This window comes from Aplidium turbinatum, chromosome 7 (assembly GCF_918807975.1).
Source record: "Aplidium turbinatum chromosome 7, kaAplTurb1.1, whole genome shotgun sequence".
NCBI classification, from domain to species: domain Eukaryota; kingdom Metazoa; phylum Chordata; class Ascidiacea; order Aplousobranchia; family Polyclinidae; genus Aplidium; species Aplidium turbinatum.
The window spans coordinates 20,741,651-20,872,379 of record NC_137478.1 but is presented as its reverse complement, the minus strand read 5'-3'; the positions used below and the strand labels follow the sequence as shown (position 1 = coordinate 20,872,379).

The following is a 130,729-nucleotide window of genomic DNA, read 5'->3' as shown; positions in this document are numbered from 1 at the left end:
TTGAAAAAGAGTTTAAATTTTTTATTTTTGAAAGAAATAGCTCATTCATAATGGCTTAAACAGAAGGCTCTATTACATAACACTGCAGTAATGACATAAAACCCAATATGACATAACATTTAAAATGATTCCATAGATTATTGTAAGAATCCAAAATTTTGACAGGTGGTCTTAAACTTTTGAGCGCGACTGTAAATATGGACTTCAAAATGCATAAACTTCTTTGTTTAAACAAAATATTACACTTTCATCCTCATCTGTATTATATATATATAGCCTACCTATTTCTTCTGCTTTGTGTTGCTTTTACCAAACAAAGTTTTTTTTTTTTACCCCGTGCATGGTTTTTATTGCTTCAAACACTGGAATAAAAAACAACACAAAATATTCGACAAAAATAAAAAGAATAAACATAATGCTACAATTTTTTGGATACATCAATAGAGTATCAATGTTGATCAATAGAGGGTAAAATTGGACTTTTTGGCCCATTTTTCAGCGAGATAATCAAAATTTTATCAATTTTGCATTTTTTGCCCCATTTGACTATAGTTGGGATTGTTGCTTGCTATGTTAATAAATTTAGCAAGTTTTATCCATAATACAGTGGGTTGTAGTCATTTATGTAGCATACACACACAGTAAAGCTGAAAATCCCACTGCGATTTATACATTCACTTACTTAATAATCCTAAAATTCTCTGGTATGGAGGTGGACTTGATATGCGGGGTTACAGTACAGTAAAACACCTTTAAAACATTTTTAAGCAGCAATTGTACTCATTTTTTTATTGATGTTCATTGGCAATAGTAATATAACGCTGATCACTGATCAGTCATAAAACTTCTACCCTCACCCACTTCACCCCTTGAGCTTTGACTATCGAAACTGAAAACTGTTGGCGTAATTTGTTGTCTGTCTAGTCCACAAATGCATATATCACAATATTATCACATGCCTATTGTAATTCTGCTGTGAAATGTGCACAAAATTACAGTTTTGAGTTGTTTGCGTGATTACTTGCATGATTCACGTTTTCTCAACTGCATTCTTATTTTTGTATCCAGTTAATTATCTGGTAGGATCGCATATTTACATGCACATGCATTGTTATACTTTATAGTTTTGCATCCAATTTGTCACTGTAGATAAGAAAATATGCTTCAGCTTGCGCCATCAACTGTATTCATTACTAGCATTGTTTTGTATTGGCTTTACTACCGGATTCATTATGGAAAAGTGAGTGGTTGCATCTTTTGTTATATTTGCATATTATGTATCTTGTATGTTGTTAACATGTATTTATGGTAAAGTGTGAGTGAGTGGCTCACTTGACCGACTCAACGCTAGTTTGTTTCGCAACGTTAGGGCAAAATAATAACGAAATGAGGGAGTGTGAAACTATTCAATCATAGGCTGCCCAAGTGTCCAACAGGCTTTTCTTATCTTGATATATATAATACAAAGTAGGGAATTGTTTTTGTGGTCTATTATTATTACATTGATCATGCAACTTCCTTATATATACTGTAAGTGTTCATTTAAAAAATGATGTTATTGATATTTTTACGTTTTTTTAGAAACCAGAACTTTACCGAAAGCATGGAAGCAAATGGAGCAAATTTTTAGACAGAAATGTCGCAACACTGAAGTCTGTATATTGGTCGTTTTACTTTGTTCCGGGAGGAAAATTGCAAACCATTGTTGCGGCAATATTGCCAACCAAAAATAAAGTTTCTTTTGAAAAGTACGGTAAACTACTATTTTTAATCTACTCTCCATAAAGTACAGCTTAACAAATTATTATCTGAAAAAGTCATATATGAGAGATTAGTGGTGATGATATGAGTGGCTTTTTAGCAAGTTGTTTTTTAACCACTGTAGTTTTCAGTTTTAACAGAGTGGCTTTTTAACAGATAATCTACAATTTTCAATAACTTCCACGTTTTCAATATCGACTGGAACTCTACAGTCGTTTTCAATAGGCTATGCCTTTCGTTATCTTGCAATATTCTTCTATCACAAACTGAGACTTCTCATTGCATTCAAGCCCATTTTGTTCAGCCATGCTCTGTAAATTTTCAATCATTTCAGTTTTGGCAATATTTGTCATTTTGACTGCTTGTTATTGTTTTTTATTTGATTTTTATCAGTTTTCCCTGATGAGCCCCCAGAATGTTATAATTCCTTGTATATACTTGTTACACATAAAGAAATCAAATTCTTGAACATCAAACGTCTTCGTCGATTTCAAAATAAATATACACTCTACTTGTACTACTTGGCTTGCCAGTGCAGCTACAGTTGCAGCTACACTTACAGTTGGCAATAGCTTCCACTTTTACAATCTATTCAATATCGGCTGAAACTCTACTATCGTTTTCATTATGCTTTTCATTACAACTTTTAATCCTCATAATACACAACTCTAATAATAAAAATACTCCAAATCATAGCTATTATGACAGGTTTGCTTGGACGAGAAGCTTCCAGACTCCAGAAACTAGGGCAACATTACATCACAAGAATTCATTCTTCTCGTCAACAAGAAATGTAGCCTGTTGTGGGCATACGCGCCGAGATCCGGAGGGCGGCACCCCCCGTAAATTTATTGTTGAGGGGCAACAAAAATGGCTATTACAAGTAGTGTTTCAAAGATAAAATACTTCGCGAAAGAGATTTAGATCATTTAAACGGACTTAAAGAATGCCGAAAGCAAAAAACAGCCTACGTTGCTCTTGCCCGCAAAACAGCAGCTGATCGCATGGCTTTCTCTGGAACGCGAATTACTACTGAGATGCGCACGGCACACACCCTCACAGCCACACACTGCTTAGTGCTTATGTTCCCATGCGTGAGGAGCAACTTTAAAGTCAAAACGCGTGGTAGCGAAAAAGCGAATGCGAGGTTAAATGTTTATTCTCATTTCATGAGTTATCCAAACGTCCGTTAGATTTTTTCTGACTTCAAACATGAATTCGATTTTAGCAAACTTTATCGAGTTGAAACTACGACACAACGAACAATTACCTGAAAACAGCTTAGAAAAAAATGAATTTTTCAAAACTGTCATCCGTGTTTTGCTTCAATAGGCACTGCATTGATGCTTATTGAAATCAAAACACTGTATTGATGACGAGGTTAATAAAACTGACAGCGGGTTTTCACTCTGCTTGAGATCATGATTTTTGCGCCTTATCTCGATAACTTCACTGTATTGATAGTTGGTATTCACTCGCACGAAAAGAAAATGAATCGGGTTGTTTTCCAACTGTTCCAATTATGAGCTAACAATATCAAAGTTTTTGCGACTAGGCGTACTGCATGTGTAAAACTAATCGTTTCAAGCAGCGGTTGTAATAAATTCAGTTTGCGACCTAGGTGTCCATATAAACAAGACACTAGACACTGACAGTAAGCTTAATCAAAGACTATTTTAATTGAGTAAAATAGCGTTATGGTTATGACATGATCACCTTACTCACCCCCCAAGGTTTTTTGAAAAGTTGGCGCCTGTGGTTGTGGGTTTACATATTGATTGTTGCAATTTTTGCAACGTTTTTGCTGTAAAAGGCATGTTAGTAGTCGTGTCTTCTATCACACAGAATTCAGTTTGTTGAACAAAGATAGTCATTTATGCAGTTGGGTAATGGGAAAGCAAAGGAGTAAGTTTATGTCCACTTTCGAACACTGAATTGAGTGTTTGCCTAAACACAACAATGTGTTCCCAGTGAGAGGAAGTGATACCTATTCTGGAGTCAACCAAAGTTTCTTGCCACCTGACAACACAAACACGTTTAACAAAAGTGTTATATAACTTACACAGCCTATTGCAATAGATCTAGATGAGCTTTAATTCTTTCAGGGAAACAATTGACACTCCAGACGGTGGCCAGTTTACTTTGGCTTGGTCAAATGCTCGTGGCATTAAAGAAGCTAACAGGCCGATTGTTTTCATTTATCCTGGCCTAGTGTCCACATCAGACTCGAGATATGTCATCACTCTTACCAACGCTGCTGTGGAAAAAGGCTTTGCTGCTGTCGTGTTGGTTAATCGTGGTTTGGAGTCCCCTTGTTTGGTGAGATATTTTTATAATTTGTTTAGTGTTCACTGTTCATTGAATTGAAGAATGTATCTTGCAAGTTGAAATTGAGTAATTAGCATAAATTAGAAACCAAGGGTCTGAGCTACTGTAAACATAGATTAAAATTGCAGTCAACTTGTGGTTCTTCTTGTCCACACACTAAGCACATTAATCAGAAACTTGTTAATTTCGATTTTCATCTTTATTACTCTGTCTGTTTTACTGGTAAATGTAAAACTCATTTTATTTCCGGATTAGCACAATTCCTACTTCGTTTCGTCGGTTCTCAATTCCCATGCAATAGAACGTATAGCCGTTTCCCAATTCTTTTGCTTTCTGCCCTTACCACTTCGTTTCATGCAAGCACACGCACAGCACATCAATCTTTCGTCGTTCCATCATATCTAGGACTTCTCTACCTTTACTGGTCTTAAATACGTATTCCTCTTCCTTTTTCTCTCTGGGTTAGCTTTTTCTTTAGCCTTATCCACCTTTGATAATGTAGCCGTTGCTCTCTTCTCACAGCTGCACGGCGATGTTGCTGCGCATAGTTTTTGGGGTATGCCCTTGCTATATCCGTGAATTATTTAATCTTCATTTGGCATAGGTTTTTACGGCCTAGTGCCCTTCCTGCCGCCAACTCTTTCCATTTACCCGGGCTTGGGACCGGAAACCAGCTGGTCGGTGAAGGTCCACATCCTAATTATTCAATAATATCATATATATAGGCCTACTTATTCAATAATTTTCTGGACATATGTGGATTACTCATTGTAACCTTTCTTCTACATCCGCTCATCTTCTTGCTTTGATTTGAATTGTAGACGGGGAAGGCTTTCTGTGCAACCCACACTGCCGACATAGAACAAGCGCTACCCATCATCACAAGTCGTTACCCCCGCTCGCCCATAGTAGCGATGGGAATTTCTCTTGGAGGGTAAGAAACAAGAATAAAAAATTTGATTGCCTTGCAACAACAAAGCATGGTATTAGCTTGTTAACAGCAATATCCGGTCATGTACTTACGCAATGCATGTGAAATGTGAATACTTGCTTTTATCAAGTTATAGATACAAATACTGGTCTGAATTACTTTTAAAATTTTAGCTCAGTGAAACGTTTTATTTTTCGTTTTGTTGAAGCAATTATATGGATATCGCAGAAACTACAATGATATTTCCCGATAAATTCCTTGTTGCATGCTCACGTGTTTGATGTTGTTACACCAATGTACTTTGTTTTGCTTTTGTACGGCTGCACCTGAGACTATGTGCCTATTATACACTCAGCTGGGATAGATTGAACAGAATGTATAAAGTCACTCCTTATTACTAGTAAAGTGCTACTTGTGAGTTGCTACAGTTAAAACAAGCTGTAGAGTCGGAAGGACTTGGCGTTGTCGTTGTTCATTAAAAAAGAACTTTGAATTACGATCTTTTCTCATCTGACTCCATACTTGTGATAAAAACCGTACAGCGCTTGCACAACAACGAAAAATGAAGTTCTGTTTTCAGATTAGTCTTGACTCGCTACTTAGCTCATTCGGGAGCGAACAGCAAACTCAAAGCCGCCTTTGTCTATTCTTGCCCCTTCAATCCCGTTCTTGGTTCCCAGAGTATTGAAAAATGGGATAACTGGTTACTTTATAACCGAGTGTTAACTGGAGATTTAAAGAAAGTATATATGAGGTAACAAATATCATAGTTTACACACGGTGTATTTAATCCCTGATATGCTTCCAGCCATCAAATCAGTCATTTGATGAACATCATAGCATGGATTAACAAATCTGTATTTCCTGTCACAATACTGCATGCCAAGTGGATAATAATAAATGATTGAAAAAAGATATATAAAGATATGAGTAATATATGTACTTTTAGGCTTTCAAAATTGATAACGATAACTCAGTCATTGTTTGCGTTATTTCAAAGCATTTATTGAGTTCCATTAAGGATAGGGGATCTCCTGACTACGAAGCAGCAGGCCAGCGATTCTCCATCAAGTATCAGTTCAGTATTTTTTATTAAAAACGCATGGAGAATCAGCACAGCCCTATTTATGGCATATGCATTTCGCTCTACTGCTGTAGACTGTAGAGCACCATTAGATTCTATTTGAATAAGGCACTAATGATGCTCTACAGTAGTAGAGCGAAATGTAGCCTATATGCCTTAAATAGGGCTCTGCTGATTCTACATGCATTTTTAATAAAACGTACGTTATTTCAAAGTCTACAAATGTTGAATAAATGCAAATGACTGATTTGCACGCTGGTAATACATCATGTCATGGATTAACAAAGGCATATTTTCGGTCAAAATATCGCATAATAAACGATTGCACAAAAGATGCAAGCATTCTTAGGCTTCAAACATTCATGAAGATAGCTCATATGTTCGTTTCATCTGGCAGATCGCGGAGCAGTTTTTCTCATATCGTCGACCATGATCACATGATGAACGCGAAGAGCATACGGGAGGTGGATGAACGCTTCACTGCCAAGTACTTGTTTATGAAATTTTGATAGCCCAACCAGCAAAAGTTTATATTTTTACATCGCCTGAAGAGTCCTGGTGAAATTTCGACCTTTCTCTTCAAAGCATTTGTTGATTGATTGCTTTGATGCACCAATGCTGTCAGATTTTGCTTTAGAATTGATTATGCACATCAAAACATGTTGTTTCATCAATGTACAAATGTGCATCGTTGCAATTCATTCCACTGGTCATTAGTGATGGAACGACCCCCGGCTTTGGTTCCAACACCGGCCATTTTGTTTCAACTTTTTTCAACTCAAAATTGCCGTCCCATCTCAAGATGAAGAACAGCTTTGCACTTCTGTCCTGAAATCGTGTTTGTCGAAAGATGCAGATTCATCTCTGATGGCCACTATATTGAGGAAGCGGGATGCTACACCGAAGTGTCAAATAGACTTATCAGACGAAAACACTCAAGAAATAATAAATGATACCCATATGGAATAAAAGTCTACAGGGAAGCCTTGAAGATCAGGGTCTCGGCCCTTGAAGTTGTAAAGACTCCAATTTTTGCGTATTTTGAAAACCACTTATCGTAGAGGGATAAAATGGATGTTAAAATTTGCAGAAGAGAGGATTTTCTATGACCGCTTATGATTGTTGAAAAGTGTGGATCAGAAAGTTATTTAAAAAAAAAGTTTTTGATTCGTCGTCGTCTGAGCTTCAGGGGCCGAGGGTCTATCCTTTTACCACCCCAGATTCACGATGTTCCCGGACTACACTGGAAGGCTGCTAGAGAGCAGCCAGTCTTTAGTTTCATCATCCATGACGCGCAGACCTTCCACTCCGTTAGGTGGCTTGAAGATGGTACAGTCATTGATGATGTGGTCTGCGGTCTGTTCCTCGGCACCACATTCACACTTCACAGGAGGAGGAAGAAGCCATTCCCCATTGGTGCATGGTTGAGCGGAAAAGCCCGACGCCCGTACGGAGACGGTTGAGGCGCACCCATACCTGTCTCTGTAGTGTCAGGCCGATGGGGCATGTGTCGGGGATGAATGAATGAATGAATGGAGTCTGGTGGTGCTTGACCTCCATTCAGAGTTCCATTTATGGTCCGCCCAAGTAGCCGCAGAGATGTCTTGTTCATCAGCTTCGTTGATCAGAAGCCGAGCGGCTGGCACGAATGGGTGTCTTGATTTCAGTCGACGGGGGTGCCCGTTTGGGAAGGCAGAGATCTTGTGGTGGAGAAGATGGTTAGGCTCCAGTGCCCGTCGACCGAGGGACAGAGTGGCTTCTTCGCGACGAAGCTCAGCAGGTTGGATGCCAGCGATAATGGGGAGATTGTCCAATGGTGTGGGACGCAGGCATCCGGTCACTGTGCGCAGGGCGCTGTTTGAGTTTTTGATTAATTTGCAGTTATGATTTCAAACCAATCCTGAGCCTGAGGGTGCGAGTTCACTGTGGTAATAGCGGCTTTGCACTAGGTTTCGGAACAGAGTTCCTAGTAATGTTGTATGACGAATGGTGTTTGGAGTCAGTTATAATATTTAATCAGAATATTTAGCCGTACAACGTGTTGTACCGTAAAATTGCAACATTGAGCAATAAAGGGTCGATTGAGAGTTTGCTTTTTTATTTATTTTTTTACAAATATTCATTCTTCTCCCCCAATGTCGTGTACTTTCCAAAAATTTTTGTTGCATATATTCAACGTGGGGCGCTACCGGGAGCGTAAGCTTAAAAACGAGATGAAGGAAGTCAGTCATAAAAACCGATACTAGATCGGATGGAAAGAAAGCATTACCAAAATCTTTCCAAAGGTTTACTCCTGAATGGATCCTTTCAAAGCACCCCAAGCATTGCCATGAGGCACCTTTTAGAGCGCTTGGTGAGAGTGGTATACAACGCTCCGTTGGAACATGGATTATATGAAGTAGGTATTACCAAAGGCATGGAACCTCCCGCTCAAATGTTGCCTCCACTATTGGTCACATATATCTTGTGTTTATCTTCAGAACTTTTGGATACGAATCGGTTGATCACTACTACGAAGATAGCATCATTACCAAGAAGATGTTCGATTCCATTAGGACACCAACACTGTGTCTGTGCGCCAATGATGACGCTTTTGTGCCGGAGAAAGGTAATTTTCTTTCCTAGGTCTACATGTTCTCGACCTTCACTTAGCATATTGTCTATTGTAAATTTAGTGAAGTGTAAAAATTTCAATTGTTTCCATGTGCAGTGATCGCCCGATTTTCTCACGTAGTCGCTCTTCAACGCCACCAAACGTATAATGCTGTACCTTAAAGGCAATGCTCTTTGTCTTTTGTCAACCAATGGCGCCGCCTTGGCACTGTATGTCGGTGGGTTAGATAGGGAAATAGAACTATTGACATTCGATGATGTGATGTTGTGCGATACGGTGGCGCTGAAGAACAACCACGCGAGGAAACAGGTTTGAGTTATTTGAAATGCAAGTCTGGACACTTCTGGAAGCTCGTCGTCGTCGTGTGAGCGCCTGGGGCCGAGGGTCTATCCTTTTACCACCCCAGATTCACGATGTTTCCGGACTACACTGGAAGGCTACTAGAGAGCAGCCAGTCTTTGGTTTCATCATCCATGACACGCAGACCATTCTGGAAGCTTAGAACTTCTGGATGCTTAGAACTATATTCTAGCTTTGTCTGGCCAGAAAATTAGTCTTTTTACGTTGATTGAACGTTTGTAAAAGAAGTGAGTATCTTGCTTTTAAAAGCGACGTTTTACTTCGTTGTTGAATAAAGCACTGAACTTCCTTTAGTATTTCACATGATAAATCTGTTTTGATTTCCAGCTATGCCTCGTGACGAGATCTCACAAACCGATTTTGTGGCATTGGCGGTCACTTGCGGGGGAGGCCATGTTGGACATTTGCGTGGTCTGAACCCCTTTTCTACTCCTTACTATACCGACATGTTTGTTGATTTCGCATCTGCAGTCTTCAACAACTTGGAAGAATTACCTTCGCCGTGATTTGAAGTTTCCTTGCAAAAACGCAGTTTGAAGTCAATAACTTATAGGCTTAATTGAAAAAAGTATTGAAGTTCATGTAATGTAGTAACCTAATATATTTTTATACGGCAGTTTGCAATGTTATGCGATGATCACAGTGTTGTAGGCTACTAATTTATATACCGTAGAACTTACTCGCGAATTGAAGACATTTTACCAGAGCTTTGTCTGTCGATAAACGTTGTTTTTTTTATTGTATTTTTTTCTTGTTTTTTTTTTTGCTCCTGAGATTTTACATCGCGGACACGCAGCATTTTCACGAAAACTCTAAGGAAATAATCCCAAGCTAGTTGCCCGGCAAAACCATTTCTACCGAAATGGCGTTCAGCATTAACCATAGAATGTTTTCTGGAGGCTTTTACAGCGAGGTTGTCTTAGACAAGTAATCAGAATTTTCGACGCAAGCCTATGTATCACGTAGCCTAGTTTACAATCGACAATTCATGATCCGACCCTTAAGCGCTCTTATGAAACTCGACAGTCCAAAAATTTGTGGTTTAACTAAATCACTATCAGTCGTAGGCGGTTGTAGGGGAATTGTTCGTAAACAGTTGTTCGTAAAACAATTGTTTGTAAACAGTTGTTCGTAAAATTAATTCTTCGTAAAACAATTCTTTGTAAATCATTTCTTCGTATACATCAATTGTTCGTAGACAAGTGATAGGTCAATTGTTGTGAACAATTTTCCAGTTGTTACTCAGGGGCGCCGGAAGCAGGGGGCAGGGGGAGAATCATGGAGAGATACTGTAGAGGAGCAATGGTGCCTTTTAAAGTCATGTGAGCTACTGCACATTTTACAATATAACAATTTCTGTTATTCGCTTTTAGCCTAATTATAACACAGGCCAACAAAAAAAATTTGGCACAAATAAAGGTGAGAGTCATTTAAAAGTATTTCAAGGCCCCTGATTCCGAAAATGCACTTAGTTTTTTCGAATTGGCTCTAGTTTTCGAGAAATTCGACAATGTAAATATTTTAGAAATCGTTAATCAAAATCTCAAAATAGTATTTACAGCACTAATTTTGCAACACAGTAGGTTACATCATTATAACATAGCATAATGTCCTTCTTTGTATACCGGACACTTGTATCATTACTCGATAGTGAGCTGATAGATGAGCATTATCGCTATATCTTATCTTAAAAGTTTTAAAAACATTTGCCTTTCAGCAACAAAAGTGCCCTTTTTCATAATCCTGCCCCCCCCCCTCAGTCAAAAATTGTTTCGGCCCCCCCCTGTTGTTACTCGTGCAGGACATTTCCTTTGAAAATGCTCAAATTTCCAATAAGTAGTTTCTTGTGCCTTAAGTGCACTATAATTTTTGTAATAAAGCTGGCCACCATACAAAAGTTTTGGCTTTCCTTTTTCGCTGCCATTCTGAATCAGGAACTCTACACTCTGTCTGCTCGTCTACCGCACGTCACATCCAGCACATCTCTAGCATATACGCTACCCTAATTAATTGTTCGTAAAGAATTGTAACTGTTTTACGAACAATTAGTATTACGGTAATTGCATGCACGAAGAAATGCTTTACGAAAAATTGTGTTACGAAGAATTAATTTTACGAACAATTGTTTACGAAAAAACGTCGAACACCGTCGTAGGCAAGTTGGTCGGTTTTGAATCTTTATCCTCGGACTGACAAAGCGTTGATAAGTTATTCCTGGTTGTTTCGCATGGTAGAGGCTTTTGACGCAAGGCCGGTAACCGAGATTAACGGAGTGAAATTGCCGATTGTTGAAGTATTGTTAGGGAACGTTCAAATATTACGTAACGCTTTTTTTCCGAATTTTTGACCCCCCCCCTCCCCCATGTAACGCCAACGTAACGCTTTTTTCAATCCCCCCCTCCCCCATGTAACGCTTTTTCACTACGAATTCAGCACAAAAAAACTACCATTCCGTACTCGAAAGCGTTACGTAACGTTTTGCTTGAACCCCCTCCCCCCCGATGTGACGCTAACGTAACGCTTTGCATAAACCCCCCCTCCCCCTCGAAGGCGTTACGTAATATTTGATCGTTCCCTTACCGGAGAATTATTCTATCTAATGGGTGCCGCTGAATGGAGAGCAGTCCTTAAGAGTGCATTGCTCAAGCGCACATAACGGAGAGTCGAACTAGCGCCGCTTGATCTTGAAGCTTCTTTATTCACGAAGCCACGCGCTAACCAATTGAGCTATCGGGGCGGACATGCAGTCGTTCAATCAATGTAAAAACCATTGACTTACTGCCTGTGTTATTTAATGGCAAAGTTATTCCATTTTATAACATGGGAGTTGCGACGACATTGTTGTCCCGACTTTTTGCACACAAGAAAACAACCGACAGCATTTTAAAGTTTTTGATACATACCGACCTGGAATCAAACTCAGGTCTGAAGAGCGGAGGTGGAAGCACTGAGATGAACAAAATTTATCTGGTCACATATTTGCACGTCAATTCTACGTCACTATCATCAGGAACAAGGGCGGAAATTTTCCACTAAATTTAAGAGCATTATTTGTCAGCTTGGCTACAATTAGATTGTCCTTTGTTAATTCTAGCGTAACCAATTACGTTTATAAAAGTTTAAACCAATACAAAAGTGACGTTGTCCTGGTGATTGTAGTGAGCTGCTTGACAACAGCCTAACATGTAGGCTATGGGAGATCAGAGAAAACAATATACTGTAATTTACTGAGCAACTAAAAGGAAATACACTATAGCAGTGACGGCTCGTGGCTATTTTTAATAGACAGGTTGCAAAATCTTTTATTGAAACAGCTCAAAAACTTTCTACCAAAAATTAGCATCATTGTTAACTGGATTGCGCACTCATGTTATGGTGGTATACATACAGGTGTAGGCCTACACAGTGTCTCTTTCACCTGAGTTGTGTGAATTTTCTAGTCGTTACCCTACACACAGGGTTGGAAGTCGTTAGTCAAAAAGCAATGACTATTTCACTATTCGATAGTGCCCAAAAAAGCAATGACTTTCCGCTATCGATACTTAAATAAAAGCAATGAATAGCAATTACTAAAAATTGACTGGCCAAAAAAAGCCCAAAAACAAGCAACCCGCAAACTCAAAAAAAGGTACCAAAACTCGAAAAAAAAACAACCCAAACTTGCGGGAAAACCGCAAGATTTGCAACACTGTTAACGGCTCTCACTGGCATGGTTTTTCTGAACTGTGTTGCCACAAACTTTTCCTTAATCCTTTAAAGTTCGAAAACCGGAAGGGGCTAGGTCGGATAGTAGCCTAATCCGAGAACCAAATCCCGTAAATTCGTTTTGACAACAAAGTAAGTGAACAACCAAAAATGATTCAACAGTTCTCCTAAATATCGATTAGTGAAAAACGAATAATGATTTCGTTGCTTGCATAAAAAAGCAGTGAATAACGCGCATTCGATATTTACTTTTAAAAGGAATGGGTATAAGCATGCGATATTCAGAAAGCAACGAATAACGCTATCGAATAGTGACAACTAGTCGTTACTTCCAACCCTGCCTACACAGTGGCGTAGCTGGGGAATGTGCCGCCCGGGGCGGATTCAGATTTTGCCGCCCCTTCAAGAAAAAGCATGTGAAAACGAAATGCGTTTTTTTATCAGATTATAATCAAAAATCGTAATCTGAAAGTGCCGCCCCCCCTAGCTACGCCACTGGGCCTACACCAGGACAAAATATATGAATTTTAAAACCGAAATCCTAGCCTCACCCAAATTGAGTCAAGTAGGCTAATTTTACTCTACCGCATTTTAAAAGCAATTGTAATTAAATTCGCGTGCTTCAAGTTGCAGAACCAATATTGATGTTGCGCATTCGCAGGCTACTTCATAAGAAAAGGAAAAAAAGAACACGCAACAAAATCAAACAAAAAGTTATTCAATATTAAATAGTCATTCGAACTTAAATAAACAGAAAATAAAAATTTCTCATTTAAAGTGACATTTATTATGAAATCCATCTTCGATTCTTGGACGAACTAAAGTGTTCTATTAGGCTACTTTTTGGTTAAAATCATTCATGTCAGTTATCATATTTGTTTCAATAGGTAGCATCATAGCAAAGCCCATGCTGACAACCTATCATTGCTAACGGTTCTTCAAACGATTTAAGGGCCGGAAAAACATCTTTCAGCTCCTGATGTTCTCATTGGAGTCACAATCAAATTTCATTTATTTGCCGGTCTCTCCTCATTACGAAGATATACTGGCAGCCTGCTGTTTAATTAAATTTTTTCTCTTTTTTCCAACAACGCGCTGTGGCAATAGGCTACCATCTGGGCTGTAGGGTAGGCGCCAGCGATCTAAGTAATAAACATATTCGTCTGTTGCGATAGCACGGTACAACAATTATACACAATAGGCTACGATAGCCTACAATACAAAAAGTTTAAGATCTTGATATGTTTTTCCTATCCCTAAATACGAAAATACAACAACATTCACCAATTTCGCAAGGGTAGAAGCATTTTTTGATTAATTTAACTCCTTGCGTTTGATTAATTTTACTTCTTAGCCTACTAGGCCTACCTTGTGCTCGTGACTTGCTGCACAAATGCACAGGAAAATATTTTTTGTCCATCTAGTTGCGGCTTGATTGTTAGACAAGCGTTCAACCCTTTGACTTCCTCTTTTTTACAGTTAGAAACACAGAACGGTATAAAAAATAAAAAATGTAGGCTGACTAGCCGTAGGCTATGTGCATGGTAGAAAGAAAGGCTATGGAGGGAGCTATATTTAGATTTTGGATGATCTTGCTGCATCCTTAGGCTTTAGTAGGCTACTACAGTTAGGCACTACGCAGGCACTCTTATTTTTATTTTGAATAACCTGAGTTAGCTTACCAAAAGCAGTTCGTAGAAAAATCCCTTAAAAAATAAGTTCCTGCCGTTTTCAAAAGAAATACAATGTAGAATAGGTGTACGTAACTGCCGTATCCAGAAGAATGTAATGTAAAACAATTGTATGTAACAGAGAGAACACTTTTGCAAAAACCTTTTTAACAACTGGTCATTTCAACTTTGCACAATGGAGAAGCCTCAAGAAGAAAAAAGCTTGTTTTTCCATACGTATTTTTTGGGTGATGAGTTAGGAAGAGGTGCGTTCAGTATTGTGAAAAAATGTCACCACAAAGAAACAAAAAAAGAATATGCTGCTAAAATTATCAACACAAAAAAACTTCGAAAAAAAGAAAGGGAAGATTTGCAAGGTGAAATTGAGATAAGTCGAAAATTGAATCATCCAAATATTGTTCGCATGCATGATAACTTGCCTGGAGATGGGCGCATGTATCTGATATTTGAACTGGTCACAGGAGGAGAACTATTCGACAGCATTGTGGAAAAAGATTGCTACAGCGAAGTAGATGCCAGTGCGTGCATGCAGCAAATCTTCAACGCTTTGTCCTACTGCCATTCAATTGGCATTATTCACCGCGATTTAAAACCGGAAAATTTTATACTTTCTAGCGGCGACGACGAAGCCGTAGTTAAGCTTACTGATTTTGGTTTGGCGGTTGAAGAAGTCGAAGAAACTCACTGGTACGGATTAGCAGGTACACCAAGCTATTTGTCTCCTGAAGTCTTGAGCAGATCTCCTTACGGCAAACCAGTCGATTTGTGGGCTTGTGGAAGCATTTTGTACATTCTCCTGGCAGGTTATCCGCCATTTTGGAACAGCGACCAAGCGGAATTATACCAAAGCATCAAAGACGGGGAGTATGATTTTGATGCCAGCCAATGGGAGAATTCCTCTCACTCCGCTAAAAAGTTGATCAGACAACTGTTGACCATTAACATGAAAAAGAGAATCACTGCCAACGATGCTTTAAAGCATCCTTGGATTAGCCAGAGATCGAGAACAGCATCAGTCATCCACAGGCAAAATGCACTAAATAGTCTTAAAGCGTTCAATGCAAGAAGAAAATTCAAAACAGCTGTACGTACAACTTTAGTTGCAACTGCAAGTCTAAAGTTGAAGAAGAACAGTACGGTACTGAATGTTGATGACACCACTGACTGATGCACAAGCTGTAGCCTGCTGGAGGCTATGATTTAGCCCAAACCTACTTAGCCTATTCTATTTCTTATTCTACTATAAAAGGCCTATTTCAATGTTTGCTTTATTATTCTAGGCCTATTGTGTTTAAATCTGAGTAAAACAACATTTTTGCAGTGATTTTGTGAAGCATTTTGATTGTTGTTGGTCACGGCACCACTTTGCATTCAGGAATGCAAACAAATCCGGCTTTTTTATTTTGTGTGTGTGTTTCCCTCTTTGGTGATCGGCTGCATAGCCGAGTGGTAAGAGCTCTGGTTTGACGCTTGATAAGACACTGCTCAAAAGCATGTGTAGCTAGCTGTGTTTTTGGCAAGACACTTTGTTCTATATGTAGCCGACCCCTGCAATACTGCTTTATTATTTTATTACGGTTGAATGCCTTCCACGTGTATTCATTGAACTTGAGGTCACCTGACCAGCAGTTTGTCTCGTGTAAGTGAATGACTGTGCGAACGGCTTCGTGCTAATAAAAGTTATATATGCACAGCAGTGCCGGTCTTAGGGTATTTCGGGCCCTGTGCGGAATATGATTTGCGGGCCCCAATGACAATGATCCAACTCAGTAGCGTAGCTGGGGAGGCCTATTTTGAAAGGAGAGGGGGTGGTTTGACGGTCGGCGGCGAAGCCTGACGGCGTGATCGCCGAAGGCGACACCCAGCGGCGGGGGGTCTGGGGGGGCTCCCCCAGAAAATTTTGAAATATTACTTTGAATTTTGGGCATTCTGAGAGCATGTTCGAAATTTGGGTATGAATATTATCCTACTGTAAAATGGTGCTGTCCGGTGGCATAGCAAAAGAATAAGATCATGCATTCTTGGGCGTTTTTTTGGAAATAAAGCTATGTTGAGTCTAGAATAGATGCAACCTATTTCGTCCCCTGAAAAATTCGTACCCCGATTTCGTACCCTGAAATCGGTGTTAACAAAATCAAATTTCGTCCCCTGAAAAGATCGAGAGAAATTTGAAATGTTTGCGGCAACTCCGATCAGCAACTTTGGCCATGTTGTTTTTTTTTTCTCGATCTTTTCAGGGGACGAAATAGGTTGCACCCATTGAGTCTTTCTTGTTGCTAATTCCTTTGTTGAATTCACTTGTTGAATTTTTTCATTGGAAATGACAAAATTACTGCATTTTCTGAGTAAATTGCGGGCCCCCTAATTTGCGGGCCCTGTGCGATCGCACGGTTTGCACACCCCAAAGACCGGCACTGTGCACAGATATTAGCCTACATGGTGTCAGAAGTGAATTAAAGTACTGTATATAGCCTACGTAGCTTACAGCATGGATCGAACGGTGCCAGTTCCTGCTCACATGCAGTGGTCTGATAATATCAGCAAGAATTGGGATAGGTTCATTCAAAGATTTCGCCTTTACGTAACCGCCATTAATTACGATTCAAAGCCTGACAAGGTAAAGACTTCGCTGTTGTTGTATGCGCTGGGCGAAGATGCCACAGAAATTTATAACTCGTTTCGCTTTGATGACGGTGAGGAACAAAAATATGAAATTGTTGTCGCTGCATTTTAAAAGTATTGCTGTCCAAGAAAAAATATTACCATCGAACGCTACAAGTTTCATTCGTATGAACAACAGCAAGGGCAAACAATAGACCAGTTTGTCACAGAACTCAAGCTGCGTGCAAAGAGTTGTGATTTCGGAAAAATCACTGATTCTTTAATGTGTGATAGACTGGTCTGCGGCTGTTCAAATCAGCAACTGAGGGAGCAACTACTGCAAGTAGAAAACCTCAGTCTGGAAAAAGCTCTCGAAGTTGCCAGGGCAAGAGAAGCTGCTAAACGTTACGGGCAAGTTATTGCCAACAAAGCGGAATGCAGTAATGCTGTAGCTGAAGTGAAGACAACCAACCAAAGATATGTTCTTAACAAAGAAAAATTCGTAATAAACTGTAGATATTGCGCGCGGCAACATGAACGTCGAAACTGCCCGGCATATGAAAAGTTGTGTTACAACTGCAACTAAAAAAATCATTTTTCGAAGTTTTGCTCCTACCGCCGAAGAGAACAACGCAAACAAGTGAACGAAGTGTCAAACGAAACTATCAACAATACGCAGCTTCATTTTAAAGTTGATACTGGTGCTCAAGTGAATCTAATTACCTTAGAGGATTTCAATAAAATTAAGCACCCTCCTCCAATTACCAAGACTGACATAATGCTATCTAGCTATGGACAACATAAGATTCCAGTGTTGGGAAAGTTAACCTATCAATTGCTTATAATAAGCTTGCTTTGAAAATAGAATTTGTAATTGTGACAGTTTCCAACTCCTCTTCTCTGATTGGATTGAAGTGCTGTGAGGATTTAAAGCTTATTCGTAAAGTTGCTTCGGTAAACTCCTGCGACTATACTCAGTTGATAGCGGAGTATGATGACGTTTTTCATGGTTTGGGTTGCGTTGCAGGTTTACATTCCATAAAAATCGACTCGACAGTCCCTCCAGTTGTCCATGCAAGCAGAAAGGTACCGTTTGCCGTAAGAGATAAACTCAAAGCAGAATTGGATCGTCTTGAAGAACTCAACGTTGTTGAAAAAGTTAATGAACCGTCCGATTGGGTAAATTCTTTGGTGATTGTAAGTAAAAAGAATGGCAGCCTTCGTCTTTGTCTTGACCCTCGAGATTTAAATAAAGCGGTTATGCGAGAACATTATAATCTTTCCACTAGAGATGAGCTGCTTTCAGGCCCGCAACCAGCAAATATTTTCGGGGGGGGCATTTAATTTTTATCAAAGAACAAACATTAAAATGATGCATTGTGACATTTTTATGTTAATGTCCACGCCCATTGATAAGGGAAAAGAGTGTGTGACACCAGTGGCATAGCCAGAAAAAAAATTTTGGGGCGGCCAAATATTTGATGAATTGAAGAGAACAACAAAGTGTTTGATTTAAAACATTGCCACCTGATGTGCAGTGACGTATCCTGGTGGGGCAAGGGAAGCAATAAAGCTGGTGAGGGGTTAGAGCGTGCCGAAGGCATGCGTATTCTATGGGGGTCCGGGGGCATGCTCCCCCGGAAAAATTTTGCAAAATTACACTCAAATAATGGATTATAGCGCTTTCTGGAAACACTTTCAGGGTAATATTTGTATCAAATTTATTAGCACATAAACAGCTATTAATTTATTAAAGGTAGCTGTTAAACACGAACGGGCAAAAACTGCGGCTAAAATTAGAGAACACAAAAAACTCAGCTACACAAAAACCCAACAGAGTACGGTAGCCTAAGCGATTCTGAAATTGCTTCAACAGATTAGTTAAAAGAAGCGTAAATCGCGTAAATTTTGCGCGATTTACGATTTACAAAATTTATTAGTGTCTTTCTGTGTGCCTAAAACAAGTCCTGGGGGGTGTTAATAGCCAGATGTCTTGAAAAACGATATAAATTTCTACAAATTATATTATATATTTCAACAAAGGGTTCAACTTCGGAACTCAAACTTTGAAAATTTGGGGGGGGCATGGCCCCTTTCGCCCCCCCTGGCTACGCCTATGTGTGACACTACCATATTACGGTTCAATGGTCATAACTTATGTCAATCACGTTTTTGTTTAGTAGGCTACAGCATTAAAGCAAACTAGCCTTTGTAACCTTTTCTCATTTAGCTATGACTACCCGAGGAAGAAAATTACGATAATAGGCTACAGTAATGTGTTCAGTCGGTTGCAAATAAAATACAACATCTGTAGGCTACGAACTGCATTGGCACGACTGGAGTCATAAATTAATCAATAACATATATTTACATCAACATAAACAAACAGATACCGTACATATGAATAAACTCAACACGGTAATTACAAATTACAATCCTGAAACATTTTGTTGGCTCAACAAGCTTTTATGTTTGTAGGCCCAAAGAAGTTGACTTTGCAAATGCAAAATGACATTTTAATTTAGAGCATAATGTCTAACTTTCTACTTGATTTGGCAATTTTGTTTAACACCAATTCCGCGCCTGGAATTTGAGTAACAGATAATGAGGATGCCAGCCTATAGTTTATCGAACAAAATCGTTAGCATGGCTTCCAACCAGCGTAGCCTACTTTCGGTTTCGATAGTATGGCTTTACGTGTACGACGTACTATTCATAGTAGCCTACATTTCATACTGCATAGAACGCTTAAAATTTTTTCAAAAAATTTCGGGGGGGGCAAATGCCCCCAATGCCCCCCCCTGGTTGCGGGCCTGGCTGCTTTCACAGCTTTGCAACGCAAAATATTTTTCAAAACTCGATGCCCTCTCTGGTTTTTGGCAGATCATGTTGGACGATGCTAATGCTAAACTATGCACATTCAACACTCCGTTTGGCAGATACAAGTTTCTTCATCTCCCTTTTGGTATCTCATCGGCACCAGAAGTATTTCATAAAGTAGTGTACTTGCTGTATGAACATATCAGTGGAGTAGAAACGTTTATGGATGATATAATTGTTTGGGGATCTACAAAACAAGAGCATGATGTTCGGCTGAGACAAGTAATGCAAGTTACACGCGAGGCTAACTTGAAACTCAACAAAGAAAAGTGTGTGTTTGGAGTGACAGAGATTACGTTCATGGGAGATTTGCTCTGCAAGGAAGGACTAAAGACAGATCCTGAAAAGGTTAAAGCTATCAAAGAAATAGTGAAGCCAACCAATAAGAAAGAAGTACAACTATTTTTAGGTATGATAAATTTCTTGGGAAGATTTATTCCGTCATTGTCAGAGAAATCAGCTTAGCTGAGAAGTCTCACCCATGTTAAAAGTGAGTGGAGCTAGACGTCTCAACATGACGAAGAGTGGGCCGATCTGAAACGATTGGTATGTTGTGATGGTGTTTTAAAGTTTTTTAATCCCTTATTACCAATAAAAGTTTCAGCTGATGCATCCAAAGAAGGTCTAGGGGCTTGTCTCCTACAAAAACACAACGAAGAATGGCACCCGGTAGCATATGCGGCTCGAGTTATGCAGCCCGCAGAAACAAGATATGCTCAAATCGAAAAGGAGCTTTTGGCAACATCTTAGGCTACGCTTGTGAACATTTTCACCAGTACATATATGGACAAAAAATTCTTGTAGAGGCAGATCATAAGCCTTTAATTTCTCTGTTTGCTAAACCGTTAATCAACTGCCCTTTACGTGTACAAAGATTGATGATCAAGCTGCAGATGTACGACATAGACATATCGCATACACCAGGAAAGCACAAGTACGTAGCAAACACCCTGTCGCGCAGTGTGTACATTTCAGAGCCATCGTTATCCATCATGGAGGTGCAGGAGCATGTTGAAATGACTATTGCCAACTTACTGGTAACAGAACGCTTCCTTGTTCAGCTTAGTGACGAAACACTCAAAGATAAACACCTCTCTATTGTGATGAACTATGTGCTCAACGGATGGCCTGCATCCAAACCGCTGTGCGACGATGAGGCCAAAGTGTTTTGGAACTGTAGAAATGAACTAAGCGTCCATAAAAACGTTTTACTAAAGGGGACAAAACTTGTTATACCTAAAAGCTTGCAAAAAGCAATGTTAAAAAAATTCACGAAGGCCATTTAGGACAAGAAAAGTGTAAATGTCGAGCACGTGAAGTGATGTTTTGGCCTGGAATTACTCGCGACATTGAAAATGTTGTATCAAGTTGTTCAACGTGTGCGTTATATAATCCTAAACATCAACGCGAACCTTTGCAATCTCATGAATCTTCAAAACTGCCGTTTGAAAAGGTGGGCATTGACTTGTGTAGTATTCATGGCAACAATTATCTTGTGCTGTGTGACTACTATTCGGGACATCCCAAAGTGTGCAAGTTAGAAAATACTTCATCGCAATGTGTGATTTCTCATTTAAAAGAAATAATTTCTCGCCATGGTGTTCCTACATGTGTTTTTTCCGACAATGGCCCACAATTTTCCAGTTATCTCTTTCAAGCGTTTGCTCAGACGTGGAATTTTCATCACGAAACCTCTAGCCCGTATTACGCCAGATCGAACGGCTTAGCCGAGCGAACAGTTCAAACTGTTAAAAGTTGATTGAAAAAGTGTCTGTTGTCTGGTCAAGATGTAATGTTAACACTGCTCATCTATCCATCTACGCCATTAAAATGTGGCTCATCTCCTTCGCAGTTGCTTATGGCTCGGCGCTTGCGTAGTAACTTGCCCATGTGGGCCATGTCTGATGCATTGCTTCAATTTAGTGTTGTAAATCGTCCTTTTGCATTGGAAAAGCAGAAGCAAAAATTGCATTATGATCAACACACAAAGTCTCTACCCAATCTACAAAAAGATGATCGAGTTCGAGTATTCGATTTTAACGATCGTACCTGGTCTCAAAAAAGGTGTTGTTTTAAAAATGGTTGCCCCAAGATCCTATGAAGTTAAATTGAACAACGACGTAATTTGCAGGAGAAATCGTTGTCATATCCGAAGACTACAATTATGATGATGATTTACCCAATGTGTTACCTTTATCGCCGCCTTTTATTTCGTCTGATCAACCCAGTAACGTGGTTTTACCTCTACGTTCAAATCGAAGTGTAAAAGCTCCGAACAGATTAATTGAAACAACGTAAACTTGGGTGAAGCCCAAAGTTTATTAATACTTGCTCAACTGCAGGGCAAGATAGTAGTGGAGCCAACAATCCAGTAGGCTACATTTCTAATGAGTTATATTTTTTTCTCTTTGTATTGTACATTATCTTTTCTTTACAATTACTATTATTTGCTTTATTTTTTTGTTGGGGAAGATGTTCTATATGTAGCCGACCCCTGCAATACTGCTTTATTATTTTATTACGTTTGAATGCCTTCCACGTGTATTCATTGAACTTGAGGTCACCTGACCAGCAGTTTGTCTCATGTAAGTGAATGACTGTGCGAACGGCTTCGTGCTAATAGAAGTTATATATGCACAGATATTGCACACTTAATAAGGCATTGTGGAGAGGCGCTTCTTTGAATATAGCCTAACCCTTGATTAAATTATTGACTAAGTTATAGCAACTTGTAGCCTTGCTAATAGTTGCTCAACGGTTTGGACAACCATTAAAACTTGTAGCTATTTTGTCTGCACTTTTTTCATTGACAAAGTGCCTTTCCTAAACATAGCTATGCACTTGGTTGGTAAACAATTTGCTTGTAGCTAGCCAGCTAAAACAGATTTAAATCGCAGCACTTTCGGTAAAAAATGGGAAGTAGACTACTAGGTTACCGTACCGTTTTCTATGGCCAGGAGTGCTGCATGTAAGCTTGATCTAAGTTATAGGCCTATTTGCTTTATTTTTACATTTTTTAAAGCAAAGTTGAAGACTGCCCTATAGTTTGCAAATTAATATTTCAAAATTTCTGCACCTACGTTTTTATGCTTTAGGTTAGTAGACTATTGTTGAGTCACTGTGTTATTTTTTATCGTTGTTATCCAGACTTAGGCCTTCGCCTAATGGTTGAAAATTAAGTTCAATGAGATGAAGGCGAAACCCTTGTGCCTATTTAGTTAGATTTATGGTTGTCTCACCAAGACGTTGTTTTTCTGCGGAACATCATGGTCGCTAAATATTTTACTTAGCTTTATTGTGTAGGCTACGCTCGTAAAGTTCGAGAAATGTAGTTCTGCTACAATATGTTTTTCTGCTTTTTATTGATGTCTCTAATCAGAAAAAAGGGAAGTTTCCCAGATCATAATTATAGCCTACTATTTTATGCTAAGTCAGGGCCTCTGAGAAAGATGAAGTGTAATTTAGAATCATTACGAAAATGTTCTCCTTCAAAAACTTAGTCTAAGGTGCTTGTACCCTCAGCAAGAGTAGTCGGATGCAGCAGCGTATCATCGCATGAGCATTTCTCAATAACGAGGCATTCATTTCCAAAGCTTTAGAAGTGCAAAATTAGGCAACACATGAAAGCCTAACCATTATCGGCGTCTGAATTGATGTCTGCTCCGAAAGCTCAATGATCAAACTCTCGACTTAATGAACTAAGACACGGCAACCCTGGGAAACTAGCTTTGTTTGATGAGTCAGGCGCTAAATCACTCAGTGGTTAAGCAAAGTTCAGTTCAGTTTATTTTTTTGTTTTGTTGGCGAAAAAGAAAGACACAAAAAGCAAAAACACAATAAACACAAATAATTCGCACAACAAGGATGACAGCGAAAGACCAAAAGGTCACCAAAGTCAGCTGCCACCCAAACATTTAAACAAAAGACCTAAAATTAAGAACATTAACAAATATACAGTAGAACTCGGTCAATCCGGATTCGGTTAATCCGGATAAAACTGGAAGTACAAATGATTAAAAATTGATAGAACCGTCATCGGTTAATCCGGATCTTCGCCTAAACCGGATGGATTCGCCGGTCAAATCGAATCCGGATCAACCGAGTTCCACTGTATATTATATAGCACAATACCAGCACTTTACATAATAGGCTACATTAACAATGGAATAACACAGGGCAACATAAAAAAAACTGTGTAGCGAAATAAGCGGATGATACGTTTCAGGAGTGATCATTGTACAAATTCTTTAATAAACATTTATATTTACATAATAATTGCTGCGCGGAAACAATCGGCCACCCCCACTAGTGGGGAACAAACCGACGATGGATTATGATGATTTAAATTTAAAAACATTATAAGATTTTTCTTTTATTTCTTTTGGTACTTGATTCCATAGTTTCACTCCATTAAAACATAGCATCTTCTTACCAGAGTTTGACGTTGTAGAAGGCAAATATAAATCATTCTTTTGGTTCTGACGGGTTTTATGATGGTGAATTTCGTTTACAAAAATAAAGCAGCCAGCAAAGGCCCGGGGCAGCATTTTGTGCACATATTTGTACATAAATTTTGCAGTCTCTAATTTAATAATATCGTCAATTCTGAGCACATTAAATTGGTGATAAAGAACAGTTGTATTTGTTGACCTCGGCAAAAATAAGCAGGATCGAATGAACTTGTTTTGTAACACTTGTAGTGGAGCAAGCAATGTAGAGTTTGCTCTTCCCCAATTTATAATCGAGTATTGGATTGAAACAAAGCATAATATAAGGTTTGCAATATTGTTAAGGGGGCAATGTATCTCAGCTTAAATGCTATGCCGCAGACCTTTGCAAGCTGCTTTCTAAGATTAATAATATGACTATCCTATGTCAATCGCTCATCCAGTTACACCTAGATAGTTTATAGGCTACATTTCTTCCTTTCGATGGATCGGCCACTGATGGACAGACTAAAATTTTCTGCTGCACTTTTTTTGTTGCAGAGGATCATATAAGTAGTTTTACTATAATTTAATGAAAGTTTATTGGATTTCATCCACACATCAATTTTTCCTATCTCTCTATTGACATTATTTTGGAGAGATGACAGGCATTTATCTGACATAACTTATGGAAGTTTGAATCATCAGAAGAATGGCCTTTGAATCTTTATCCTCGGACTAAAAATGACTTTAGTAGATTATTCCTGGTAATTTCGTATACTTGTAGAAGTTCTTGACGAAAGGCTAGTTACCGAGATCGACAGAGCGAAGTTTTCCGTTTGTTGTTGAAGTGTTGTCACCGGGAAATTATTCCATCCACTAGGTGCCGCTAAATGGAGAGCAGTCATAACATGCGTTGCTCAAGCGCACACCCGGAGAACCGAACCAGCGCCGCGTAATCTTGAGTCGGGTGCTTAACCACTGAGCAAAGTATTCGTAGCCAAATTCACAAATTAAAAAAAAACAGCTTTCGTTGATAAAAATGGCTTCCTTTGATAAGCTAAGTGAGGTTCAAAGATGCAGGAGGAAAGGCTGAGCGGTTTTCTTTTCTGAAGTCAATGGAATGGAAGATATGTTTATTGACTCATTGTGCAAGTCCATAAGGTGACTATGAAATGTGATAGAATTAAGTCAGATGCAAGATTTGCTTTATTAGCAGCAGGGTATGGTTTTATAGATCACAACCATTTACAACGATATAAAGCGAATACATGAACATTTAGCACAGAGTATGCAATGTAAAGCAAGGATGATAAAATACTCCATACAGTAAAAATGCGGCTATGCAACATATGGGAAAGAATAGAGTTAAAAACGCTAATATTGATTTGTTCAGCTACTAAGAATGATACAGGAAATTATTCTTTGAAGGACGACGGCAAGTGAAAAGATTTCTCCAATGCAAAAGTCGCTTAGTTGAAACTCATTAAGCACAGTGGCCAAATGGAGACACAAGCTTTGCAAACATCCACATTACCTGGTGAATAGCAAATTCCAGTCGGATTGTGGTGAGTTGGTATAAAATAAATCGCTGCCCGGAACGGACGTCTTGTCGTCAGTTCCATGGTTGGAAGTTTTTTCAACTCATTTTCAAGCGCAACGAGATTCAAACCATCGCTTTGTATCTCAATCGCAACACCACGCATCTGGCAACATGCACAAGCGATGAAACAAGTGAGCATCAAGCTCAGCACATCCGATCTAGGACAGCAGGAAAATCGCTGAGTGACGACTAAGTCGTCCTCAGCTGAGAACATCGGGTCGAAGGTATAAATGCGTGACGTGTTTTGGTAAAATCCTGATATCAAGTCAACTTCATTGTGCAACGAATTAGCCATTTGTCAACAAACTTAAATCGATCTAAACATTTCGGAGCGTGTTATCATGTGGAAAATACTTTGTAATTAAATCTCAACTTTAATTTCACGGAGCTATACAAGTAAAAGATTTAAACAAAAATCATGAATAAAAATCCAAAACATGCGGCAATACGGTACCACATTCAATACAAGAAAAACTGCAAGTATCCAATGGCTGCATTAAAATTGAAAACACTGATTTATTTCCCATTACGAAAACTTACAAGCTGAAAAAAGGTACATCGTATCTAACTTACTATTTATCGTCATGTGTGCATGGCATTGTGATGATGAATGAACCAGAAGATCATAAAAGCCAAAGCAATTGTACTTTGCTTATTCCATTTTATTTTTTTCTCTTGTAGCAGGCGCAGGCATGTGAGAACTCTGTGGGAGACCTAGTCACTGCACACACCGTTTTAAAATAAACGTCAAACCAGATTTTAATTACAAGTCGAAACAAGCTCTGCCTTATTTCAAATTGCAATGTGTTTTGACCACAAAAGTTACGCAGAAGAGATCAAGAGAATCACTGGCGTTTCCAGCAAGTTACAAGCTGCCATTAGAGGCTGATGTGTTAGAAGAGGCTCAGACTTGATGCAAACGTTTCAAAAATTTACATATCTTGTTCCATCGTTGTGTTCATTTAGCGTTTTTTTAGGTAGGCCTACGGATTGCAGATTTACCTGGTTATAATACAATACCGAGAATATCAGATATGTTGGATTCACTGAAAATATTTTTGATCGTTCTTGAAGTAATGTTTCATCTGCACTTCCAGCCCGCTCGAAACACCACTCGTAATGAATATGCTCTCCCTGTTACGTAAAGAAACGATAATGCGAATAGTTGTGAAAACAACACGATAACGTGAAACGGAGCAGAATGGGACTTTATTGTAAAGTTTAATATTTCGAAGTTGTCCGTCCCGTTAGCTCAATGGTTAAGCGCCGAGTCAAGATCACGAGGCGCTGGTTGGGCTCCCGGGGTGTGCGTTTGAGCTAAGCATTTTAGGACTGCTCTCCATTTAGCGGTATCTAGTGGATAAATAATACCCCGGTAACAACACTTTAACAACTGTCGAAAAGTTTACTCCGACAACCTCGGTAACCGCGCCGCGTCAAAAGCCTCTACAAGTATGTGAAACTACCAGGAATACCCTATCAAAGGCTTTGTCAATCCGAGGATAAATATTCCAAACCGAAAAGGGGGGGCCTGGGGGCCTCTTCAAGAAAATTTTGAAAAACTATTTTAACATTGCGCATTCTGAGAATATTTTCAGCCTAAATCTATAGCAAAACTTTGTCAAACGATGCTGTAACTGAAGGTAAAATGTTTATTCAAAATATTTCGGAGGGGGAATTGCCTCCCACCGGGCAACGCCCCTGGCAATAAGTTCTTTAATCTCGAAAGCGGTTGTTGAATTCGCTGGCAAGGAAATGAATAAATGCTCGACTGTATCAGTCAATACTATGCTCTCTAGGGCCTCTAGGCAATCGCTGTCAATTCTTGCTACACTCGACCGCCGAAAAACAATAGTTGATTTTTTAATTATGACACAACAATGATTCTAACTTTTCTCGTGGGGCTTTTGTGTGAGAAAACACTGTCCTAATTATTTTTCTTAAAAAAGCAAATTAAATTTGTATGATTTCTGTGATGGAAGGGCCAAAAACAACACACTGTGCAACAATAAGCAGAGCCATACAAAAAAGCATCGCGGGATGGTTTTGGCCCGCAGGCCGAACTTTGAACACCCCTGGCCTATTGGGTAATATTGTACCATTGATAATACTCAAAATCACTCTGTGTACAGAAATTTGCGGTTTGCAAATGAAATCTGTTGACTTTGAACCCTGTTACGTGTGAAATAATGAAAGAATCAACTAGCTTGGACTTTAGCCTAAACATCGATACCTGTAAACACGAAGAAATTCACCAAAGATTATTATTATTAAGATAGTCACTTCTGTCATTCTATGTTATTAAACGCATGAACAAAACCGCTTCAAAAGTAATTGGGTTCCGCTTGATTGGGTCAACTTCGCTTAATCGCATAATGCTTTGAACAGTTTCTTCGTATGGTAAAAGCAGTCACCCGTAACGGAATACAGCATGCGAAGCTGAGAAGTGCCAGTGGGCATTCACAACAAGGCGAAGTAGAAAAAGGCATTTCCAAAAAGAGAATCTCAAACGCAGGTTGACACTTGACGATTTGATTATTTGACATCAGGTGATCTGGATCAGATGTTTTGTTTGACTGTGGCAATCCGCAAAGCTGTTTCAGTAATCTTTACCTGATGCAAAAAATGTCTACGGCAAGTAAACGATCAAAGCGAAATGATTTACCTCTATTGGAGAAAATCCTTGTTATTGAAGAAGTTGAAAAGAAGAAATCTCAGTCAGTCATTGCCAAAAAGTTTAAAATATCTCAAGCGCAAGTATCACGCGTTTATAAAAACAGAGAAAAGCTATTATCTGCATACCGAAACAATACAAACCCAGCTCGAAGAAGGGCAAGGCAAAGCTCTCATGCAGATGTAGGCAATGCACTATTACGTTGGTATAAGCAAAGTAAAAATGAAGGACTTCAAATGTCTGGGCCTACACTTCGTAAAAAGGCAGCAGATTTAGGAAAATTGATGGGTGTTGACTTTGTACCCACTCCTGCCTGGATACAGCGCTGGAGAGAGCGAGAGGGGGTTGTTCTTCAGCGGCAAGATAACAAAATGCGAGACCAAAGGTTAAATGAAGCGCACGACCCTGAAGCTGTCGAACACTGGATTACGTGTGTGCGAACATGCATACTAGAGCGATATGCAGCATCTGACATATACAACTGCTGTGAAACAGGCCTATACTTCCGCGCTCTACCAAAAGAAAAAAAATGTTATGGGAAGAAAAATTCCATAAATGAGGAAACTTTTGAACATTTGACAATCTTGTTGATGGTAAATATGGATGGTTCAGACAAACAAAAGCTGTTGGTGGTGGGAAAAAATGCAACAGCACAATGCTTGAAGGAAGTGCAAACTTTACCACTGACTTACAGATCAAACAACAAAGCTTGGATAACTTCAAGGCTTTTCCAACATTGGCTTAAAACTTTTGATGAACATTTGCAAAAACAAGATAGAAAAGTGTGTTTGTTGCTGGAAGATCGTTCTGCTCACAAAATTGAAGAAAATTATTTGAAATGCATTGAACTTGTTTATTTTCCTACAGGCATTGAATCTTTTCAACCCCTTCATAAGGGGGTTATTGCAAATTTTAAACATCATTACAGAAGTCGATTACTGCAAAAAATACAGATTGAAGTTGATTTAGATAAAACATCCAAGCCAACAGAAGTGGCTCAATCTATGCCTTTGCTAAGTATAATGAACTTGTTGAGTGCTTCCTGGAATGATGTCTCCGTGGATTTGATTCAATATTGCTTTTTTCGTGGTCTAACTCCAACTAATTCAGATGAACCCTTTCTTGGATTTTCAGCTGATGAGATTCCTTCCACATTTACCGAAAAAAAATATTTAGAATACTTATGTATAGATGATGAACTTGAAGTCACTGGTCTTCAAACCGATGCTGAACTGTGTGAGGAAGTCTTGCAAATTAAAAAAAATCAAGCCAGCTCATCACATGAAGTTGATATACTTCCACCTGACAATCAAGAAGTCCTACAAGCACTTAATACAATCCGTCAAAGATTGTGTAGTCAAGAAATGGACATGAGTCATTTTTTTGATGTAGAAAAACAACTACTGGCCAAAATGTCCAAGGACATTCAGAGAAAATCAAATAAAAAGGTATTTTTGAAAGAAAAAAATTAATTACCTTGGTGTTATTATGTCAAAGGTTAAACTTGGCTTAGTTGTCTCACCAAAAACACTTTTGAAGTTATGTAATTCCAAATGCAGTACGGTAAGCTACCGTACCTTTTCAGAATAATACAAACTGTCCTAAAAATTGTTTTTGGTTTAGAAAATGTTATTATTTCTTGAGCATCCTCTTCACTTTTAAAAGAAGCAAGATTAGGCAACGATCATTGATCAGCCTTTGCAAAAATTATGTGAAACTGCTGTATGTGAAAATGGTCACTTTTTAATGTTTTTTATCGAGCAGGCAGTTTCAGAAATGTTTATAAGGAAGAGGAATCTAACAAGGCCAAACTTTCTGAAATACACTAAAACAAAAATGCATTTTGTCAAAAAATTGAATCAAGCAAGATTTTTTGAAGATAACTGCTCAGTGCTCGTAACTGGGATAAGCAATTAAGCATCTATGTATATTTTGCATTGTTTTTATTGAATTTATGCAGAATGCCATTTTGATTACCACCCTTATTTGTTTGATATATTATTATTGGTTTAAAGTACCGGAGGATTTTATTGACTGAACAATACATTGGTGACTACTTTATTTGTAATATTTCTGCACATTTGTTACTTTCAGTGGGATTAAAATCTGTTGTGCAGTTTCTTTAATTGTGCCATGTAATAAACATATCACACCAAGCAGTTGCTTCACTTTGATTACCTTCACTAGCAACTGTAGTGTATTAAAGGTTAGCATGTATACAATTCGATGGCAAAAAAATTTTTGGCCCTGTGAGTCTAAAAATATGAAAAGAAATGCTTTTTGTATGTATGAACCTTTTTCCTGACATGCCCCCCTTTGATCACATGAAGGCTTTGTGCACTTACAGACACTTGTCTTTGTTTTGATCACACCCTCTGTCTCCTCCTGACTTCATTTTGACTTTGAACGTTGCAGACAACTATGCGAATTAAAAAGAGAAACATTTACTTTTTGGTAGAATTATACAATTAAATGAATGAAGTATGCAAACCAGAAGCGAATCCTGATACTATTATTCGACTTATTCTTTTAAGCGCGATACGCTTAACCAATGGCTTCACTTAACATTAGATAGGATTTGGTTTAGGATTTCAGATTTGATCTAAATAAACGATTGATACGTTTAAGTGCTTAACCGATTTTGTCTTAACAGCATAACACTTAAACAGAACAACTATGCTACAGAAGCACATATCAGGGCATGTAGCTCAACTAGCTCATGGCGACCAACATACACTGCTCATGCCAATATGAAAGCTTCAAATTTACTGGCAGCCTATCTGAATACTGAAAATTTTGGGTATTTATCAGGACAATAATCGTTTCTAGCACTAGTTGGAGGCAGGAGGCCTATCTGCTGGGTCTGCTACTATTCGGTGATTCCGATTCGGTGAGTTCCTAACCTCTAACCCCTAATCCTTAACCCCTAACCCTGAAACGGCAATGATAATTAGGCTACGGTACCCGATAATTTAAAAAACCCCCGATAAGGGGTCGGACTCACCGAATCGGACTCACCGAAACAAGCCATTCCGCTATCTGCTATGCTTGATAGAAGTCAGAAATCAGAATCGCTATCGTTAGTTGATAGTTTGGGTAGTATAATACTTATGGGCTATTGTTGCTATACAAATAATGGACCAGATTTTGGTACTGCATTGGAAATCCGACGAGCATCTGGTAACAAAGGATTTGTCATTTTTTGAAGTTAAAACTAGGTATTTTGCAGTGATTTGAGATTCAGTGATCACAGTTTGGCAATTTAGATTCTCAAAACTATCATTTCAATAGGATATAAAGTATAGTATGGTTAGGGTTGGAAGTAACAACTAGTTGTCACTATTTGATAGCGTTATTCGTTGCTGTCTGAATATCGAATGCTTATACCCATTTCTTTTAAAAATAAATATTGAATGCGCGTTATTCACGGCTTTTTTATGCAAGCAACGAAATCATTATTCATTTTTCACTAATCGATATTTAGGAGAACTGCTGAATCATTTTTTGTTGTTCCTTACTTTGTCGTCAAAACGAATTTACGAGATTTGGTTTTCGGATTACTATCCGTATCCGACCTAGTTCCCTTCCGGTTTTCGAACTTTAAAGGATTAAGGAAAATTTTTTGGCAACACAGTTCAGAAAAACCATGCCAGTGAGAGCCGTTAACAGTGTTGCAAACCTTGCGGTTTTCCCGCAAGTTTGGGATTGTTTTTTTTTTCGAGTTTTGGTACCTTTTTTTGAGTTTGCGGGTTGCTTGTTTTTGGGCTTTTTTTGGCCAGTCAATGTCTAGTAATTGCTATTCATTGCTTTTATTTAAGTATCGATAGCAGAAAGTCATTGCTTTTTGGGCACTATCGAATAGTGAAATAGTCATTGCTTTTTGACTAACGACTTCCAACCCTAAGTATGGTACATGTAGTGTAGAGTTCAAAATTCCACCGACCTCTAGTCATTATTATGCTTTTGCCTGTTGGCAAGCCTGTGTGTATCGTCACTCCACATGATTTTATGTAGAGTACGGACTATGACAAAGACCAGTCAAAGCCAAAAGCCAGTGGACTCCCAGATGCCAATGCCAATTTAAACTTTAAAAGCACAAAAACTCACACAATCTTAAATGAACAGCATCAGACAGGGAAGGGTCAAGCAGTTAGTGGGTGCACTGGAGTAAAATACCCGTTACATAGTTTGGAACAGCTAAGCACCCCTTCTCCTACATTAGGCACTGCTGTCACATTGCTATCTTTACATCTACCATACTTCAATACTTCTGAATGTGCTTGGGCACAGCACAAATCGCTTTGTACTGTTTTAGGATGATCTGTATGGCTTGGGCTTTTTGCATCAGTACTAATGGCAGTAAATTATTTTTCATAAGCAGAATTACAGCAATTGTGATTTTATAAATTCGATTAGACAGTGTCAACTAGAAATTATTGTTTTGTTTCTGTTATCAAACGAAACTTATCGCTTAACCATCAACGGGCAAACATTGAAGTACCATTGGCTACTTAACAAAAAATCTTGTGCCTCCTTCGATAGTCACAGTGGACCCTGAGGGGTTAACAGCACTAAAAGTTTTCAACAATTTTCTGTTCAAAGTGCAAAAACTTATCAACACTCTTTCATGTATCCGTGGAGATGTCGTTATTACTTATATAATAATATGCAAATTCTATTGTACACAATTACACTTAGTTTGAATGCTCAATATTCTTTTAAACAAGTTTCGTATTTTGAGAAGTAGCTGACAATAAATTTTCAATTCAATCTACATTTTCACGATAAGTGAGACAAAATTCATTCTACTCTGAACAACACAAACCTCAAGTCATAGTGGTACAATTAGATTTTTCATGTTTTTTTTTTGGCAAAAGCAAACAAAAAATAGGATTTCCCAAGGACAATTTTTTTCTATTATCATTACACAACACAGTGTAATTGGAAGTGGTACCAACATACCTTCTTCTTGCTTATGAGAATAACATACCTGCAAATAATCGGCTACAGATTTCAGACTTCTTGGATTTGGTGCACCAACGTGCAAGCTGAAATGTCCTGGGTTTAACAAACCCATATCCTCAAAATGATCGCATGGGTAAGACATGTTACGCTATTGTTATTTTTGAAGATATATCTAAACAAAAGTCATCTGAAACATAAAAAGTTTAACATCAATTTCCAATAAATTCTATGGATTTCCTTTCATTTAAAACCGACTTGAATGGAACAAATGCAAAACATTCTGCAACACTGACAATGCAAGAAAATGATCAGATTTAACTTCAATACCGTAACCGTTTGAGGGTTAATCTGATAATTCCTCTGCTATTGATGTCCAATCTGTGAACCACTAAAAATTCCAGGTGGATCACTAGTGGTCCACCTGGAGTCCTGGACTGTTAAGAATTAGTCCTGGACTCTACAATATCTTGTCTTCTGTATTCCGGCAAAGAATTGAATAGTCTAATCGAAATGGGAACCCTGGCAATGAGTATTTGGAGGTTCTAGCTGTAGCTTACTTAAGTCAAAGTTATGTAGTTATTTATCGTACCAGCCTAGTTTGGGGAAATGACTGATTGTATGCAATACATACATTTTTATTGTTACAGCTGTAGGTTTGACAGAGCTCTATACAAAATAACGTTATTGATTTCTAAAGACCAGAATCTTACTGATGAAAGCTGGGCTGTTTTTTGCTTTTACTATTTTTTTGTTTTTTGGCACCAAGTTGATCGTGCATGCGTGGCTTTATGTTCCACAAAAACCGTATGCCACCATGAGTAACCTACGACGGCGATAGCTTCAGAGTGTGACCATTAGTGATACACATTTGGCCGGATATTCCGGCCAAAGAATTGCAACTCCGGCCTTCATATAATCAATGTTCCAACCAAGTACTTGTATACCACTCTTACCAAGCGCTGTTAATGTTTAGAATCCTTTAAAAGGATCCATTCAGGAGTAGATTAAACTTTTAGGTAGATTTCAAATTTGGCAGTGTTTTCTATCCACCCTATATGATCAGATCAGAACTGAAGATGCACTAGCAAGTGCGAAATATATTTTCTGTTGAACATCTGCTGACAACTGATCCCTGTTGCCTTAAGTAGCAATTGAGGTTTTAGCATCCTATATGGTATTGTTTTCAAGATATTGAAAATTTTTGGTTGACTTCCTTGATCTCATAATCTGCTTTTATTCCAACCTTTTGTCAATTAGACAAGAGTGACGTCTTAAGGGAACTATTTCAGGTAGTGACCGCCTGTCTAGCATGGCAAAACATGGGACCATGTTGCTATAAACCAACCAAACATGCAAAATGAAACTCAATTTCCAAACAAAAATTGTTAAACAAAAATTTTGAAACGAGAAAAAGAGTTAAAATGCTATCAATCAACAAGAAACTTAGCCAAGACCTCACCACCTGAAGAAGTCTGTTGTGTCTGATTGACAATTAATAAAAACTAATTATAATATAATGTCATGTATCTTGTGATAGTTCAGCTTAGTCGGCTTAGTAGTTCAGCTCATCCCCTGAAGAAGTCTGTTGTGTCTGATTGACAATTAATAAAAACAAATTATACTGTCATATATCTTGTGATAGTTCAGCTTAGTCGGCTGCATAGCCGAGTGGTGAGAGCCCTGAAACAGCAATCAAAAGGGCGCCGGTTTGACACCGCTTAAGAGAATGCAGCTGTGTCTTTGACAGGACGCTTAAAGGCATGTCGGAAGGTGGACACGAAGATTTGCTTCCTTGCCTTCCTGTCCACTTAATCTAAATCCTCAACTACCGGGTGTAAGTCTGGATACAACAAACAACAAAAAAGCTTAGTTTGCACATATGCAACAAAGATTTTTAGGAAGTACATGATTTTGGGAGAGTAGAATGAACATTTGTGAAAAAATGAAACAAAAAATATGCTCAAGTGCCTTTTATAGCTCAATGTTGCAAATTCGCAACACGTTGCACTGCTACATATTTTGTGTTGGTTGTACGATGTTACACTTTTCTTCAAAAAAAATTTCACTATTTGATTTTTTCTTGGGCGCTACGGTACGGGTTGAGCAATGGTACAGGCAACAAGTCTATTCTTGCATTACTGCAGTAGTCTATTCTTGCATTACTGTAGTAGGCTACTACAATGATACAAAAAATTAGATTTTCCAAGGTTATGAACCTGAACTTAGACGCACACACAGCTTGCACAATGCACACACATCTCTGGCTCCAGGCCGGAGTTGAAAAAAATTCCTGGAGTTTGACCAGAGCCGCAGGTCTTTCCATCACTAGCTATTATCGTGATATATTTGGTAGTGGTAATTTTTGTTTTAAATTGACAAGAAACTCCATGCATTTCAAACCAAAACCACAATGCAAAGTGAAACTAAACTGATTTTTGTTTACAAGAGCTGTAGCTAAAGGTACATGATTATTTCTGGGAGTTTTGCATACCAGATAATCGATTGCTTTGTTGAACTCCACCAAGTCGGTAAATTAAACGACAAAGACACAATACCATGGCAAAAACCATCTTTTCCTTTTGTTGATGACAAATTCATGTGTTTACTTAGTTGTTAACTACATATTCCAGCAATAAAAATAAAATTGAATGATTGAATCTTTATCCTCGGACTGGGAAAGCTTCTTACAGAGCATAATCCTGGCAGTTTCAAATACTTGTAGAGGCTTTGAATCACTGACACAGGCCCGAGATTGACAGAGTGAAGTTTCCGATTGTTGAAGTCTTGTTGCCTTGTAGAACAGTCCTTAACGTGCGTTGCTCAAGCACACACCTCGAGAGTCGAACCAGCGCTGGTTGATCTTTAAACTTCTTCGTTCCAGAAATCGCGCGCCACCCAATTGAGCTATCTTGGCTAACCAACTGAGCTATTGTGTGTAGAATGTTGATCAATGCGAAGCCAGCTCCAGTTGTATCCTACGCTTGAATGCACATTGCAGCAACAAGCCTGCTGTTTTTGGTAACAACTAGAACATCACATAACTCAGGCGAAAAAGAACATTGAAAAAAGAAAACTAATCGGGAAATAGGCAAAACATCGCACTCTCGAGTTTTTTGGCGCTAAAAGTAACTTACTTTCAATTCTCTCATTTTCGCAAACCATCTTTTTCCCGATTAGTTTTCTTTATTCAATTTTCTCTTTCGCCTGAGTTGTGTGATGTTCTGGTCGTTACCAAAAACAACAGGCTTGTTGCTGCAATGTGCATTCAAGCGTAGGATACAACTGGAGCTGGCTTCGCATTGATGGTAACGCCTAGAACAACCCACAACTAAGGCGAAAGAGAAAATTGAAAAATAAAAACTAGATGCAAAATTAAACATCTCGCTTTTTCTTTCATCACAAGTATAAAAGTAACTACTTTCAATTCTCCCATATGGGAACGTTCAAATATTACGTAACGCTTTTTTTCCGAATTTTTGACCCCCCCCCTCCCCCATGTAACGCCAACGTAACGCATTTTTCAATCCCCCCCTCCCCCATGTAACGCTTTTTCACTACGAATTCAGCACAAAAAACTACCATTCCGTACTCGAAAGCGTTACGTAACGTTTTGCTTGAACCCCCTCCCCCCCGATGTGACGCTAACGTAACGCTTTGCATAAACCCCCCCCTCCCCCTCGAAGGCGTTACGTAATATTTGAACGTTCCCTTTTCGCAAACCATCATTTTTTCCCGATTAGTTTTCTTTTTTCAATTTCTCTTTCGCCTGAGTTGTGTGATGTTCTGGGTTTTTCCGTTGTTTTTTAGTCAATCGAGCAACAGCAGTTTTTGTTACACTTCAATGAATACCATTGCGTGTTTGCATTTTGCAACAAGAAATCATCCAGAATTGTTGCATTTTGTCATGCATAATAACAGAGTTTCATGAATTTTTATGCAGTTGTAGAGCTTTTATATAGACCGGGAGCCTGCAACAGAAGATTTCACCCCATAAGGTACACAAGGTTTGACCCCTTGAAGTTACTGGGGTCAACCATGTCACTCACAAAAAGTACGAAAGATTGACCCCACCGGGTGGGTCTGGACCCTAGAGCCCCCTAAAAAAGTCCCAAAAGAGGGGTTATTTTACCCCATAGGGTACATGGACCAAACTTGGTCAAAACGAAGTTCTATGTCAGGACATCACAAAAATATCAAATCTAACAATATTTTCGGATGGAAAGGTGATGTAAGACCACCCCAAAGTGACCCCCCAGGGGGTTAATTTCACCCCATAAGGTACATGGACAAAAGTTGGTCAAAACGAAGTCTTATGTCAGGACATCACAAAAATATCAAATCTAACAATATTTTCGGGTGGAAAGGTGATGTAAGACCCCCAGGGGGTTAATTTCACCCCATAAGGTACATGGACCAAAGTTGGTCAAAATGAAGTCTTATGTCAGGGCATAACAAAACTATCAAATCTAACAATATTTTCGGGTGGAAAGGTGATGTAAGATGTCATCAAAGTGACCCCCAGAGGGCTTATTTCACCCCATAGAGAACATGGACCAAACGTGGTCAAAACGAAGTCTTATAGGACACCACAAAATATCAAATCTAACAATACTTTCAGTTGGGAAGGTGATAAAAGACCTACCCAAAAGTGAATCTCCTCCTGATTTAATTTACTTCATCCCTTACTCGAACCAATCTTGGTGTAACTGAAGTGCTATGCCAGGACAGTACAAATGGATTAAATCCATGGCGTACTTAACAGAGGCCAAACCAACGTGCGTGCTGGAGTCTAAACTGGAGGCGAACATTTTTATTGACATATTGCATTGCAAACACAGTATATTTAAACCTAAAACGCTTATAATGAAAATTTTGCTTTCAAAATGTAAAATACATTTTCATCCATGGCATTTCATATGATTGACATAGTCTATTCCAATAAATAGTTGTTCCCGTGTGTGATACAATAATAAAAACAATTGCAGTAGATGTGTAAGGTTTTAACTTTGAAGTTAATATTTTGTATAGAGCTGATTCACAAAAATACAATGTAGCCTACCTACATGGTCAAAACTACTACATGAAAGGACTGTGGCCAGTGGCGCAAACAGGATTTTGGTAAAGTAAGGGGGGCTAAACCAAGCCCCCCTGGTTGCGCAACTAATGTGGTGCTACTTTAGTTCAAATAATGAACGAAAAAATTATCTGCTACGACAACTTCAAACAATATCAGTGCAAAGACTTCTCAGGAATGAAAATGGACATTTAAAGAAGTTCTATAACAGTCCTTACAGAAGTCTCAAACACCAAAGCAAAACAATTAAACAAAAAACAAGTTTTTAATGCATAAGTTTTAAAATCTTTTGTTTTACTTCCTTTTCTGATACAGGTGAAAATAGACAATAATAATTTTTAAACATAATATTGGCTAACGTAGCTGCATACTTTCTGTTCACAGATAACTGGTATTGATCTGATATAGAGTGAAAAACACGACATATCGAGGTTCTGCAACAGTGGTCAACAACTTCATGAAACATGATATAACTATAAAGTACCCATTGGCAAACTGTGTCACCTGGTATATGCAGTCCACCTCGATTCATGTCTTTCAAAAAAGTTCCAAATTTATCGCAGTACAATCTACTGTCGTCGCAGACTTCACTTTTCTTTCTGATAACATAACCAGCAATGTAAATCAAAGACATCATTGTATCAACAGATAAAGACTTTTCCAAATCAGGAAGGCTGTCCAAAATACTGCACATGTTTTCAGTCATAGTAAAGTCACATTTGGCGCAGAAATGACTTGGTTCAAAATCAGACAAGTCAACTTCGGGATTTAACTTGAGTAGTAGCTTTGTTTTTGAAATTTCCACTTTTTCTATAATCTGTTGTACTGTAATGAAATAGGTACCTCCACACCCTTGCCGTAATTTACTGAACTCCTTCTCAATGGGATTTGAAGTAAAATTTCCAAACAAAACGTATTCAAAATTTTTATGCTCCAATAAATATCTTCCAAGCTCCACAAGGCCTTGACAAGTGTGGGACAAGCACGATGCAGTGTCTCTGGTTAATGACTTCACTCTCTTTGCACCAGACATGCGCATTTGATCAGCCATTTTTCCAAATTCAAGCAGCCGTTGAAGATTCAAATCTGATGAGGAGGAAATTGCAGATCTCCAAGGATCTCTCATTCGCACATCAGTATGCTGGCTGTGAACATTGACAATTTTCCAAAACTCTAAAATTTTAAAAGTTGTTTCTTTGTTTGCCTCATCATAATTTCCATGGCAATTATTCACACAACATTTTCTACCCATCTTAATTAAATATCAAATAACCTCTTAACATACTTTGAAATATACATGAAAATGAAGATGTAATGAAAACTATGCATGCACTAGCTATAAGCTACACTTTGCAATGGCACAAGTTTGACAAAATTAAGGTCACAAATGATGCTTTGAGACCGTATGAACTGACCAAATTCAACTTATCAAACTTTAAGCCGCACAATTTAAACGCACAGTTTTTATAAGAACAATCTAAACATGTTAACGTTTTGCTTTTTTTAAAAAAACTTTGCTGGTCTCAAAATTGGAGACTAAATTTGTATTAATGCACAAGGCTATTCCTTCTTATACCACATTAGACTATTCCTATTTATACTACATGCACAGTAGGCCTATAGAACAATCGGGTATTTTAGACTGCAACAAATTTTTAAAACCAGGTTCGAAAATGAAAGTGTCTCTTAATTCCTGGGTGCCTTCATGCCACATTTTTGCTGTACTGTTCTACAGTGCAGCAAAGTATTAGCCTGCACAAGTCCAGCCAGACTAAGTAGTTATTTTTCTAAAGTAGAATTTCAAAATGCTGCATAAGATTTCTAGATTTGTCTGAGGCATAGCGACCTTGAAATACTGACCATGCATTTTTAGGCTCAAGAGCTGAAGGCTGACCCTGCAATCGTGCGTTTAATATACTACACCTCTACTAAAAATAAAAACAGCTAAACCAATTTGGAAAAAAAAACAAAGCTAGCCTCAACGATTCCCATCATTCTCAAAGGTACCATACAGTAAGTTACTTTTCAGACAATTTCATAACACTTCTTGGTGTGCCCTCAAGTAGCCTAACATTATTTTACCAAAACCGAAGCTACCGGCATTCGCTAGCTAGTCTTCAGCCTCGGTACTCAATATTTGTTTGCATGGCCAGTATTTCAATAAATCAACATTTCATTTATCCAAATATCCTACCGTAAATAACATTTCAACAGCAAGCACCTTAAAAACTACCGCAAAACCAAATTCAATGTTTGAACAACACAATATCAGTGTTGCCAAAAGTTTAAAACAATTAACTTTTTAAAGGAAATGCCATGAAAAGGAGTGCAATTTTCAAAACAAAGCTGAGTAAAATTAAAAAATTGTTCAATATATAAATTATAAAAACCGCAGATAAAGCTGCTAAATGAAACGTTTAGTAAAGTTTCATCACATAGGAATTATATTAAAATTGAAAGAAAAAAAAAGTATTTTAAAAACTAAGACTGTTCTGCGTTTTTGAAAAGTAAAGATAGTTCTTGTAGATTTTTCCTGTTCAAACAAGGGTATGTTAAAACAATTGTGCGAATTCAATAACAGAACAACTAGACAGTACCGATTAAAGCACACAGATATCTGTTGAGGTTTTCACACCTGGCAACTCTGCATCGTTTTAGTATGCTTGCGCAATGGCGAATGAATATACAATTAAAAATTGATTTTCTTGCAAACTTTTTCATATAAGATAAATATTTTAAGGTGAAAACCGTTCACTTCAACTTTTTATACATATCTTTTCAATATGGTATGTCAAAGTCATGAAAACATGTTCGCCTCCAGTTTAGACTCCAGCACGCACGATGACTTGGCCTCTGTTGAGTACGTCATGATTAAATCTAACAATATTTTTATATAGGTTTTGGTGAAATACATTCACAAGCTGTCTCATGATGCATGAAATGGAACTATATTTTACAAAAAGTTTTTGTTTAAATCATATTCAGTCAATCGAAAAAAGGCAACAGGACATGACAATACATGACTTTGTAACACGAAAAACAGAAAGCTCATAAGAAGCATATATAAATACAACAATAACACAGGGTTGAGCATTACAACAGTATATTACATATTTACAAATAGTTCAACATTCAAACGTTTTCGGCTTAACTTAAGCCCTCATCAGGAATCTGCAAATATTTATGAACTACAATAAATTTTACTTCTTGACAGTAGCCTAACTACCGTAACTAACTAACTAAACAACTAACTAAAAGCATCGAGAAACACGCAACGATTAATAGCAATAGAGTGGAAAACATAAAGACAGACGATAAGCAAATTACATTAAGAAAAAGCAACTGCGTGACTAAGTTACAAATGAATTTGCACCACGGGGTAGGCTACGTGATACACTAGTAAATGTTGAGAAGAATGGAGGCGCCTCCCGCAAATAATTGTTTGTTTAAATTTGGGTTACAATAAATATTTCAGTTTATATGTTCTCTTCTCCTTTGTAAGTCCTGAATTGTCCTAGTTCTCTTCCCAGCAAACATTGTACTTCGGCCCAACGTAGTGTGACAGTTGATAAAATAATGCTCCTCTGTTGGCACTACGTTGTGGCCGAAGTTGACCCAACGTATCTTGCACCATTCGTCGCAGTTGGGAAAACTTCTTTAAAATGTTTGGGCCAACGTTATCCCAACTCTGCACCCAACGTAGTTAATCGTTGGTATCCTACGATGGCCCAACGTATTTTGCACCATTCATCGCAGTTGGGCTGACTTATTTTAAAATCTTTGGGCCAACGTTATCCCAACTCTACACCCAACGTAGTTCATCGTTGGTACCCTACGATGGCCCAACGTATTTTGCACCATTCGTCGCAGTTGAGCCGACTTATTTTAAAATCTTTGGGCCTACGTAATCCCAACTCTACTGCCAACGTAGTTCATCGTTGGTACCTACGCTGGCCAAACGCACTTTGCACCTTTCGTCGCAGTTGGCCATACATATGTTGCACTAAGCGTTGTAGTTGAGCAACGTTGGTTAAACTTATCCTGCAATTTTAAGTTGACACTGTCCTGATGATCCATATGCCAATACGATGACCATCTTCTTATACTGAGCAAATTTAAGTCAATGATGTAAACAAACGTAAAGTTGTTGAAAAATACATTTATTCGAATGGTAAAATGCACCACCCATGCACAATTCACAGCTACGACAAGACATGCATAAAAGTCTAAAAACACAGTGGACTGAGGTACTTCATGAGGTACTGGTACTTCATGAGGTACTGGTACTTAATGACTTCATGAGGTACTTAATGACTTAATGACTTCATAAGGTACTTCATGAGGTACTGAGGTACTTCATGCCTCATCAGAAGACTGCGCCTGGATGTAACAACGTGATCTGTGGCGGCCTCAAACGCAAGTACCTATAAAACAATATGCAACATATTTAAAGAAAATATACTGTACAGTGCAAATTAGATCGTGTTTACAGCACCGTGAAAGAACAGACTCTAATTGCTACATATCCCATGGATATGTGTATGCAACACCCGGTTATTTTACAATAACAAGCATTTTTTTAATACATCCTAACATTCCTCAGTATGTTTTAATTCTGTAATTCGTAGCCTATACGATGGGGTGGGGAATGGGTATACCGTTATGTTCTATCAACCTCTAACATTAATGCACATTCGTTAATCGTGTTAATGCGGTTTGTCTTCTCTAACCAGTGCAAATTATTATTGTTATCGTTTGATAGATCTTCGAAGTCAAGTCTTAAAATGTGTGTATATTTCTTGAAGTTCTGCTCCAGCAATAAACTAATCGCTGGTTTAGTAAATAAAAATACTTTTATTGCCCTTATTGAGAGAATAGTAACGATTTGTCAGTGACGGAGAGAACAAATGAACATACCCGCAGTACTTTTTGTAGCAAGACGTTTAAGCCGGCCCCCATCGCGGTCTTCCCACGTCTTAAACCAGTCGCCCAGTTTATGGTCGATTTCTTGTAGAGTGCATGATTTCGTATTGCTCTGGACAACATCTATAAGTAAAGCAGTTTTGTAAACAAATAATGTTACATCGATTTTTATTTTTACACAATCATCTATAGCAGCGGCCAGCGGCTCTTAACCTGTGGGTAATTACTCAATCTGGGGAAGTTTGAGGTCTTCCAGAGGGCAATGAGCAGGACAGTGCAAATTATTATAAATTTTTAATCAAACTTAAATCATTGTTGGGTTTGGCTTTGGCTATTCCATTCTATTATGTGCCAATGGCTTTGGCTATTATTTGCGAATTGCTGCGCGGAAACAATCGGCCACCCCCACTCATCATCAGTCGTTATCTCCGCCTGCGGCAGATTGCGCATTAACATGAGTTATTTGCTTCCAAGAGTGGCGATTTTGAGCCAACTCGCCCAGTGTCGTCAAGTGGAGTCCGGTCCATGATTGAATGTTATCTTGCCATCGTTTTGGTTGTCTGCCACGTTTTCTTTTTCCTTCTACTTTGCCTTCTGTGCAAACTTTGCTGATTCCGAATTGTGATCTTTTAGTGTGGCCGAACAGTTTTAAAACTTTTGATTTTATTATTGCTGCAGATGTAGTTTTGTCATAGTTAGAAGATCTTCTATTTTTGTGTGATCAAGTAACCTTTTGTTGGTCATGCTTCTCATGATGTGATTTTGGAAGGTAGTGAGTTTTTTCATTGTTGATGATGTCCAATTTACGCATTCTAGACCGTACAGCACGACTGGTAAAACGTAGGTGTTGAAAATTTTTGCTTTCAGTTTGACTGGGAGTCTATTGGATGTTAGAATCTTTTTGTTCTTTTCAAATGCTGCCCAGCCTAAGCCAATTCGGTGTTGCACTGCTGTCTTTCCATCGTTGGTTGCGGATAGTCGGTGGCCAAGATATATGAATTCTGGTACTTGTTCTATTTGTTTTCCATAGAGAGTGAGATTGAGTGTGTTGTTAGTTTTGTCGGTTGTCATACATTTGGTTTTGGACACATTTATTTGGAGGCCGTATTTAGCAGCATTTTTTGACAGAGCATCTAGGTATTCCTGCATTTTCAGTTTAAAATTATTCAAAATGGCCATATCGTCTGCGTAGCTTAAGTTGGATATTACATGACCGCCGATGGTGAATCCAGTTGTACACTTATTTTCTGTTTCTGAGATTATTGCAGCCGCTACGATGCAAAACAGGATAGCAGACAAGACATCTCCTTGCTTAACACCTTTTATAATATCAATTCGTCTGGTTGTTCCGATGTCTGTTTTGATTAGTGCTTTAGAGTCGTCGTACGTTGCTTTCAAGATGTTGATGTATTTTTTGTTGATGGAAGTTTTATCCAGAAGTTGCCAAAGGTAGGGTAATTTAACACTGTCAAACGCTTTTTTGAAGTCAATGAAGGTGATATGAACGGGATTGTTGAATTCAATAGACTTTTCTATGATTTGTTCCAGCGCTAAGATTTGCTCGATTGTTCCTCTTCCTGGTTGGTAGGCTGCTTGTGTAGGGGGAGGGATGCATATAGGTCATTTTTTACGCGTGCTGCAATGATAGTGCTAAACAGTTTGTATACATGACTGAGTAGACTTATTGGACGGTAGTTGCTGCAGTCGAGTCTATTGCCTTTCTTGTAGATTACAATTATTAGAGCTTCTTTTAAAATTGCTGGGTATCTTTTTTGTTGTTAACCCTTAGGCGGTTGGGCTCCTGGAGTCTTGCTCAGTTTGGGGGGGGGGGGCTGTCGATTCTTCTTATGCTTTAGGAGTGATATCTCTGTTATTTTTTAAGGCACAGTTTCAAAATTTGGGATTCACTTTGTAAAACTATTCATGCAGAGCATATCCGAAAATTAAAACTATGTAAAGTTTAGAACTGCTTATATACGTTGAAATGTTGATGTGACTTATGACGTTTGAATTATTTGGTATTTTTTGATAGAGTAATGAAAAACATGCATTGCAATGTTGTGATTAAATTTTTTTTACATAATCTCAATTTAAATCATTTGGTTAACGAGACATGGGCCAAATTAATTGCTTTCATCCAGCTGGTGGAAAAATTTTGAACAATAGAATATGAAATATTTCAGAGGATGTGCTGAGAAATGCTTTATATCTCTCAATTTATAACCTTTATTCGCTCAAAATTTCAGCTCAATAGAGGTGAATAAAAGTTAGGAAAAGTCAAGAAATCTCGTAGTCGCAGCCTCAGTGGTTTTAGAGATACAACTGTTGATACAAAAAAGTTGAATTGACAGCCCCCCCCAACCTTCAAAGGGTTAAGATAGAATTGAAGAGATGAAGCAGTGCTGTGATTAGAGGTTCGCCTCCTGCTTTGAGGTATTCCGAATAAATGCCGTCTATACCGGGAGATTTGTCATACTTTAAGTTGCTTATAGCATTAGATATTTCGCTTCTTAAAATAGATGGGATTTCGTCAGAGGCAGAGTCATCGATGAGTATCTGTTGCGGATTGTCGTGATAGAGTTCTTCATAGAATTTTGCCCATCGTTCGAGGATACAGCTTTTGCTCGTGAGGATGTTTCCTTTTGCATCTTTAATTCCCCAACTGATGTTTTTAGGTTTTGTTTTAAGTTTCTTTATGGCAGCATAATAGATTTTGTGTGGAGGTAGGGTGTTGAGTTCATCGATTTTATCTTCTAATTGCTTCATTTGGTCTTTTTTCACGAGCTTCTTCGACTCAGATTTAGCGATTTTGTATTGAGTAGATGAGGATCCATGTTGTTTTCTAATTTTATGTTTAGATTGGATGGCTTTTTTAGTTTGTTGCGACATCCAGTTCGGTTGGTCTTGGTGCATTTTTCTGGGAAGAACAACTTAGTGGGGAACACTAGTGGGGAACAAACCGACGATGGATTATGATGATGATGATGATTCAATTGATTGCCAAAGACTAGTAAACTTGGTACGAATGGAATTAATTTTATGCTGCTGTTTGGAAGTCTTCACGAGAAGATGCAGAACAACGTGTTCTTGTCGAAGGTTGCTTATTTGTGCGACTTTTTCTCTGACATAAACGCCTTGAACTGCTTGCAGGGCAAATGGACAAGGTTATGGGATTTAATAGACAAATAATAGATTTAAGATGCCCAACATGCTTAATTGCTTAAAGTGGGGTAACGGGTCAGAAAAGGTTAAGAACGTTGCTCTACAGTCTGTTTCACGTGCGTGGCACGATCATCAGGAGAGCTGTAATGAAAATAAAAGCGAGGACATCACCATTCACCATGTAAGCATAGCCACCGAAACCAGGAAGGTCGGCCTTCCCGACCTTTTCGCAGAGAAGGCCACCCTTCCCTGCGAAATCGGCCAGATCAACTTTCTAATCTCATCTTTTTTATTGCACACAAGTAAACAGCAGGTGTTTTTCAACTGGATCTAGACTGAGGCATTAATCAGGGATAGTAAACAGCAAATTGACAAAAAAGATTACGAAAAAGGTAAACTTCAGATGCTGCAAAACTTATGATATATATAATATCCAAGGTTGTTATTTCATTGAAAATTAATCATGAACAGTAAGTATTCTTTCTGGAGACGATATCATACCAACAAAAGGTGAATACAAAACTTAAACAAACTACTTACCTACGACCATGTTCTTTAAGTTTTGCATGGAATCAAAAGAAAACTTTTTCTCTCCACTTAATTTATTTTTACCCTTCCCGGTCCGCGAGACGTAATTTGCGACTTCGTTTAACATCACCTGAGGCATCAATCGATTAACCGTGTCGTATAGGCTTTTTCCTCCTATACGACACAGTTGTTTGAACTGCAATAGAACAGATGGATGTTGAAATGCATAAGCCGAGATCGTTAAAACAGCATAGAAAGCAGTCCCATCAAACAGTCGCGGTGCGTACCAGGCTACCAGCGCACAATAGCATGAATTTTTTGTAAATTGGTGTGTACCATGTGGTTATGTGCGTTGAATTGTGCAATTAGCCTGTTGAGGCAGACATTAAATGGTTTAGAATTCATTCATTCAAGTTTAAACTCATTTTAGGCTAAATATAAGAATTAACTCCCCACACATAAAACTCATGTATTACCTTACCAAAAATGTGGGTGACTTTAGATAGGTACGGTAATGCGCAGTAAGAACTAAGAACATATCGTGTTCACTAACCACAATCTGATAGGTCTCCTCATTCTCCAGCATGCTGTTTACGGTTTTTAATTCCGCTATGATTGTAGCAGAAAGAGGAACATCCTCAGGAATCGGAGCCAATTCTAGGAATTTATCTGGGATAATCCCTCCCTTCTCTCTCAGCATAATTTCAATTTCACAGAGCCGTTTGTTCATTTGACGTTGCTCTGTCAGAATTGTTTGAAGATAAGTGAACACTTTTACAATACCCCAGTATGTCAATGAAAAGGTGCCATGACCACAAAAATCTGGCCGCCTCATTTGCTCAGTGGTAAAGCACCCGACTAAGACCAAGCGACGCTGATTCGACTCTCGGGATGTGTTCTTGAGCAACACATCGAAAGGAGAACTCTCCATTCAGCAGAACCTAGTGGATGCTGCGGGGTGCAACCTAATTCGTACCATGAACAATTCGTACCGTCAGTTACCTTGAAAAGATCAAGAGAAAAAATTAAAAAAGCTGTAGTCGCTGATCGTAGTTTCCGCAAACATTTTAAAAGGATTAGGGTATCAATTAGCTAGGCATCGGTATCCGCAAACAAACAAACTGAAAAGATCGAGAGAAAAAAATAGAACATTGCTGATCGCAGTTTCCGTTTTTTCGCAAACATTTTAAAATTTCCGGTAATGCAAACATTTTAAAGTTTCCGGTAATGATCCTAAGTGTTTGCCGAAGTCGCTGAACGCAGTTTCCGCAAACATTTTAAAAGGGTTAGGCTTGATCGGAGTTTCCGTAAACATTTTAAAAAGGTTAAGGTTTAGGGTGTTTCCGCAAACAAACAAACTGAAAAGTTCGAGTGAAAAAAATAGAACAAAGCCGAAGTTGCTGACCGCAGTTTCCATTTTTCCGCAGTTTCCGCAAACATTTTAAAATTTCTGGTAATGATCCTAAGAGTTTGCCGAAGTTGCTGATCGCACTCGCAGTTTCCGCAAACAGTTTAAAAGGGGTACCTCTAAATACCCATTGTCAGGCATTGTCGGGCATTAGACAAATCCTAGACAATGCCTTGAAATTACCGACAATGCCTGAAAGTAGCTACTTTACAATGCCTGACAACCCCTGAAAATGCTATAATGCCTAACAAACCCGTCAACCACTGATAATGATCGACAATGCCTGGAAATTCCCAACAATGCCTGAAAGTAGTTAGCCTACTCCACAATACCTGACAACCCCTGAAAATGCTCCACAACCCCCCAAAAAGCCGACTATGCCTGACAATACCCGACAATGGGTATTTAGAGGTACCGTTTTAAAAGGGTTAGGCTTGATTAGAGTTTCCGTAAACATTTTAAAAGGGTTCGGGGTTAGGGTTGATCAAAGTTTCCGCAAACGTTAAACAATTTCTTTAAATGATCCAAAGAGTTTTTGTTTGTTTGCGGAAAAATTTTAAAATGTTTGCAGAAACTGTGATCAGCGACTTCGGCTTTTTTAATTTTTTTCTTGATCTTTTCAAGGTACGAACTGACGGTACGAATTGTTCATGGTGCTAATTAGGTTGCATCCGATGCTGCGCAATCTACTGTACTTCATAAAACAATCTGCAAAAAACTTCTGGTATATACCGTACATAATGCGGTGATAGTAGCAACACTCAAATCCTGATAAAAGCACTTCTCGTTGACATAATAGTCATTTTTGTGCCACTTGAAAGTGAAGATACCACTTTTTGAAAAAATCGAGTAGGCTACTTCTAAAAATGTTACTTCAAAACCAATAAACAGGTCGCGTAATTGCCGTAAAAAGTATTAAATAGTTTACCCTAAAGAATAGATCTGAGTCAACTGAAATAAACCTTACCTGAGTTTCATGATGATCATTCATTTGGGCAGTGCTCTCATAAATGAAAACCTGAAAGTCCCCAAAGCTACGTCTAAAAATTCCTAGATTACATCAAAGTTCCCTAAATCATTATTACATTCGAACAGTTTCACGTTCTGAAACAAAAAGCAAGAGTTAAGCGGTTTAAACAACAACACTAGCAAAAACCATTCTACATGACTTTGTTGTATTAGTGGGCTAAGTCTCACAGCAAAAAGCAGTACGGTATGTTAAATTACAGTGACGTTTAACATTACAGGGATACAGTGAAGATTTACCAATGCTTATCACATGCTAAAAATGACATAAACTGTGCACGACTATCGACTTATTCATGAGAGCTAATTCGACTAGAAATTAGTTGATTAGTTCATGTGCTTCAGCATTTGTAGCTGAACTCTTGTTTGTTTGTTTGTTTATCTTTATCCTGCATTGCGGGAAAGCGGACTTGAGCGCTATGCATCGGTGTACGCCTTCCGACATACACCTGACCCACGCTGCAGCCGACGGCAATGTCTGTTTTCCGGTTGTCTACTTTACTTATGACTTAAATTTGGTACTACCCATTACTCAAAATCGATCACTAGGTAGAGGCAATTATCGTTAAGTTTCTTGCCCAGAGAAACAACAGCAAGTGCGGGTGGCTGGAGTCGAACATGCAGGCTCTCGACTGCGAGCCCAACGGGCTAACCACTCGGCCACGGCTTCATGAGCCCTTGCCAACTTCAACAATTTAGCTCGATCCCTTAAACCCAGTTTGTCAGCTGATAAGCCAGCTGACTTCATACCTTGGGTGTGTAGCAAACCAACTCAACTTTCTCACTTTAAACTGTTCCTGTAGTCAGTTTTAATGTTCTTCAAGCTATCCGTACTAAAAAGTCATTCAACTGGGGCATTTAAACATGGTAGGGACATTAGGCAAGTGACTACTTTGCTATGAACTCAAATACGGAAGAAAACTTGACAAATAAACTTCCATTCATTCTGTAAGCGAACAAGACAAAACTGCAAAGTGCAAATGCAAATGTCGTCCAACTCCATTTGGGTTTTCGCGCGTTTTTTACGATTCACGTCACAGACAATTGTAGCTTCTGACTGCGCATCGTCATCTCTTTTTAGCGAATTTTGAAAAAGCACGTTCAGACGTCCGCCATTTTGTCAATGCCGCCGCGTTTGTCAATGCTTTAGATATGGCGTGCTGTGCATATGGATGTAGAAAACGAAAAAAATACAATTCAGATGATAAAAGGAGTAAATATTATTCTAAGATATTTACTAATCTCTCGGATCATGTGTTTGAATGCACCGTTACCAATAATCACATTTTTACACTAGTCAAAACTGTGTCCAAATTTTATTTAAAAATTAGGTTTTACCGCATTGGTAAGAAAACCTGCAAGCAAATACAAGCTAAATTGGTTCGTAAAACGCTTAACAAAAATTCTGTCTTAACAAACGTCTGTAGACGTTGAATCAGTGTAAAAATGACAGATTTTGTTGTATGGCTTGGCTGTAACAGCGCAGCTTTCACGCAAATTTGAGACAGTAACAATGGCAAATGCCTTTTTTTAATTTCTTTAATCGAGATGCGAGAAGCGCTGTCTAGTTGTTATAAGATGTCTATGGTTAAAGTGCTTGCCTGAAACACATGGTACGGGAAACTGTGGTCCAATTATTCAGCTCAGTGTTATCATAATTTTTTTCGAAAATAAAATGAAAACTTCGAAAACAAAAATGAACGAAGCACGTAAAAATTGCGAGATGAAACTACAGCCCTGATCAATTTTAAGAAGGCAGAGTATAGTTATATAGAGCCATAGTAGAACACTAAAAAAACTAGCTGCTGCTAACAAACTTGAAAAACTGCAGCTAAATTTGCAAATTAGTGTTTTTTTTCAGAATTAGTGATCCTCATAGTGATGCATGATTTAGAAAAACATTTCAAATTTTTTTTTACTTATAGCAATAACGTAAAAAAATTGAGGGGTTACCGTAGTTCGCCCGCAAATAATGACGTTGGCTCAACGTTCTGTACAACTGCACACCAACATTGGAAAGAACGACTTCCTAATTTTAAGTTTTTTTGCATTTTCATTGTCCCATTACAATTGTAAAAGGAATACCATGAAGCAAACTTAAACAATTCTTCGAAGGTATCTTCAATTAAAATATTTCAAAAGTTGGCAAAGTTGGCAAAACTACACTACCCTCAGCCAACCCGAACAACCGTCAGCCAACGTTGGGCCAAGGAAAAATGTTTACTGGGTTCTCGGTTATAAGTACTTCCTTCTTCTTTCTTCTTAAAACGAATTGGCTGGAAAATCGTCTCTTTTCTAAAACTTTCCTTTGAAATTGTTTGTCCATCTTCCTCTGCTTCATTGAAGTATTTACACTTTACAGTTGTTCAATATAGTTTCTATAACGTTAAAAGTCGTGATCACATGCTTGTTCAAATCACGTCGGGATCACCAATGTGCGCGCTGTCGTGTTCTCTTGCTTTTCTTTCAGGTCTATGGTGTATAACTCCATGCAAACAATAAAAATTGTACACGTCTTCGTTTTATTTCTCCATTTTTCTCAACTCTGGTGATAAGCAAAAGAAACGACCGTTCTGTAACTAAACCAAACTAAAACTGTTGTGATAAGCAAAAGAAACGACCGTTCGGTAACTAAGCCAAACTAAAACTGTGTGAATTTTTCTCCACGTAGGGAACGTTCAAATATTACGTAACGCCTTCGAGGGGGAGGGGGGGTTTATGCAAAGCGTTACGTTAGCGTCACATCGGGGGGGAGGGGGTTCAAGCAAAACGTTACGTAACGCTTTCGAGTACGGAATGGTAGTTTTTTGTGCTGAATTCGTAGTGAAAAAGCGTTACATGGGGGAGGGGGGGATTGAAAAATGCGTTACGTTGGCGTTACATGGGGGAGGGGGGGGTCAAAAATTCGGAAAAAAAGCGTTACGTAATATTTGAACGTTCCCGTAGTCAAAAAATGGAATCGTGTAACTTCCAAAAATGTGAGATCATCCGAAGGCAAGCGCGAGACTAATTTAATTTCTCGCGCGAGCTTGCGGTGATCGAATCCAAACGTCACAGGTTAGTTTGGTTTTGAATTTTTATCCTTCTATACTGACAAAGCCTTGATAGGTTATTCCTGGTAGTTTCGCACACTTGTAGAAGCTTTTGACGCAGCGACGGTTACCAAGATTGACAGAGTGAAGTTTCCGATTGTTGAAATGTAGTTGCCGGGGAACTATCCATTTTATTAGATGCTGCTGAATGAAGAGCAGTCCTCAGAATGCATTGCTCAAGCGCACACTCAGAGAGTTGGACTGGGGTCGCTTGATTTTGAAGCTTCTTCGTTCAAGAAGTCACACTCGCTAGCCAGCAGCTGAGCTATCGGGGCGGACATCTATTCATTGAATATCTAGGCTACAGGGGCGTTGACAGGGAAGTCTAGGTGATACTTTTCGACCCGGGCCCGGAATATTTAAGGGGCCCGGATTTAAAAGATTCTCCGCGACTTCAAACATTATCAAGATCTTTACATAGGCTAATCAGATCTAAAAGGAATTGCCATCAGAGGTTAAAATAGCCACTTCAGCCGTCAGATGGTGAAGTACCGACCCCCCTTTTGGGTACCGGGTCAACTTCATCTCTCTGGTGGTAAAATAGCCACTTCAGCCACCAAACAGTAAAATAAGAATTTAGTCTAGTATAGTGATTTCCCTAACCACGAATATTTAGTGAAATAACCCGAAACACGAATTCAAAATAAACAGGCTAATATTTGTTTAAACTCAAAAACCGAAATGGCACAGGTAAGAAGATTGCTATCCCTATTTCTGCACTAAAAATTAGACCAAAACCACTTTTCAGATTGCAGCAATTAGCAAATATTTGACCTAGGCCCAAAAACCTTTCCCAAATCAAATTGAAAACTTTCTGACCGTCTGCACTAACTTTGCTGTAAATTCTCTTCTGGTGAGCCTAGAAGGACCAGTGAAACATAAATGGAATTGGGAAGTAATACTCTAGCGCCATGTGACAAAAAAAGTTCAAAAAAGCAACCTCTAGATCAGCGTTTCTTAACCGGGGGTGCTAGCACCCAGTGGCTCCGAGAGGGGGGGAAAGTCGGGCCAGTTTCCCTCCTAGCAAAACATTGTAAAGGAAAAACGAGTAGTTTTTTGTTTTTGCACTTTTGAGGGAGGCCCATTTTTAGTACTAAAGTAAAAATGTACCAACTAAATAATCAGCAAATTCTTAAGTGAAATGCGTAGTTCCAAGTATTTCTCAATCATTGCAAATGTCACTCTCGATGCTTCTCATCAAGAACAAATCATTTTCGTGTTAAGGTAGGCGATGTTGAACAGCTTCAAGGCGTAAAATCTGAAGCTGAAATGATTTCTGTATCACTGAACTGTTTCGATTGTATTGATAGTTTCGACTTGAAAACTGGTGCTGTTTTAGCTAAGCGAGAACTATTTTTGCTTGAAAACTGAACCTTATAACTTCAAAATCTGCGTTGGCCGGGCATAGGATGTTGTATCCAACCTAAGTTATCTGGGAAAGTTAAAGGTATCGGTCTAAGCACGATTAAAGAAAGTAAATCCTGTATATTTTTTGTTTATGGATCATCATCATCATCAGTCATCATCTCCGCCTGCAGCAGATTGCGCATTAACATGAGTTATTTGCTTCCAAGAGTGGCGATTTTGAGCCAGCTCGCCCAGTGTCGCCAAATTGAGTCCGGTCCATGATTGGATGTTGTCTTGCCATCGTTTTGGTTGTCTGCCACGTTTTCTTTTTCCTTCTACTTTTCCTTCTGTGCAAACTTTGCTGTGTCCGAATTGTGATCTTTTAGTGTGGCCAAACAGTTTTAAAAGCTTTGATTTTATTATTGCTGCAATTGGATGTATTTTTGTCATAGTTAGAAGATCTTCTGCTTTCGTGTGGTCAAGTAGCCTTTTGTTGGTCAATGGTCATGCTTCTCATGATGCGATTTTGGAAGGTAGTGAGTTTTTTCTTTATTTGAGTTTTTTCTTTATGGATGTTGTTGCTTAGGCTAAATCTAGTTGGAATTCATAATGTTGCCTACAGAAAGCGTTGTTCAAATGTCTTATCATTTTTGGAGTAATTGATTATCTGTAAGCTTGTGGCATCTTTAAAGTTATAGCCCAGTCAGAGGAAAAATTCTTAAAAATCTAAAGAAAGCTGTCCTATCATCTTGCAAAGAAAATTGACTTCGAGAGGGTAATCAAGGCGTGGTGCAGTCAAACCCAATGCTTTACATTACCGTTTTGAAATTAAAGCTCTAAAAATGTTTCTTAATTGCATCAAGTTGGAACCAACAAGAGCTTGATCCGAAGCTGAGTCAATGCTGAAGTAGCCTACAACTAGCAGTTTTAAACTTGTGACTGCTTTGCATTATGTGGATTACGGTCCTAAACAAGATTCACTGATGATTTTAATGAAATTAAAGGAAGATGTAATCTAAGTAAGAGAAAGCTGAGAAGAGTAGGCTACTACTCGCAAGCTAAAGTTGCAGTGGCAATTATAAATTTAAAAGAAAATGATTTTCTTTTCCTGAGGACAGAACGCTTTATAACTCCACTTAACTAGCTGAATCATTTGAAGGAAATGTATTCTACCGTGCATTGCAAAGGATTCGATAATTGTTGGAATTGACAAATGTATCAACAAACTCAAACATATCCTCGATGAGTTTGAAGTTCCATGAAAATTTCATCGTATGTCTGTTGTGCTGTTGCGAGCACGTGGACAAATTTAAACCATTTGTAGGCTACAACAATGACATTTTTCAAAACATTTTGGATGAGTTCAAACCAGAACGAACCACCCCATAATCTCTACACAAGGAATCACTGATTGCAACTTTCGAAAAGTTTTTCCAAATAGTTTTGTTATGATTTTTTGTTTGTTCCGGTAGCTACCTCCAACGGTTGCGCTTTGAGAACGTGGTTTTAGCAATTACTGAAATTTGTAAAGAATTGTTTGCGCTCCAGTAGGCCTATCACTCAAAACCGATTGAAAAGCCTAACTATAGGCTACATGTTGTGCATCAATTCAGACGTCGCAAAATTTTATCATTTGATGCTGTGATCCGTAATTTTGCATTGCAAAAAATCTAGAAAGGGTTGAATTAAATCAGGGATGTCCATAGTCCGGCTCGCGGGCCAACTCCGGCCCACGAGACGTTTTTGTATGGCCCGCGCCTGTTGTTGTACAATGTGCTATTTTTGGCCTGCAGACACACAAAAAATCATACAAATTCAACTTGCAGTTTTCAGAAAAATTATTGTGGCTGTTGGCCCGCGAACACTTATTATCAAATCTGGCTCGCGTGGGAAAAAGTTTGGACACTCCTGAATTAAATGCTTGGTTGAACTATTTTCGTTGCCTGTAGGCCTATTGTGTGTTTACAAAGCTTTTTAGACAAAATAGTTTGCCTCAATGGCATTTTTGCTGCAAGTGTAATCCAGTGATTATTGATGATTTTTACATTGAACAAAGTTCTTTTCATGCTGAGGAAAGTAGGCTAATTTTAGCTTAACACAAACATGCAACGCAAGATACAGATTAGTTGTATATTTGCTAAAAAATATTATGGGGCCCATTTTTCGTATTGTTTCCCGACCAGTGCTGACTTCTCTCGGAGGCCCTGCTAGCACCCCTTGGGGGTGCTGGAATAGACTGTAAGGGGTGCTAAATGCATGCAGTATAATACCAAAAAATGCCATTTTACTTTTCTGCATTTTTTCATCTTTCTGCCAGTATCAGCAGTTGTCATGTAACAAATTTATATTTTAACATTTAACCGAAAATTATCAGTATTGCAAAATGCATTTCAATGCTGCAAATTCAAAACCTAACGTTCTCATAGAACATAAGTCAAGCTTCCTGTTAACAAACGCCACTCACACAGAATCTAGCTCAACACATCTGTATTTCTAATGCAACATAACTATGAAACCGGTATAGCGTTTCCCTTGATTCTTACGATAGCTATTATTGATGAAAAGGCTCTACCGGTATATTATGAAGTAAGCGGGGAATTGAAAAATGAACAGACTCAGACTTGGCATTCGAAATTTGACTAGCAAGCGAACGGACTGAACTTTAGAACGAGAATGTTAAATTCACGACTGGGGTGTAACGTCCGCTTTGTCTATTTGATTGCTACGTTACAGTGACGTATTTTGTTTGTCGTTGACCTTTGCTCTATTGAACTGCCTGGTCAGTTTCTTCTGTCTAGATTGCTTCCAACAACACGACACATGAATTTGAATTGGTTTTCACGTGTTCTTTTAATGTGCTTTTTTAGACAATCTTTTAAACACAGGTAACTTTGAGATTTCTTAATTTGCGACCGTCCAGAGAAAAGCAATTTTGTAGAATGAATCAAAACGATTTACAGTACAATTACAAATTCCCTTTCTCAAGGATTGACAATTATTGAAAAACGAATAGGTCATAATGGTTGTATAATTCAATGAAAACTGACGTTGTATCGTCGACTAATAAGTTACTGATTTAACGAAAACAGACCACAGGTGCCAAACGCATATGCGAAAGAGGCCAAACAATATAAAAGAGAAACAAAAACAGGTGGCTTTTTTAGTACAGTGGTCGGCAAAAGAGAAAAAATCCAAATATTAACAAACGAGTCACAAATGAACGCAGAGGGCTTAACTTAAGAAAATTGGCAGTAACATTCCCTCCCCTTTAAGGCCTCGTACATTTGTTCAAATACACAGGTATAAACAACATGAGAAAACAAAATCAGCACAAATTTACATTGGTTTTGCAGGAACGATCAAGCATAACTTTTGAATTGGTCTGACAATCAAGGACTGTTTAGTTTGAACGCTAACGCTACGGACAATGCCATTTTTGTCGGGAAACGTTTGAATTACGCGACCCATGAGCCAATTGTTTCGGGGTGTGTTATCTGCGATTAAAACTATGTCCCCCACAGTCAGATTAGGAGATTTTTTGGTCCACCTTTGTTTTTGCTGGAGCAAAGGTAAGTACTCTTTTACCCACCGTGTCCAAAAGACGTCGGCCATGTATTGGACTTGTCTCCAGCGTTTTCGAGAGTAAAGCTCTTTTTTGTTTGTGAATGAGCCTGGAGGAAGGTTTATTTGCTGTTTTAGAAGAAGCAAATGGTTCGGTGTGAGAGCCTCCATGTCATTAGGATCGTCTGACGATTTTGTAAGTGGACGACTGTTAATAATGTTTTCTACTTCACACATGAAGGTAGTCAGCGTTTCATCTGTTAAAGTTTGGCCTTTACAGATAGCTGATAAGATTTTCCTAATGGATCTGATTTGTCTTTCCCACACACCTCCATGATGGGATGCACTTGGAGAGTTAAAGATCCACTTGATGCTTTTCTGTGTTAAAGCATCTTCGATTTGACTGTTGTTCCATGATTTGATGGCTTCTCTCATTTCTCGTTCACCACCAACAAAGTTTGAACCATTGTCAGATCTAATTTCTTCTACTTGCCCTCTTCTTGCGATGAATCGTCGTAGAGCGAGTATAAAAGATGAAGTGTCAAGAGAGTTTGCGATTTCAATGTGTACGGCTCTTATTACAAGGCAAGTAAAAATGACACCGTATCTTTTATGTTCTGTTCTACCCTTTTTAATAATAAATGGGCCAAAATAGTCTACACCAACGTAGGTGAATGGAGGTTTGTCTGGTGTCAATCTGTTTTTAGGAAGATCAGCCATTTTTTGTGTGCTGAGTTTTCCGCTTCTTTTGCGGCAATCAACACATTTGGATAAAACCTTGCGGACTGCTGAATTGGCTTTTATAATCCATAGATTTTCGCGCAGGGCAGACAGGACGTGTTCCCTGCCACTGTGACCAAATGTGTCGTGCATTTCTTGAATGATGAGAGGAACTATTTGGGAGCGATTTGGAAGAATAATTTGATGTTTTGCATCGTGTTTGAGAGGTGCAGCTTTGATGCGGCCACCAATTCTTAGTAAATTGTTTTCTAAGAAAGGGTCGAATTTTATTAAGCTACTGCAGTTGTTTAATGGCTTTTGTGCTTTCAGTTGGCTGATTTCGTTGGCAAAGTGTTTTGACTGAACAAAGGTAAAAATAAAGTCTTGTGCCTTTGTGAGCTCATCTGGAGACAAGCAAAGATTGTGTGCTGGGGCATTTTGTTTATTTGCAAGGTTAGTGAGTCTTAAAGTCAGAAATTTATGCTTACAACGGAAAAGCCAAGCAACGATTCTTTTCAGCTTGTACCAAGAAGAATACTTACCCAAAAGATCTTCCAGAAAGTGGGATTCGCTTTGGGTTGCAAAACACGTTTGCTTTGGTTGTTTAATTTCTGGGTCATTGTCCACGACTTCGAGAAATTTTGGTTGCTTAGGCCATTGAGATTGTGGTTTCCATAGAAATTCAGGGCCGTTTTTCCATTGATTGCATTGAAGAAAGTTTGGAATTGAGAGACCCCTTGAAGCATGATCAGCAGGATTACATTTAGTGGGAACGTATCTCCATTGGGAAATTGTTGAAGCATCTTTAATCTGTTGAACTCGATTTGAGACGAAGGTATGAAACGCTTTGTTTGAGTTGTTGAGATAGCGCAAGACAGTTGTGCTGTCGGTCCAAAAAATTGACTCTTTATTAAGATAAGGTACCTTTAACTCTCTTTGTAGTATTTTTTCAGAGCTAATTGAGATTGTAGCAGCTGATAACTCCAATCGAGGAATCGTCATTGCCTTCATTGGTGCAAGTCGAGTTTGGTAGTGCGAGTCTTCCAAAAGTTTGATACTAGAGTTAACAGATTTCATGAATTGAGCTTGTTGAACAGATAATTCGGGTTTACAGTTAACAATTGAGTCAACAGCGTCAAAGCACATGTCGCACATTGGATGGGTAGAAGTTTTGGTAAAGAAATTTTTAGTTTTACTTTGATCCTGTTTGCTGTTAGGACAATTCACTAGCCAGCCAACGGCCGTTTTGATGGCATAATAGCCACCTTTTGCTTGTATTACTTCTTGTGGTTGGAGAACGTACGGATTGTCATTGCCGATAAGAAGTCCTACCTCTGCGTCAACATCGGGAATCGAGATGTTTGCAAATTCTGGAAAGTGTTTAGTGTCTTCTAGGGTAGGAATATCTGTATTTGAAACAGGAATTTGAAAAGTGGAGTAAAGAGAGCTTAGAGAAATGTATTTGTTTTCGTCAAAATCTGACATTTCGACATTTGTGACCACCTTTACCTTGTTACGTTTGCCAGTGTTGTTTAGCGTGATGGTACAAATATTAGTTTCTTGACAGTCGGCAATTTGCAACTTTTCTATCAAATCATTTGTTATGAAAGATGTTGTACTTCCACTGTCCAAAAACGCTTGTGTAGTGATAGTTTGATTACTTCCTTGCAGGCGAACCTTTACTGGGATTATGGGAAGCAGACTGCGAGAATTTGTTCGTGTGTTGACAAACCCATTGCGTATTGCTTGTGTAGGTTGATTGATATTAATTTTTTGAGTTGTGTCTTTAGGTGTGATATTTGTGGTGATTTGTGTTGCATCTGGGGGATGCAAGAGAGTAGTGTGGCGTTCAGTGCATCCTAGTTTTATGCAAGGGTCCTTCCTTTTACATTGATATGCCCAGTGACCAGCATTTAAACAGCACTTGCAGAGTTTGTTGTCGATTACAAATTTAAGCCTTTGGTCAATATTCATCATTCGAAATTGTTTGCATTGATTGAGAAAATGTTTATCTCTGCACAGATGGCATGTCCTTTCATGGTTCGACGATTTTATTTGCGTTGCAAAGGTTACGCTGCTCCTACGTTTGGAGTTGGAATCATCGAATTGTTTTTTAGTAGATTTTAGAATATCGCATGCCAAATTGGTCGTTTCTCTCGTTTTGCGCGAGACGTACCGTGAGAGATCTGAAAGGCTTATTTCTTGATTTCTTTCATGCAAAATTACGTCAACTTCGCGTAACCAGCCAGAATACCAGCCACTTGGCAAGCGTCTTATTATTTTTGTTATGGTATCCATGTTGTCCATTTTCTGTAAGTAATTCATGCCAGACAAAGTACATATGCAGGAAGTTAGTTCCGAAGAGAACTTGATTAGAGAATCCTTGTTAGAATTTTGAAGAGATGGGCCGTTTATGACGGAATCAACACATGCGCGAGCTATTTGAAATTTTTGACCGAAGGTTTGTTGTAGCAAAGCTCTTGCTTTTGTGTAACCTTCGTGGGGAAGCATGTATTGACACCCTTTTACCAAAGTGTGCGCAGAGCCTTTGGTGTATTGCAACAGATAAAAAAGTTTACGTTTAGGCTCTGTGAAATTACAATCAATTAACGTATCAAATGCGTCTATAAAACCACAGTATTCAGCAGAATTTCCATCAAAGATTGGGGGTTCTACAGACAACAGTGGGGACGGGTTGATAGTAATATTTGGAATTTGTTTCGAGTTTACTGATTGATTATTGTTTATTTGATTTAGTACAGGGGTCTGGGCATACGACGTACTCGGCTCATGTCTCACAAACGATTTATTTGTTACTGTTTGTGAAGGATTAATTTTGTTTGAAACGACAATAGATTCGTGAATGTTAGACCTGGCTTCTACGCCACTCAACGTTAATTGGGATAACATAGGATACACAGAATTATTGTTTACATTAGTTGCTAAATTCGATTGAAATTGTCCGTTTATATCAACATTGTCTTTAGACATTTTATAGCGCTCACCAGCATCTTCTTCCGATTCTTCCGAAAGTTGGGCAATTGTCTCTTGGAGCTCTGCCTTTAGTTTAGCTTCCTGGACTTGTTGCAGGAATTTTCTTTCTTGTTCTTCACGTAGCTGACTTTGTTTTAGGACCATTGTTTCAAATTCTGCCCTTGCTTTCGCTTGCTCTTGTTCCAACTCGCAGATCCTTTTTTGTGATTCCAATCGAGCTAATATTACCGCCTTCTTAATTTTAGCGCTCATTGTAGAGGAGCGGCTTTTGCTGGAAACTTTGCTGGTGCTGTCGCTTGGGTGCAGACTGCCATTTTCTGCTTGGTAGAGCATTTTTGATTGTGATCTTGTTGTCACCTTTGATGTTTGGGGTTCTGGATTTGTTGATTCTTCGGCATTTGATTTATCTGCCACGTCTGTCTCCTTTACAGAATTTGTTGCCATTTTCTTGACATTCAACTTCGCTCACTGTCAACAACGACGACTTTCTTGATTGAAATGTCTAAAAACTGAAATGTAACGTCCGCTTTGTCTATTTGATTGCTACGTTACAGTGACGTATTTTGTTTGTCGTTGACCTTTGCTCTATTGAACTGCCTGGTCAGTTTCTTCTGTCTAGATTGCTTCCAACAACACGACACATGAATTTGAATTGGTTTTCACGTGTTCTTTTAATGTGCTTTTTTAGACAATCTTTTAAACACAGGTAACTTTGAGATTTCTTAATTTGCGACCGTCCAGAGAAAAGCAATTTTGTAGAATGAATCAAAACGATTTACAGTACAATTACAAATTCCCTTTCTCAAGGATTGACAATTATTGAAAAACGAATAGGTCATAATGGTTGTATAATTCAATGAAAACTGACGTTGTATCGTCGACTAATAAGTTACTGATTTAACGAAAACAGACCACAGGTGCCAAACGCATATGCGAAAGAGGCCAAACAATATAAAAGAGAAACAAAAACAGGTGGCTTTTTTAGTACAGTGGTCGGCAAAAGAGAAAAAATCCAAATATTAACAAACGAGTCACAAATGAACGCAGAGGGCTTAACTTAAGAAAATTGGCAGTAACATGGGGAATGTCGCTCTTCTGACACCGGTCGCACTAAATTATATTGATTAGAGATATTTTTCAATTCCCGAATAGCAAATTTGAAACTTTGATTTAATAAAAAGTGATTCATTCTATTTAATTCGTTTGCTTTTTTGTAGGAAGTCATACCCCTAGACTAGACAGCCGGAAGCCTAAATTATCCTTTAAATTATCCCTTTTTTAATTAGAGACTTAGAGTCTCTCAAAATCCTTTTAAATTAGCCTTTTTTAATATCCTTTTTATTTTCCTTGTAAAAAATAATACGACAGTTAGATAGTAAAACCCCACGCTGGGGACTTAGAAGAGTGAAAAACCCTACAGTCATATCAATGATTGCTGTTTCGAAGTAGCCAACATGATTTGCTGTTATTGTAGTCATCTCCCAGTCAAGTACGCAAATTGATCCTGAGTAGATTGTGCGAACTTACCTGGTGGGTGTTTTGTTGTAATATTGTTGCTCACCTCTCGCTTCTAGAAACCACCATGGCAAAATACATTCCCACAAATCACTCGTATCCAGAGTGGATACAGCAACCCTTTTTGGGTGATGAGACATGAGTGATGATAATAGACTAAACGAGGAGCTGATTGACATGCAGGGGAATCAGAGTTGTTGGACAAAATTTCGTTCTTCCGCTTCCTGATTTCTAGTGTGATCAGTTGACAGCATATCCTGCATTGGCACGAGCAACACTGGAATTGATCGTTCCATTTCCGACTACCTACTTGTGCGAAAAGGCGTTATCCACTATATGCTCTAAATAAAAACAAAGGAATCGACTTCAACATGGGTTGCTCCACGATATGAGAGTGGCTTTGACCAACACGAAGCCTCGAATAGAGAAATTGGTCACACATAAGCAACAACAGAAATCACATTGATACATGTGTAACTAGATACCCAACTGGATAACTTAAGTAGGTCTATGCTTAAGTTTGTCCATGTTCTGTCACTATTCTCGGGTTTTCCTATTTCTTTTATCACTAATGACGATACTAGTTTTGAAGAATAAACAAAATGATCAATTTGTACATCGCTTTCCTTTCAATAGTGCAGGCCAAAATTTAATGGCGGCGGCGAAATTTTGACATGCTTTTTGATCACTGGCGGTATAGCCTATTTTGTATTTTTTGCCGCCTAACAAACTGTGCTGTTGTTTTAAGAGAGTTGATTCACTTACATATGATTATAAGCTTAAATGAATTTCTGTTGGTGAATGAAAGTCAAATACCAAATCTAGAATCAACTTCGTTAAAACAACAGCACAGTTTGTTAAACAACAAGAGACTTAATTATAAAATATATCGCCAACGATCTGAAGGCATGTCAAAATTTCGGCCTCTACTAAATTTTTGGCCGGCACTGTATAGTAGTCGTATATCAACAATAGTTAGGGGGCAGGGCCTCTGAGAGAAGTTTTCATCAAGGGTACGAAGAGTCATTCCGGGCCCCCCTCTCACTCCGGGCCCCCTTCGTTTTGGGCAAAGCGCGTGATGTTTGCTTCTATAGGCGTACCGCGTATTGCACACCATACAACATTTTACTGCAGAATTAGACATCTGTGCGATATAATAGTATCAGGCTGCAATAAAACTATTACTTAATTTTAATAGGCTATGTACAATAATATTGAATATGAAAGATAAATATGTCAGTTACCTCATATGATATAGGCCTACCCTGCCCTGCTGCCAGATAAGAAAAAACTGCGCATCATAAAATACAAGTTTATAGGAACAGAGAATGGGATTGGCCTATTCTAAATTAAATTCTATTCCTATGCATCTGAATAATGACAGTTCAGTTTATTTTTGTTTTGTTGGCGAAAAAGAAAAGAACAAAAATATACAAAAACACAATAAACACAAATAATTCGCACAACAAGGACGGCAGCGAAAGACCAAAAGGTCACCAAAGTCAGCTGCCACCCAAACATTTAAACAAAAGACCCAAAATTAAGAATATTAACACATATAGCACAATACCAGCACTTTACATAATACATTAACAGTGGAGTAACACAGGGCAACATAAAAAAAAACTGTGCAGAGAAATAAGCAGATGATATGTTTTAGGAGTGATCATTGTACAAATTCTTTAATAAACATTTATATTTAAATTTAAAAGCATTATAACACTTTTCCTGTATTTCTTTTGGTATTTGATTCCATAGTTTCACTCCATTAAAACATAGCATCTTCTTACCAGAGTTTGACGTTGCAGAACATAAATGACCGGGTGCCACAATGCTCTGCACCTAAATATCCTGACACCACAGTGTGCGCGCCTATTTGACCGGCGCCTAATTGTCTGCACCTAAAAGACGTGGACCACATACAGCCAGTAGGCTACTATTGTACAAAGAGGATAATTTGTACAGTTTAACAACTACATAACAGTATAATGTACTATTACTGTAGAACTCTGATGTAATGGACCAACACTCTGGTCAGTTTTTTTTCTCCAAGGCATTTGGATGTAACAGATGTTAGATTTCTGATACAGGAAAGGACAAAAAATGCTGCCCATGAATAGTCCATTATATCCAAATTCTGCTAAACATAAAAAATTCACTATTTATATATAGTTATTAAACAATCAGTCCGTCATTTAACTTGAACATGCACAAAATTTTGCTGAGATTGAGAATGACCGTCCAAAAGCAAAAAAGCTCAAGTAGCCTACTTTCAAAAGTTCACGCTTCAACAGGCTCAAGAGCATCAAATTAGTAGCTGTAGGCTAGTATGGTATGATTGCAAGTTACCTCACAATCAAAACTAAATATACTGTAACACTTGTACTACAATAACTTCATGATCGGTATTTAGTTACTAGTTAGCATAACAGCTTGTCTGGACTTTTCTTTCAAAAACTTTTATAACTTGGCCAAAGTAAACTTTGTCAGGGTCTTCTTTAACTCTTAGCCAATGCTTGCATGTCAACTATATACCAAAAGCAGTATTTTGTACATCGCTGAGTTCATTTATTCAGCAAAACAGATTTTTCTTGCCTTTTTTTCTGCAAAAACTTTAATAACTTTATCAAAGTTAACTTGTCTGGCTAACTTTGATTCTATGCTGAGCCTTGCCAGATTGACTAAACGCTCTTCACCTGTTGTTGATCTTAAATAATTTTTGATCAGCTTTAGTTTACACAAACTTACCATCTTGCTTTCCGTTTTTAATTAGTGGTTTGTGTTGTGCATATCGTGTGAATTGTCACACACAATTTTTGTTTGCCAGTTGTTGATGGTGCTGTTGAAAGGTGTCGCTTGTACAGCTTTAATGTAAAATTTTCAAACTACAAAATCGGCTGCCGAGAAACATATTAGTTATTTATCTTAGATGTAGCCTATAATTATTCCGAATGAGGACACTATGTGGTGTCGAAAACGTTGGATTTAGTAGTTTTTTATTGTTTTTTTTTTGTGTTTAAGAAATAATGTTAAATCCGTTAACGTTACTGAGTGTCATATGTATCTCGTACAACAAGTCAAGCTCTCTACCAATGCTCAAACACAACATCAGGTCAAAACATAATCAAATTAATCATCTGACCAATAACCTTTCTTCATTAACTTTTGCATTCACCACATGCTTAGCAGAGGTGAATGAAGCCACTTTTTTTTACTTTGGCTCCGCTCCAGCTCGTTTTTCAAATAGTTTTTAAAAAACCCAAAAACACCCGGGCTTTTAAAAAAAAAATCTGGCGGGTTAGGCAATCTCAACCTTGCTTTTGCTACGCTATGCCTCCCCCCCGGACAGAAGAATAACTAACTTTTATGATATAATTTAGGGTGCTTTTAACAGAACATTTTTAACGTAAAGCATTAAATCACCACTTTGGGCCCCTAATTTGCGCACAATGCACTTAGTTACCTTTCCGGGCCCTCTTGCTACATTACGGCCCCCCCCCCAGGACTAAATAATTTAAACGTTTAGGATGGTTTTAACAAAATATTTTTGCGCGTAAACTATAAAATCACAATTCCGGGCCCCCCAACAATCACAGGTCTGGGCTCTCAAGGGTACGCCGTACCCTCCGTACCCCCCTCTCGTAGGCCCTGTTAAGGGGGTGCTAGACTGGTCAGGCCTGTTTACAGGGGTGCTAGAGTCAGAAAAGGTTAAGAAACGCTGCTCTAGATAGAGATAGTAAGTTTTGCGTTTGGGAAGTTTTAAGTTTGTGCAAGATTTGTTAAACCACCATGCTCAAACGACATTAATAAAACACGACATCAATAAAAGTTTGTACACAACCTTTATACGCCTATTCATAACATTGTCGATGAAGGGGACCCGAAAATAAATTGGCACCGGGCCCGATAAATCCTGTCAACGGCTCTGAATATCTAGCTATCTATTGAACAGTTCTTTGTCGCTGTATGAATAGGTTAGTCAAGTGAATATTGTTTAGAACTGTAGGCTAATCCACAAAATGCAGAAAAGCGTAGATTTGAAACTGCCTAAGAAGGCTGTTTAGATGAAACAGCTTTCTTTAGAACTGCCTATCTGGCCAGGTTACGATTGAAAATGACACAAGCTTAGCCTACAGTCGATCAATTACTCCAAAAATGAGATGACATCCAGACAACACTATGAACTCCAACCAGATTCAAGCAGTAACATCCATAAACAGACAATAGGCAAAAAGGGTTTACTTCCCTTAAATTGAATCTTGCTTGAATATTTTTAATCTTTCCAGACATGTTAGAGCAATACGCCTGGCCAACACAGTTTTTGAAGTCAAGGTTCAGTTGGTCAAGCAAAAATAGTAAGCTACACGCTTAGCCAAACGCAGCAGCACCAGTTTTCAAGTTAAAACAATAGAAACCCTTGATGCAAAATCAGTGGACTTGACAGCATCAAATTTTACGTCTTAAAGCAGTTTAACATAGCCTACCTTAACACAAGAATGATTTGTTCTTGATGAGAAACATCTGAAGTAGCATTTACCATAATCAAAAAATACTTGGAACTGCCTATTTCATTCAAAAATTTGTTTATTTTTTAAGTTGGTACGCTATTATTTTAGTGGCAAAAATGGGCCCTCTTCAAACGTGAAAAAATGAAAAACTACTCGTTTTTCTTTTACAATGTCATGCTAAGGGGGAAAGCTGCCCGACTTCCCCCCTCTCGGAGCCCCTGCTCAAGAGTCGGACTATAGCGCCGCTTGATCTTGAAGCTTCTTCGTTCACGAAGTCACACGCGCTCACCAACTGAGCTATCAGGGCGGACATCTATCCATTGAATAGGCTATCTTGTTATCTCTTGAACAGTTTTTTATAGCTGTATAAATAGGTTAGTCGAGTGAATATTGTTTAAAACTGTAATCCACAAAATGCAGAGAAGCATAGATTTGAAAATGTTCAAGTAGGCTGCTTGGATGAGACAACTTTTCTTTAGAATTTCCTATCTAGCCGAGTTACAATTGAAAATGACACAAGCTTACCTATAGCCTACCTACAGTCGATCATTCCTCCAAAAATGATATGACATCTGAACAACACTATGAACTCCCAACAGATTTAAGCAATGATATCCATAAGCATACAATAATAGGGAAAAAGGGTTAACTTCCTTTAAATTGAATCTTGCTTGAACATTTTTAATCTTTCCAGACATGTTGGATCAATATGCCTGGCCAACGCAGTTTTTGCAGTCAAAGTTCAGTTGGTCAAGCAAAAATAGTAGGCTACCGTACCTGCTTAGCCAAACGCAGCAGCACCAGTTTTCAAATTTAAACAATAGAAACCCTTTAATGATGCAGAAATCAGTAGGCTTAACAGCATCAAATTTTAAAACTATCATTTTAAAAACTATCAGCAAAACACGATGGGGCAAGATCGGCTACACTATAATCAAAGTATAGGTTATCAAATCTAAATATTCAATTACTTCCCTGCAGTGTTGTACGTTGACGCCGTCAATTTGACGGCGTCATTTGACGGCGTCAGCTTTTTGTTGACGCTGAGGCTAGCGCCGTCAATTCATTTTTCAGTTGACGGAAGTGATAGCGCCGTCAACTATTTTGCCGATTTTAAGCGTCAAGCGCTATGCGTCATTTTTTATTTTCATGGAAAAAAAATGAAAAATCTCGTTTCACAATTAGAGTTTCACCTATGGTTTCACAATGTATTCTGGCCAGCGCGACTCATCCGAATTACCGGCTTTTGCGTTGGTTGGAATGGCTCCCTGGAATACACGCGGAAGAAGTTCGCCAAATGGTGATCAGTCTAGGGCCATTTTTATTTTGACCTAAAAAAAAAAATTTTTGACTTTATTTTTATCAAATTTTGACTTTATTTTGACCTAACGAAATTGCTTATTTGTAAAGGTCACATTTCTTCCTTGAATTGATACCAGTTACTCAAACATAATATTTTGTCGATTTCAGACCCAAACGTAATATTTTGTCGAAAAGTCAAGGTTTTTATGGATTATAAAAAGTGCGTCGTGTTTTTCGGCGATAGGAAAATCTCCACAAATCTGTCTAACTTTTGCTGAAGATGATTTAGCTTGGCTATTCCTAAAATCCAAACTGTTGATTTTCGAAAAGACTACGTTTGTGAAGATGGAGCTTTTTATAAAAAATATTTAAATACGTAACAATGAATAAACAATGGGCAATTTGCGATAAAAGATACTGCTGATCCGTCAGCATTGTGACATATTTCCTGCTTTCATGGGTTAATATGGTTTAATTGTGAAGTTTGTCAAAAGCCATAATTTGACAAATTTTGACTTTATTGAAAATTTTGACTTTATTGTCAATTTTGACTTTATTTTGACCTATAAACTTCTTAGAAACAGTCCCCTAGGTGCTAAAAATAACTTTATTCTTGGATTCGTGGATAGACGAGGTCCTTAAAAATTTTTGACTTTATTGACTTTTGCGGGCCCTAGTGATCACCCATGTATTGAGAACGAGAGATCAGAGACAGAAAGCGAAAAATCCATGATCGGCTTCGCGGAACGTTGAAGATACTTTATTTCAAGAGCTTTATGCCTCTGAAAAGAGCGATGTTGGTGCAGTGAACCTGGTTAAAAGATTTATACATGCTAAACTATCACAGCACGTTAGGAACAGTGATACCTTTCCGAGGAAACGTTTTCAATTTATTTTTGAAATACAACACACCAATACCAACCAGCGCTGCTGTGGAACGCATGTTTTCACTTGGAAAGGACAATAGCCTAGGCTATGCGTCCCAAACGTTTTGAAATGCTTGCTTTTTCTGTAAGGAAATAACTAATAGGCTAAGCAGCTAATTACAATACAGTCTCAAAACATAATATCTGCTCTTTATTTTTAGCTATTGTTAGCCTAAACTTGGTTGAAATATTTCCGTTTTATGAGACGCTGGCAAAAAATAGCGCTAGAAATTAGCGCTGACGCTGACGCCGTCAATTTCTTTAAGAGCTTACGCAGTACTTTACGCCGTAAAGTTTTTAGGCAATTCGCGCTGACGCTGACGCCGTCAATTTATTTCAATGACGCGTACAACACTGCTTCCCTGTCATTATCTGTACATCAAATTGATCTGCTACAGGCCCCGCAGTTGGTTAATCCGGCACTGGTTACTATTGTTTTGTTTGTCAATGGTTCAACAAAGTAAACTCTCTACCAAAGCAAGATGTAGTTAAGTAGTTTTCAACATCAAAGTATGAAGTTTTATCAATTTGTTGCTTGTGTATCGTAATTGTCCTATGCAATTAAGAAAATGAAAATATTTTCTGACAGGTGTCAAACCTTCAATAATGCTTGTGTAAGGGATTTGTGATAAACTTGTAATGTGTACAACTTTCTGAAAAATATTTTCTCTATAGTAGGCTAGGCGTTTTCAAGTTTTGCTGTTTGTAATTAGAAATGACAGTTGTTGATAAATCGTTTTCTTAATAGATTAGGTAACGTAGTTCTTCCCTTTCGGCACAGTTGTCGGTCTTTGGACTCTGTCTACTTATGAAAATGGCCTCTTTGAAACGCAATTGTACCGCGTCGTTTTCTCTGGCAATGATTGTAAATTCAAAGTCGTCGTGGCACTGTTGTTGATGATGAAAGACCGAAGTTTTGTCTTTGCAAAGGTGTTCTTTCAGGCGGGGGGAGTGAGCTGATCGTGCTGCCTATGTAGCTTTTTCTGCATTTCTTGTATATGATCATATAAACACAGTTCTTGGTAGTAGGCCTACACATGTCGTCGTTCCGTAGTGGGCAGTCTTGTACACGACAAGGTTCGGATTTTTGTCGTTTTTGAAGGTCGTTCGGAGGGTTCGTGAGCGTCGAAACAGGCGGACTGGTAAATCCAGGTCTTTGATGACTTTCTCTACTCTACGGTCCCCGTCGTCGCTCATAAAATGAAATTCAAAATGTATTGGATTAAAGGTGTTTTGGGGGGTAGACACTGTCTATATTTTGCTGGTGTCGTCGTCTTCATCGGGGTGGTTGCTTAAGAAAGTCCTTGGGGGTATCCATTGTACTCGATCGTCTTCTCGAATTTCCTTAGGTGTGATGTTGCTCTGTTAGATGAGGAACCTCTATCCTTTATTCTCTTTATTTCGTTTAGCAGTAACTTATGGTCTTCTTGGTGCTTGTGGATAGGGCCGAGTCAAAGTGTGGGAGAAATTTAAGAAGTTTAGGCTACTTTAGTTGTTAACTGAAATATTTAAAAATAAAATTAGTCAATGCGAGGTCCTTTTGTTCAGTGGTCCCATGCGGTGCTATAGCGCTGTGCAAGCGGTAGTTTAGCCTACGGGCTACGGCCCTGCAGTAAATTGTAATAATTAATTGTAATAAGTTAGCCTACTCCGTCAATAAAGCACTCTTAGTACAAAACGTACGATTAAAAGGAGCGATTGTTCAATCAAAATAAGAGCCAAAATTTTCTAAAATTGTACTTTACCGCTGTGAGCTCAGCTCGTAAAGTGGTTTGATATTACGCGCGGATAATTTCATTCACTAGGTGCCGCCAAACCAAGAGCTGTTTTTGAACTTGCTCAAGGCCATACTCAGAGACTTCAAACGTTGATCCAGCGTTGCTTGATTTGGCCGCTTTTACGTTCACAAAGTTTAGCTGTTATCTAACTAGTGTAGGTTATAACCTTGGAAGCATTGATAGATCTTAACATGCACTCCATATTTACAGTAATGTAAAATTACTTGCTAAAAAGTTGGAAAGATTCGGATTCAATTTCATTCACTTAATCAAATATATTTGCACATGGATAGTTTTTCTGTATTCTTCTCCGAAAGTTTTAATTTTCTAGTTGTCAGTAGGCCTATAAGGCCTATATGTTTGTTATGATTAAATTTTGTAAATGTGATATCGAATCTAAGAATTTGGGGTAGAGTAGACAAACGAAGTGAGCAACATGACTGCAGTATCGTAGCTCGCACTCAGGTGGGGGTTGAAAGTCCCGAGCGTACAATGTTCGGGAGATGACGCTGCAAGTTTATCCGAAGTGAGTTTTTGGCGGAAGTGATGTCATCTTTGGTTTATCATTGTTTTATCATAGTCAGTTTACTAAGTTTGTGATAAAACTGTTACAACTCTGGTCGTGTGATCGCGTCACAGTACGATGCATTCCGGTCTGTTTTGCGGCAGTAAAGCAGGCCCACAAAACGTTAGTTATTTCTCTGATCATAATTGTCTATCAGGGTTTATTAGGAAGTTGTAGCGGAGTAGTGAAACCTAAAACAAGATTTTAAGCTTTGTTATTTGACATTAAGAAGTAATGCAGTTTGACAGAGACAAATTGGTAGTATCAAAACAGGGTAGCCTGTACTATAGGCTAAGCATAGGTTACTACAAATACTTTAGTAGGCAAAACGTGTTTTAGGATACTGGTGCAAATAGTCTACGTTGAACCAATTCTCAAAATATAAACACATTGAATCACAATATAATCAGACCTAGCTGACTCCGTAAAATATAGTCCGAATCCAGAAAAAGTGAAAAAAGAACTAATTTGGAAAGAAAGCTATTCAACCAACCAGATTTAGTTTATGTTAAGGAGAGTCTGATTAGCAATGTGTGGAAAATCAGGATTGACTGTGTATAAAATGTAAGCTTTTTGACATTTTGTAAAAAAATTACCACCCTTGCGATCAAGTTGGCATTGTGACAGCATGTCGTGTTTTTAAACATTGAATTTGCCAAATCACGATTTTTAACAATAGCATTTTAACATTTAGGCTATGACTGTCATAATTAACTTTGTTAGTGTAAAGTTTTTCGAAGGCCTTTTCGGTTGAAAAGCACATGAATATTTTTGAATGGGTTTTTTAGTTTTGCGTTCGTCAATGTTGATTTCGCATCAACTCTTAACGCTGTTGGGAGATGACATAAGAATGACGTGTTATAACGTTTCATCGTTCACTTTCTGGTCACAGTAAGTGAGCTTTCGCCAAATAGTAGCCTTATACCGCCCTAGCCCCTATACCAATATCGTTAAGCATGAAATTTCAACTTCAAACACAATGCGAACTTAGCCTATTTTTTTGGAAAGTTGAATAAAAGATTAACCAACAAAACTAACTAGTAAGCTAATTAGACTACTGTCCAGTGCTTTATTCGAGAGTATACGGTGGTATACGCAGTATACTCTCTGCTTTTTCGAGCAACTATTTAATAGGCCTATGCCCTCTAGTTTTCCAAAGAGAGTGTCTGTGCTATCCTTACTGATTCTTGACAACTACTAACAAACTACTTAACCATTTGAGGACCAATGGTACACGGGTTTACCATGAACTTAATTCCGTATCGAGGTACAAAAACAATTTTGTACCTGAGAGCAAAATGGTTGGAACGCCTGGTTAATCTAATAAAAAAATAAAGAGCCAAAATGTAGATACCAAACTTATGTTCAGCAAACAAACGTTTCGAAAACTATACTGTCTTCATCGTCAGTGTTATAAATAACACTTATTAATTAACACATATAATTTAATTAACACTTATTAATTATTATGTTATAAATAACACACATTTATAACACTGAAGATGAAGACAGTATAGTTTTCGAAACGTTTGTTTGCTGAACATGAGTTTGGTATCTACATTTTGGGCTCTTTAATTTTGTACCTCTCGTCCAATTTTGATAACTCATGTTATGGTAGAATAAAGATTAGTATTTGGCAAGTTGTGTATTATTTATCATTTTGGTAAATCTGATAGCACACCTTGTGCTTTTTTTACGAATACAGCACTGCTACTGTCTAACATTTCTATCAACAACGTTCGTTACGTGCATTGATAAAAGCATCATCCGATGTAAAGATTAACTTATTATGTCAATTTGATATTTAACTAGGCCTCAATAAATGCAAGAAAAAGAACAAGTTTGTTGCGACCGTTTCCCGATTGACAGAACAAGTTACATTCTCGACAGACAATCACTACATAAGCAAAACACAAACGTTACATTGAGACTTGCAACAAAACTTCATGTATTCATTTCCACTCATCTTATAATCATCCATATAATCGGATGCGCAGTGTGGAGCAGGCTACTGAAAAAGCATCAACCGCATCAACAAAAGGAAATAGAGCGCAAATGTATTGAAATCAGTTTTATTTGCAGCTTTGATATTATGCTCATTCCAACATATTGTTTGTCCGAAGATAGAAATAAATAACAATCAACAATCTTTTTCAATGATTTTTTTTGTGTCAATTGTAAGAGAGAAAGCGTCAAGTTGCTCCATTGACACAACAGTGTTAGCTTATTTAAATACTTCACAACAGCATTAGGCCTAACTGATAAAAAAAGAAAAATGTATTGGGAATAAAATTATCGATGGATACAAATTGGTGTGTGGCGCAAACTTTTTATAAGGGAGCAAAGAGTGTGGTGCCTCCATAAGGACTTTTACAAGTGTTGTGAGTGGCTACACACTTTGTATTTGAGTTAAAGAAGTTGCTACAAGAAGCTTACGTTTGCATGAGCAAAATAACATCAGCATGTTATATAGACCTATAACTGTTTAGTTTGCCAATCTTGGAAGCAAACCTTGAAAGTGCTTCCACGTCTAAACTATTGCAAGCTCTTTTCAATATTCTGAACCTAATTCACCTATCCGTTCACGACAAGGTAAACCGATATTTAACTCTTAGCATTTTATTAACCCGTTATAGCCTAATATTTTCAAACGTAAATACTTTACACAGCTCAGCTGTGGCCCACACACAATATAAAATTCTTATTTATGGCAAGATTTTTCAGGAGGCAATTCATTTAATCTACTAAACTATGAAATAGTCTGGTCGAAATTAAATAGATCCTTACAGTAGGCTACACCGGTTTATATCTTATGAAATTTACTCAAAATATATTACATCATAGCCTGAAAATTATTCTAGATATATTTAGAAGATATAACACAAACTAATGTACCAAAAAACACCCCAAGCTCTGATGAAGAAGAATTAATGTCAGGAAAGGCATCCAGTTTTAAAAACCTTGCCAAACTTTATCATTATGAAAAATGAAGACATTCGAAACATTTTGTAGTAGCCTAGCAGGGCTAAATGATAGCCTAACAGTTTGTTGTTCAGAGTAGGTTCCTATGATTTGTACATGTGTTGAGAGAGAAGATAAACGATATAAAGAAACTGAAAGTAATTGGATGTAGCCGTCGTGAACGACCTAATAAAGGTGGGAAATTCCGTCCAACAATAACATGCCGATTTTTTGCATGATGTACAAACTAGCTCTAGACGGAGAAAATTAAAGGTTAAAGTTAAAAGTTGCCACGACTCCGCAAGGACATTCTAAGAAAAGAATAGTAAAAAAATAAAAATTGACACTAATTGCTGACTTTCTGGATAAGTTGCATAAACGTACCGAAAGAAAATACGGCTTGTTAAAAAGCTTTCTTGCTGACAAAGGTTTACAATGTACTTTTTGTATAAGCTACAGCAGAGATAATGATCGTCCAAAGGCAGTCAAGGTAACTCACCTTTTGAACACTTTTAAGAGAACTTTATCCTTTTTTATTTTCAGGATAAAAATTCTTATCCAATAGCTATTCAAAAAAAGCACCAAGAACTTGTCTGTAAGAAGTTTTAGGCAAAACGAAATATCACATCAGCAAATTTCAAAATGGTCAATATAACAAATTTGGCGATTGTAAATGATAATGCTGCGTTTGATAATTCTAGCCCACCACAGTGGTTCTCAGCGCAGGGACCTTAGATCCCTATATGTTCTTGGAAAAGTTTGAAGGGCTTCATTCATGCATTGATTTTACAAAAAATACTAAAATTTAAGAGCTAAACTTCATATTTAACCCCATTCAGACAAAGAAATTTTTGGCAGCTAATGGCCTGATGTGTAGATTTATTCCATCCACACTTTCATTTTCTAATAACTTTTGATACAAAGCTATACGAGGTTGTTTTTTCGCAAAGTTAGAGCAAACTTATTGACAAATTGGTTGAAATATATTTTTTGAACTTATCTGATGTCTCCGCCACAATCTCCTTAAAATTGCTTAAGAATAACTTTGCAACATTTTTACTATTGGAAGCCCATGGCGCATGCAGGGCTGGCGCGCCCAACAGATAAACTAAGCACTCGCCTAGGGTGCAGTCCAGACAGCCACTTTATCTGGTCCATATCTGTACCAGATCGAGTACAGATCTGACCAGATCTGGGCCAGATAGTGGCTGTCTGGGAGTCTTCAAGAGAGCGGAAAACTTTCTTTTACATGGAGTTTTGTAACTTTTTTGATATTATTTTTTTTAGTTAAAGTATGCGAACTGCAAACCTATAGGCTACAGTGCTTTATGAAATAAAAAAATGAGAAAGTCGCCCTGATTCTTTGAAACCGCAAGTTTATTGGCCCATCTGGAAATACGAACTTGCATTTGCAAAGCCATCGTAAGAGCTTTGAAATTGTTGCAAGTTTGCAAAGTATTACTAAAATTATGCAGGCACATTGACGCTAATGAGTGGAGCTGTAAACTAACAGCAATAAATAAAAAAAATTCCAAAATTTATGAGACTTGAAAATGTGTCTGAAGATTTGCCTGTGACCATATCTAAAGATCTGCTATCGTTTTTGGTGCAATAAAAACTTTTAGACAATACACCAAATGCTTCAATGATTTACATATGCGCCGAACATAGCTGGAAGCGTTAAGCGAAGTTTTTCAAAGCTGAAGTTCATCAAAACGATTGTGTACCGTACGCTTTACAATGGTTCAGGATAGGCTTGCCTATAAGGCCTATAGTCACCAAATCAGTTTTTTACATTGACTCATAGATACTGTACATTTTTACACTTTATTTATACATCAAACAATATAAAAAATAACTGATTTGCTGTCTAGATGATGGCTTAAAGTAGCTACCACAAGAGCTGCTGAAATGACGTTAGACGAACAAGTCGGACCAGGTCCCAGCGTAATTCCGGACTTTTCATGAAAAAAGTAAGGTAGCCTATCTCTAAAACTGATTTTTCGAGGAAAAGTGAGGCGTTTGTTTTATGAGGAAAGAGACCTCAGCTATTATAGTGCAAATAAGTTATGAACACTTTTATAAAAAATATTTCGAGCCATTCAACCAATTTTTGAGTATGTAAAATGACCCCGGACCCTGGACTCTGGTCCTCAAGTGCTCACTGAATCACCTGTGTCAACTCTAGTGGTTACGGTATGCATCGAGACAGGCTTTTGCTTTTCATGCTCAACAATCAACATGGCGAAATTAGTAACAAAACTTGCAAACAAAAAAGTAGGCCTGAGCATAAAAAGTGAGATTTTGACGTAAGCTGTATTAGTGTAGGCCTACCAGCATTGTGTAACTTTGACTATCATCTTCTTCAACGTTGTATCATCTTCAGCGTTGTAAATGTAAACTACTGAATTACTGGATAGGAATTACACAACATTTTGGACACCACTGACATAGCCTAAGTGGCATTTACTTTTTCCATTCTTCACGATCTTTTGAAACTCATGACTAACCAGACCAGATGTTTCGAAATAAAAAGTATAGGCTGCCAGTGAAATGTTTTGACTCGAGGTTTTCGTGTTTGACTTCCGCGTGGTCTTTAAAAACTACTGTAGCCTATACCTTGCAAATAGCTAGATAATAATTATGTCCTGACAGTTTTCAAACCCACAGACACGAAATATCCGTCTACTGTAGGCTATAAATAGCCCTGCACCTTACTAGAACTCCAACTCACTGAGCCGGATAAGGAATAGACTACATCACAAGCTGTGGCCTGTGGTGCTTGCTTAGCGGTAATTCATTTGTAAAGCTTGGATAGTAGCCTACCAGTTATGTAACCTACTCTGTAGGCTACTTGGATTTAGGCCTATGTTAATTTTATGAAAGTTTTGTATTTGTTGAGTTGTGTTAAGCTATTACGACTAGTTTCTCGGATCAAAAGTAGCGTGAGCTCTTTTATTGTTTTTCTTTGTAGCCCACCAGGCTGTTACCATATGACACCATATGACTTGTACGCAGTTAAACCAGGGATGAGTTAAACTTGAAATCAGTTAGCTTATATGATGGATGAAAAATTTCATAAAGTTTGCACCAAGGCGACGTTTAATGTTTTGCACAAATATAAAACTTAGTACGTTGTATGTATTGGTGTTGTAAATAGGTTAAAGGAAATATGCATAAAGACATGTTGCATTTCATGTAAAATTAGTACATCTGATGTAAACTAACTGGTTTAAGCTTATGGTTTGGTAACGTTCATAGCCTACACGATTTTATTGTCGAGTCGAGAGTAGGCTATTATTAGCCTAATACCGTAGTATTAAAATTGTTTCAAAAGCTCGAAAAAAATTGCAGACGAAAACATACTTAGGTAACAAACTGATAACTGAGAATCTGTAGCCCATTGTTTTCATGAACAGCTTGCCTACCCACTGTATCGATAGGGAAGTCTGCTTTCGTGTGACATCTCAGCAAAGCTGTTTAGAAGATTAGCTTTTCATAGCACAGTTCAGCTTGTGCTACTGCAGTCAAAACAGCGGGCTAAAGTTGTTTACCTACTCAGCATCAGTTCATTTTCAGGAAGTATTAGAAAAGGTCATCACAATTGTGAACCGTTTTGTTTCTCAGTATATAATGTAGAGACCATGCTGACAGTTGAATAGATTCAAAGCCCAATATGCGTAGCGTAGACCTACTGCATCGTTTATTACTATTAGACTGCATTTGATAGACCTGAGAGAGTTTGTTGCACTTTCTTGCAATCATTCATAGCCTAAAAATGACCCCACGTTGTTGCTGTAGCCTAATACAATTTAGAATTGCAGCAGTCGGCATAATTACTTTGCGAAAGTGAAATAGGCTATAGCTTTTCGCGCGATGGTAGGCCTACGCATACGGTAATCGTTCTGCGACAGCGCTAATTCCGGTTCAACTGACGCATAAGATAGTTAGGCTATTGGATACGTAAGAAAGCATTAGTTTGTAAGAAGAAATGGCATTGTTTTCTAACCTCAAAATAATGCGAAACATAAAACACGTGAAAACGTTGACAATTAGATAATATTTTTCTACGAATGTTTTGGTCCAGGAAATATTTAACCTGGTTGTCAAGAATGTAAGATATAGCAGAACGAAAAAGCTTATATAAGCTTATAGCTATTTTGTTGCGCGGAATTCACAAAAATAAGTACACATTGTTGGACTAATAGACTTTACAATAAAAACGAAAAATAATAATGACACTAAGCTAATTTAATACTTTTCTAAGACCAAAAAATAATGTTTAGAACACATTTTTGGTGTTTTTTTTCTTCAAAACTTGTTGAGGATATGTGTGAGGATTCCGTTAACAAAATTATGTAAAAGATTGATGAGATCCCAATGTTTGGAAACGTAAGTCTAGCCACATCGTGCAGTGATTCTTGTCTTTGAGACAACATGTTTGTGCAAGCTTCTAGTTTCCACTGCATATACATAAGCGGAAGTTGCATTTAGCCTACTATGTTTCATAGGTTGCGAACCTCACAATAAATTCAGCATGTTTTTTTTTTACTTCAGAAGTGCATTGAATTCGTCTTGAACTAATTATTTCAATGGTGTTTTCGTCAGGACTTATTTCATGATTTAACCTCCTCCTGAAATATATGATGTTCTATTTGTAGGCTATTAGGTATAATGGATGAGCAGGATTTAAAATTAAACAAAGTTATATATAAAAATACATCAAGTACAGGCCGTGTATCGCACAAACGAAAGGATGATGCTTTTGATAAAATGTCAGACTTAGTCGATAGTTTTGTAAACAACGACTTCCCAAAAGAAGATCCCAGTTCTTTTTGGAAACGTATGTTTGAAAATACTGATGTCCAACAACAGTGAGTATCTGCTTGTTTTGTTTATGCTTGGCCTTTAAAAGTTGCAAATGTTGTAAATCAATGATTATAATTCGATTGTAAGTCATGCGTTGAGCCATTTTTCAGCGTGAAAAGCAAATACGTGAATTCTTTTTTTAGTTTCATAATGAGTATCGACTGTGCTAAAGCGTAAATGTCACTTTTATCCTAACGGGCGATTTTTAGCATTGATTCAACGTCTCGGACGTGACTCAATGCAAATAAGGGGATAATTTGCAAGCAGAGTTAAGGTGTTTTTCAACGTTTGGCTTTGTTGTAAACTTGTAGCCATGATTTGTGACATTGCAATAATCATTTTGAAAGATACAGTGAACTTTGCCACCTGGCTCTACTACACGCCTTACGTTAGCTCTCCAAGTCTTAAAGTGCATTGTCGATGTGACAACGTACCCTTCAGCTTAAAACGTTTGTCCATGATCCGCCCACTGGGTTGATTTTCTGATTTTCAAATATAGTGTTTATTCTAATTTTAATTTTGTGTTTGTGAAGCGTGATCAATGCTATAATTTTATCAAGGTAGTGAACTTCAAAATCTCTTTAAATAAATGAATTGAGTCTCTTTAAACCTATTGTTTGCAATTTATTTATAGCGCCAGTTTAGTTCTATAAATATATTTATTCAAATGAGTAGGCTACATTTTCAGAAAAAATATTTTGATCAATTAACAACTGTTTGCTTCGTTCCAGGTACGTTCAATGTCTGATCTATAAATACATTTCCTTCACATATGGATTAGGTAAGAATATTTGGCTTCATTATTTACGTATATGTGACATATCCTTTCAAAAGCAAACAAAAAGCTTTTGACATCTTACAACAAACTAATGTTGGCTGTGCCGGATTTATCTTTAGACCAGAAAAGCTGAAGCCTAGGACATCAAGATTTAGAGACCTTAAAAGTTAGGGTGTATCACGTATATTTAAAAACGTTTAAACATGGTCTATATATTTTCTTTTGGGGTGTGCGTTGTGCTAATTGTATGTCCCTGATTGTATGGGCATTTCTTTCACTAAATCCGGTCCTGGTTGCAGGTGATTGAAGTGATTCAACAAATGTTAGTAAGGTTTTATTTTTGCAAGATTCAAAATATCAAAATAAACAATATTACTGACAATATTACTGCAAAATGACTTGCTTTTCTAGATTGATGGCTGAGTCCATGTTTGCTTATGGTCTTTTGCTATTACTCTAACGATTCCGTCTATTGCGCAATATTTACATATTGTTTTATTCAGTCCATTTCTGAGTGCAGATGGCGCTTGTCCGCCCCGTTAGCTCAGTGGTTAAGCGCTTTACTCAAGATCACGCGGCGCTGGTTCGACTCTCGGGGTGTGCGCTTGAGCAACGCATTTCAGGATTGCTTTCTATTTAGCTCCACCTAATGAATGGAATAATTTCCCGGCAACAACACTTCAACAATCAAAAAACTTCAATCTGTCAATCTCGGTAACCGGCCCTGTGTCAAAAGCCTTTACAAGTATGCGAAACTACCAGCCAACCAGGAATAACCTATCAAGGCTTGGTCAGTCCGAGGATAAAGATTCAAAACCAACCAACCATGGCGCCATCGAAACAAAACGATTAAAATTACTCTTGACATTTTACGATGCTTCACATTGTCAAGCCATCAATTCCGCACTAATTTATTTACAAAGGCCTATAGAATTCTTTATTCTACCTTGCGGCGTAAAAAACTCCAATTACTAAGCTATTTGATTATATATTCGAATGCATTTGCAGGTCGGGAACCGTTACGAGAAGCAGTGAGCATGATAAAGAATATTGCCACTAACTCTAATCCTTCCACTGTTGTTACGTTAGACAGTGCAAAGTCAAAAGAAAACAAAAAGTTTTTAAATGCCGAATCATCGCCGTATCATAAACGCGTGGTAGGACCCACTATTTCTGGAAGAAGAGTAACAACAACTGACATCTCTATAGCTGGAGGAAAAAGAGACTCTCTTGCTGTGGGAGATTTAGGTGGAGGTTTGCATGGTAAAGTGAAGAGGAAAAGTAGCGCCAACATGCTTGAAGACAACTTCAACTCCACCCAAAACAAAAACACCGGTAGGCAAGGTTTCAAAAAAGTTAAGAAAATATTTTTAACAGATAATTTGTAGACCAATGTTGCAGATTTGCAACAGTTTTCATTGCTGCCAATTCTTTGTTGGTTGAATCATCCTTTTCGAAAATACAAATCCTCAAACTTAATTTCTATAGCTGAGTGCTGCGGAGTTGTTATAGTAATAATGAGCAACCCATTCGTTTGCTATCCTTGTGTCAAAAATTTAATAATTTTTGAATCATACCATAGCTTTCGAAATGTTCTTGCTTTTAAAAAATAAGTAAAAAAAACAGTATAGAATGTCATTACATATAGCCTACATGTAAAAGATCATTCTGCGCTGTTTGAACACCTCTTCTTCGATAAGGTTCTCTTGAGCAAACAAGAAAATACTGTAATTGTCATGACATAAAAATCAAGCAATCAAGAAAGCTCTTCAGTATTGTGCACCAACGAAGCTTCTCGATGGAACTTTAGAACTACTGTAGTATTTCACTTGTCCGCGAATGCATGTGCAGTACTATAGGCTAAATAATGAACAACGTAAAGTTAACTATTGGTTGAGTTTTTCGTGCCCCGTAAACACCAGTTTTATGTGGGGTAAGACTTTTGTGAATGAAACTTTCTACAGTTTTTTGAAATTGCAGATCACAATGGCAACAGTGCAGCCAAACTTCGAGAGTTGATATACACAATATCATTCTTAGTAAACAGCTGCAATTTGGAACAATGGGAATTTAACAGCTTGCGAGAAGTCTACTTAGTTTGGAACAAAGGCAAGCTATAGTATAGAGATCTTTATTTTCAGTCTTTATTTACTGTATTTAAAAAATCAGTCTTGCGATTTTGCACAATGAACATTTGTTTTGATACGAGTGTATCTTTAGTGATCTAATCTTGAAACTGCTATTTCTCAACTCCGCAACACGATGTTGATGCACAATGCGCTTTGGATATAAAATGGTTTGAATAAGATTTCTTCGTTTCAGCAGGATATGAAAATGCAAAATAGAAATGGGTCAGTTTCGACCATGGACAAAAAAAATGGTTTGCTTGAAACCGCATTTTTCTTTCGGATATGCACTTCCTGCTGGAACAAAACAAACCGCTCCTATCACGAGAAAATTGTGCCGTTAGATTAGTACCCCGTTGGGTTGTGAAGATTAGAAAAAAACTTGCTCAAAACATCGAAATAATTAAAATAATAATATTAAAAATCCTCAAATACACAGTCTACACTCTACACAGTGCATGAACCACATTATCATACTGTATGGTATCATGATAGACTTACATTTGAACCGAGTACCTTTGAACATTTCAACCATAACATTACAAGTCATTTGACTTGCACGAATTCTATTAACCTTTACCCCATCAGGCTACTTTTGGTGTTCAGTTGTTTTTACACACCAGATAGCGTAGGTTATACTAACTCAGGCAGTTATTCCAAAGCTTTAAAAGCATGAAACTGAACAGTATAAGCAGAAAAACAGGAAAGCTTTGAAAACTTTTGACATTTTTCTTACTTCCTTTCGGTACGTGGTTCCCCCTTTTTGCGTAATTTCCAGCTAATTAGACTATATCCTATTTACTATTAAGTTTTTCTAATATTTACTAATATAGCCTAATTTTTCAACGTTTAAACCAAAAGTTGCCAAATTTTCAACAAGAATAAGTGCAAGCTATGTATGTCCACATGCTAAATTTGAAGTATTTGTGGAAGCAACTTGTTTCTAAATAAAAGCAGCAAAAAATATATTACAGCTCATGAATTTTATTTCATTTTGAATCACAGCACGCAGCTGGGAGGAAGCAGCGTCAGCTTTCGAACAAGCGGTGAGTTTAAGGATTATTATTTATTTATCCTTTCATACAAATTAAAAAAGGACAAAAAAATAGTTGAAACACTATCTTCCTTATTTGATCCTATGGGCCTGGTCAAGTTATGTAGGCCTAGTAGCCTATACGTTTCCAGTTTCTGTACTTTTAGTTATAAACGTGCGTAGTTTCGTAATGGGTTTGTGACTACTTAGGCACTAATCAAAGCGCTAATTAAGCCTACACGAAATGCAACACTGCTGTTAACAATATTTTTCTTCTAGATAATGAAAAAGTTTGCCAAGCCCCCTGAAGGCTTTTACACGTTAGAAGAAAAATGGGAGCGAGTTCTTCAAGATATTCTAACATGTTGTCACTGCGACAATGAAAATGATGCACAACGTTACACCACATTAAACCACAAAATGGGTAACGGGCTAACTTAAATTATGAAACTATTTTGTATAGGTTCAGATATGTGCTCGGCATGAAATTGATACGATAACTTACTTGTATTATTGAATTAAATGTTCTAGCGAAATAGCTTTGTCAAATTCCAAAAATGTGTTGAAAGAGTTTTCCTTGCGGGGTCCTTGATAGTCTGCCCATAAAAAAATTCATTCGAAGAATCGTTTCAAAGTTTGTGTCATTGAATAAAATTGCACTCGGCTGCACCAACAACCTTACAAAAGTTTGAACAACCAACACAGCTCTGATCAATATGTGGCTTTTCCGCTTCATGAAAAAAAGCTTAGGCTAATGATCTTTTAGACAATTTTGAAGTTTAATGATATACGATTACATGTGATGCTGCATATGATCTTTTGTTTCCTGTTGAAACTTTGACTGGGTAAAGCAGGAGTGACGAACCTTTTTGCGGTCGCGGGCCACTTTGTCAATCACACATGAGTTATCGGGCCACACAACTTTTTAATCGTAACCTACTATGAAGTCTTTTAGAAGCGACTCAAGATATTATTCATGAAAAGTAACAAACGGCAGGTGAAAGTAATAAAACCCACACAGTTGAAATTATCTTACGCAAAATCGAAACATACCAAAGTAAAAAATAAAAACAAATCAACTTGAGCAAAAAGGATAGAGCAACAGTGCTTGCACTGATAATGAAGACAGTTTAATTTTCGAAGCGTTTGCTTTCATATGAGTATGCTTTCTTCTTTTTTTGGCTCTACCCTTTTTGCTCAAGTTGACTAAATGTTTCGACCATTATGCTCCGAAACAACAAATCAGTTAATGGAATTTCTTTTTCAAACAACAAACAAAAGCCCATGCGAATCATACAGCTGAAGCTATCTATAGCAGCATTGAAGCATAAAATATTAAAAAATAACATTGAAGCATTGAATTTTTTTGCTTAGTGGAGTTTTTGGGAAGTTTTTTGCTCGACTAAGCGTTCAATATTAGGTCAAACAGACGATGTGGCAACTTTCAACTGCATACTAAGATTTTCACATGTTAGCCTCGACCTGTAACGACTTCTTTAGGCAAAGTGTTCAGGGCAAGAAAATAGCAAAGGAAAGGTGTACCAGTGAAGACATAAAACAGCTTTGAGATGTCTTTTGTCTTTAATGCACGAGCGTGCAAAAGCGGCCATACTGACCTTGTCGATGTGCCAATCAACAACTGCCTGCGAACTGTCACAGGTTGCCTCCGTCCAACTCCAACTGACTGCTTGCCTGTCCTTGCAAACATTGAGCCAGTTGCACTACGGCGCCAACGTGCCGTTCTTTCCCTGAGCCGTAAAGCCCTAAACCCCGGCCATCTGCTACACGCAACCACGCTGAGATATCCACGAAAGCAGCGGCTAAAATCAAGAAAGCCATTTGTACGCGCTGCACAAGACCTTCTGGCAGCCTTTGGTGGAAGCCCTAGCAAACAGCGGTGCCACGCGGCATGGTGTGAAAAATGGTCTTAGTAAATTGGACTAAACAAGTGTGGCGAGGTTATTTCATGTTGTTGTCAAGAAACCATTGAAAAAGAAGCATTTGAGGCTCATTGTTTACATAGCGATATCGTGATTGTGTTTAATTGTCTGCCCGCTACTTATTGCCGCTGTTTTTGTTTACGACCTATATCTTTCATTTTTGTAGTTTGAATATTGTTAATCTTGTCAAATTTAAATAAATAGTAATAATAATATAATAGTAATAGCATAAAAGTGGCAGCAAACAATTTGCAAGAGCATCCTTCAGGAAGAAGAATATTTACAAGAGGCAAATTGCTTTTTCATAAAAAATTTCAAAAGTTACTTCTTCATCGTGTGAGCCTCTGGGGCCGAGGGTCTATCCTTTTCCACCCCAAATTCACGATGTTCCCGGACTACACTGGAAGGCTACTAGAGAGCAGCCAGTCTTTGGTTTCATCATCCATGACACGCAGACAGTGGCCGAGTGGTTAGCGCGTTGGGCTCGCAGTCGAGAGCCTGCATGTTCGACTCCAGCCATCCGCACTTGCTGTTGTTTCTCTGGGCAAGAAACTTTACGATAATTGCCTCTACCCAGTGATCGATTTCGAGTAATGGGTAGTAGGCTACCACATTTAAGCCATAAGTAGAGTAGACAACCGGAAACAGACATTGCAGTCGGCTGCAGCGTGGGACAGGTGTACGTCGCAGGCGTACACCGATGCATAGCGCTCCAGTCCGCTTTCCCGCAATGCAGGATAAAGATATGAAAAACAAACTAACAAACAAACCTTCCACTCCGTTAGGTGGCTTGAAGATAGAGCAAACATCTGCACCCAAGTAGATGCCAAACGAAACTTGTCAACCAAGAGCTGTTGCCAACCAAGAGCTGTTGTCCATTGTCCATTGTCCATTGCCAACCAAGAGCTGTTGTCCATTGCCCCTTGCACCCGTATGGCACAGCTGCAAGGGGCAATGGACAAGTTCAGACGCCCCTCCATTCTGCAACTCAACATAGAAAAGTTGTGTCGTTTTACCAGGAAGTAACTTTTACGATTTTTAAAAACTGAAAGCAATCCTGACAACTCATAGATCAGGTTGCAAAACCTGTTCCTTTTATACTGATTTGACGTCTGCAGACGTTGAAGCAATATAAAAACAACACAATTTGCTTGTTGGGCTGTTTTGGTGTTACGGTGCTCTACAGCTGGATAACAACTACGCTACAGGCACTACAACCATGAATTGATAAATTAACTTTAAGATGTTTCTTGTATTTCTCTTTAGCATGTTCCATCTATAGGCGTCGATCGACGCATAACCTTTAAGAGGACCTTCTGTGTCTGATTTTGATTTTACATGAACAAGAGACATGCGGCAGAACGTGTTAATCACTGATGCTAAAAATAGCCATGCTTGTACTTTTTCTATTTCACTTAGTAATGCGACAGCCAAATTTGCTTGCTCATGAAAAACAACAGACTGTGGTCATGTATTGACACATACGACTATCTTATAACTTTTTTTTCGTGAAATGGCGAACATTACATTGCTAAAATGTACAATGTTACATCCTCGTTGACAACTTTCTATCAAATGTTCATGTTCATACAAATAAGTTATTGAAGTAGGACAAATACCATTAACTTGTTGACACCATCGTTAGAGATGATGAAGCGGAAGATATATCCTTTCACCACCCCTGAGTTTCGATATTTTATCCGGATTACACCGAAAGGTTATGAAACATTTAACGCTTGGCTTATCCATACAAGACATACTAGTAGTGAACGAAGATTTACACGATGATGATAGATCGTGATGATGGTTTGATGATTTGTTTGTAGTTGGATCTCAGGGTCACACCATAAGAGCAGGAAAATGAAGCAGCTATTTTCTATTGCTTCATGGTTGAGCGAAAAGCTACGTCTGCATAAAGATGATTGAAAAGCAGCCACTGTCCAACACCTGCTGCATAGAGGCCAGTAAAGCGGGTGTTGGCAGTAGGGATGAAGAAGAGAAGCCTACTTGTATTGGGTCTCGCTTCTCATCATTATTTATCGTCCCACCAATTGGCTATGAATATGGTTTATTTGTCAGCATTGCGGAACAGAAGTTGAGCGGCTAGCACAAGCAGGTGCCTTGATTTTAATCGACGGGTGGTCGCTTGAAGTAGCATGAACTTTGGAATGAAAAAAGTGGTTTGATTCTACTGCCCATCGACAGTGATGGAGTGGCTTCTTTTTGACGAAACTCAGCAAGTTTGGATGCCTCCCACATTAGTAATATCAGTGTGCAGAACATGCAGACAACAGACTAAAGACAAACGTTCCTAATTGGTGATAAGCATTGGATGCATCAGAAACTGTAGGTCAGAAATAGCCTTGATGAATAAGCTAAGCAAACATTTTTTCGTCTATTTACTTTTGTGGCAATACTCACCTGATTGGGTGAGAAGTTTCGATAAAAGATTCAAAGTGTATTAACGGTATTTCGGTTTCGAGCACCATGGCAATGCAATGCATAGGTTCTTCATTGGCTTCAACATAGAAACCCAGGTAGCAATAGTCGGCGTGCAGCTGGCGTCATCAGGGCGACGAGCGCTCACATTGGCGACATCGAAAATCGTTAGCTGTAGGACAGCGCCTCACTGGCGAATATCGTCATGATTTTTTTTCTTTAAAGTCATGACGATATTCGCCAGTGAGGCGCTGTCCTACAGCTAACGATTTTCGATGTCGCCAATGTGAGCGTTTTCTGCTAGCTTCGCGCCGTCGACTTTCGAGCGAGAGACGCGCTTCCGATTTTCGCTCGCTTTCCGCTGGCAACGCGCCGTCGAGTTTCGTCAGACAGATCATTGGTTTCGTACGAAAGGCCGAGCTTCGCGCTGGATTAGAAAAATTCGCCATCATACCGTTTAGTTGCGCTTGCTTGAAGTCACGTGCCATTTCAAACACGCGGTTGATTTGATTTGAAGAGCCTGTTTGTCTGATTAATTGTCATTTGCGCTTGTTCAGTTATTGGGTAGAGTGGTAGACTGCTGTACAATAAAGCTTACTTTGCACTTATTTTGCTGTACCCGATTACGCCTACAGCATGTAAGAAAGTGTCGAAAGAGGGAACTGTGTCCTAGTCTGTTGTGTTTTAACCTTAATTACATGAAGATTTAAGCAAGCTAACAAACGCTCTCTTTTTGATCTGGAAGAAAAGTGAGAAGAAGATGCGGATGTTTTGGCAGCTATTGTAAGTCACTGTACTCATTTGTTATACACTTTTATGCCACAAGCTACATGTGTGGTAGGCCATGTCGGAATAGGTACATGCAATCCTATTCCGACATGGCTACACCAGTCTTATGTCATGCAACAACCGATCAGTTAAATTCTAACATGACGTGTTGACAAAATATTTGTTATTGCACCTATAAAGTAACTGTTGTCATATTAGTTACATGTTTGTTTTCGCTTTGCAGGTGGTAACTACAGTAAATCATACTCAAAAAAGATTAGAACCTCCCAGACAGCAAAACCCGTCATTTTTACATTGATGTGACGTCTGCGGACATTGAACCAATGTAAAAATGACAGATTTTGCTGTCTGGGCTTTTAATTATTCAACTGCTCAGTTTCAATTTTTAAAACTTGTTTGTTTTGCTCTAAATGCTTCCACATACATTTTGTGTGCAGAAATAATTTAGTTTGTAAATAGAATCATGTTTATTAAACCAATACCAATTTATGATGATTTTTAAAGAATAACCTAACGATTAACCAATATATAGAACGTGTGGTTGTTTGTGTTCACGATCTAGACTTCGCTTGTTACCTTGTTCAATTCTAAACTGACTATTGAGTAACGTGTGGATGTTCATTTAACAGCGATGGAAAATAACAACGGTTGGATGAAATGATTGTACAGAAACTGTGTGGAGAGTTATGCGACTTTTAATGAAAGACGATCTGGCCGCTCAGTTTAATTGAAGTGGAAAAAACGAAAAAACTGCCTTTCTTGATCTGAAAATAAAAAAATGTAATTTGGTAAGTTTGTATTTATATAATTGTAGCCTATATTTAAGTAGTTTTACGAGCTATCGTCAGTAATAAGTGCTGCAATGCTATTGCTAACACCATGCATACTACGGTACGATGGTGGAAAATGCCAGGCTTCTTTGTTTTTATGAATGGAAGTTAAATATAAATCAAATCAACTGAGGATTGACAAATTGGAAGATTTATCAAGGAATGGAATATTTTTCTGTAATATAAACGTTAAAATTTGACAACGTCCTGTAATAAGTTATATCAGTTTCTACTATTTAGCCATGCCTTCCCAATATCACATGCGTGGTTGTTGTTGCAAGATAAATCACGGGTTTCAGCAGCACCTTATCACAAAAGATGTTTCAATAGTGCTGAATATTATCACTGATGAATTATATTAAACCCCCTCCCCCACCGATGTGACGCTAACGTAACGCTTTACATAACCCCCCCCCCCCCCCGTCGAAGGCGTTACGTAATATTTGAACGTTCTCTAATTACAATTTTTTATATTACTACCCGTCTTGCTACGTCATAGGGGGGTTTATACAGTACATTTAATTGTAATGAACCCCGCTCATGTCCTCATGCAGGTTAAGGATACTTGCCATCGGTTCGATCCCTGATAATGAGTTAGTAGTGTAATTAAGTTGTTGTTGTGAGCGAAATTGTTTTCACAGAGAGCTCATATTGTATTATTACAGATGTGATTCGAAGGCAAGCCAAGGCGACGGACAAAGTTTACAAATCTGCAGTGAAGCGGTATTTGATGGCGGCTGGTGACAGAAATGAAAAAAAACGACGATACATGGACGATACATGAACGCTATCTGTTTTTTGATTGTTTGTTGACCTTTTAGTGTTCTATTTTAACATCTTGCTGCGAATTATTATTTTTGTGCCTCTTATTCGGTTTGCTTCCTTCGTACAGTAGTTGTATTTGGGAAAATCTTATCCCGACAAGCTATTGCCAAACACTGTTGTGCCGTCTATTCACTAATATTAATTCTTGTAGTGAAGTCGAGTTTAATGTTATTAATCATTTAATTAATATGTTTAATGTAAGCGGTGGTCGAATATCATTGTGGCAGAATTAGTGGTGCGATACTGACGAGCCCAGCCTCATGGGCGAAACACGGTGTCTATCGCTGTCAATTCTTGCTACAAATCGGCTGCCGAGAAACATGTTTAATGTTGTTATTCAAACGTGTTTTCGGAGGGGTGTTTTGCCGCCAGTCCTAATCCCTAACATTACCCCGAACCAAAGCTCTTTGGCGTCAAAACAACCTGTTCCCATTTTTTTTTTTATTTACCTAATGGATGTCGGAACGCAATAATCACTTATGATTGTTGGTATACTGCATGTATCATACGTGGATTTACATTTGTTTTCATGCAATGGTATGTTATGAGGGTTTGAATTTTGTGCTATCTGGCTTTGAAGGTTGCCAGCATGACAGCCACAACAGATGTGCAAACGAAAATGCGTTATGGTCGTCGTTCAGGCGGCCCTTCCCTATAATTGTGGTTGCCGTGCTGGCAACCCTCAAAGCCAGATAGCACAAAAAACTCATTAGTTTGAATTTCCCTGCTGGCTACGTATTAATCTTTATTACATCATAGAGTACAGTGCAAGCAATAGTAGTGTTCTTGATGTTGCTGTGTATTTTCTTCCAGTGCTGTGATTTTGACGTATTGCAATACCTATCATATATGCTTATATAATTATGACACTGTCGTATGTAGTACACAATTGGTTTCTAACCGGGAGTAAATTTTACTTACCCCTACCCTAGGCCTAAGGTAAATCTTGCAAGCAAAGATTTTAATCAGTTGGAAAACCAAGAAAGTTTTCTTTTTAATAGAATTTTTTGCTTAAAAATTATTGTTTTGCGAAAACTGTCAAAATTCACTTAACAGCTGCTGGGCTTTTACAAATAATTTCATGTTTATAGTCTTTAGCTTTGCTCTCCCATGGCTTGGACTTGTAAATTGTTCTGTTATTTGTATTACAAATGATCAGAAAAACCGCCATTCATATTACTGAAACATTTTTTAGCATTGTGTTACGAAAACGGAGCTGTGGTAAGACAGTGTATTAAAAATCTTCATTGTTTTACATTCTTGAATTGCGTCTCGCTTTAACCACAAAAAGACAATTAATACACGAAATGCTCAAGAAGTTTTAGTGTTTTGTTTTGATAATTTCGCAAACAACAGCTGCTGCTGGTGGCCGAAAAAAAATGGGCTTCAGCAAGGCGACATTCGTCAGTCCAGCGACAGCGCGCGCAGCCGCAAAAACGTGCCAGTAAGTTTAGCGAAATTCGTTGGCGTACAGACAGCGCGCCGTTAACTAACTTGAGCGACTTTCGCGATCGAGGCGCTAACGCACAGCCGACTTTATTGTCGAACTTCGCCAGCGTTACGCCGGCTATGCGATGAGCAGATCGGTGGCGGCTAGATGGCGATTATCGCTGGCGCGTCGCCAATAACTTCGCTAGCGTGGAGCTGGCTAGACGCCAATCTTTGCTACTTGGGAAGGTTACTTTTTTAATTTTAAGTAAACTTGCACACGCAAGTCGGTAGTGACGTATTATAAACTCCTTTAAAGGTTTGTAAAGCATCTCTGTATTACAGTTGGGGACAGCATTAAATACGCAACTTTCCGAAACAAAGTTCAAAAGGATCAAGATACTATTCCCCCATTGATGGAAGCCCTAACAATATTAATAGACAAGGTAATGAGACAATGTGTGAAAAGGTAATGTGACAATTTTTGAAAAGGTAATGTGACAATGTACGAAAACGTAATGTGTTGCTATATTTTAATAACATTAATATATTTGTTTTCAGAGTTGATTGCATAAAATTACTACTTAAGCGTTTCCTTTTGAACGCTTATTTACATAACGTTAGAATGTTGAATAACATTTTCAAAAACCGTACAAAGCATTTTTTATGAATTGAAAACACCTTGATAGATACCGACTGCTGTATCATACATGTGCTGATTTGAAATCTAAACGTCATCTTTGAACAAATGGTAAACAAACAAAATATATGACGTCACGACAGGATGTGATCCTGCGGTGGATGCGTTGCGTTATAGATTGATCGGCCGCTACCGTTTTCGGTTAGGTATTCAGCCAAACTTTAGCACAAGTAAACAATGTGACTTTGATGCGCTGTTTTGGCAATGCAACTTTTAGCATACGTCCTAAATTGAGTCCAACGTTGGCTTCAGTTCTTATTTAGGTTCTTTTTCGAATGAATATCGTGATGATAAAGTATAATGCGTGCTTTTGTTTGCACTGAGTTTAACTCGGTTCTGTGTTACTGTCAGTGCTTTACAGACAGTTTCTGCAAGGGAGATATCCTCTGTATAATTATTGACTTTTATCAATTTAAAATGCAATGCTTAGTTTGTTTCGTTCTAGTTGTACTGATGAGTCTTAATGGACGAAAACTGATTCTGCAACATAAAAGTTTATTGAAATACTGTTGTGAATGATAGCCCAGACAAATGATTTTGAGGTTTAGAATTCAGAAAAAAAAAACAACAACATTGATTTGCTTCTTCTGTATAACATGTGGCCCAATACCTTGTAGTTGACTGTCATAACGCATATGATAATTATGCACGATAATGTCAGACAAGGCTTGTCTCCTATAAAGTTTCAGTTTCCTAGAAAGTTAGATCCTGGGACCAGATACCTTTTCCTTACCAACCTTTTCGGTTGGCAAACTACTTCTCGGCATGATAGAAATACAGATATGTGAAATTAGCACTACGTCATAACTTATTAGCATTTTTTAATTCTTCAATTTTAATTTTGCAGAAGTACATACGAAGTGAAGAGTCTGAGCTCATCACTCTCCTCCATGTAATCTCAGAAGCTTTGATCATGGTACACCTGATGGCTTATCAACATCTTACTATTAGTTGTAGTTTGCAGATTGTGGTTTATTCGCTCATGCTGAGTTTGATAGCTTTATGGCAAAATTAGGTACTTTAAAGAACTATAAAAAGATGTTGTAGTGAATAAACGTCTCGTTTTTTCACGTACAAGGAGCCTTTGAGCCAACGGCTATAAATCGTGATTAGCCTACTATATTTTGTGAAAAACAATTTACGGAAGTCATTTTTAGAAAGTTCCAATTTCCTCCTGAACTTAACAGTTCTTATACTGCACACTTTTTTCAGTAAAAGAGCTTCTCCATGTAGTCCTACTTACTGTACATAGCCTATACTCTGATTTTAAACCAAAGCAAAGGTAATGTATTGCGCAGTAGGCCTATCTCAAAACAAAATTAATTTGCTGCGGTTTCTTGCATGAAAAAGGCTATGCTGGCCGTTGTTCGCATTCAAGCAAATTTTGGCTGCTCAACTTTGTAGGTTCATTGCAGGTGAAGTGTTTATCATCACATATATTTTTTTATTTAGGCGCCTCATGTGCCCATGCATTCGTTACAAAAAGCATATGAAACCATTCAAAAGTTACTTTTGATGCCATTACCTGTGTCTTCAGTTGTAAAAGAAGTACTGGACTTGATTCAAATTGAGATGAAATCACCCGGTAAGTAAATTCGACATTCAGTCTATATGGCTAATGTTTACAATCGTTGTGTAGACATGTTCTATTAAGTTGAGTGTTTAATTTTTGGCATTGTTATGAACATAGCAAAGCTGCTTGTCTATCGAAAACGTACATACCAAATATGTATATCCACTTGAAATGTCTAATCAAAGGTTTTCTACTTGAATGGGTATTTCCTGCATATATATTCTATGTTTCTGCCTCATTATATTTGGGGTATAAGCAGGAGGGTATCTTTGATTTATCATAAACTTTACACGTAGAATTGTTTTGTGTTTGTTCTAAAAAAAAGTCTGCTGTTTCGATGCCCTTTTGCTGTAAAGTTGGAAAATCTCGTAAAGTTACGATAGCCTACTTGAAAAAAATAGATAATTTTGTTTTCCAATTTAGACTTACAGAAGAATTTGAAATTAGAAAAAAAATGATTAAATAAAAAACTCCAGCAGCGTCTAAGAAAACGTTTTCCCGCAAAAAATCTTAATTATTAGACTAGAAAGAATGTTTCCAACATAGCAAAAGCTCCCACATTGGACCGATAACACCACACATTTCATGGAAGAGTTGCCCGCATTGTTTTCAATTGGTTTTTGTATTGTCAGTTACGGTACTTTCAAAGCTTAGTAACTTTTGGACTCGCTCCAGCAACATGTAATATTGCAACAACGTGAAAAAAAGGAAAGGTACAAACAACATTTAGATAATGATGCTCTAAAGTGCAGACAGTGGATATTTAAATATGTTTTGATTTGTTGAAAGCACGAAAATAAACAAAAACTAAAGTGTCAATTGATTTAAATATTCCAATTTCTTGAAGGTTATTTTCGAAGAACAGTCTTCTTCCAAGAGCAGGAAATACAAAACTGTAACCAAAACTCCAACTCACCATTGTTGTGAGTACCGTAGGCTATTCTTAGCGAAAACAAACCTAGCTGCGATTAGCATTTGAAATGGCGTGGTCAAAGGGTTCATATTTCAACTATATTTGCCCATCGATATTTTTTGTTGCTTTTTATGTAATATGATTCATTGTTTGGTTTAACTGCTGAGTTATAAAAGTGTTGTTTTTTATTAAACTAACCAATGTTTCGGCTACTAAGATGATAGGCCTTACAATTTTGTGCTGTGTGTTCCAAAATAATTAGTAATAAATTGATACTGTTTTGTTTGGTGAACGGTTTGCATTATCGTATACAGAGTGCAGTTCATCATAATGACATAATTACCATCATAAGTCGCAAATGAATAATGTTTATGGTTTAGAAAAACGTTATACACGTGACATAATTGCATTTATAGCTACATGGTTCCTATTTATATTGCGACATTTATTTTCGTTGACGTGCTAATTACAGTAGTGAACAATTGTGACTGTACTTTGACGTTTCTAGGTTGGTGACAAAAACGCTTTGTTCCCCTTTGTACAATGACGTTACAAGCCGAATGTGCTGACGTGGTGTAGATAGATATCTGATGTGCTTCTTTATTTAGCGGAATACCCGGAACACCTGTGAGCATTTTTGTGGACAAAGGAAAAAGAAATTGGGATACAATGGACACAGCTCTTGGTCACTTGATTAGGAAGTGTGATAATAACTCAGCTTCCGGGGAGGCTTTTCAGCAAAAATTATTGTTAGAACATATTTTTCATTCTGTGTTTGGTCAAAACAGCTGTGATCTTCCTACGTTGCGAAAGACGCTGGAGGTTTGAGAATTTCATCATTACTTTTAAAACACACATATTCATGTGTGCATTGGTAAAAGTTATTTTTGACCCAATAAAGGTAGCTTAGTTTAACTGCTGGCCGCACCACAATCTTGAATTTTTTTGGTAGTAGATTGGCTGTTAGACTTTTTTTCCAACTGCAAGCTCTACAGGTGATTTTATATGGTCAGTCCATTTTTTAAAGGTTAGCTATCTGATTGGTATAAAAGATTCAATCAATAAAACTTCACTGAATTGGTTAATTGGTTGTACGTTATGCTGCTTTACAACAAGCTGTCAAGAACGACATTCGTTTAAACAAATGCCATCCGAGGGTTTTAATAGGCGATTTATTGTCACCGTTTACCAGACCTGCTCTGAATCCCAACTAGCACATGTTTATACCGAGGCGTTGGATGTGATGGAACAATCAGTGGACATGGAAGATCCTACTTCAGCGCAGCAGTTCATCAGACAGCAGTTAGAAGCACTTTCAAACACATTGACTTCGGACGAACAAGGTGAAATTTAGGAGAAAAATGGTTGGAACTTTTGGATAAGCTAAACAAAAAAGACCTCAATATATAGACACTAAGCTCATGCTTAGAAAAGTTTCGAAAACTAAACTTGTCTTCATCTTCATTGACATTAAAATACTATTTAATTATAAATTATCCTTCTGTCTTATAACAAAAGAAACTTTTCTTCATTTCAACCACTTCCAATGTTTCCTCTTGTGTTTTGTAGTCGTATAAAATAGTCTGCTTAAGATAAAGAAACTTCTGTATCTGATCCAGATCTGGTAGAGAACTGGTCAGGTCCGTACCGGACCTGATAAATATCTGGACCAGATAAAGTGACTGTCTGGGTTATTCTTAACAACAACAGACGACTATTGAACAAGTGAGTGAGTCGTATTTGATATTTTGTTTTTGTGTTTTTGAATAGATGGCAAGAACAGCAATGAGAATATTCATGTGATCAAAGAAAAACCATTGTTAGGCGACGAGGCATCTTCACATAGAAGTTTATCTGACGCCACTCAGTCTTCTCCTGCCTTGTTAAGCTTTGTTTCTCCACCTCGCAATGACTCGTATCTCAGCCGCACTGCTTCCACTGTGTCGTCTACATCTTTTTCATCCACTGGCGAAAAAAACTCGGAAGGCTCGTGTGTGACAGACAAGATGAATTATGCTCAGGTTAGATTTGAAACTACTGTAAATGCTAAATGTCTGAGGTGCACAAATATAAAGTGGGAGCTCATGCTGAAAACGACATATGATTTCTTCTTCTTTGTGTACCATGCCTGTTCCAGCATGAGGCATTGATGCTTAGTTCTTTCCATTTATCCCAGTACTTGACTTTTCCACTGTCTCAGGTTGCATTAAAAATTGTTGTGGTTATAACGTGAAGATGATCCTTGAGGTTATTGAGGAAAGTGAGACGCTGTTTTCCACGAGTTCGTTTTTCTTTGATCTTTCCACTAAAAGCAATGTGTTTTAACTTATCCTTCCTCATGATATAGTCAACAATGGCATCTCAATATACGACAACGAATGAAAATACTACTGGACATAGATTTCTTTTCCAGTATTGTTTTATTTTCTAGTCGTGAAGCTGTAGCCTGCAATTTAGTAGTTGGCTAGTAAAACCCTAGATTGATGAATTTAATTTATTCATACTTTTCCACTGTCTCAGGTTGAGCTAAAGACCTTCGACCGGAATAGACTTGCTGATGCCATTTTTGAACAGGTCCGCCTGACAGCTCAGGAATTCGTTATTGAAAAAAGGAAGAGCAGCACTTACAAATCCAGGAAGAAACGATGTAAGACTGTTGTCTGTCATCCAGAGATTGTGGATTTGTAATACTGATAACATACCGACAATAAGATAACAAAAACCCTAATACTTTTATCAAACCAAAATTTAAGAAGCAGAACTTCATTAAATTTTGTTTCAAGTTATTCAACGGTAATCACAAATTATACTGTTGATCACTAGTTTTTGTTGAAGCTCCCAATGAAAATAACACTCTTTAGTTTTATTTTGCACTGTTTCAGAAGTCCATTTTAAATAAATTGACTCACCAATTCAAAACTATAATTATAGCAACAAGTTTTGTCAAAAGGCTTAACAATAACTAACTTCGCCATCAAACGATAGTGAGTGTCGATCAATGTTTCACTTCTAATAAAAGTTAGCACTACTAAACATTACAGCACAATTTATGACATGCAACAGCATGCTCCCTTTTCAAGCACTTGCAATGATGTAGGCTAGCCTACGTTCTGTAGCGAGAAATAAATGCAATTGCATAATGATTTATTAAGATCTTGACAAAAAGCGTTCGAGCTTGTTAAGCTCTGGGAATGCAAGGGACAGCGGACTGATTGAAGACTACACTGACGGAGACAAGGTGGGTGAGAAATACTTGATCAACTTTTTGAGGAGTAGGCTAATTGCCACACAAGCTCGTTGCAACGTTAGTGTTGTTGCTTATTTATTATGGTATTGAACAAAGCACATGTTTTACAACATCATTGTTTGTGTCTTTGTCAGACAGCATACGAATAACAATAATAATTTGATGATTCATCATCGTTGAACAATAACTAAAATCGTTTCGTGATTGTGCGTTTTCGTGTTGTGGACTTGGCGTAGTTGTGACCGTATCCCGGATGTTTAGCCTGCTCATTGTCTTTTGCAAAAAAGAAAGCAACGAACCCATATTATTTTGTTTTTGGTATGACTAAACTTGGAATCGAACCAAACCTCACCAGAAGTAGTTGTGGGAATAATAAATGGTTAGACACGGATCTTGTCATCACATGTAAAGCTTGTGCCACTGGCAGCATATCAATTCGCTGATATGGCACGTAGCTTATTATCTCCTGCATGATTTCTGCCACGCATGAATGTCTGCAGGAAAATGGTCACGTTGGTACCCATAGATGTTCTACAAGTCAATAATTGACAAAAGTAGCCTAAGGCCTGATCGAAAGTTGTGCTGTGTTAATTTTTAGTAGCACAAAACACCTCACCTATTGCATTTTTTATTGTTCTGAAGATAGGGTAGGCCTATAGCTTATAGCCTACTTGTTGACGACTACTTCGAAAACAGCCAGTTAGGTCAAGAGCTTGATGATTTTGTGTGGCAGTAACATGTTATTCAGAGGTCAATTACCACTCTTCTGAGTTCTAAATAGCCTACTGATTCGAGTCATTGATTTCCGTACACTACCAAAGGCCTAGTAACTTTTCTTATACAAATAACAATGTGGAAATGTGGTCACGACGCAGCCAAGTAATTTTGAAAAAGATAAAACAATCTTTGTCCCATCTCCCATGACGACCTATATACGCAAGTCATGCCAATGTGCAGGCTTCAGATTTGACTGGAAGTTGATCTGCTACGCTTGATGGTACTCAAAATCGCTAGTATAAATGATAGTCTGATAAGCAGTTGACAAACATTGTCTTTCCAGTAGGCTTTGTTTTGTGTGATTTTGGCCTGCTTTTGTGCTTCTGTTAGCCTACCATGTTAGTGTAGAACTATATTTTGGGACTTGTGCTAAAAATCTGAAGAGCATCTCGCTTCAGTGGTATCAAGGAAATGTTTGTCGTATTTTTTGTTTAAATGAAACCAAGAAATTTGTAGAGATTTGAGATTTAATGAATACACTTTGGCAATTTGGTTTCTCATGACTACCATTTTAAAGAAATAAGTACATTTAGCTTTGAATTTGAAATCAAAATTACATCAGCCTCCAGTCATTATTTTTAGTTCGCACGTTGGTAAGGCTTGTGAATACAGATTGCTATGCTTTATCCCAACCCGCACTTGTCATCGGTTTTTTGAGTGTAGGCAAGCAAATCTATTTGATTTGTATTCGTGATAGTCTACATTACTTTTTTTCAGAATTCACCAGGAAAACTGTCTTTGAAATCATTTGAAAAGTCTTCAGATACTCCTGGAAAATCTCCAGTTGCATCTGAAGAAAAATCTCTTAACATAACGGAAGAATTTCCATCAGGGGACTTTTGGGAAAAGTTCAGCGAAAAAGGATTTGCGACTCCAAAATCCAAAGGAGATGGAGAAAGTCTTGAAACATTGGCATATTCCTTTAGATTCTCTGGGCTTCTCTCTGATGACGAGAAGAAAGAGTTGGAAAATGGAAACAGAACATCTGGAAGTTTGCGTTCTTCGTCTGATGTGAAAATAGGAAGAAGCAAATCGTCTGTATCAGATCTATCCTCATCTAAAAACTCTTTGAAGCCTCCGATTGAGCCCAAGAACTCCAACTCTAGCATCTCCACCCAAGAAAAACCCAACTCGTCTCGCTCCAAGAAAGCAAAGAAGAGGTTTTTAACAATTGGTCGCAAAGGAATGAAGATTGTTCGTGGAATTCGTCGAACTGCTTCCCAGCGTGGAGGAACCGATTTTGGAAGTCAAATCGATCTTTCTTTGGAAGAACTAGAAGACTTCAGAAGCATTATTGAGAACAATAACTTGATTGAAGAATCCAGCACAGACAATGAAAAGCAAACACGTAAGCGTTCTCGTTGTAGCAAACATATTGCATGATCAACACATTGAATATAAACGTATTAATGTCAAATGATAAATCCTTAGGATAACTTACCACTATAATTTACAGTGTAAAGTTTTCATGTTTTTTTTGTTTTTTTTTCTATCATTCATCACTCATATAACATGTAATTTACAGCATATATCATACAGGCAAGGAAAGACAATATCTAAAGCTAAACACTCTAACCTTGTTTTAAGCTTTGCTTGGCCTTGAAGTTTAAACTTTAATTTACATCATGCTGCATAGACTTGATATTAGAAAAGTCAAAGTTTTATCGTTTTTTTATTTTATTTTTTTATTTATTTACTTTGAACGTACAAAACCATTTTTTCTTATACAACACAATATTAGTTTCAGCAAGTTCCACTCCAGCTGATACAACCGATTTCTTTGATGAAGATGGTTATTCAAGATGGCGGACAACCTCTCTTCCCGTTAAAAACTCTTTACATGAGAAAAGAAAGGGCAAAAACAGACAAATGAACATATTCCAGCTATTTCCAAGCACAAATAATATTCCGTTGAACAGCCAAGAAAATGAACTGAGCAAATTATCGAGCCATAGCGAGGATTCGGGCAGAAGACATTCAATTTCACCGAAAGGTTCCATTTCGTCCGGTGCTGTTGCCAAATCCTTTAGTTATGATACTCTTGATAACAATAGATTAGATCCCTTGCATGAAGTGGAAACACTATCCAGGTCTCAGTCAAACAACGCTTTGCTATCCAACAGAAAGCTTTCGCTAGGTAGGAAATGTATAGTCACTGTGGTAACCATTGTGGGGATTTCTTTTTAGATCTTGACGTGATTCATTGTAGCAGTTTCTTGATTTTATTCTAATACTCCTTTTTATTTATTTTTGTAATTTTACTAACTTAGAATACTATATGGTATAATTATTCTAGGCTATTTTTTCATCTGAATTAATTTTATCTTGGTCAAATTTTGTTTTTTTTATTTACTATCGGTGAATTGCTTCTTTAAAATTTTAAAAAGATTTGTGATTTTGTTGTATGACGTCACTAGAAAACAAACTGCTTCTGTGAGTGCATGCTGACTCAGTAGATTTGCTGGCATGTTCCGAAATTCTTTCCATTTTTATTTGTAACTAACATTCAATGGCTTCAGCAGTATCGTGAATTACGTAACTTTCCACTAAAGCGACATACAAAGAAATGTGTTCTCATCATAAAAAGTAATTTCCTGATCATCTGATCTCGTTCTGACAACAAATTGTTTTGAATAACATGTTGGTTGTTGGCAATATGCCTGGTACAAGTTGTGGTTTAACATGCACGGATTTAACTTGCAAAAATTGTAGATAGTTTTAAATTAGCTTTTCAAAAGTTTTGATATTAATTTGACAAAAAAGATATTTACAATTTTTCTTTTTTTACATTTGCATTGAGACAGAATGTTTATGTTCCATCCTTTTCGGATAGGATTAATACTTGCTCTGCCATAAACTGCAATATGCCTACTTGTGATTTAGGCTATGTAATAGGCTACAGTAATATCTGTACTTGTGTTTATCAGACGACAGGCAGCAAGTCTTTCTTGATGGTGATGATTCCAGGTCTAGGTAAGTTACATTTCTCTTTTATTTTATTAAAAAATGTCGTTTTGGTTTTAAAACTTTATTCTCGGACTGACAAAACCTTGATGGGTTATTCCTGGTATGCAATTGATTGAGTTTTGCTTTTAGCAGCATGCTCGTTGCTTACTTAAAAGTGTAGATTTTAACGATCTGTTTTAGCCTGATGCTGCGAGTTCGCTGTGACAATAGCGAATTCCACGCTCTACACTATATATACACAAAATCTACACTGTGAAGTTATTCCTGGTGGTTTCGCATACTTGTAGAGGTTTTTGACGCAGGGCCGGTTACCGAGATTTACAGAGTGAAGTTTTCCGATTGTTGTTGAAGTGTTGTTACCGGGAATTATTCCATCCATTATGTGCCGCTGAATGGACAGCAGTCTTTAGGATGCGTTACTTAAGCGCACACCCGGAGAGTTGAACCAGCGCCGCGTGATCCTGAAGCTTCTTCGATCACGAAGTCACGCGCTAACCATCTGAGCTATCCGGGCGGAGTCTGATTGCGTCCACAAAAACATGCAACGCAGACACTTGTGATGAATCTTGTGCAAACTACATTGTCCTTTTCTGATAAAATCTATATTCAGAGAGAATTTGTCTAGCAGGCTATAAAGGTTAAAGGTTACAGAGCAGCTTGCAGATCTCTAATATAATACAGCTGAACCTTGTAAATCCTCCGACCAATTTCCTTTCGTAAAACAATATGTGTTTATAAGGAGGTTGTTGCGACTATCGAAAAACACTTACATTTTCTTAAATAAACCAAATTGCAAGAAACCCTGGTTATTCTCGATGTCCTTAACCCTATCTTAGTACGAGCTGTTTTCGTACGCGGAAAGCACGTCACCAGCTATCTTAGCCCCGTGCTAATTATTAGCTAACAACGAGAGCTACGAAAATCACAGAGCCAAAATATTTTACAAGATAATAGCCATGTGTATTGTGCGTGTAGAAATTAAATTTTTACCGAACAAATTTATTGAAATAAAGTGTATGAGATGAAAATACGTCAGAAAGTCGCTTTTATTCTAATTTCCCGAAAATAGCTTCAAAGTTGAAATTTTTGAATTATAACATATAGTAATGCTAAACTAAACAAAAAATTACTTTTTCTCATAAATATAAGGCATTTTTACATTTCAAAGTAATTGAGTAATTGCACTAACATTAACATATATATAACTAGCATTGCACGAAAATGTCTAGCCACCTGAGACGAAATGCTTATTGTGAAGGGCAGGAAGGTACAAAATGACCAGTTTAGGTTTAGAAAATTCGCAAAGAATAAAAACTAAAAGTAAAAAATTTCACATTTCTAGCATATTTCCTTCTGCGAAATATTTCACTCCTAGAGTGGGGCGTCCTCATAAAACCACGTGTCGCTACAGATAGGTTTAAACAACACCAGAGGTTTCACTGCATCACATTGTTAACTTTGTGATACATTCATGTATGGATGGAGATAACATTTCTTCATTTACAATCGACCTATGACAATCTATGTATGGCGATTATCTTTTACAATGTGGAAGAACGCCGTCACACAATAGAATATAGAGATATTTGCAATTACAGAAAGATTACCTTGGATAAATTATGCGCTACCTACTGTATGGTTTCATGACAGATAACAATCATCAGGTACAACACTTATTCAAACAGAACTAATTTATTTCTGTTAGTTTTTCTGTCATTGCTCTCGCTCTGCTTGCTGCATTAAGCACTTTGTTTGCATTTGTTACAATTTATCCCCGGAATAAACATATTTATATGTTTACAACAACAAAGAACCGCGATCATTTGCATTAATTGGTTATATTTATAACTGCTGTAGGTCTAGCTACTGCACAGGGGCAGAGCTGATGTGTGTGATTATGACAACCCATGGTCATTATGATTTGAAACTGTCGTGTAAATTTACTGTAAATTATTGATTTCCCTGTCTTCATTGCAATACATAACTCAAGCAATTTCAGAATGGACTCAGGAATTACAGCGGACAAAAGCAGTGACGATGCCGCTCTTGGTTGTCAAGCAGGCAACAGAGAGGACACTTGGGAAGACACTGGGGTAGCAGGAGTCAAGTTTCTCAGAAGACAAGGTGTGAGGTAAAGAAAATGCAGCGATGTTTGTTGAAAGTAGCTTAAACTAGAGCTACAAATCTGTCGGCCGACTATTAGGTTTGTAAATATAAATAATAATGTGAAGCTATTTATATTTTAACCTTATATTTAGCGTATAGATATTAAAGACAACTATCTTCAATATGCAACGAAGATTGTTAAATATTGCCTACAATATAAAGTTTCCATCACTTCGCATAAATTATTAGCGAAGCGTCGTGTTAAGAGCCTAATTATTACTTAGGCTACTTTCTGTTATACTGAGCATATGGTTTAGGCTACAGTTAAACAGTTAGGCTGCAAAAAAAGTTTACCTGCTTCAAACGTTTTCAGTAAGCAGGCTTGCTTGTCTTGTCAGTGTTAAGATGTTGACGTGTTTTTCTGAATGAATAACTTACAAATTCGTTTCGTTCAATTTTCTAAAAATGTTTTTGACAAACACTCTGACGCATGACACGTGTGGGTTTGTAGTTCCGTTGCTTCAGGCGCGCAAAGCGTAAACACGAAAGACATGACTGACTGGCTGTGGCTGGGTAAATGCATCATGCGTTGATGCACAAAAAAGCGAGTAACATTATTGCTGGGTTGGATTGTTTTACGTTAGAAATTTAGAAGCACTGCGATGTATTTAAACGAATTAAAATTTTTGATTCGGTGCCTAACTTGCTGACTATCCTTAATTTAAATGTTTTGCAAAAAAAATTTTTGTAAAAACTTGTTCTTAGAGTATCACGTTTAATTTAAGCCCATTGCCCAACAACCGTCATTTCTTGCAGCATAAGCTACATGGCATTTGTTGCATGAGATGCTTGGTTTAAAGAAAGAACTACCTATTTGTCTTTGGATCTTTATGCAAATGAATACTAAATGTTAGAAGGTGATACAAAATACACAAACTCTCTGGTAAATGAACTCAACCTATAGGCCTATATAGACTAAGCTTGGCCGACTTGTTAAAGCTACCTACATATAATGTTTACATAGGTAAAAACAACCTAGCCGATATAGGCCTACATCTTATTTGCAACAACAAAGTCACAGCTAGGGTTATAAAATGAAATGCTGTATAAGAGTAAGTTACCCTATGATTTTTTTTTTATATATATACCTTTAGCCTATAACTATGATCACCATGCTGTAGCTTACATTTCGTGTTGTCTGATAGGAGAAACCAGACAAATAGATGTTCGCTTACCCAAGTTCAAGGAAGATTGTCACCAAAGAAAATTCTAAAGTTGGCTTTTGTTGGAAATGACAGAACATTCGGTGATATCGCACGAGCGTATTACGAATTGAGGTAAGCCTACGTAAAAAGTTTCGAACAAAGAGAGATAAATTATTTAAAAATTTCAAATTGCATATCATATAAGATGCGATCATGAGTTTACTTCTGCGTTCAAGTCGACAAAAATCAAGTAGCCTACAAAAGGCAGAAAAAGGATTTAGAAAATAAAATGTATATGCTTTCAAATGTCTTTGTTATATCTTGTTCCGTGCGTTTTCAGACGGCGTCAAGTCACCCGTGCCCCTTTGCTTCACCACATTGATTTGAGGCTTTACTACATTCCAATTGGAGGAAATGCGTTTGCGGATGAATATCGATCAAAGCAAAGTAAGCGTGACTCACGTTTCCTTCGATTGCAGTCAAGCAAATCGTCTTCACTGGTTTACATACGATAAGGTCGAAGACGTTTGCTATGTTCTTAATTTATTCAATTAAAAACTAAACATATTATCATCCATAAATTCGTAAAATGTTACTAGTTACCTTGATACCTGCTCAATTTTATTGCAATGTGATAATTTTTGACCAGAAAGCTCTAGCCCAAATGCGTTACATGAAGATGTTGAAGGAAAAATGGTTTATAGCCTGAAGTTTTTTGTTTGATCCTCTGTAGTCATTTTTGTCAGAATGAGGTGGACATACTTGTGATAGCAAGCTCCTGAAGAGACAGACAAAAAGCTTTTAGCTATGAACCACCTTAATTTCGCTATTATCAAGTTTTGTTCCACCAACCAGCTCTTTAATATAGACTGCAATTTAAATGTTTTTGAGAGTTTTTTAAGGCTGTGTGTTAACAAAAAGGGTTTAACGTTCAACAACGTGGCTCAATGAAAGAAACAATACAAAGCAAAGTATTACACGAATAACCATTCAATTTAGAACCAACAAATAGACCGATTTAAAACAAGTTCGGTTAGCACATGAAGACTTTATCAACTTCGATGGTTACAACATCCAGCTAAAGCCTATAGACCAGGCCTGGATTAACCATTGTGCTAGGGTGTGCTAAAGCACAGGGGCCCCGCAGACAGAGGGCCCCACTTTTCCTAAAAATGAAATAAATAAAATAAAATAACAAATTTTTCCTGAAAATTTTTTTCAAAAATCTTAAAAAGGCTTATGGAAATAAAGCAAGTTTTAGTCATGAAAACATGTACCAGATAATAAAGAATGACAAAGATGAAGCTGCTTTCCCTAATGCGGAAACAATTCTTAGATTGTTTCTTTGTATGATGGTCACTAACAGTTCTGGAGAAAGATCATTCTCTAAGCTAGTGTTTCTCAACCTTTTTTGGCCGAACGCCCCCTTCATGAACTGGCAAAATTTTACCGCCCCCACCAAAAACGATTAATTACGAAAAGCGAATATAAAACAATGAATGCTATTAATACTACAAAAAGTGCTCAATGCCAAGCAAAAACCCAAGCAGAGCGATATAATTAGGCTACATCAAATATAGGCTAGTTAGGCTACCAGTCTTTAAAACCCTTGGGCTACAGCCTGTTTTACTCTAAAAGGGGGATCATCAGAAGGTCCTTATTCAAGTAGAATTCTATTTCTGGGTAGAATAAGAACGTTCTGATGATCTCCCTTTTAGGGTGAAACAGGCTGTAAGGGTTTTAGAGACTAGTAACTATATTTGATGAAAAGCAAATATATATTTGCCAGCATGAAAACAGTATAGGCCTGCTGGTAGTCAATGTGAACCTTGGGCTTAGTGAGAAAGTGCCAGTTTCTTCACAGCCGGTGTAAAATCAGTGAGAAACATTCGAACCTCTTATGGATATATCAAGTGGGTTGGTATGTAGCATAACAACACAGCTGAATCCCTTTTCCACCAGGTATGAAGTACCGTAGGAAATGTTACAACGAAGATACGAGCTCTTTGACGAAATCGTTACGCTGGGCGGTAGATGAGTTAAACCAGAATGCCCCCTAATAATCAAAACGCTCCCTCCCCTTAAGCCAAGGTAATTATACCGCCCCCCTGCAAAATAAAAACGCCCCCCGGGGGACGGTACCGCCCCCGTTGAGTACCACTGCTCTAAGCTGAAAAGAATCCAAAACGTACTTCGGTCTACAATGACACAAGAGCGGTTGACTAATCTGAGCCTTCTCAGCATAGAGTGTGATAAACTGCGACTTCTCAATTTTGATGCTATCCTTACAGACTTTGCAGCAAAGAAAGCCAGAAAAAAGTCGTTCGACTGAATTTCATGCTAGTTTTCTAAATCCTATTGGTAGTTAGTAGTGAATAAAAGAACAGTTTAGAATAAAAATTCAGAATAACCTTTCATTGCAATTTGCAGTGTAGTGTGCAGTACTAACAGTGATCCCTTGCTACAATGTTTTCCCTTGCACGGTTTCGTTGATTTAATGTGTGTGATTTTGCATCCATTATAACGTAAACATTGTTGACTTAATTTGCACATGCTTATTTAATCATCGATCACGTGCTATTTCAAAGTTATCTAACTTACCTAAGCAAGGCTCGGTTTCCTCTGCAAGCGAAACCAGCTTACTTCCATTACGCTCCAAGTAAGCTGGTAAGGGCCCCCATAAAATTCATCAGCACAGGGGCCCCATTTGACCTTAATCCGGGCCTGCTATAGACATATTTAGATTACGTTACCAGACTATAGCTTATACCCCCGTAGTGATGTCGTTAGCTATAGTGTCACGATTTTTCATTACTCAAGTTTGAATTTCCAAACACGTTATTCTACTTCAGGCTTCTCACACAATCAAGCAGGCCTATGACTATGATTATATGAGTGTCTATTTTTTAACGTCATGGTGGGATAGCATCAGTGGCCTAACTTGTGGTAAATTTGTTGTATTTTTAAAATACTGTGCAAACGCTATCGTGTATTATTCAGATGGATGTGGTCCTTTTGATTTGGAAATAGCTAAATTGCTTGGAGAAGCAGATCCCTGGTATAGGTCGGTGGTGACAATGTCTGCCAATAATCTCGTAAGAGTTTGTCCATCGGTGAGTGTCACTTTGCCAGTTACGCTATGACGATTCATTTTTATCATCCATTATTAATGTTGCCTTCGTTTGTTCCTGATTGTCATTGGTCAAAAAGTTTCTAATTACCAAACAGCTTCGTTAACTGGTAAATTAACACATCTAACTTGTTTGCATGAATATATTTAATCTTGCCTTGCCTTTAAAAGATCAATAATGAGGATGTGGAAGATAAACTATCCGAAACGGCAGAGAAAACATGCGTCAACCCTTCGCCATCACCCGAAAATGTGAGTAGCCTACTGTAATAGCCTACAACTTCATTCCTTATAATCATTTCTCCCAGAGCATTTATACTAATCTAGGCTACAGTTAACAGTTATATAGGCCTACTTAGTCTGTAAGTAAATAGGCCTATTAGTCATTTTCAGAAGAAAAATAAAACGCAACTTTGCTTCAAATCTTTCAAGATGAACACCAAGGTTTGTTTTATTTCGCACTTTCCACTTTTAAAACGGTAGAGTGGCTTTATTTTATGCAATCTTCTGAAGCCAGGCTCAAGTAATAATGAACTTATGATTACTCATAAGTTACCGTCTCGCTCCTACAGTATCTTCTGTATAAAATATTTTTGGAAAAAGCGTCAAAATGTGGTATAGACTAAGCCTACATTTCCCATTGGTTCCCAAAAGCAAGGTCTGAGTATGGCGACAAAAATAAACATTACACTGTATAATATGACTATACAATGGTTAGTTTTGGTTTGGTTTTGAATCTTTATTCTCGGACTGACAAAGCCTTGATTGGTTATTCCTGGTAGTTTCACATACTTGTATAGAGGCTTTTGACGCAGGGCCGGTTACCGAGATTCACAGAGTGGAATTTCCGATTGTTGAAGTCTTGTTGCCGGGGAATTGTTCCATCCATTCAGTGCCGCTGAATGGAAAGCAGTCCTTAGAATGCGTTGCTCAAGCGCACACGCGGAGAGTCGAACCAGCGCCGCTTGATCTTGAAGCTTCTTCGTACAGGATGTCAAGCGCTAACCAACTGAACAATGAAATCCATTTGAAACAAAAACTTGAAGTGTCATGAGCATTTACTATTCAGTTACCGTTCCCACACATAGGCTACGTTCAGAAAATTTATCCGCATTTTTAGCGAAAATTGTTTTTTGATTTCCGGGTGTCAGTGTTGTTGATAAATCATGTAGCTACAAGGCTTTTAATTCTAAACACATAGGCTAGATACTTTGTCTGAAGATGATGTTCACTGCTAATGATGTTTCAATTTAACTCGCTAGCAATAAAGGTTGTGCACAATTTCCCCATGCACAAATTGCGCTCTTTTGAACAAGTTTAGTGGTTCCCTTTAAGGGACAATGTTCAATCACAGCTGTTTTTTTGCGTATGTTCGTGATACATATCGTCGCTCATATGATAAATAAAAAAGGTAAACAAATTTCATCTTGCAAAGTTTACAGCAATATTTGTATGTTCAATTTCCGCGTGGGCATCACACCAAGCGATTCACTGTGTTTGATTGTTATAAACTGTGTTAACATTTCTTATAACTTTTTATCTGAACGAAAAGGAAAAACGCACATAGGCCCACAGTAGTTCGGAGTGAATTCGCAAATATTGTGCTATACTTTTTGTTGAGTAGGTTAAAATTATTGTCAACGATAAAACTTTACCATTTTTATGTTTCAGCTCTTGGCCAACAGCATTTTGAGCTATTTCCGATTCGGTGTCAAAACGTGTTATGTTCCAATATTTCGGGTAAAATTGTTTTTGTTGTTGTTGAATGATTGCACAATTGCTGAGTAGAAACTATTTTTGACGTGGTTTATAGCCTAATAGCCTAGCAATGTATTATAAAGTCCTTTCTCTACATTTTTGCTTTTAAACCAGATTACAAAAAGGAATCAATTTTAATGCGGAAAGAGATTTTCTTTGTAAGTTCTCCTGACAAAGTATTCACCACTTTCATGCATTTCTAACACCTCGTTTATACTTATTTGCATTGTATTAAATTCACTTAATAATTGCGTATTATTAACTTCATTTTATATCCCAAAGTTTTTAGTAGGCTGTTAGCAGCCAAAACGTTGATTCTTGTGATTGGGATTTCTATTTCCATGCTAAAGATTTCCACGACCAACTAACATCCTTGACCAATAGGCAATAGTCCTACAGTATATTTCCCAATAACAACAATTCGATCTATTGTTGTGCCTCTGGCAGGATACTTAGTGACATACCTGAAAGTGGACACACAGATTGACTTCCTTGCCTTCCCGTCCACTTAATCTAAATTTTCAACCACCGGGCGTAAGTCAGCGTATTTGACATGACATCCAGTCTCTGGCTCCCACGATGATGCAACAAACTCAGACAGCAACAATTTTGTTTAGCTTTATTCTGTTTTACTAGATGTTGTTTATTAGTTTATTTGCGGTGCTTATAAATGCAACTCTAAAAAATTTTGATGATAGTAACTCTATTTCATGTGTTCTCCATAGGCAATTATGCGAACCAGTGCAGACGAATTAGTCACCGAAGTTTTTTGCTGTAGAGCAGAGATTGGACATCTAGCCTTCAAACAGGCCATTGCTGCAGGTGAGACCAGAACTGTTAAGCAACAACAGTTCACTTTTGAACAAAACAAATTAAAAAAAGTCTCTAAAGAGTCTAAACTGATGTAGATAAACTGGTAACCTGTAAATACGTAACCAGACGAACAAACTATGAGGTAAGGACCATTCGGTTCCGAAAACAACGGTTGAGAACCGCTTTAAAAGAGCTCTAGCGTGTTATTTGAGAAGAATGCAGGTGTTTTATTGAAAATTAGTGGTTTCGGTCCTAGTTGGCGTTATAGAAAATTTATAAATCGGCTGTTATCACAGTTACAGGAAATTACGTCATACTAGATTTCAAGATCATGATCAAAATAATTTCCCAATGACCAATATTGATCCTTTTGTCTTCTTACTTTGATACAACGTCTGCAAGATGCAGACGTGAGAAAAACACAAGACAACTAACGTGTGCAAGAAAATGACCCGTCAAGAAGCCTATACAGACAATTGATGCCGACCCGTAGGCATGGGGTTGCAGTGAACGGACAGATAAAATCACAAAATAAAGTTAACCACAAGGATAAATGATGCATAAGCGAGCTTTTTTTCAATTTCAGGGGCGTTCACTTCATATTAGTTGTAGGTCTAATTTGACATGACAATCTTTTAACTCCAGATAAATATACACACCAGAAATGCATCAAATATAGTTATTACTTTTTAACTGTATCTGTTACTGCTTCCTTTTGGCGGCAAGAGTTACTGGCCGAGACCATCAGGTCTATGTCTCTCTTATTGCTAATTACTCCGTCGGCTTATATCAAATAACAACGGGAAAAAGTATGCCGTTGGTCAAAAGCCTTATCTATCACTTCAATCAATTTATTTCGCAAAATATATTCGTGATTGTGTATTTTAGGTAGAAAAGGTGATAAAGACTCGGTTTTAGACCTATTTTCGCCATTTCTTGGTCAAATTTTTCAGTTAACATTTCATTTTGAAAGTCTTCTTGCATTGAACACAGAATTTCATCAATTTTGTTTTTCTGTTTCTGTGCAAACAGTATTACATGCACTTTTTGCACTACAAAGCAATTTGCGCAAATAACGAATTACCTTCCTAATTATTGTCTGCCATCAAAGAATGACTCATATTGTGTCAGAGACCGACTCCATACCCAGACAGCAAAATCGACGTTGAATCAATGTAAAAATGACGGATTTTGCTGCCTGGAATTTTAGCGCCGTCGCGTTAACACAAAGTGAAACGCACGCTAATAGTAAACTGTCAATCAAGCTTTTGAATATCAGCAAATTTCTTGCATTTCATAACTGGCTGTGACAAAAGGTTTATTGTGAACTTCACAATTATCCGATACCAACATAATCGGGATTAAAAATTGGGGCAAGAAAAAAAAGTAAAAGTCAAGAAATCTCAGGTTTTTAGCTTCACTGCTTCTATGTGAAATTGCTGAATTAGCAGAGGGCGAGACCATAAGGTCTACGCCAGTAACAGATACGGTTAAAACCTCTGCAGCCTGATTCACCCTAAATGGAGATCATCAGAACTCAGAAGGTCCTCATTCAAATAGAATGTTCAGGAATACATGCATGTATGTAGGCAATTGTAAATTCATTAGCATATACTTTCAGGTTGTTTTGGAAAAGCTGGAAAACTGGTTGATTCATCAAATGACACTGGACCCCCGCTGGCATACACACAACTTAAATACAAAAAAGTAAGTTTGCTTTCAACAAAATAAATAACTTTGCTTTGTGGCTTTTTGTTTCAGATTACATATGTAAAGTTCAAGCTTTTGTTAAAAAATCTTGCTTCACTTTGGCCTGACTTCCAATAATGTCCACTTTTATCAGAGTTGGTTCAAATTGTTCTCTGAGTCGTTCACATATTCTGATTTTTAGTTTGGAATCAACGGGAATTTCATTGCAAGCAAAACGGTCGAGGAAACGAATTATTATCGAGTGTGTTTGGTGCCAATCGCTTTGTGCGGAAGATATCAAGGTGATACTTTTATAGATGAAGAGTAAAAACATTGTTTGACTTTAGGAATGAGTTTGTACTTTAGTCATTTACGAAGACCCACTTTCCGAGAACGCAGGGCACACAGTTGACCCATTAACAAACTAAAATTTTATCTGTGTAGGTGTAGCCTGCCAGTTAATGATACCTAACGTAAAAACTAATAGATAAAAAATTTACATTATAGGCCCTACGTATTTTTATGTTTAAAGATAGTTTTTGTATCTTAGAATAAAACAAATTTGATAATTTTTTGAGCTTCTTGGTAGCAGATGTTTTAGTTTAGCCGGTAAAACTAGTTTTATTGACTGTTAATCTATAGTCTAGCTATCAGAATAAAGTGGCAACATTTGTAGGCTGAAGTAAATTGCTATTAGGTTTTACCGTGTATAGGCCTAATAAAAAACAGACTTTTCTATATAATAATTTATGTAGGTTATAGGCAATACAAGACAAAGGGTGTTTACATTTTTCTTAATGGACAAGACAAATCTTCAGATATACGGACTGGACTGTATATTTAAAAATATCATCAACATGCGACAACGTTTATTTAACGTAGTTCAACGCATAACTAATGTTGTTAATTTGCAATGTGCAACTACAAAATAAGCTGAATTTGCCTTCAGTTCATGTTTGATTGCCATTATATTTAGATCAAGCAAGATTCCTAGGAGCAGATGGACTCCAATTGACATCGATTGACAACGACAAACGATTAAAACTTTTAAAGCGTGGAACTAAAGTGAGTGAAAATGACCCAGCTCAATAACTCGCAACTGGAACAAAAGAATAGACTATGAAAGAATGAAGTAGATGAGATGCGTTTTTTATCATTTGCGCATGAGTGTTAAAGTTTGATTTTGCTGAAGCAAGCTTTTATAAAAACAAAACTATGACTAACCAGTTAAGTGGCCGAGTGGTAGTCTATACTTCGGCTCTACTGCTGGTAGGTCTAGGTTTCATCCCAGGTCGGCCATAACAAAACTTTGAAAACTCTACCCAATGTGTTCTTCTTGCATCGGACATGTCTGGTAATAATGAAGTGACATTGTAAATATGATCCACAGTGAAATTGCGTAGGCTACTGTTGCTAAAAAACCGTAGCTGTTGTACAACAAATAAACCACACCATTATAATTAGTGAAAAACATACATAAAAGAGAGAATAAGAAGATTTTTTTATGATTGCGCCACTGACAGATAATTGTTGAAATAATTGAAAGATATTGCTTAAAAAAATAAGTTTAACCCTATCTTAATACGAACTGTTTTCATACGCGGAAAGCACGTCACGGGCTATCTTAGCCTCGTGCTAATTAATCGCTAATAACAGGAGCTATGAAAATCACAGAGCCAAAACATTTTACAAGATAATAGCCATGTGTATTATGTGTATAGAAATTAAATTTTTACCCAAATTTATTGAAATAAAGTGTTTGAGATGAAAATACGTCAGAAAGTCGGTTTTTATTCTACGTTCCAAAAAATAGCTTCAAAATTAAAATTTTTGAATTATAACATAAAGTAATGCTAAACTAAACAAAAAATTACTTTTGCTCCTAAATATAAGGCATTTTTGGGCGTTTTTACCTTTCAAAGTAATTGCACTAACATTTATATTGCACTTACATTAAATTATATATATGTAGCATTGCACGAAAATGTCTAGCCACCTGAGACGAAATGCTTATTGTGAAGGGCAAAAAGCTAAAAAAAATTACCAGTGTAGGTTTAGAAAATTCGCAAAGAACAAAAACTAAAAATCAAGAAATTTCACATTTCTAGCGTAGTTCCTTCCGAGAAATATTTCACGTCCTCAAAAAGCTCCGTGTCGCTACAGATAGCGTTAAAATAAATAGAGTGGTCAAAACAAGTTTTTGTTTTAACAAAATAAAAAAATAAAACTTTTCAAAATAAAGAATGAATGACATTAAAGCAACAAACTTTGTGTCGAAACAAATTATTTAGAAATATTTCTGTTTGAGCACCCACAATAGGGTGGCTCGTTTTTGAACTTTTTTTTTAATTCTCTCGGGGTAGTGGGGAAATGGTGCCAATGAGTGAGAAAACAATCATGACAAAATTTGAGATTTGTAAAAAATTGTCTTCAGCCTCCTCATGGGGCCCAAAAATCGAAAAATGGGGTCAAAAACGCATTTTTTTTTTTAAATATTTTTAGTTTGGGTAGATACAATATTGTTTAGATATATCTAAATAACCTTAAAAAAAAATTGAAGTCATTTGAACTATTCCTTCAGCTTCCTCACAGCTTCTGAAAATTTTCATTTTGCTGAAAGTTTCGCATTTTTGTTTGTGGTTACATAACTACAAACTTCGTCAGTGACGTAAATTCAAATAAAAGACGTCACTTTTTCCTATTAAATTAACCAATTTCATTAAAAAAAGACGCAACAGCTCAGGGCAGGTCTATAAACAGAAATACGATGACGTTTTATAGCTGGCAAAATGTCTAACGCAATTATGTATCATGTAACCACCCACAAAAATGCGAAATTTTTAGCAAAATGGAAATTTTCAGAAGCTGTGAGGAAGCTGAAAGAATAGTTCAAATGACTCCAATTTTTTTTCTTAGGCTAATTAGATATACTTAAACAATATTGTATCTACCCAAACTAAAAATATTTTTGAAATAAAATGCGATTTTGACCCCATTTTTCGATTTTTGGGCCCCATGAGGAGGCTGAAGACAATTTTTTACGAATCTCAAATTTTGTCATGAGCGTTTTCTTACTCATTGGCACCATTTCCCCACTACCCCGAAAGAATTAAAAAAAAAAAAAAGTTCAAAAACGAGCCACCCTAACCCACAAGCGTGAAAATAGCGCTTTTATTTCCAAATGAAACAAATTCATATCAAGGTAAAGAATTCAGCATCGAAACGAAGCAGGCCTATACACTTCGATATTTAAAACTCTTTTGTGTAAAACCGGCTTATTTAATCATTTGACTTCTATTTTTTTCTTGCATTCTTTCAGTCAGTAGTCACAGATGAAGATTGCTCCAAGTCGAGGTTAACTGTCAGTGATGTCAAGATGGAGGTGGTGAGGCCTGTTCAAGGAACGTTTACGGTTTGCCTGGACCATAACTTGATTCACAACAATATTAAAAGGTGATTTCTCAGTTCAAGCAAAACAGCTCGTGGATATTAGAGAATATTTTATTATTGCACAAAAATATATTCCTTTTCATCTGTTGAGTCGATTCTTACTCTCCAGTTACTCCATGAATCCCTTTCCAAAAGTTCCTTCAACTTAACCATGTCAGTCAAATGTCATAGGCCTATTTTGTTCTATCGAACCTTCCGGTTTTTGAAGTCCAAAATTTTAAGGGGTCCTCAAACAATTAAAAATAACGAGGTATTTGAAGTAAAAAAATAATGATGCTAATTGGTCTGATATACCGTCACGACATCCAACCCCTTTTTTTAACCAGCTCCTAATGATGGCCCATCCTATAACTTTCGACTTCCTACACAATGTAAGTTACCTGTTGGACCCCTCTTGTAAAAACAAGTTGATTTAGTAGGTAGGGGCGTAGTCAGAGGGGCAAAGAGGGCACTAACATATGCAAAAATACTTATTTTTCTCCTGAAATTTTGGTGCTGGCTGCGCCCCTGCTGGTAGGCTATGAATATAATAGCTATGAGTAATTTGCTATTGAAAACGTTTAGTTTCCAAAGTTAAAATCTTGGTCGTATGAAAAACACTCAACTTTTTGTTTATACCATACCTAATAGCCTAAAGCAGGGCTACTCAACTGGCGGACCGCGGTCCGAATCCGGACCTTCTAGGTGTTGATGGTGGACCTTGAGCTTTTGGAAGAATAACCTCATTGCCACGTTTCAGGGCTTCTACAGATTTCTACTGGGAGGAAGCAAATTTTTACTGTAATTATTCTATAGTTGCTGGGGGGATTTGACCCCCGGACACCCCAGCAAAACTTTCTTAAAAATTTAAGTCGAGTGCATTTTACCTAAAAAAGTGGTTTGGTACAGATAGTTTAGCTTTCGTGGTTGCGTGCGAAATAACTTATTCACCGGACCGCTAAAATTATTCAACTTATCAAACCGGACCATTGTTAACATTAGTTGAGTAACCCTGGCCTAAAGGTTACGTCGTAGCTTACACTGCATTTCTAGTTGGTTCCTGCTTTAGTCTATCACTTTTTTGTGATTTCAGTGTTGAAATTTCACGTTGCCTTGCACCAGAATACGAAAAGGTGAACTCCAGGAAACGCAAACAGACGAATAATGCTGCTCAAGTTCTATCACTTCCAATCAAGACATTTTGGTCAAATTCAAGCTTATCGTAAAAGACCGAAGTCAATTTAGAAACTTATTTATTAGAGTTCCTCGCAATCAACCTTCGCAGCGGTGTGCAACTGTGCATGTACTGGAGTGTGGTAGTTATCCAGAAATCTGCAACGGCCTCTAGCACAATCATCTTGTCGATATTTTAACTTCGGCGCAGTGGCCTTGATGCTACGCTCCGTGATAATTTCTTATTTTTGTAAAAGTTTTTTTTATGGTGTCGCTCTTTAAATGCAAATATAGCCTAACCACTTTCTTGCAATTGTGCCATACGCGACTCTGTTGGCTAAGCAGTCTCGGCTGCATATCTACATGCCATTTCGCAATCACAAAGTCTCGATGCCACTTAGGCGGTTGAAGGTTTTACTTTGCTTTTTACTTTTTCCATTCCAACACTGCATCTCTTGAACGAAACAAGCAAAGTACCGTGCCTGCTTTTATCGTATGGTCTACTAGAACTACAGTAGTCTATTTTGACTGTATGGTTGTGGTATGTGAGCCGAAATATACAGTCGAGTGCAGAATGCTACAACTAATACACCGTAGTCTAGCAATCTAGCCTAATGTGTTAGGCCTATACAATACTGTAATTTGATAAATTGTTGTTCACGTTTTGTAAGCCTATGCTGTGTATTTCTTTCTACGGCGTTTTTGATTCAAAACTGTATTAAAACTGCTTTGTTATTGATATTTACATCGAGAGATAAAAGGAATCATTATTTTCCAGCAATCACGTAAGCAGGGCCGGATTAACCATTAGGCTAATAAGGCTATAGCCTTAGGCCCTAGAAAAATTCTGCCCTCAATTTTTTAAGGTTAAATTTTTGTAAGCATAATAGTGATACAGATCCAGTAGACTACACTGCAGGCATGGAGGAACTACGTGGGCCTGGGCCCACCTACTTTATTTTCTGGGTGGGCCTGGCCCACCCACGTTCCAAATTTCTTTGAAAAAGTTAGCGAAAACGGCAAACCAGTGAGGGAGTTCCAACAAAAGGTGTTTACTTATTATTATTATTTTTGGTTAAAACAGGGGTTAAAACAATTATGATATCATTAGGCTACATATGCACGCAGTGGCGTATTTAGAAAGTTTGTTAGGAGAGGCGGGCATGACATTGTGTCAATGGCAGGGAATGGAATGGAAGATAGATTTTGGGATGGAAAATGTCCAGGATGGAAAGAAATGGAAGATCTTGATGATGGGATGGAACACAATCTTCCATCATTCCATCCAAATTCCATCATTAACTTTCTAACGCTTTATCAAGACATGCAAAATATTACGTTGCTTGCTGAAATAATTTGATTTTCGGTTCGTAGCCTATTATGTAAACCAACGGGACTGTTGCCTGACGCGTATTTGCCAAACCTACTGTCGTTAGCAGGCCCAGATTTAGGGGGGGAAGAGGGTGCAGGTGCCCCGGGCTCCCTACTTTTGAAGGGCCCCCTTACGTGGAAAAAATGTAATTTTACGTTATTATTTATTTTTTCTTTCAGCCTTTAAAGTTTCTGCAAAATGCTGTGTTGTGCAGTGCTGGATTAATGCTACTGTAGACGAAGAGGTGTTTTTTTTGCTCGGGGACCCCCCGAGCTAAAAGTGCCCCTGGCCCTCCATCAGCTCAATCCGGCCCTGGTCGTTAGGCAGAATTGACCAATCAGAAGGCTATGGTTTTTAGGTTTATTTGTGGCATATTCAACGCGGAGATCACAAAATGTGAAGATGGAAGAGATTTCTGAGATGGAATGGAGATGGAATGAAAGATTTCTAAAATGGAATGGAGATGGAATGGAAGAAAACCTCAGGATGGAAGATGGAAAAAACGTCTTCCATTCCATTCCATCCCATACCCTGGTCAATGGGGATCTGAGGGTAATACACACGGGATAGTCCTACTAGCCTACACAGAAAGCTCAAATTTAGTGAAAATTGCTGTTAATTGGTTTAAATTTTTACTACTTGGGTTAAAATTAGACTTGTTTGACTTTTTAAATAGGGAGGGGGTAGCCTATACCAAAATGTCATATGATGCGTCAGAACGGGGTGAGGGTTCCAAAATGAAGAGCGAATCCGCAGAAGTAAGTTACTGTTCCAATCAACGAACCAACAAAAGATATCAAACTTCAGAACATAAATAATACGTTAGTCCTTCCGACCTCGAATACCTTTTGAACATTCTCGGCGATTCGAAATGACAATTTACAGTTTAATGCGATAGCTGCGCTTGGCAAACATAGCCTAGCAATGACTGCATCATACTCGAGCACAATATCCTTGTTTAAATAGAGCTAGACCATAAATTTAGCGCTAGAAGGAATCATCAAAGCAAACTTTTTTTTTGCAAAATTTGTATTTTTTTACCTGATCATTAGGAGGGGTGGGGGCATCGCCTTTTATCCTCCCCATTAAATACGCTACTGTATGCACGTACTGTAAGTTATAATGCTGCGGATTTTTATTCCCAGGTGGTATTAGGTAACAGTGTGTGTATTATTGCCTTTTCATATGTGTGTAGCCTACATCGCCATATTTTGTACAGCATTGTAGCCTACCCATTTCCAAAACCACGCAGGTAGCCTACAGCTTACAGCATTGTACCCATTTCCAAAACCACGTAGGTACCGCTTTTACCGAAATTGAGCTTAGTGTCATTTTCTTGTCTTGGTTTGCAATATTAGGCCCTTCTCTAGTAAACAGCCTTAGGCCTACAGTACCTTTGATCCGGCCCTGCACGTAAGTTACTGTAGGCCTAAGTCTAACAACAAAACCAACCTACAAGTCAGCAAACAAAACTTTCCAAACTGTTTAGGAAATTCTGCACTCGTAAGCCTGAGGAGGAAAAACTAGATTATTCATTATTCAACCAACCATGAACCAGTGTCGTTAAACGTTCAACAGAGAATTTTTTCAACATTAGGCTACCGTACGGTACTTAAAAAATTTCCTAACGTAGAAATTTCTCAACCTTATAGTCTACGTAAACTTGTTAGTCCACTGATTAAAACATATCAGTGTTTCCAGAAACAAGGGTTGTTATGCCACCTCTCAGATGGTGAAATTTGATAGTATTTCGAGCAAAAGTAGTGATATGTATAGGTTTTGTTTTTGGAACCCCAAAATTTTCTCAATATCATCTTCTCTCCAGACCTTCATATTTCCCTTGTTTGAACTTTTATTTCCATCAAAACATAACCAACCACTTTCTTGCTCCTGCTCCTAGCGCAAAATAATCCGGAGGAAAAACCTCGAATAACTGGCCTACCACATTCAAAATAAGCGGGCGTGAGAGAACATGCGACTTGCCCCCTGGTGTGCTAGCTTTGTCAGCTTACTACGCAGCGACCAGCTCAGTGGCAGAATGGTTATCATCTTCGGCTCCAGTGCTGGTAGATCTGAGATCGATTTCAAGTCGGGTCATGCGAAAGACTCCAAAAACGATACCGATTTTGGTCTTTCTTGGATGAGGATAATTAGGGTAATAATGCGGTGACATCGTAAATCTGACACAAAATTAAAAATGGGCTCTGTCGTTAAAAGTTGTTCAACTCTTTTATGTGCATCAACAACACACGGATACAAACGATTGACACGACGAGAAAAGCACAATAATAAATAAAACCATAACACTATCACAACACGGGATGACCGTGTGAAACGCATTGGTAGGCAAAATTCAGTTGAGACCACACATACAGTGCTTCCACTTTGAAGGATTTTATCCTGAAATCGGGATTTTTCAACGCTTTGAAGGATAAAAAAAGGAAATGAAGATAGGAAGGATTTTTTTAAGGATTTTTAACAATTTTACTAGGAAAGTTTGTCTTTAAAGGAGATTGTTGTTTTTAGCAATTTTAAAGAAAGTTTTATTAATATTCCCTTTCAAAAGTTCTAACAACGAGTGGAATAACGATGATCAGCTGGTTTCCGTCGTCACTCGCCATCGGAAACCCCCTCGTACTCTCTTTCCCAATCCCATTCTCGCCATTTCGGTTCCGGGAATTGGACGTGAGTGCAAATTGCAGTGAGTGAGTTAGTTCTCAATTCTTTTAGTTAAAATTAGGTGATCCGTTGATTTACAGTTGAACTTGAGTAGCAATGACAAAGTTCACTGAACTTCGACGTACAGTTAGATATGATAAGCTTAGGCTAGTGGTATCTTTCCGGTTTAGAAAAGTTAGTTTTTGCCTATTCTAAGTTAACTTATCATGGTGTCATATTATAGAGCTAGCTTGGCTATGTAGTGTGTATACAACATGTACCGTATAACTTACTATAGTGTACAGTGTACTGTACACTGTACACAGTCAGACTGAGTCATTATCAGTGGCGGCTGGTGCTGTTTGTGAGCAGTGGGGCTGCAATGAATAGCCCGTCGCTGAATTTGCCGAGGGCGATGACTTCGCGGGGGTCTGAGGAATCACCCCCTAGAAAAATTTGAAAAATCGCATTAAATTTGGTGCGTTCTGAGCATGTTTTTACCCCAAATGTTGAAAAAATGCATTCAAACTGTCTTGAAAAGTTGATGTATTCCTAAGCTGTATTTAAAAAAAACTAACAGTATTGCTTTGGGGACAAACTTTACTAGAATTTAGCTTAGTCTTGGCTAGCCTAGCCGTTGCATACAAGGTTCATACAATAATTTTGAGATGCCCTTAGCACTTCCTATAACCTGTTGAATGCCCTAACTTTACAGCTAACACTTCTAAGTTCATGGCTCATCGCTACCCTGCGAAATAAAAACTAACTTTAAAAAGTCTGTAAAGTTATTCGGTTAGGCGGGGCTGTTTTCCATGCAGCCCCAACAGATTCAAAAATTGCTGTAAAATACCAAAAGAGGTGGAGCTTCAAAGATAATTTTTAGCCAATCAGAGCGCTTGAAATCCAGAATCTCGGGCTGCAGAGCAGTTTGCCCAAAGTCGGTGTTGCCAAACGAAACTTTTAATATTTTAATTTTCGATCCGCAATTCTTAAGTGAAACAAGTAACAGGGTCGGACAAACATAGAGAAAAACATATCTTCCCTCTTCTCTTTCTTTCAGGTGGGGCTGCAGCCCTGCAGCCCCATGGCACGAGCCGCCACTGGTCATTATCATGAATAGGCCTGGTATCGTGAAGTTTTTCGTCAGTCTCAGATGATTGTGAAGATGTTACAGACAAAGAGAAAAACGAGATAGCCTAGCCTATAGTGTTAAGTTAGCGCATCAAGGAAAACTGAACTAAACACAAAGATAAATTTGTTAATGGATGGATAATCCGTTACTGGACATTTACCACCTGTAGATTTTCGGTGTTAGGTATAGGTTAGGAGTCTGGGTAGAAAAATGAGAGTGGTAATTGGTAAATGATGTCCAGGACTGCACATGGTAAATGTCCCAGAGGCCAGAACCGACTAACTAACAAGCAGTTTTTTGGCTGGACAGTGAGCAATGGCAGTAAACCATGTTATTGTAAAATATGTGCTGCTTCTGTGCAGCCTAAAAAAGGTAAGGTGAGTCCCATACTTGATCCAAGCATCGGGGGATGTGAAGATAAGGTTCTCATTATACTAAGCCTTCGGCACTAACGACAGTAGGGTAGCAAGTTCCTTTCTCTCGGCCGCCTTTACTTTAGCAACTATGTCTACCCAATTTATTACGGTACACGACAACTGGGCGAGACAAAGTGGGCGATGCCACCTTGGGCGAGACCAGGTGGGCGACGAGTCAAGTGGGCGACGGCCAAGGGGGGCGACGAGCCAAGTGGGCGACGTGCCAAGTGGACGACGGCCAAAGTGGGCGACGGTAGCGAAGGTTTAGCAGGTCGGAACGGTGGTGGTGACATATATAATTTATGTAGTTGCTTTGCGGCGTCACGGTTTATCGTGAAGCTTAAGAGAATAAAGTCGTATTTTCTGTTTTAGATAATAAAATATGACTTTTTATTTTTACTTTAAAATGCAATGATTAAACCCTAGTAACTTCCTAAATGCGGTTCAAACAGCTCCTGTAGACATTGAAATTTGATAATTTGTGGAAGAAAGGCGATGGGAGTTTCACGAAGCATGCTGTAATCGCGCTTGCTGTTTGATGTTAATTTGCATTGTGTTATAAAAGACTTTTAATTACATCTTTCGATAACGGTTAGGGAGTATTGTGAGCAATAACACACTCGAACAACTAACAAAAAACTTCAGTTTCGCTGGAAAATCACTACAAACTTCAAATGTCTAATGCATGTAGCTACCAAACCAGCTACTTAGGAGTAAAGATCTCAGCACTGGCTGACCACTGGCAGATCTCAGCACAGCACCTAGTGACCTAACGCAAGTGTTTATAATATTCAGAGACTGGTTTGTGTGTTGCAAAATAATGTGTCGAGATGATGTCACAATGCAAATTAACATCAAACAGCAAGCGCTATTACAGCATGCTTCGTGAAACTCCAATCGCCTTTCTTCCACAAATTATCAAATTTCAATGTCTACAGGAGCTGTTTGAACTGCATTTAGGAAGTTACTAGGGTTCAATCATTGTATTTTAAAGTAAAAATGAAATGTCATATTTTATGATCTAAAACAGAAAATATGATTTTATTTTCTTAAGCTTCACGATAAACCGTGACGCCGCAAAGCAACTAAATAAATTATAAAAAACTTTCACTTACATCTTTCCAGCTACTTAGTAGTTAAGATCTCAGCACTGGCTGACCTAGTGACCTAACGCAAGCGTTTAAAATATTCAGAAACTGATTTGTGTGTTGCAAAATAATGTGTCAAGATGATGTCACAATGCAAATTAACATCAAACAGCAAGCGCTATTACAGCATGCTTCGTGAAACTCCCATCGCCTCTCTTCCACAAATTATCAAATTTCAATGTCTACAGGAGCTGTTTGAACTGCATTTAGGAAGTTACTAGGGTTCAAATCATTGCATTTTAAAGTAAAAATAAAAAGTCATATTTTATGATCTAAAACAGAAAATATGATTTTATTCTCTGAAGCTTCACGATAAACCGTGACGCCGCAAAGCAACTAAATAAATTATAAAAGACTTTCACTTACATCTTTCCAGCTACTTAGTAGTTAAGATCTCAGCACTGGCTGACCTAGTGACCTAACGCAAGCGTTTAAAATATTCAGAAACTGATTTGTGGTTGCAAAATAATGTGTCAAGATGATGTCACAATGCAAATTAACATCAAACAGCAAGCGCTATTACAGCATGCTTCGTGAAACTCCCATCGCCTTTCTTCCACAAATTATCAAATTTCAATGTCTACAGGAGCTGTTTGAACTGCATTTAGGAAGTTACTAGGGTTCAAATCATTGCATTTTAAAGTAAAAATAAAAAGTCATATTTTATGATCTAAAACAGAAAATATGATTTTATTCTCTTAAGCTTCACGATAAACCGTGACGCCGCAAAGCAACTACATAAATTATATATGTCACTACCGTTCCGACCGGCTAAACTTTCGCTACCGTCGCCCACTTTGGCCGTCGCCCAGTTTGGTCGTCGTCTACTTGGCACGTCGCCCACTTTGGCCGTCGCCCACTTGGCTCGTCGCCCACTTGATTCGTCGCCCACCTGGTCTCGCCCAAGGTGGCATCGCCCACTTTGTCTCGCCCAGTTGTCGTGTACCGATTTATTACACCCTGGGTAGAGGTGAGCGGTGTTTGTCAACAATCAGCTGAAGCCAGGAGTCGAACCAGGATTGCATGATTGGAAAGCAAGGGCCTTATCCGCTGCGCCATCCCACCGCATTTGTGCAGCCTACTGTTCTAATAAAACAACGTTGCTTCGACATACCGGTGCTACTGATTAAAATCGGGTTTAAAATAGCTTTAACTGAGATTATAATAATTAATAACTTTAAAGTTATATTAGCACCTTTTTAAACTTAAATACGGTAACGACAAAAATAACCTCGCCTATGAAGGATTTCCGACTGAGAAAAAAGGGATTTTTAAAGACAAAAAAGGATTTATCAATTGTCAGAAGTGGAAGCACTGCGCACATAGGTGGAAATGAATCAGAGCTCTTCCTATATTATAGAAGGAGAGAAATTATGTAAAACGTTTTTTTGATGATGAACTGTTTTATTTTGATCAACGACGCACGAGTACAAAATAATTGACACGGCGAGAAGAACACAATAAACATAGCCAGGTCAGAGACTTTAAAGAACCGGCCTGCCACGCCCCGTGGAGGCGGGGAGCGGCGTGATTATGGGGTGGCGATGCACCCGGAAGGAAGTCTACCAGCTTAGGTCGCGGGGGCCAGGCTGGGGAGTCTAGGTACCTGTGGAAGGAAAGTGTGGATAGAGAATTTTGTGCGACTCGTCCGCAAAAGTTAGAATGGCGGAACGGGCCAGGGAGACGGGCTTAGCTTTCTGCAAATGCAAAAAGGTCAGCTCACGACGGGCCGGGCGACAGAAATTTTATAAAGCCAGGCAGCGCCCACGTCTCCATCACGTGACCGTAACACAGGTACGTTTGACTCCTATACCCGGTCTGCCCTGGCAGAGCGGATAAACTTTGGGGTCTCCCACGAGGAAGAGAAGCTTAGCTACAAGGACGATTTGAATACTCGTGGGAGACGAAAATTATATAAAATCTGGAGCAAAGGCTCAATTAAGCTTAGTTGATGTAAAAAAAAGAAGGTATGTGGGAATATATTGTATGCTTTACTTACTGGAAAAGTGTTGACGTTGAACCAACGAGCACTGATGTGCACTGGCCAGACGTTGAGGCAGGTTCACCCAGATGGGTCGGGGGGACTAGCGATCGAAGCGTAGATATGACTAGGCTACATTACCAGGAAAAATATAGAATAGTGGGATGAAACTTTGGAGGTTGCATCGAGTTGATCGGGAAATCATGTTTATCGATGTGTTAAAAGCAACGCGAGGTTGATCCGAGCGGGAAAGAGCAGCATATCGGGAGAAGGTAGTGTGTGATATTCTAAAATACTGAAAATATGAAAATACAGATCCAGTGTTGTTAATGATATTACGTCATTGATAGATGATATGAGTCCATTCACGATATGCAATATATACTTAATTCATATATTGCTATTTTATTTTATTGATGATGATTGTATTCTTCATTGAGCTGCAGCATGCTGATGAAACGACAATTGTTTACAGATAAATTGATAATGAAACAATGGATTTAACATACTATGACGTCACACAATTACTGGCGGGTTTTGAGGTTTGCTGTCTTGCGCGCTCGGATGCTTACTGCAAAGCTTCTGTTGTTGGGGAATTGAGCTTCGGATCGCTGGAATCGTCTTTTCTATGACGTAGCCCCTCCACGAGTGAGCCCGGCGTTCCAAGCTTTCCAGACACGGAGGGAACCTTCGATTGAGAGGGAGGCCACTTTTTTAGCCACCTCTGCTACCCCACGAGCAGGAACACCCAAGGCCGCCAAAGCCCGAGAGCTCAACGGAGCATAGCTCCCGAGGGAGCCTACGACGAACGGAAGTGACAGGACGTCCCTGCAAGGGCGCTTCCTGTCTTCCAATATGTTTACACATAACTCGCCGTACTTGTCGTGTTTTCTGTCGGCGGCTTTTCGAAGGGAATCCGCGCCGTAGTCGAACGGGCAAGTGACGTCACATACAACCGTGACACCGTCAGGGCGTTGCAGGACAATGTCAGGTCGCAGATCAGCACCGCCCACTTCCACGTGTTGTGGAACCGTACTATCTATGGTAAGCAAGGGTTGCCATTCGGCAGGGACATGCTTCACGATCTCCCACAATACTGAATTGTGTCGTTCCGTGACAACAGGCATCACGGTAGGGCAGTGGTTCAATATATGAGGAAGAGTCTCTTCCGCTTTCCCACACGCGCGACATATGGCAGGTTTATAAGGGCGGCCATGACTTGGTTTTGATTTCAAGAGAAGTAGGTTTAGGCGGGCTTTATCAGCAAATACACGGTTCGCGTGATCCAGGAGCTCCGGTCGCGGAGTCCAAGAATTCGAAAATCCGGACAGACAGTGGGCACTGACCGTCTTGCCTTGGTCAGGTTTGGATTCCCACTGTCTCCTCCACCACAAGTCATTGTGTTGGTGGAGGGTCGGAACCACTTTTTTTCTTAGGGGAGAGGTGATTTTGGAGCTCCCCGCGGTCAACTCGAGACCGCCATCCGGGCGTGCGGACCAACGTACATTTAGACGACGGGTAGCCGCCGGAACGCGGCCCCACAAGCTTTCGCCTGTTGGGCACGGTCGAGAACGGGCACCTTCAAGGGAGGGTCCTTATTCAAGTAACTGGCTAGCTGGCACGGGGTAGGATCTGGAGTGCCGAACCTCAGACTGGCACAACGCCTAAGCTGCCCGAAAGCGATGGCAGAGACACGGTCGTCAGGAGACGTCAGCATCTTGAAGGCCTGGGCTATCGAAAGCGTGTCGCTTTCGCGACACAGATTCAACACACCAAAGCCCCCCAATGCAGGCTTACAGTAAAAGAAAGCGCTGCACGCCCACCTGGGAAGACGCCACGCCACCTTCAAACACTGCAATACCAGTCGATCGAGCTTCAGAAGCTCATACTGTCTGAAGCGCCGCACTCGCAGATGGTATGACGCGGACGGAAGAATGTTAGAAGTAAGTGCCAGAAGTTTCGGGCTTGGAGAGAGGAAAGATTTCATTAAAGAGGAAATGTGTTTCTCCAGGGTGGAGATGAAAGGTTGGGTAAGGGACGCATCCGAGGCGTAACCGGTTCGAGCGCCAAGATATTTGTACGTTTCGCCTTTGAGGATGACTCGGATTTCCTCCCCGGCTAGGGAGAAAGGTTCCGGGTCGACCCGCAGACGGGACGCCGACGCTTTCCTATAGGATAAGGTGCCACACTTGCGTGGGTTGAACCGTAGCCCGGACCAGGAAGAGAAGGGATCAGTAGTAGATAAGAGGGAGATCATCTGCTCGCGATCGGAAGAAACGAGACAGATGTCGTCCGCATACGCCATACAACGTACTTTGATGTCTTCTTTAGCAGGAAGGTTGTAGCCGCAATCCGTTTTGTCACGGACGCCCCTGAGGAGCACCTCGATGACCAAATTGAATAGCAGCCCAGACAACGGGCAGCCCTGACGGACTCCCCACCCCACAGGGATACGGTCGGTTTCACCATTGCCACAGCGGACGGTGCAGGTGTTGGCGACGTATATGTCGGAGATGCACTCAATAAGGTCTGTGGGGGCGTCGAAATGACGCAGGACCTCGGCTATGCATTCGTACCGGACACTGCCAAATGCGTTTTGAATGTCCAGAAACGCAACCGACACAGGCCTTTTGCGTGACTGTGCATCCGAGAGGATGGTGTCGAGCATGAATACATGCTCGCAGACGCCCTCCGTAGGCATGAATCCCTTTTGCTCTCGGCTGATAAGATTCCCCTCCACCGCCCATCGCTGCAGGCGTCGGGCCAATACGGCGGCGTAAATCTTATATATGTTTCGGCAGATGGAGATGGGCCGCCAGTTGCTGACGTCGTGCAGATCACCCTCAGGGTCTTTGCATATGAGTCTGATCCTGCTGGTTCTCCACTGGTCCGGTACACGACGGTTGATCCGGCAGGTCTCGAAAAGGCTGGCCAAGAGTCCCCCTCTTGGGTCCAGGGTCTTCCAGAAACCGTAGGACAATCCGTCAGAACCAAGGGCGGAACCGATATCAAGCGACTGGAGGACCGCCTCCACCCCCCGGCCGTAATGGGACCTTCACCGTCATCGATGAGGGAGAGGTTTACATTGCCATACTCGTAATGGTGGGCGTTCATCCACTCAGGCATCTGCGAGCAACTCCCAGCTTTAGGAGCGGTCATGTCACGTCGAAATCTCTCCTCAATTTCTTGAGGGGGAATTTCGCAGTGAAGGTCGCAGTTTTTTCCTTCAACGATCCGACGGACCGTTCCCTTCGCGTCCCGCGAGAAGGCGGCTCGCAACTCCACTCCCCTACGATATCGGGCTCCGTTCCCGCGCGAACCCCCGCCGTCCGACCGAGGAGAACCCCCGTTCGAACGACGCAGAACCCCCGTTCGAACGAACCTCGCAAACCACGCTTCAATCGTGGCGCCACGAGCCCGGGCGCCACGATTGAAGCGTGGTTTGCGAGGACGTGTCCTCTTGGGCGGCGAAGTGCCAGCGGTCCACTCTTCCAATTCAATGCAGAACTGGTCGAAATTTATGCCACCCGCTAAAGTAAGGTTCACTAAACTGCAAAGAGCCCGCCTGGAGCTCTTCGTCTTACTTTCCCTGACCGGTTCAACAGGGTCTTGGATGGATCGTTGAGTGTTGGGTGTGATGGACATCCCTGGGGTAGTCTGTGGGAGTCCGGGGTCATGCGTGGCTTGGTTGCATGCCATGGTGTCGCTTCGGGGTCGAGTCAAGGTTTGGGAAGAGATAGTTGAATGGAATTCATTGTGGGTGGTTTGGGTAGGTGGGGTAAAGGGTTGGGCTTCGGCAGACAGCGTCGAAGTACAAGATTGTATAGGACAGATGGAAACAAGATTAAAAGATAAGGAGGAGTGAGATGGGTAGTGTTGGAGAGACTTGGAAGAAGAGGTCTGCATGGGCGGCTTGGAAGAGCTGATTGAGTCCCCAGCTTCAGCTCCGGTGGTAGCCGTCCGAGGCAGATAAGATGGGCGCGAAGCCGGCTTGGATAAACCGAGCGAGTCCACTGCCACGGCTCCGGTGGAGGTCGGCTTGCGCAGAGGTGCATATAGAAAAGGATTCGCACTGACAGTAGGGCCGTAACCGTCCGTGGTTGGGCTATCAGGCGAGGAAGTGGAGGAAGAGGAAAGAGATTTGCTGTTCGACGAGTCGGACGAGTCGGAAGAGTCCCCACTTTCCGACCCAGGTCCGGCCGAAGACAGGCGAGGAAGAAACAGCACATCTAGATCAGGCAAGCTGTCAGCATCAGCTGGGCTGAGCGAAGTCTTGCCTGAATGAGAGAGAACAGTACGGAAAAGTTCTGGTATAAAGTCAGGTGGGGGGGGCAAAGTGGAAGTGCTATCCAGGCCTTGGCGCCAGAAGACTTGAGAGCGGATGACAGAGGAAGAGGAAGGAGGGGATGACCCCTCGACCGATGCGCCTGCAGTCGAGGGCCGGCGCCTTCCATGCCTAACAACAGAGGCG

At 38.5% G+C, this 130,729-nt stretch overlaps 3 protein-coding genes and 1 pseudogene across 3 annotated transcripts; 3 read left to right on the top strand and 1 right to left on the bottom strand.

The window, feature by feature from the left end:
• Positions 1–1,072: 1,072 nt before the first annotated feature.
• On the top strand, positions 1,073–9,821 carry LOC145774001 (phospholipase ABHD3-like). The gene is made up of 8 exons (XM_082585128.1): positions 1,073–1,240; positions 1,582–1,748; positions 3,867–4,080; positions 4,911–5,023; positions 5,601–5,774; positions 6,502–6,591; positions 8,585–8,712; positions 9,406–9,821. The coding sequence occupies exons 1-8, from the start codon at positions 1,160–1,162 to the stop codon at positions 9,582–9,584; spliced, it is 1,146 nt and encodes a 381-aa protein (XP_082441254.1). The 5' UTR covers positions 1,073–1,159; the 3' UTR covers positions 9,585–9,821.
• Positions 9,822–14,649: 4,828 nt separating this feature from the next.
• Positions 14,650–18,565, top strand: LOC145773831 (calcium/calmodulin-dependent protein kinase type II delta chain pseudogene; annotated as a pseudogene).
• A 38,955-nt stretch (positions 18,566–57,520) lies between these two features.
• On the bottom strand, positions 57,521–61,903 carry LOC145773830 (uncharacterized). Its single transcript, XM_082584958.1, has one exon. The coding sequence runs from the start codon at positions 61,901–61,903 to the stop codon at positions 57,521–57,523; it is 4,383 nt and encodes a 1,460-aa protein (XP_082441084.1).
• Positions 61,904–79,688: 17,785 nt separating this feature from the next.
• Positions 79,689–118,290, top strand: LOC145773829 (uncharacterized). The gene is made up of 30 exons (XM_082584956.1): positions 79,689–79,888; positions 80,615–80,664; positions 81,670–81,996; positions 82,642–82,770; positions 83,793–83,833; positions 84,100–84,244; positions 92,417–92,517; positions 93,619–93,687; positions 94,224–94,356; positions 95,192–95,267; positions 95,866–96,079; positions 96,450–96,600; positions 97,028–97,278; positions 97,778–97,904; positions 98,410–98,495; positions 99,999–100,629; positions 101,023–101,418; positions 102,209–102,254; positions 104,248–104,379; positions 105,560–105,691; positions 105,900–106,006; positions 108,560–108,672; positions 108,861–108,941; positions 110,361–110,429; positions 111,173–111,269; positions 112,882–112,967; positions 113,152–113,251; positions 113,926–114,014; positions 116,269–116,402; positions 117,472–118,290. The coding sequence occupies exons 1-30, from the start codon at positions 79,689–79,691 to the stop codon at positions 117,602–117,604; spliced, it is 4,446 nt and encodes a 1,481-aa protein (XP_082441082.1). The 3' UTR covers positions 117,605–118,290.
• The last annotated feature ends 12,439 nt before the right edge of the window (positions 118,291–130,729 follow it).

What these genes read in the sequence shown, in the direction of transcription:
- LOC145774001 (XM_082585128.1), top strand. Translation starts at nt 1,160, where the DNA reads ATGCTTCAGCTTGCGCCATCAACTGTATTCATTACTAGCATTGTTTTG. An exon ending in GATGAACGCTTCACTGCCAA is followed by an intron (nt 6,592 to 8,584) that starts GTACTTGTTTAT and finishes GTTTATCTTCAG; the next exon opens with AACTTTTGGATACGAATCGG. An exon ending in CGCTTTTGTGCCGGAGAAAG is followed by an intron (nt 8,713 to 9,405) that starts GTAATTTTCTTT and finishes TTTGATTTCCAG; the next exon opens with CTATGCCTCGTGACGAGATC.
- LOC145773830 (XM_082584958.1), bottom strand. Translation starts at nt 61,903, where the DNA reads ATGGCAACAAATTCTGTAAAGGAGACAGACGTGGCAGATAAATCAAAT.
- LOC145773829 (XM_082584956.1), top strand. Translation starts at nt 79,689, where the DNA reads ATGGATGAGCAGGATTTAAAATTAAACAAAGTTATATATAAAAATACA. An exon ending in ATTGACTTCGGACGAACAAG is followed by an intron (nt 96,601 to 97,027) that starts GTGAAATTTAGG and finishes GTTTTTGAATAG; the next exon opens with ATGGCAAGAACAGCAATGAG. An exon ending in ATTCACAACAATATTAAAAG is followed by an intron (nt 116,403 to 117,471) that starts GTGATTTCTCAG and finishes TTGTGATTTCAG; the next exon opens with TGTTGAAATTTCACGTTGCC.